Below are 123,087 nucleotides of genomic sequence, written 5' to 3'. Positions count from 1 at the left end.
TCTGGCATGTAAATCAAGTTATAATGCATTCTGGCATGTAAATCAAGTATGAATGCATTCTGGCATGTAAATCAAGTATTAATGCATTCTGGCATGTTAATCAAGTATTAATGCATTCTGGCATGTAAATCAAGTATGAATGCATTCTGGCATGTAAATCAAGTTATACTGCATTCTGGCACGTAAATCAAGTTATAATGCATTCTGGCATGTATATCAAATATTAATGCATTCTGGCATGTAAATCAAGTATTAATGCATTCTGGCATGTAAATCATGTATTAATGAATTCTGGCATGTTAATCAAGTATTAATGCATTCTGGCATGTAAATCAAGTATTAATGCATTCTTGCACGTAAGAACGTTTGATAAAATGAGCTTACCACAGCAACTATTCCAATTGTCAATTATAATAATGTCTGTTTTAAATAATATAAAAGCATGTCAAAACTCATTGCTAAGGAAACAATTACTCACTCACTCACTCACTCAATCAATCAATCAATCAATCGATCGATCGATCGATCAATGAATAAATCAATCTTTCAATTAGTTGTGTGTTCATTCATTCATTCATTCATTCAAATTCAAGCACTATGAGTTATTATTAGTACCTCCATATCTCTAGGTCGGACTTTGCTAGCTACATCTCCTAGTTTTGAAATTTAATAGTGGCCAGGCCTTTGGATTGTTGCGTATTCGTTCTTTCTGTGTTTGCGTGTTGTGTGTTGTATTTCTTGCAAACGTCCATTTACCCTTTTAAACGTGTACTTGTCAGGACTTGCTTTCATTGGGTCAGATCTATTATGTGTTGCTTGTTTCAAAAATTATATACGAAAATTAAAATTGTTTTTGAGAAAAGAACTATTAGTTATTTATTTATCTTTCTTACTGTTATTTATTTTATACTATCCAGTGGCGTCGCTAGGGGGGTGCGGGGGGTGCGGACCGCACCGGGTGACACCATCTCAGAGGGGTGACACCAAAATGAAAAATTGCACACACTGTTCGGTCTAGTCGGATTTCATAAGCGGATAACCGATCATAGTTAAATACATGACTAGCAGGCACAGCAGTGGCGTCGCTAGGGGGATGCGGGTGGTGCGGCCTGCACCGGGTGACACCATCAGAGGGGGTGACACCAAAATGACATTACTAAGGATTCTGTATGGTGTGTTACGGAAGGAGGACCATGGGGGTGACACCATGAGCTACCGCACTGGGTGACACCAACCTGAGTGACAACTCTGATACTATCTGCGTGATATGCATCTTTATCGGCTAGTAATTAGTAGTACGTGTAATTATTTTCACATTTTTTGTTGTGTTATGTAACATTTGTTTTGTTACGTCTTTTTTCCTAAGTCACCTGTGAGAGCCATTCTACATCACGTTGCGTTTTAACAGCATAGCATCTCATCATCCGCGCCTCGTACTAAGGGACATAACCCCCTGTCATTTGTCTGTTAGATCTAGATGTATTACCTACCCATTTTGGGTTAACTTGTGTAAGTGATTGCAAATCTTTGTTGTTGTTGTTGTTGTAGGGTTTAACGCCATTTATCAGCACACGATAGGCTATACATGGCGGCCAGTATTAATGGTGGAGGAAGAACCCGGGAAAACCCCGGAAAGAAACACCGACCCACGAGAAGCTACTGGCAAGCTTCCTCACATACCCACATTGGCTGAATCTGAGACTCGAACCTACGCAGACAGAGGTGAGATGGCAGTGATCCGTAACGGAGAGCGCTTTAGACCACTCGGCCACTCGGGGCCCCGATTGCAAATCTTTCTTAATCCGAGTATTTATTGTTGGTAACATTATCTGTCTTCTTTTCTTGGTGGACCTGTTCTCCTCTATTCCCGTATGGAATGCTGCTAGCATTTGTATGTGGGGTTGGGGATGGGCGTTGATACGCAAAGCTCGCACCATCTTCCCTAATGGGAATAATATATCCAACCCCTTCCCTCTCAATGGCTGCATTTCATTTCTTTCCAGCTCTAGGCAGCCAGTGCGTCTCTGTATAATGTGGAAAAACCAAGACACATACGTCTCTACATGCTAATATTAGCATTTAGGTATATATCAATATAATATATTATCTATTTTTAAATATAGGTAACATTATTGTTGTAACTCCTACATATCTCTGGAGATGTCACTGGTTTTTACCCATTTGCAGAAGTTTATCTCAAACCAAAGCGTTTTAGAACTTTGTCTGTACAATTATTCTCAATTCTATTAAAACCTTTCTCAGATAATACTATTGGTTCTTTGTCACTCTTCCAGTTTACAAATTCCTCTATATAGATATATGAAATGTATGCAAAGCAAATATAAAAATCCAAACTAATTAGTAGATAATGTAATAAAAATGTCTGTTTAAAACGTGTCTGTGTTCATCATATACTTTTCCCACTTTACCTGATGAATTTTTTATAGCTTTATATTCTTGTTTTGTGAATAGAAGCGTTTTAGAAGTCTCCTCTTTAAAACAAATTTTTTTTTGCTGAGAATGAATTAAGCCCAGATGAAATTCAAAGTCGTATCCCACATGTGCGGCCTCGCGTTATTTTTCATAATAATAAAGTGAAACAAATAATAATCCGCCAATTCATTGACTTCGTCTCAGCAGCTGCGTTGGAGCGCGGATAAATTTTCATTTCTGTAAGCAGTTACCTATTTCGAAAAAACAGCTATAAAAGCCAAACCTACTTGACTGGCCGCATCTACAGTATGAAGATTTAGTTGCCTTAAAAACAAATTTGTCATCTGTAATTCAATAATGGTATATACAGATATAATATCATTATTTTGTGCATTCTGTTTTATAAAAAGAAAAGACAAAATGTGCAGTACGAAATAATCATAAGCAAATAGTGCACCGTGATTTCTTTTTGATACCTACAGACGAGGATTAGAAGAAGAAGAAGATAAATAAGACGAAGAAGAAGAGGAGGAGGAGAAAATGAAGCAATTCAATGTACTGCATGATAGAGGATCAAATGATCAAGTTATTTCATCTTTAAACTAATCAGAGTGTACATAATGGTATTCATCTTACGTAAGAATAACTCAAACACTAAATAAAATGCTATAATATTTGTACAATCTTGCATATAAATATATTTTCCCAACATTTTAAAGACCCTTACAATTTGTGTAAAAGAAAGTGACACTAAAATTATGGTAGTTAAATTCCAGTCCATCTATACTTAGAATCACGATTTTTAAAGATAATTTCGGTTAATATAATGGCATCTTCTTTTGTAATGGCGATGTTTATTTTACATTTAATGGGCGATATAAATTTAGGGATGGACCGCTCCGGTGGCCTAGTGGTTAGAGCGTCAGCTTTGGATGTGGGAGGTCGCGGGTACGAACCCGGCTGCGAGTAGTACCAAAGACTTATAAAAATGATACTAACAGCTACCTCGCTTGGCGCTCAGCATTAGGAAGTTAGTGTTAGGACTGGTCAGCCTGATGATGTTCCAGTGCTCCACGTCACTGTAAACTGCCACAATGCAGATATCGTAGCGATATGACTGAAAATGTTTGGAAGCTACATTAAAACTCCAAAATCACACACACACATGCACACACACATTTAATGACGTTCTTTGTCTTTTCAAATTTTGCATGAAATATACCGGAAGCAGTACATTCCACATGGTGTCAGGATAATGTGACTGGGTAGGACATCATGATACATGTCTGCAGCATGATGTTTCAGTGCTACACATCTCTATAAAATGCCACACTGCAGACATAGTAGCGATATGACTGAACATTTTTGGAAGCAACATTAAAAATCCAATTCACACACACACACACACACACACACACGCACACTCTTATTTATGTTTTTGTCTCATCAACTTTTGCATGAAATATACCGGAAGCAGTACATTTAACACGGTAGTCTTCAGAAATTGTCTATTGGACTAAGGCTCTTTCGGAGAATAATTATTTTGGTGTAAGAACATTGACCGAATCTATGACGTCATGACGCTAATGACATCTGTCTTGATGATAACAGGTATCGTCGGCGCGAATAATGTAGAGCAAAGTTGAAATTTAGTTTAGACTCTTATCCCATTCACCCCTTACTTAAGGGACATAACCTCTGTTCTCTCTGTTCTCACTGAGATTGTTCTCTCTGAGATTGTTCTCTCTGTTCTCACTGAGATTGCTTATCTATTTTTATTTTAGAGTGCAAGGGACATATTTTATTGTGAAAGTTGATTTCGCAACAACCTACCTCTACACAATTCGTAGAAAAACCACTAGTAGGGTCTAAAGGGTTCATATTTTTGGATATCTAAAATAATACAATAATTAAAACACTTAAGAATAGCATTGACTTGACCTGACACGTCAATGGAGGCTCATAGCAAAAGAAGTTTATACACCCTATCAAATATTCGTTTATGCATTTTTCATTTCCTAAGGTAATTTTTGCACATAATGACGCTCACTGTGTTAAGGCAAGACTTGTTCCTATGCGATAAATTTTGAAGAAAAAAAACTCCATTGTGTACTTAAAAGTTTGATGCAATTAAAAATAGTTGTCATCCAGCCTGTTTTCAAATATTTCACTTGACTTGAAATCCAACGTATGGGAGGTTAGGAGTAGTTTCTAGCCAACTATTGGTATTTCACACTCTCCGTATTATGAAGTAACTATGAGAGATGTGCATGATTTACACCAATTAAAAGAACAACACAAGCCCGAAACATCTAATTCATAAATATATCCAGAGTTGTAATTATTAAACAATAAAAGCTGAACGAAATCACATCATAGCCTTAAGTTAAGAAATTTTACAGGGTCCAATTCACTAAACGTTCCCCTGCTACTTTAACCACTGTGAGCCTTGTTGGTCTTTATCATGTTGTTAATTTTCATTATTAGTTATTTGTAGTCCCATCTTGTTACTTGGAATGGTTAGACTACTTTTTGGAAAGGGCTTGAGAGCCTTTTTATTGCGGAGGTGGGGTATGCGCATTTTTCTAGCATGCGAGGGTATGGTTTGATCAGGAAAATCTCCTGTAATGAGAGTGTGATATATCTATTTGTTCAACTTGTCATATTGCCTGTACTACATAGAGCGCATTGCAGGAAAAAATGACACAGTTGTCGATTGTATCTAACGTTGCCCACGTTTATGATAACAGACGAGTCCGTATAAGTTTACTGGAATATACACCATACAAGTTAGGCTAGCTCAAGTATATTACAGATATGGTGTCATTTCTGGCATGTAGTCTGTCTATTATGAATCCTAATTTCTAATGGACTGATCTAAATTTACATACCCGTATATACTGTTGTCTGCTTATACAGGAACGGCCTTAGCAAACGTGGGTCCCGATCTGGTTTTTGAGGAGCCCCCTGTGAGCACGGCATTTGGAAATAAACTTTTTAATAAGTTTTATATGATATTAAACGTAAAAGTGTCTTCCATTGCTTTAAAACTGCTTTCTCTCAATATATATATATATATATATATATATATATATATATATATATATATATATATATATATATATATATATATATATATATATATATATATATATATATTTGTTTCAAAAATTACTAACGCGCGGTACCCCTGTGAGAGCGAATCCCCGATTGGGCTGAATCGATCCAATCGGCCTAAGCCCGGCTGTGTACTTATAACTATGTCTTGTTTGTTCATGGCACTATTTTACCTGTTGGAATACATATCAATTTGATGTGTTGATTTGCACTATTTTACCTGTTTAGACCTATGATATTCTGGTGTGCAGCTCTGGTACAGCTGATATGGGAAGGAATATGGTACAGGTATGAACGTACTGTTTATTTTTTTCCCTTTGTGTCCACGCGTAGTTATCTAAACTTTGCATTAGCTAGTAATGATATAACTCTGAGATCATATATTCAAGTTTCGCTCCTGTACAATCAAGCCCAAACCTGCCATAGATTAAGACTGTCGATTACATAGAACAATGGGAATATCTTCAGCCTTTTCCGTTCAGTAGTTACAAACTTTATTTGGAACAAACTTTGCTCACATAGTAAAATATGCTAGCAGAAGGAGACAGTTTTACAATCGGAATATACGTAGACTTTCTGTTGTTACGTATGTTATGCACCACGGGGGATAGGGGTTGAAGGTGACGAATCACTAAACACATCAAACTGATATGTCTTCCTACAGCTACTTCTGAGATCATTCCTCGACTTGATGGAAATGGTCGATATTTGTTTCCATCGTACAGTAGGGTTTGTTACAAATTAGGACACGACGCAACGCGAAATAATCTAAAAAACAGCGGGAGTGGATAATGTCTTGACCTATTGCGGAAAAACTGAAGACAATGTTCTGTTAGCTAAATTATCTTCCAGTCTGATAGAATAATTGCAGTTAACCTCCGTTTTGTAACAAGCTGGACTATTTGAACACATATATACTGATTATAAATATTATTTATTCAGAGATTTTAGAGCGACAAAGAAATGTTTATGAAGTTGGATTCGGGAATGTCAACATTGAGATAGAATGCACAGAAATTGAACATCGGAAAGTAATTGATATTTGTGTAGCGGTATTAATAGTACGAATAGTAATGTCAACAGCTTAGCACCTGAGGGGTCCATGGTTGAATCCTGGCGTAGAACCAGGAATATCGTTTAGCGGGTGGAGCATAAACAAATGGATAAGACGTCTATCGGATGAATTAACAGGGGGGTGTAGGAAACCTCACGAATGTGTCGCGTTCACTTTTTAAGGGGGTGGGGGCCGCTGGACCAGGACCCTTCCCCTTCATACTGCCCCACCCCGATCTGCTCCAGGAATCCATTATCCTGACATGTTCAAGAATCAGGTGTCTCCCTTCTCGTTCCGTCTCCTGGAGTTATTTTTTGTAAAACAAAGATAACTTTTCTCCATATCTTCTTCATAGACCATTCAGGTATATTAAAATTGTTCGTCTAATTTAGAGTTTGACTGACATGGAAACATTTCGCATGAGTGTAATGGGAGAGACAGTTTTGAAGTTTTGTCTTTTGTTTCTAAATAATTCAAAATGTGAATAATGGAGTTCATATAACATAGGTCTGATAACACTGGCTCCTTTGTCTACATAGGCTATTGCCAGAAGTCGATGATATGACAGTTTCTTCAATTTGAAGAGGACTATCGTGTTGTCAGTCACCTTCAAAGCAGCAACAACCAGAAAGGCGCACATGAAGATCGGAACAATCCACTGACGGCAAAGGATAAAAGCCAAGTAAAAGAAATGCAACAGCCAGGTAAGTGTGCATTTAAATATTGATTTCTATTCGGTTTTTTGTGCAACCAAATTCACTCAATATTGTCCAATGCGTATTTATTATCTGGGTTTCTTTAAACGGCAAATGACAAGAGTGGCAACGATCTCTTTACAAAATGATTGTTATCATTGTAATGAAATAATACCAGAAAATAAATGTAACTGAGAAACTTAGACGCTCATTTAATATAAACGCTAATGAGTATATGTTTTACAGAGGCAGCAATTAAAATCTTTATTAATTCGGTAATGGCTTTGCCCAATACTTTTAGATGACTATCATTAAAATAATTTGACAGTTTGGTTCTATGGAAGCTGATTTAGCTCTAAGGATCAGACTTAAGAAATCACCAAACCAGGTGGGAGAAAACTTGAGTATCTTCACTTTTACCACGGAACAAGGCCTCTAAATGTATTAAATACAGCAAAATAGACACATATTTAAAAGAATAGAATATGTAATAAATATATCAACCACTCGGAGGAAACTCCTACATAGATTTGCCCGAATTGATTCAGATCGGTAAAGCTTGTATTTATTTTTGAAAATACGAATAATATAAGTTTCATTTTTATATGCCGTTGAATCAGTTCGAATCTAATGCTTATAACGGCCACCGTTGAATTCTTGTTATCACTTGACCTCTTCAAGGTCATCTTCGCTAAAATACTTAAAACACGTGGTGGGTTGTAAATGAAACTTATGCCAATATGATAATCTAGTAACGGCTACTTCTGCAGGACGGATGACTAAACCGAAATTGTAAAAACCACTTCTTCCGGCTGTACAAAGTTGTTATTGTCTTAAAATGATGACGATGCGGCTATTAAATGCGTGTTTTGATTGTCATCCTAAAATTATTAATAGGTCTACTTCTACTGAATGGATTGTCATATCGACATGGGGTAACTGTCATATCGACATGGGGTAATTGTCATATCGACAGTTGGTAATTGTCATATCGACATGGGGTTTTCAGCAAAACACTTTAGCAATATACAGCTAATTTCTAATTAAAGGTGTGCTCGTCGACCCACACAGTCAGCCATGCCTTCCGAGTACATACATACTAGACTATTGAAAACGGGACTGGCATATAACTTTTGACCCTATCCTGCACAATCAGTCCATAAGTTGTACTTGAAATAACCCCGCAATCAATACACTTCTACATGAGTGGCTGGTCGACTCGTTATCGAACGAAGCCAAAGCTAAATGAAGACCAAACGTTAGTTAAGGGAGTTAATCTGTAATTTTGGAAAATGTAAATCTACATTATTTTTTCGTTTAATTTCGGAAATTCGGCTGGAGTATCTTTCACTGAATAAATTGATTGTTAATCAACATGCAATTGATCCACAGAAAGCGTGAAAACTTGACATGTCGAACATCTTCTCCATAGTGGGTCTTGGAACACAGCATAATCGTGTATTCAATTAATCTTTGCTCAATAATCGTGATTATGTATGCCTGCATTTCAATTTACGAGTTTCCCACCGGGAATCACACATAAGCTTAAAAGAATTGGTTAAAATTGTATGTATTTGAAGCACTGATTCAAGCAAATTAGTATTCTTTGAATGTTTAAAGACGAATTGATCGTAAAAAGTAAACACGTTTATTTCATGTATCAGTCAGTAAGGTATCTTTACACTTACTGCGACAATCATCTGTTATTGCAAGCTAGTTTAGTCACAAAAGCACTAAAGGTATTTCGTTGATATTGTTTTCTTTGATTTTTTTCTTGCCGAATTGCTAACCCGTGAAAAATGTTCCTTGCACCAATCAGAAAGTAGTACTAAAATCTAAACAGAAAATAAAAAGTGTATTGAATTCAGGGATTTTATGTTGGATGATAATGTAAGCTGGTGTAATTATGCCGCTTCCGGAAAGGTTAGAACATGCAAAGGGAGTTATATTGATGTTTTTGTATGTTATATCCCGGTTAATGTATAAGATAAGTAATCTATTATTGGTACATTTGAACGTATAACTAAGCAATGCATTCAGAAAACCTTTTCGTTTTGCAATAGTGAAAGCAGTATATAAGGAACACTTAATCAGAGAGTAATACCTTGAATAGCACAAAGCGTAATAATCCTAATGAATGCTTCTTTATCATAATTGAGCATTATGGATGTATTATTAATTAATTAATGTATTGTTACGACTCTATGGTCTTGAATTAAATTACTGAAAAGAGCGAAAACCATCAAGTTTTGCAAAATTCAACAAATAATTTATTTCATAGGATACAAAGTGAATTATAAAACAAAACTTAAAGTATTATGAATTAAATCCCGAATAGTCTAAATGTTCTATTCTAGTCCAAATGTATGAAATTCCAATTGAATTCAAGTGGTGTTCCTTATAAATTCCGATATTGAATGTGTTGATGTGCTTGAAAGTCTCGAATGTGAGAATGTCGCAATAGCCTGGACTGTAACAACGTGTTAACAGTATTTTGATGTATCACAATCATATAATGTAAAATGTCCTTTTTCTGAATTCACTATAATTCAAAATTAATGTTTTAGTCCAAGAATATTATTGTGCACTATGTAATTCCAGTGAATAATAATTGGAATAAATAATGCCACCTAAATTAAAAACTAAACGCAGTAATAAGAATGATCCCGCTTCAGATCTTACAGCAATAATGAGGTTTTTATTTCTTCAACATTATTTTGAAAATTAACACACAATACTAGAGCAGGAATAGGTCAGTTACCTTCCTAAAATACTCAGAGTTGTCAACAAGTTTATGACTTTTCAAGTGAAAAACTAATATACTACATTCAGATAGAAGGAAGCAAACTTACATTTATCTCCATTGAAAAATATCTGAATATTTAATCTATACTCAAAGAGAAATATTGCCTATGCATTATGTTGTTGACAAAATAAATGCCACTGTTCAGGCACACCATTAAATTGATTTCGGACAAAGGTCAAATAAGGATAGACACAACGTATACTCATTGCGAAACGCCAGCAAACTATACGAATCAAATATACATAACACCTCCCCTTAAAAAGAAAGAGAAAGTTATACAATTATACTTTCTTTGCAATATTACCCAAATATACATATGATTAAAATTAATTATGAAGTTTTATTAATGACACAAAATATTCATGAAGCAATATTATACTTCTATACACGTGAATGTGCATCTACAATTAGATTATCTTTTCTCTTGACTTGCCTGGTGTCAATATTTAATTCTTGTGACATCAAACTTCACCTTAATAATTTCTGGGTTTTCTTTTTCATCTTGCTAATGAAAGTAATGGCGCTGTAATCACTGAATACGTGTTGCAAAGCCAATATCAAGACAACCATTCCTTTTCGATTTTAAATAATTTTTATGGTGATTATTTATCTTTTTTAAAATCGTAATCTGGATGATCTACACCAATTTTTTGTCTAATTGAATCAATACTCCACCAACCTCAACAACACTTGCATCAACAGACATTTTAAATTATTGATTGAAATTTGGAGCTGAAAAAACTGATGATCTCTTAAGTATGGTCTTTAACTTATTAAAAACCATTTTTCAGACAAATCAAGCCTAGATGAAATCGCGTTCATTATAATGATAAAGTCCACATGGAGTTACGAATGCCGGAATTTATTTTGCACATTCCGTCAGTGGAATTTCCTAGAATTCTTTTAAATGTTCAACCTTGACATAATTTGTATTTCCAATTTGTCAATGCAGTCATCGATTCTTAGCAACGGACTTGAATCTGTCTTGGTCTCTCTGTTCACTGTTTATAGTCAGTGCAGATGCGGAAATTGTTATCTGGTTTAAGTACAAGAATAAAAGGTGAACTCCAGCCATTTTTATTTGGTTCTGTGAAATCCATCAAATACTGAATTTCGTTTTTCAAACATTCCCGTATGTGAGCGTTCAGTTTCACAGGTGTAGAATCTACAATTTCAAAGTCATGTTGTATTTTATTTGTTCGTGTAGGAAGATCTGGAAACAAGTACTTATATTCAAATAATAACTGTTTTAGTCCACTCTTTTCTTGTAGCTAAAGCTGTGAAAGTTTCTGGTCCATTTTATTAAACTTTCAGAATTCGGTACATTGGTTACACCTAAGTCACTACAGTGTGATTTTACTTCTTCACCTAAGACCTTACTGTATTGGGCAGGTACAACTCGATTGACTGCAGGACTAACATGGCCATACCTATCAACATATTCCTTTTTACATATTTACATGGCAAAGTTGCTTGCATTTTCTCTTCCCATGAGTTAAATCGCTTTCTTTCTTTCTAAGTGTGTAAGGACCACAATACATAGCCTAGAGAGGATTTTAAGGTTTGGGCAAGAGAGTTAGAACGTTATCACCTGGCTGAATAATCTTGTCTTTTGTAGTTCGGTCATACCTTAATGTCATTTTTGACTTGGTCGTAGATAAAGGACAGCCATTATCTTACTAAATGTTTCGTCAAATGCAGGAATTGATTGCAAATGAGCCTTATGTATCTTCTGACTGAGTATTCCTGCCATTTGACAAGTGTGACAAGATTAACGGTATTTTCAATTTAAAATTTTGCCCAATAAAAATAATTTTAGATCTTGTCATAAGTCTTACTGACCACTATATAGCCAGCCAAAGTAGTTTCATGGCTAGATTAAGATTTTCGTGTCTGTACAAATTCGAACAAAATGTGTTAGCTCACTGTCAGCTCCTTACTGGCGGGTACCTCAGGTGGTCTCCCTTTTCTCATAAGCACCCCATTATTCACAAAAGACCAAACAGTTGCTTGTGTGGCTTTCGTTTCGCTAATAGCCCTTGGAAATAAACAGAAGATCTCAGGATATTGTTCCTTTTTCGCAATGAGTGACATTTTATTGTCATCTTGATTAGGAAAAAAAGAGAATATGTAGTAAAAAAGAAGATTACTGTAATCAATACCTCGTGATTGATCAATACGTGGTGCAAACAAGGCTTGATTACAACCATATCTAAAGTTAGGTTGTTGCCTAGAAATAAATGAATACCGTCGAGGGGTAAAGATAACTGTTCCTACTGTCACGTGTAATGAGACTGAGTCTGATTACAAATGTATGAAATTGAAAGGAACATTAACAAGGCCACACTCTATCCCCTGAATAAGAACATTTTAATTAGAAGAATACTTCTCAGAAGTAGGCAAGAAACCTAATCATAAAAGACTCCGAGAAGCTCGTGTTTACCTGAAAATTTTATTAGTGTTAAAATTGACAGACTCACCAATACGTAATATATAACCTTTCTTCGTGAATAGTTCATAATTCTCCATTACAAAATCAGACTGCACGTAGGAGGAGATACGGATTTCTGATCAGTCTTATTAGGAACCTGATTTCTACAATTTGTGCCAGATTGAGATTTGGAAGTACTCATGTAAAACAGATTTTTTTAACAGAAAATAGCTGCTAAGAGGAAGACTCACTGATATAAGAAATTTTGTGATTCAGGGAATATTCGTCAGCTGTACGGGCAGCATTTTCTAAATGTTCGACCTTTTGCTCTCAAAGTAGGTCTTAATCTCACCATGGAAGCAATTCTTGAACTCTTCAGCTATTATGGGTTTTCTCAGTCTTGACCAACGTTCTTGGATGAGCACCACATATCTAATAAATCTTCCTTTTCTCTTGCAAAATCTATATGGGTATGTCCTTTTTTGCAGTTCCTAAAACGTTTCCCGATATCCTTCATGCACCATCTTATAACTCTTCATGATACGTTCCTTAACTATATCATAATCAGCATTTTGTTTTACTGACAGGGAAGTGTAGACTTCACGAGCTTTGCTAATAAATACATCTTGTAATAACAGAGCTAATGTACTCTTGGCCATTTTTCATTTCCTTCAATTCTTTCAAAACGAGGAAATTACTGATCTAATTCCTTTTGATTAAAAGGGCGTACTAACTTAACATGAAAACCTGAACTTGTATGTAAGAGGTGGAGGATGCTTTGCACTGCCAGGTCTAATTCTTTTCTTCTAAATTGCATTTTCATCTCTTCTTTTTTCCTTTGCATTTGCATCTGCCTCTCTCTTTCACCTTTTCTGCAACTGCATTTCTCATATATTTCTTTCAGCAGTTGCGTGTTTCTTTGTTCATTTCTGCAATTGCATTTTCATTTGCATTTAATTGATTTCCTGTTTTCTAACGCAGAAGATTTCTTCCCTATTTCTTTGTGATGTTTTAATTTCAAGTCAGCGACTTTGATTTCAAAGCCAGATTGAGACTTACTAATTAGACCCAAAGAACTTTTATCTCAAACATTTGTCTCCATCAAATATTGGACCAATCTAATATATATATATATATATATATATATATATATATATATATATATATATATATATATATATATATATATATAGTCCCGTTAAAGACATTCCTCAAAGATGTGAAATTAAAATACTTCGGACTTAGAACATTGTGAATCAAAGTGAATTCGAACAATGCTTTCCGAAATATTTTAGAGAAATTCATTTCACAGATAAGAGAGGATTTTTTTTACCACTCTATAGTTTTGACTAAGAGAAAAGAGTGCAAACGAACAAGTTATGTAAAGTTCATCAAATAATTTATTTCCTAAACATAGTAAGTAAAAATTTAAAATGAGCTTATAGTGTTTTATATTAAATCCCAAATAGTATGTAACTTTCATAAGTCAATTGTATGAATCACTAATTGAATTCCTTTGGTATTCCATAAACGTCCGATACTGAATGTGTTCATTTGTCCTCAGTCTCGAATGTTCTAACGTGGTCAGCATTGGCCTAGAATGTGGTAATGTTTTAGCAGTCATTTGATGTATCACAATAATATAATCCAAACTTTCCTTGACTGAATTCACTATAATTCCAAATTAATGTATTACTGTTTAGTCCAAGAATATTACTGAGCACTTTGCTATTTCGTTGACTAATAATTGGAATAAATAATTCCACCCTAATCAAATATTTAACACGATAATAAGACTGATTTTGCTTTAGATGTTAAGACAATAGTAAGCAATATTTTAAGTAAACAACATTATATTAAAAGTTAAATCACAATAATAGAGCAAGTATGTTGATATGTTGCCTTCTTAAAAACATTCAAAGTTGTCAACAGGCTAATGAATTTCCTAGCGAAAAACTAATATCCTACTTAAGTTTGAAGTATACATGTATACTTTGATGGATAATGATCTGAATATTTAATTTATACAAATATAGAAATATTACCTTTTTATGATGTTGTTTATAAAATAAATGTCATTGGTGAGGTAAACTATAACTTGATTCTGGACATATGTCAAGAACAAAATATGGATATACATGTCATATAATCATTGAACAAAGCCAACACATACAAATTTATATTTTGTATGTTTGATCCACGCTTATCTGTAATTTTGCTTGTCTTTTGAAAAGGTAGGAATCTTCGAATCTAGGCACTATTTCTTTCTTCCAAATGCACCTGCTACTGGCAATAATTAGTCGCATGGTTGCATACCTTTAAATGTATTTGGAACTTCAGTTGACAATCACAGCTTGATAACATAATAGCTCATATAATTAGCTTTTTTCGTCCTTGAATAAAACAAGTACACTTCTTTAAGGGTGGCTAGTAGGCTTGTTAAAAATTACGTCGAGCAAAATCTTAGTGAAGAGATGTAATCGATAATTGTAGACACTTTAGCTCCTAAGTAATTTTACTTTTACATTTCGGGAATTCGGTTGCAGTCGACAAATTTGGTTTTTACAGTTTAATGGGTCCTTGGTAATTGGTTACAGGGACATGTACCATTACTAGAGTAATGCTCAATTTCACTTGACTCAAGATATGAACTAAAACAGTTCTTAACCATTTGCAATATAAACGAGTTTGATTTGTCCTTTCAAGATTACCAATCCGCAATGATAAGGCATACACATTGGCTACCAGTCTGGTTAATTGTGAGTAATATACTAAATCATTTGGTCTAAATTCTAACATTCACTATCCTTAATGTATATATTCAAACAATATAAAGTAATGATCACAATTGAGATTAGTAGTGATTACAAATTGTGTAGGTCTCCTACTATCGTTGTAGTATTTCCGGATATGACCATTGGATGGCAAAAGCTCGTTTGTTGCAACTTATGCCTACGGAGGTGATACAGTTTCTTCAGGTTGATTTATTAAGAGTATAGAACTACCACTTTAAACATTTAAACAGCTATCTTACTTCCAAAGCAACAATCCATATGGAGCTTTTGGACAAAAATGTTAATATTGTTATCATTATTTAAATGTACACATATTCAAAGACGATAACCACAATGAGCACAAAATTGGTCTCACCAAATCTGATTTATTTGTAAACTTGGTTCATAACTAGCTAAAATATTTCAAAGAGACATCATTCTTAACGAGTACGGTGCTGTAACGTATTCTTTGTGTTTGGATCTCACATTTGTCGCATGGCATGGCATGACTGTCTATTTAGAATGTTTTATAATAAGATAACCCTAAACCTCACATCTTAAAGGTACATAAGGCTGGATCATATTTTTTATGTAAAGCGGATTTAGAGGCTGGTGGGATACAATAGCATTATTAGCAAATTATTCACCGAAAACATGTTCAATAGTCCCACTACCTTATGACATCAAATAAAGTTATGTTCTTATATCACTGGTCGGTACAGATACAATTCTAATAGATGAAATTAACATATATCTGGACTTATACTGAACCATCTTGGATGTTCGTGTTTTATTAGATTTATAATTACATATATAGAATGGGTTCTGATCAAAAAGATGAGGTTACTAGATTGGCCCAAAAGGTCTTGGATCAGTTGACAAGTAATATTGATAGTGATTTTGTTCTAATCGTCGATGAAGATCTTTTATAAAACAATAACATTACAGGTAAAATGAATCCCAAATACCAACTTATGCAGATGAAGTATTATTTAAACGTTTTTTTTTCTCTCTCTCTCAGTTTACAGATTAAAGTTCTATGAATCTAATTCTACTTTTAACTCTAGATACTGAATGAATACGGCAATCTAATCATGCCGTTCTCGATTATATTTGCTACCTAATGATCATACAACTTATTTGCGCAATTGATCTCACACTGCCAAGATGGCCGTCAGTGAAATGTTGAGGTTGATTTGTAGTGCTAAAGTTTATTCTGACACTGGTTTATTTTACCGAACTTCATTATCATGTGATTGTCCATCGCACCCATTCAGTTGCGTATTCCAAGTGGGTTTTTTTTTAAACATATTTTGTACCTTTCTAGGAAGGTAGGTAAGTTTTCCTTAATGTGTGGATGCAGTATTACTTTGCAATTAAACAACCCAAATACATTTTGGGCAATAACTTTTTTTATTTACCACCTTATAGAAAAGTGTCAGTGACAGTGATTGTTTAGGACGACTACAGTGAATTTCACTTAAACGTTCCATTTTAAAAGAGCGTAAACTTATATCGCTGATCAAATTGTGCCTTCGTCATATGGAATAAATTAATATAAATTGTCGTTTCCCTTTGATTACATTCCTCATGATTTCATGATTTGCACATGTAACGTTTATCATAACAATGAAAGCTCTATAATGATGTTGATAATAATAGTATTAATAATAATAATAATAATAATAATAATAATAATAATAATAATAATAAACAACTTTATTTAACGAGGATAACACATTTGGTCATGAATGCCCAATCTGCCATGTGTTCCTCAATTTTGTAACCGGAGATGTTATTAAAAATTGTCATTTACACACACTCAAGTATCCTAGTACATGTATTCACACATATATATAATGAATTAAGATGTGTAACTATGGTCGACATGTAAATATATGAACAGCATACAACGAATAAAACATGCACATATTATATCTGGACATAATGATAAAGTTCTCTATTGGGAGGTTTTAATATGTCATTCCAACCGATCAAGAAATCATTTCTTTAATGATGCTTTAAACGAAGCAGGGACATTTCAATTATTATTATTATTATTATTATTATTATTATTATTATTATTATTATTATCATTATTTGCCAAAGACTGAACATTACAGGACAAGTATAATCTATAATAGAAACAAACCATATAAAATACATAGGTTAAAGTATGTCCTAGTCACGAACTGTTTGCTGCCATTGTTGGCAATTTGGGCATATTCTCCTCTGCTTTTGTACTGTTGAATACACGTTATGATGGCTAGGGAAAACATAAAACATGATTACATTAAAACATTGCTGAACAAATTCCAAAATCAGAGATGTATAGTATGCATATTGTAATACTTTAAACAGATGAGGAAAGATCCGATACATCACGGCGTCCTCTCGTCATTGCCATTGATTTTGGAACAACCTACTCGGGATATGCCTACCAGTTCATCGAGGAGTACAAAACACACCCGACAAAGATTTCGACACCCCAGCCTTTCAATGGAGGTAAACATAATCTGGCGTCCATGAAGACTCCGACATGCATCCTGATTAATGACAAATTCGAAGTGGACAGTTTTGGTTATGAAGCGGAGGACCGTTATGAAGAAATATGCATGGAGGGAACACACGATAAATTCTACCTCTTCAAACAATTCAAAATGAAACTCCAGGATCTTGAGGTAATATTATATGCATATGCATAGTACTAATTTTTTTATATGTAATAAAACCTTTTTTCACATGGCATTTTATGTATTGGAATACAGTGTCGACAAGATACATTGAAAACATTCTAAAACGTGTCAAAATTCCATGTTTTGATGATAAAACATTACTATGATAAATTTGGAAACTTATGTTGAAAAATAGATATCTTCAACATATGAAATGTTTAGTGCACGTTGAAGAACTACGAACTTACGAGATATCATGATCTCTAATAAAATCAAATTAGCGTTATATTACTCCAAATTGCAGTCCCTGAAAAAAAATCATTACTGTTTCTCTGTGATTTTTCTGGAGACTTGCTAATCAGTCAATCCTGTTATACGGAAATCTGCATTAAAACATCAATTTAAAATAAAGATGTAATTAAGTTCAGCTTTTAGGTTCTTGTGTAGAATGTCAAACAAAAGGAAAACGTGCGTAGTCTGACAAGTTTCAGAAAGGTCATTTGTTCGTTAGTACCAAAATTCTAATAACTGTATTCGAATGCAACTATTTACAAACAAGCAGCATAACATGTTGATTGTTCTGACATGTTGTATCCATCTTAGTTCCTGGCATAGGCAAAATATTCTTACTACACTTGAACTTATAACTTATGTACTTAAAGAATAATACAAAGAACTTATTTAGTTTTAAAAGAACTTGCATACATTTATACTAAAGTCCGTGATGGACGCAGTTCATATAAGTTATAGCTAATTAATTCTTGCATGCAAATCAAATAAGTAAATGAATCATATACTTTGCAAATATTTAAAGAATGCAGTACAGAACATTTAACAATTTTTTTGAAAGGTGGAAAACATTAGATTTGGATTTTTTTTCTTATATAAAATTTGTCTCATGGTCCCTTAGTTTTGAATGTAATTGACGATCCAATTGGATGCAAATAAAACTTGATTGTATTCTTATTCCTTTAATGTGTTGACTTCATCCATGGGATACTACTACAGTGCGAGTAGGATGCACGCGGGCGGTTCGGTTCTTCCAATTGGATGGGACTATGATAATGTTTTCAGGTACTGGCATCCTAGGTGACAGATTCAAAATATCTTCTGACACTGGAAATCAACACACAAAGGAGTTTTATGACGCTATCTTTGTAATAGGATGATCCAGGATTGGAAGACACTGAAATCAATGTCATGAATGAGATGTTTATTTATTATGTGACTAAAAAAATAAATAAATCTGATTCCAAACTGGTACATGTAAAATCCAAAAATGGATTTAACAAAATGATGCACACTGAGTAAAAAAATTATATAACAAACCTGATATCGTTCCTAAGTGGAACGAATCATAACATGTAACATAAACGAGCAAACAAAAGGTTTGACGAGTAAATAACAAGAATTAGTGAATGGAAATTTAAAAGTGTGATTGACTTATGACTCTCTTACAGTGGATGATCATCGTTAAGAAATTAACTATAAAAAATGACTAATCTACCAGTTATATTTATCAAGTTATGGATTTACACAATGATGAAGATGTGATGAGTATTCATTAAAGGGGAATTAGTGTGTGTGTGTGTGTGTGTGTGTGTGTGATTAGGATTTTTAACGTAGCTTTAACAATTTTTCAGTCATAGCGCTACGATGTCTGCAGTGTGGCAGTTTATAGTGATGTCTAGTACTGGGGCATCATGCCGCAGACATGTAGCATGATGTCCCACCCAGTCACATTATCCTGACACCAGGCCGACCAGTCCTAACACTAACCTCTGAATGCTGAGCGCCTAGCAAGGCAGCTGTTAGTACCATTTTTGTAAGTCTTTGGTGTGACTCGGCCGGGGTTCGAACCCACGACCTCCCGTTTCCGAGGCGGACGCTCTAACAACTAGGCTACCGGAGCGGTAAAGGGGAAAGAAGTATTGAGTTTGTTCAAATACGTATAATATACCATCCACAAGTAGGATGTGCTCACAAATATATGATTTTCACCCAAACAGTGATACTGAATACATTTTGAATGTTTACTCAGTTAATGATACTGATCAATTTAAAAGACAGAATTCGTGCTGTCCAGTTGACGCCAGAACGTATCTTCAATCCTATCGTTCTGTCATATGAACAATTAGCCACTACGCATGGCCCGCCCCTCTCAATCTGCCAAGGGATCCCTCAAGAACTCTCTTGTTAGCTGCAGACCCTTTGGGAGGATATCAGTATCTTCCTCTGAGCCAGCATCACCACCGATAGCGGCACACAGGTTACACAAAACCCCATCGAGTCCTACGACTCTGCATCCAAGATATCAGCTCTACAGCGAAAACTATACAAACAAAATCGCACCCATAGTCACAACTCCCAATTCACACCACCAAATTCAGACATCCAATGTCAGGTTGCTGAAATATGATAACTAAAGCCGTATAGTACAGGAGACACGGTCGCGCATAAATACAATGTTATACGTAACGCATGCGAGCGTGTGAAGTTGCTTGTTGCATATTATATTGTTTCATCTTAACCGCTGTACGAGATTATTCTTATAATAATCAGGTTCGTATTTGAATCTGTATCCGACAGGAATAATCTTACAGAACTATAAGAACGCGAATATGTTATCATCCATTAATACATGCAACATTTAAATGAATTAAATTCTTTTGTTTAGTTATAAAATGGTTATTTGAAAAGAGACTATGATGTATCTCATAACGTGCATACATATTAGTAGAATAAATACTGAAACATCCAATATATCCAACAATTATATCAGATAATACGAAGAGCAAAAAGAGAATACAATTTTATATTTCACGTATCTCGACATGTGATGAATGCTCCCGTAAAGTGAACAGCTTTAGCTTTATGACAAAATGTGTTGTGACGTTACTGTCTGACTCGTCTGTAAGCACCCTGTCTATGCTGCAATCCACCGTAAGAGAGCTTAAGGTTATTGGTTTTCTCATTGCAAGCACTTTGGTCTACATAATGGGGTGAATCGAACTCGGTATTTTTAAATAATTTAAGAAATTAATAAAGCAGTCTCGTGAAAACCCGAGCGTGTTTTAACTCAATTTTATTTCATAAACATTAAATGTATATTCTTCAGTGACAGTCTTCGATTGCAATGTGCGTATGCCAGTTTAAGGCAACTATAATCTATGCAGTGTTCCATTTACATAAATGGCCCCTAGACCTCAAAACAGTAGCACCTTTTGTGCACACAGGTTATACATTTTTTGTAGATCCATTCAAAGAGAGATCAGAAGAAACGTTTAACTTTAAGGAGTATCTTGCCTTCAAAGCATCAATCTGACAGAAACTGTGGCTAAAATATTTGGCATTTTTTAATTAAAACATATTAAACATTATAAAATGTAACCAAATTGAATAAAATTGGTCATTACAAACTAAATAATGATTTAATTGTAGAAATGCATAAATTCATGGCTCACAAACATAAAGGAGAACTTCAGTATGGCATGTACTAATGTTACTACTCCATGTCATATACAATGTAATATAAAGAAACAAAGCCAATACATTTAGTAAAATCAACGAATAATGTATTTCTGTAAGTTACAAAGTGAAAATTTAAGAGACACCTGCATCATTGCTAAATAAATCTCAAAATAATCATAACAGTCATATCACAAATCCAAATTTGTATAATGTTCAGAATGAATTAATGGTCTTGAATATCTTTATGCACCGATAGTCTTGAATAATACGATGTACCAATATTCTTTAATGCCTTATGTACCAATAGTCTCGATGTGTCCAATATAATCTCAAAGTTATGTCTTAGTCTAAATGTCAATGAGCACTTTATGAATCTAACAATCTAACAAAATAACTGAAATAAAAAATTCCTCTCTGATTTTATCTGAGAAAAACTATAAATGATTACACAGACTGATCGTACACCTTGAATGAACAATTTGTTTCTTTAAAGTCCCTATATATGACTATATAATTCGACCTACTACGCAACAGCAATTTCTGGAAAACTAATGGCAAATTCCACTAACGTCTAAGGAATGTTAGGCTTGGAACTCAAATTCAAATAAAAATCTTGTTTACCACTTACAATCACGACACTAGTCATATAATGTTAAAAATCTATCCACCTCTTTCCATCACCGACAGAAGTCAAGCACATAATATAAATTAAATATACATAAGGATTGGAAACTTACCTTGGTCACCTATGTCATTATATACAACTCCATCCAGACCTTGTATCAAAAACCAGTTGTGCTCCGGAGCAGTTTCTGTAGAATACGCAATTATAGTTCTCATTTATGCTTCAGTGTTCTACCGATACTGAAAGGAAACGAATTTTTTAACCATATTGGAACCTTTGTACTCTATTCAAATGTTTTATATTGATCTATATTTATTGTAAGAAAATCTGCTCATGTTTTATAAGTGAACGTGAGATGGATAAATGTACCTGAAATTGTTATAATTCTAATAGAAAATAAGTCAAAGAAAAGTTATGTTTTGTCTCAGACATATTAGTTGTATTCAAGTACAACTCGCTGAAAACTCACCACGTAACAGGCCATAACTTACAACGTAGCTGGTAAGACCTCTTTGAACTGACCTCTCTGAAACCAGTACTGTATGACTTGTGGTTGTTCATGCCTGTACCCTGAATGTATTCGCATTTGGGTGAAAAGGTTATATTATGTTCTGTGGATATATGCAATTGTATCCTAGGCAACTTTCTTCCACAGCTGTAATCATTTATGCTGATTCCTTTGCTATCAAAAGAACACACGCCGGAATACTCAAAAATAGGATTAATTGTCAACTATTTCAACCACTGTATTTTCATAAATAAGATAGAAATACGTTACAAAAATTGTTATTAATACATTGTTGATAAAACAGCTGGTGAAACATGTTCCAACCCACCAAACAAATGCCCCAAACTCCAAACTAATAACAATACCAACCTTATAAGCAACGAATGTGCATCTGAGAAACACCGTGTAGCGGGAGATCATTTACTTGCTTTTGCATATCATAAATCACTGATTAGTATACCTTTAAATGCTTGTGCGACAGGACTTCTCTTATTTTCTCTCTCTCATGATGAGATGAAGATACGCAATGACTACGAAGGAGACATTGTATGACAACAACGATGGCAAGGAACAGAGAAAAATACTATACTGACAAACGTAGGTGAAATAATTGCTTCTTACCAACACAACCAATGAAGATTAATTGCGGGACAGTTTATGATATGATATTATGATATAATTATGGAAATCGGAATTTTTAAATAGGCGACAAATTTCCATGATGTACTGTGTTTAGTTTGGCTTCAGCAAACAGGGACAGACGAACCATCTGCTCAATAGATTAATAGTGGGTTAAGCTTTAATAACAACCTAACAACAATGTGGACTGTTTTGTAGAAGCGACGGATGCAGCTAACACAACTTTGTTTCACGATATTTGTATCGACAAAGAAATTGTTTCCGATTTTCAGGATATCAAAATACAAAGAGAACAAACTGACAGATTCCATTTGCCTATGGACAAAGCGTTAGTTAAGGTGATAACGAATTGCAAGAGCTAAATTAAAAAATTCATAATAACATGAATAAAGGTTTTATGCTCACGTAATTTGTTAAAACAAATTTCATTTTATGTGATACAAACTCAGTGAATGAGCAGCATAAAGATACAATATAACTGAAAAATTGAAAAGACAAAAGATCTAAATATTTTCACAAGTTTACAACAAATTTTATCCATCTGAGAAATATATATTATCCCAAAATGTCTACGTGAGGCCATGGATGCTGCTAATCACACTCAGACACAACAACACATATTCCCTCCCAACCGATATATATGTTTTGAAACTTTAATAACATGCAGGATCTAAAGTTAGTTTCAAATGCGTTTATAACAGTATAATAGACCCGTAACACATAACGCTGTAAGCTTGTTTAAGAATCGTAAACACGATTAAGGGTTAAACATTTAGATAAAGAATCTTGCTCTCTCCGTGAATGGTATTTATTATTAAAATCAAATACAGTAACCACAACATAAATTACGCCTTCTTAATGGACCAGGTTGTTTTCGTGCATGATTTTGGCACCGCTACGAAACTGTCTAATACACAGTCTGAAGTTCAATCCTAATCGGATGATATGGAATGATGTACTACATCACAATGGAACTAACAAGGAGAGATTAATTGAAATACACCATTAAGGACAGCAAGAGAAAAAAAAATACCGTTGTCGATACCGATGCAGATCTTTCTTCTGCCAAAAGATCGATATGTATCTTGTGTAAACACTGTCGACGAGATAGGTACATAATAACTTTGTCCGAAAGGGAGTATACGAATTTAATTGACATGCGGAACAGTTTATTTCCAGAGGTATTAATTAGATACTGCAGCACCGGCTAAAATGTTCAGTGAAATTCTGCAGATACGAGATATTCTAGAATTTGTCGAAGAAATAGCAGTCTCTTTAACCATTTTACATTATCCATATTCTCGCAATTTCTCAAATGTTATGGTTTAATGTATTTTCTCGAATATATTGGTTCTGTGCATTAAACCTGTTTCAAAGTTTCTATTCAATTATCAACACATACATTCTTCGCATCTTGCTTTATGCTGTAACCTATAAACAAGTAGCTGTCTAAAACAAACTTCTTCACCTTCATTTTGAAATCTATCGACTAAATATACTTTGCTAAAACTATATATCTTTCCTCATTATTTGGTATTATTGTGTCATATTATTGTCAATTCTTCATTACCGCTCCAGTGGCCTAGTGGTTAGAGCGCCCGCCTCGGATGCGGAAGGAGTGATTTCGATCCTCGGCCGAGTCAAACCACAGACTTAAAAAGATGGTACTAACAGCTTCCTCGCTTGGCGCTCAGCATTATGAGGTTAGTGTTAGAACTGGTCGGACTGGTGGCAGGATAATGTGATTGGGTGGGACATCATGCTACATGTCTGCGGCATGATGCCCCAGTGCTAGACATCACTAGAAACTGTCACACTGCAGACATCATAGGGATATGGCTGAACAATTATTAAAGCTACGTTAAAAATCCAAATCACACACAATTCTTGATCTGAGAAATTTGTCAACAGTGTCATAATAAAGCGATAATAATCCTATCCTGATAAAATATGCATACACGTTTGATATCTATAACATAAATGACACTCACCAAAATGACGTATGTGCCTAACATACAAAATGATAGTGATATGTTGACTGTCTTCTATTTTACTCTCACATAAATGAACAGTTTCGGCTATATATTGCAAATGCTTGTAGGACATCTTACGCAGCATTATTCAAGCAGACTTTAAATAACATTATGCAAGCCAGCTTTCGGCAATGATGTCATTGTCACTGAACTCGAAGATGCAATGGACGGTCTTAAATTCCTTAACAGCATCGAGGGATTTTATCTCATACAGACAGCAAGCTACAGCTGACACTCAACTGGCAGAAAAAAACAGCTCTTTTAAAGAAAGGAACAAACCAGTCAGCCTGTTCTGCCTGTGGATAAATATCTCCGTCCCTCATTTGGAAAAGCCAAGTTTTTGAATCCGTTGGCGTCGGCCAACTGCGTTTCACGGTTTCTATAAGGTAATTCTTGAAACGTACAGCCCTGAGGACTTTAACACAAGTTTTCACTACACGACCACATGCCAAAAAATTGCAAGAGAGGCGGCTTAAAGAAGATGGGTTTAATTATGGACTTATGGTTTAAAACGTGGCTTCCGTCGTCTCGATTGACATTCGTATCAACAATGTCGCCCGATTTAAGGCAGAATGGCGCAACACCCCATGTAAAATTCGCCCTTGATTTTTAGGTCCAAAATGAGCATTTATGGATTGTCCATAAAGTGGCTAGAAGCTGGAGCAGCTATACACACAAGGACCTGGCTTCGTGATCGTTCTACTTTGCAAATAGGTAAGACGTCAGTGGTATAGTGCGATACTCAAGAGGCAATGGAAATTTCAGTCAAAAAGGTCGTGGGAACATCGAGGGACAATATAACATGGGGAATTTTAACATGTATGGGATTATATAGGGACAAAAAGGTATTGTAACTGTCTAGGGACAATATAAATGGAAAAGGGGAGGTGACGTCACGGTACTGATGATTAGTAACAATGTAGCAAGGGACTAAAGCGCAGAGAAAAAACCAAGAACGTGTGGCGTGACAGAGCCACAGATAACATATACAACATACAAATTACAAACACAAACAACTAAAACAATTTAAGGCGAGAAAAGCAAATCTTTTCTAGGCACATGAGTGGCCCTGAAAATGCCTTTGGGTTTATGTTAACACTATTCCGTTAACATAAAAGGCATCGCATAGGTCTTCTCTTCTTTAAACTTCTTCTGACTTCTGGTCCGTATATAAGGGCTCTCTTCAAACAGCCGCCTTGTCTCTCCACATAATTCTTATTTTCCAACCACTCATATCCGTGATCCGGATAATTGTCCGTGATGATTTCACATACATGGGCAAGTCCGTACGGAACAGCATCGACGATACAAGAGTAGACGATTCAACATTAGTCCACATTTTGTGGAAAGAACAAGTGAACGGAATGAGATGAACGGGGTTGTATATAGTGATAGAGCAGATCGAAACGGATTGAGTTTTATCACCAAACCAAACACGTTACAAAATTCAGTCACACAAAGGAGCCTGTCTTCCAATCCGAAGAGAGTGGTCTGTGACGTCACATTCGCAATATATGTGCGCTAGCATCTGTGAGTAGTCAATCCATGCGACTAAGTTTTCAAACATGACGGAACCTAAGAAGACGATGAATTTGGGTGCGCCGGCCGTGGAGACGAGAAGCAATGGTATGGGAGCGGATACCATAGTCAAAACATGCCTACTTGCAGAAGAGGTCGATTTTAATTGGGATTTAGTCGATTTTCTTTCTTCTTGTCAAGAATTTGTTCCGGTAACAGTACCTTTGCCATGTTCTCCTTCTTTACCACAATTGGTGGATTTTAAACAGAGACAAAAATTGTAGACATTTTACAGCAGCAGAAAGAAGCAGACCAAGCTCTACTCCTTCAACAGCAACAATGAGAAGAAGAATATGCAAGAAGGAAACGACAGGAAGAGGTAGCAGAGAAGAAACACGGTCTAAGAGAGAAGGAGGACAGTGAAAGTCAAATGGTAACGGCACTCTTAGATATTTTAGCAGAGTTAAGGTGTCTAAAACAAATGTATCAGACTTCTTTATTACGACCCAAGAGAAAAAGACCTTCCCGAGCCAAACAACCTTGCCCTGTTACTATGCCTGCAATACCACTCCTAGTGATTTCAACTAGATCGTCATTGACAGGAGTCAGTCAAGAAGTAAGACTTGGCCGTGGAAAAGGCTTAAGGCAGTTAAAGACGATTACTTCCCATTCTTGATTTTTTTTAAACAAACAAATACCCAACAATCCTTTTCAGGGCTACCCACTTCTCTCAGAAAGGGATAGTATTTCAATTGCCAAAATCAATTAAAACTCAAAAGCCCTTTTTTCCTCCTTCTTTGCTCCATGATGTATGTGTGTGGGTGAGTGAGTGCGTGAGTGTAGGTCCATATTCTAATAAATCAAAACCAAGAGGCACTTACGTTTTCTGCCTGGTCTATTCGTGTTCGAATTTTGCAGTCCAATTCAATATCACAACGCAACACTTTTAAAAGTTCATAGAATTCGTCTGTGCGTTTGTTTCTATTTCTGTTTTTTGAATTTCTTCACATTCACAGGTTGTTCGGAACCCCTCTCTTCATCTTGATCCTGTTGCTTCGTAGAACATTCTTAAGACCAATGTCCTCTCTCTTGACAAAGATAACAGGTATCTTGACTTTTGTCTCTTTTAATGCCTGTCTTGCTTTTTTGTCGGTCTGGACATTCTGTAGCACAAGGCCCTTTCTTCTTATAGATATAGCAAGTATCTTGACTTTTATCTCGAAAGGAGGGTGAGTCGTCCGTCGGCTTGTTTGAAGTTCGATCTGTGTGGGCTCTCCCATCGTTCTGGTCGGACTGAGAGTGAAATGAATACTAGAAGGGAAGGCACTTACCATTGATATGTACACTGTTTTGACATGGATATAAAGTGACACATGGCTTTTAAAATGTAGTCATTTGACATTTTGCCGTCAAGATGAAACGATTGCTTCATTTCGAAGAGAAAGAAGAAGAAAGTAAGAGGCAGAAACGTGATTATCGCTTCGCACAGTAGATGAAATCTTGGGTCAAATTCATCCCAGTGATTTTTAAGATGACCTGAGTGAGCCAGAATCCAGGCCTGGAGAGCCTACACGCAACCAAAGTTCATCACCATTAGCAAACCCTGAGAAGTACTTCCAGATTCGAGAGACGGAAAAGCGCTCCTGTGAAAAATTTAGAACCACGGCTTACACATACGCAGTGCAGTTTAAAGAGTTCAAGTTCAACGTACAACTGGAGAAAGCAGAAGGCTTTATCACCGACGTGTAGGGTTCTTTGTTAACCACACTGAAACATCAATGTGGAGCCAAAGAAGACGACCGCTTTAGACGTTCCATTCATCTTAACATTTTGAAGTCCCCTGTTTGGATCGAGTTTAGCAGCCCGGCAGAATTAACACCTTTCAAAATCATCGACAAGATTCAAAACGTGCAATAATCCAACGACAAGTTTCACATCACCGATGGAAAAGCGACACTGTTCATGACCCACGTGTCTCTTCCACAAATGACCGGACGCATAAAGGTGTCATTGGTGGACGACCTTCGCAGCACCAAAATGAGTCTCGTCCTAATTACCAAGTCCCAAGACAAGATGTGTTTAGCCAGGCACGTCATGGTGGGACGAACGTATGCTGACAAGAACGACATGCTAAAATAGAAAAGAGCATGGGTTGAACATTCGAAAATCGAACCTGCCAAACAACAACGAGAAGCAGAACTCCAGTTAGAGCTAGCCGGGCTATCCAAACACACACCCTGTGGCATTCCTGAAATGCAAACATTGCAAGATATCCTAGCTCCACGCTACACCTTGAAAATACACCCTCAAGAAGTGTGCTGACCTGCATTGTTTCGAGGCAATGATTTCAAAGACGAAAAATACATTCACGTCTATTATCACGATGAACATTTCGATGGCATCACCAGTATCACTGGATTCCCGGGATACGGTTATTACTGTGAAAAAGGTGACTATAGCTATAACAATCGAGAGAAAAACAAGAATTGTTGATCGAAATGTGAGGGATTTTTGGCCTCTCAATCATGTCTCTACGAAGGACATGAACGTTTGCATTGCCCTGCTTGTCAGCTAACTTTTGTCAGCCCTGCTTGTTACCAACAACATTTGAAGACGCAAGGTTCACATCAGAAAAGTGCCTCATAACTATTGAGATTGTGACTACTTGTGTGCAAGGCATAAGTACTAATAATGCCAAGGCACAGGTATGTTCAGGAAATATATTTTGTCACATTTGGCACCAGATTGTGGACTTGGAGCACGAATGCTACATTCACAAATACCATTCCAAACAGGAGGAGAAGGAAGGTGACCAGAAGAAAGGCAATTTCATCTTTTTCGATTTCGAATGCCTTCAGGAGACTGACATTCACATTCCAAATTTCTGAGTTGTTCATCAAGCGTGTGAGAAGTGCACCCAAGAAACTATCTTTAGTCATTACCCTCATTGCAGCAAGATTCCTGCAAGAATCTCTCGAGGACCGAACACACTAGCCGATTTCGCCCAATGGATCTTAATCCCCATCGATGAGACGTGGAGCCAAGAGGACATCGAACGTTACGAAGATTGTTATCGCCATGCCATGGTGATGGCTCACAATTTCTCGGAATACGATGGACAGTCTCTTTTGAGATACTATACGGAACAAAATACAGAACGTCCGAAAGTAATTTTTAAAGGCGCAAAAAAATCATTTCCATGCAAGTGGGACAAGATTCAACGAGACACTTATCCATGCCTTTAAGTAGAATGCCTAAAACGTTCGGAATGACAGAAATGGCCAAAGGTTCTCTTACGCACCTTTAAATACCAAGGCCAATAAACACGCTGTTTTACCCATTTCCCTGAGTCTCACGATTACGACCCCGACAACATGCATACCAAACAGCGAAAAGCTTTCTAAGCTTGGTACCAGGCTCACTCTTCGGACCCCATAGACTTTCAGGAAGAATTCTAAAGTATTGTTGTTCCGACGTAGACATTTTACGGTGTTTCTGTGGAAACGTTTGAGAACTGTTCATAGAATACGGAGGGTCAATCCTTTGCAGGAAGCCTACACCATTGCCAAAGCGTGTTCCTTAGTCTACCGCCAACGATTCATACCTGAAAACACCATGGCTGTCATTGGCCCACAAACGAACAACTATGACAAAGGTCAATACTCGGTGAAAGCCCTACGCTGGCTACATTTCGTATGACACAAGGAAGACAAATGGATCAAACATGTCCGCAACTGGAAAGGAGAAAAGACTATCGGAAAATATTCAGTGGAGTGCTGAGACTTAGAAAACCCCAAGATCGTGTACGAGTTTAACGGTTGCTTATTTCACGGATGTCCCCTCTGCTACCCTGAATGTGACATTAAAAATCAGTTTTTACAACGGACCATGGAAGACTTGTACCAGGCAATGTGTCAGCGGCGCTTGAAGTTAGAACAGCAAGGATACCAAGTGTTGAGAACGTGGAAACATGAGTACGATCACCGTTTGAAAACGGATCCTGAGTTTAAACGCATCGTGGAAAGTTACAAGTTGGTGGACCCACTGAACACGCGAGAGAATTTGTACGGAGGACGACAAATGCCACCTGTTTGCTGTACCAAGCATACAATGAGAAAGAAGAATAAATCAAATACTCTAACATGTGTTCGCTGTGTCCCTACGCGTGCAAATATTGTCGCTCTGTTTCAGGGCACCCGCAAGGAATACTTTAACCTGGACAACATTCGAGAATACGAAGGATTAGTCAAGTACAAAGTGAAGCCTCCCACGGATATATATCATCCAGTTTTACATCACCATTGCGAAGAAAAACGGATGTTTCCCTTATGCCGTACTTATGCCGAAACGTACAACCATGACCGACCTTGTCCGCACACCCAGGAAGAACGCCCCTTGACGGGAACGTGGATCAGCGTGGATTAGGTCAAAGCTCTGGACTTGGGTAACCAACTGTCAGAAGTGTCCTAAATTTACCACTTTCCCAAGACGGAACAGTACCACAAGGGCCACGAGACTCAGAAAGGCATTTTCGCAGACTACGTGGATGCCTTGTTGAAACTGAAACAAGAAGGCAGAGGCTATCCTTCTTTTTGCCATACCCCCGAAGACCAACATAAATTCAAAGAGAAATACTGGGACCAGGAAGGCATCACTTTTTGTTACGTGGAGAAAAACGAAGAAAGGAGATCGTTTGCCAAAGTGATGTTAAATTGCTTGTGGCGCAAAATGGCACAACGCCCGTGTTTACGTAAGACAGAGTATTTGACAGAACCTTCCTGTTACTTTTAGATGATTCACGACAAAACCAAATACACGAAACACGCTGAAGTCGTTCGTGAGGACTTGATCAATTACGAAGAAGAACTGGTCTTTGTTCAAGTGACGAATTTGGAAATGTCAAATTTGCAGGTTACGTGACAGCCTGTGCTCGCTTTAAATTGTACGAAGAGTTAGAACTGTTAGTTGATCGTGTCCTGTACTTTGACTCGGACAGCTGTATCTACATATATCGCCTGGGTCGACGTCATCAAATGATGCCGTTTAGGAGCCTGGACGTACCTGCACCCCGACGACAAGGTTCTAACTGTTGTTAGTGGTGGTCCTAAAAATTACAGCTACGAATACTAGGAGAAACAAGAAGGGCACACGGAGTGTAGAGTGAAATGATTGACTTTCAATTATCGCAACGGTCGAGTGGTGAACTGTGACGTATTGAAAGAAGCCTTGCAGTCTGGGCAGGATGGAAACTTTGAAGTAGCCACCAACGAACCGCACAAGATTTTACGTTTACCCACTCACCTAATTTTCAGTCGACACTTGGAAAAGCTGTATCATATCGTTTACCAGAGGCGGGTGCGGCTTCCCAGCCATTTCGCGTTACCGTTTGATCACGTCAATATTGGTCAGCATATGGAAAGGTACAATGTCCAGGATCGATAAATCATTGTAACTACCAAGATCAATCCTTTTAAACAGACATCATTAAAATTTTGGGATTTTCAAGTGGAGCGCGATGCTGTGCCTTGCGATGAGAGCGACGTCGTACGCGGTGGTCTCAAAGATGCAGTAAAGCATCATGGGAACTTTGCTATAACTACTACTACTACCACTACACCTACCATGGAAAGGGATGCTGTCCGTGACAAACCTGACGTATGTGAAAGCTTTGCCACTCATTATCCTGGGCTCTTTACTGGATTTCATGGCCAATGTTACTCTCTATGCGAAACCATGCAGCTACCACCCTGCGGATGTCATCCAAAACTGAGTAAACTCCTGCGGATTTCACCCTGTCCTCTTCGAAATGAACATATGAAAAACGAATATTCGTTCCATGTGCGTTTGCCCGAATACTACTGCAACTTTGAAAGTCGATTCCAAACCTTCCATTGGAGACGGCCTTAATATATATGAGGACCTACTCATGAATAATTAGCCAGAGCCGAATTTGTTTACTTGGGCGAAGTGGATAAAGTCAAGTGCTTCAGTTGTGGTGTGCCACTACACCAGTGAGAGCAGAAAGATTCGGCTTATCTGAAACATGCCGAATTGTCACTACCTACGTTTAGTGGGACCTAGCCATTAAAGTGGCATACCATGTCGTTTAAGCAAGCAGCTTGGCTAGAAGTCAAACGTTGAACAACACCTAGACAAGTATTTAAACCCCATTTAAAACATAATATTCAAGGATTACCAAACAAATCGCAAGATACAATATGCAAGGAAGTTTGGCGGGACTTTCCAGAGCAAAATCTCAATTTGGTGTCTGTACAACTTTTGTGTCGAGAAAGTCACAAGAGGAAAGTGAAAAAAGTCAACTAACGTGTCAGATTTATCTGGATCAATTGTGCTTTCATTAGATTATTCCGCTTTAGACTGTTTACATCAGAAGATTGTATTAACATTCTTGACTGTTACCCTGAATGGCAGTGGTCAAATATTACTCACTATTTCCATTACTTTCGGTCTAGGAGAAGATTTTAAATAAAATAATACTGACTGACATGATGATGTGTACTTTACAAGAGAACATTTTTGGTTTTCCTGTGGAGTTGAGAGAACGCATTTACCGAGAGCTGGTCAAAATACAAGTGAAACGCAAAGAACAATTTCATCCGTTACGTCACCGATGTTTAAACCACTAGTACTTAAATGCCATAAGAGGACTGATTCATTTGAAAACGTTCCAATGGTCATACGTTGTTAAACTGGACGATGAACAGAAGAATTTGGTGTCTACTCATCCTGCTTGTTACATGTTGGCCATACGACAACGTGTACAGAGGAAGAGTTAGTGGATTACCAATATTTTTTGCGTTATCAAATTTTGTCTTTGGAGGCAAATTCTGTGCGATGTGTGGTGTGTGAACCAGTGACTAAGTACGACCATTTTTGTGCGAAAAGTACACTTATTACCTCCGACAAAAGAGGGTATAAATACAGGCTACCATGCCGCAACCCTTATCACTCGTGATACAACAAATTCCGTGCAAGGAAATAAAAGAAACTATTCAGAGAGTAGAGGATTACCAACACTTATTACGAGAACTGTGTCCATTGAATTGGGGTGGACGTGTGGTGTGTGTCTTAGTGACATTGTGAACTCTGTGAACAGTACTTGTAACCAAAAACAGCATGAAAGTGGCCCCTTTAAATGTCCACAAGGGAGTCATTTTGTTCAAAGCTTGCGTTTTCATCTGGATATTTCTCGACCAATACCGGAAAAAGATTCGTCAACTTTTAGGTACTGAAGAGGTTATGACTATGTCTGTGTAGCTTGTGACTTACACCCTCACTGGACAGATGTACGGTACTAGAAAAAATGGAGTTTCGATGCATAGAGGCCAATCATGCCGAAGAGATGGGATCCTCAATTCAAACCTCCAGTGAAAAACATATCTTTTGAACCTGTGTTAGTGACAGTGCTAGAAGAAGAACCAGTCACGGAGGAAAACCACTCCCTTCAGGACAGGACTGTCACAGACATTCCCCAAAGACAATTTTGGGAGGACACCTATTCGACATTACCCAATGTAGAGACTTTAAGAACATTACACACTGTCCCTAGGACACCTTGGTTACCAAAAACATGTTGTACAGTGACTTGTTTATATTTCACTTTGATCGTTTTGATGTGTTTATTATTCCTGTACTTAACCGTTTGGCTTTTATCCATTTTCGTCTTTACCTTGTTCCGTTTTAACTTGCAAAAAACGTGTCCTGAGAAAAACTTTAAATTCTCTTGTCTCGTCTGTCTTCGTGTCAAAAGTGATATTCCCTGCACTGAATCTACCTCTACTGGCTCTGCTCCCTCTTCTCCCACTTTCAAAGCCATCGACGAACACTTATATTGTGCCAGTTGGGAGGCTTTGGATCTTCGCCAACCATTTAACATGTTAATTGCCGAACGACGTGGTTCAGGCAAAACCGCATTTGTCAAACGTTTGATCGAACATAAAAATCATTTAATCGATCGTCCACCTCATCGGATCGTGTGGTGTTACAAAGAGTGGCAACCGGTGTACAGTCTCCTGCGAGAAAGTCAAGGCGATTCCATCGTGTTTGTGGAAGGCATTCCTACCGAAAACGACGGAATCGTGTCCGACCCCAGTCTAACCCATCTGGTCATTTTCAACGACATGCTAAGAGAAGACGAAGAAGAAATTAAACTGTGCTTTATGCGCAAAGGGCATCACCATAATGCTAGTGTCATTTACATTACCCAAAATGTGTTTCAAGAATGTAAAGCCCATCACGCCATCAGTCTCAATGCTCATTACGTGGTGTTGCTTAAAAGCCCTAGAGATAAATCGCAAGTGCAAGTCTCAGCCATGCTGTCAGGAACGCCTTGGCTGACTCATGCGTAGGACGATGCAACACAAATCACACATCTATATTTACTCGTGGATTTAAAACCCACCACCCCCGATTATTTGCGATTTCGTAACCATCTGTTTCACCACTGGTACCAGAACGGAGGACCTGTCATGTACATGTCCTGGTCGACGATTAAAAAAACAATATAAAAAAGCATCTGACACTTTGGGTCTGTCTCACACAGCGTCAACATGACGTCACTTCAGTCTCATCTTCCCGTCAAATTGATTCGAAACAAATCTACAAATACGTGTTCGTGTCTTAGAAGCCAGTCTCAAAGAAATCTCCCTTGGTCTACACTGACAGCATGTCAATTACTGCTGGGCATCGTTCACATTCCTCATAAAACCAAACGCTTTCTTGAGAGAATCAAAGTAGCCTTAACTCTGTTTGCCGATCCCCGCATCGACATTCAAACCAAAAAAAAAACATTTTTAAACCTGGAGGTAGCGGTTCTCTAGGAGGTGTCATCAATTGCTCCCTCTTAAAATGGGATCCTACTGCCACCTAAGTTCTCCAAAAGACTAAAAGTCACTCCCAAAAAAGCCAAACGAACCCAATGACGAAAAGCAGCAACGGTGTCAAGACCAGGTCATAGCCCCAGAAGAAGAAAAGCCCACAGAAAAAGAAAAAGATATGTCCCCCGAAAACGAAACAAACCCACAGAAAACAGTTTCTACATGCAAAAACGACACTTCAGCCAGGACGCTACCTTCTTACATTCTCAAACCACGACCTGAGGCGAATGTGACCGTGTCTCCAGTAGCCTCAGTTTCTTCCACTTCTCCGTTGATGGTGATGCCTGCCAAACCCAATTTGACACCCGTTCTTCCTCACTTGATGAAACAATTTAAGCCCGCGTCTCCAAAAACTTTTCCTTCAGCGGTGGCACCCTCCACCTTTCTAGCTACAGTGGCAGCTGCTCACAAAGTACCTGCCCCAAAATCAAAGTCCAAGAGAGATCGAGAAAGTTACAGAGTTTACTGGATTTGTCCAAGCAAGAACTGTTCTGATTTAGTCCGTTGCGAACCCCTCCACGACGCGTGATGCCTGTCATCAAGTTGATACGACGTAAAAACAATCAGTGGCGACGCGTTCCAGTATAAAATAGACCTGAGGCAAAGAATGGGAATCGGTGATTTTGTACTCCTGAACATTCAAAGATGTCACTCCCAGACGACTTCCATCTTCTAATCCCAAAGGAAAGAAAAGGAAAGGACTGTCTCCTCGTTTAGTCAAACTTAGGACATGTTGTCTGGTCTGTTCAAAGCTTCTCCCCAATTGCGAAAAGAACTCATTCAAACCACCTTCAAAAACGTTATCAATGTTATTTGAACGTCGTATAAGGCACGATACCTTTGTCTAAACACCATAAATAAATGATTAGCCAAAACAACGTCATGTTCTTCGCCAAATGGTTCAAAAGGAAACATCCAATCGTCAAAAGAGGAAGACGTTGGTACAACGCAGAGGAATTTCACCCCTGTTGTTAGGACCCTTGCTGAAAGGAATATTTTGAACAATGTTGGAGGAATCATGGGAACAATATAAAAAAGGATCAAGAAGATAAAAGGGACCTCTGGTACCAAAGATCTCAGATGTGACCAATGAAATCGAATGGAAGGACGAAAACTGGCTTCTGTGCCTTACAAACAATGGATCGAATACACTATTTGGCAAGTACAACGGACCCCGCATTTGTCTCCTAATACGAATTTGACTGAAATGTCCCAGTTACGACACGAATTTATGTCGATGATAGATTGCATCGATTTGTCCGAAACAGAAAAATCTCAAAAGTACGGTGAACTATTGCAAAGACTGCATCTATTTCACCAGAAAGCTTTAGACTACAAAATTCTGCTTACTCTGAAAGATTTTAAGGCTTTGATGAAAAGTCCATCACCCTCACCACCACCACCAATACCCCCAGCAGTCAAGACATACGCAGCCCCAAGAATGCCTGAGGAAGAAGAGGTACGAGAAGTCTTTCAAACGCGGTCAGCAGCTCCCGTTCCTAGTAAGATATCAGCGTCCTCGTTTACATATTCCCCCACTCCCCAACGAGAAGAACTGAAAGCTCAGGTTAAAAAGATGATGTCCACTAATACTTCGACAGTCGTGAAAAAGAAAGAATAGAAACCAGCATGTGAAAAAGGAAAAGAATACCAAAGCCATTCCATTACCACATCCACCGCCTCCACTACCTTCAACATCTACTCCCATGGCACATCAGACACTTAAAGCCGTTTTCAAACCACCATCTCGCCCCGTCCAAAGTAGCATCAGTGAAGAGTGGGTGATTTTTCAACGAAAATTAAGAAGGTGTTAGCCAGCATTTACTACGATCCATCCCATCCTGCGGCATACGGAATAGTTCAGAAATGTCTCTGCTTACCTCAGGTACAACAATGCTTACAAGAACAAGCTACCTACACTTTACTCTAAGTCGCTCCTGAGTGGAGGATGTCGATCATCAATGACAAGCCGATTTAGCCGATGTCTCTCATTTGCCCACCTACAATCGTGGCTACAAATATTTGTTTAGTGACATCGACGTCTTTGCTAAATTCGCCTGTTTCGTGACATTGACTTCAAAATCGAGCAGTGGGTTAGTGTGAGCCCTCCAGCTAGTGTTAAAGTAAAGCGTTCGTCACCCTCTTCGAAAGCAATCTGATAATGGCACAGAATTTCTGAAAGCTTTCCAAAACGAATTAAAGAAACCTGACATGCATTTTTCCCGAAACCAAAGCCAACATCGTGAAATGTTTCAGCGCACAAGATCGCATGTAGAAAAATGTTATACATCACCACACTATCACGTTCATGGACGTCTTACATCATCTGGTTCAAGCGTACAACCAATCTTACCAGCGAAGCATTGGACTTGCTTCCCCAGAACTGAATTCCGACAACGATGTAACCGTTTTTATACGCCTGTTTGGTACTTTCTTAACGACATTATCGAACGAAGAACCCGTAAATGGGAAAACGACGTGTCAAAGTAGTCAAACCACGTTGGAAACGATATCCACACAGTTTTTATTCCTGGATCGCAACTTTGCAAGTCATAGACTATAAAAAGAAGTGACCATCATGCCCTTCCTCACAGCCTCAGCTACCGCTACCAACGTGACCACTCCTTCACCGAGTTCCTCTCTGCAAGATCTACAAAAACAAGCCTTGTGGGTGTGATGTGGAGAACATGTGCCTAAAAGGCAAATCGTCTTTTCCGCCAAATCTTTGTAGTGTTTTGTGTCATCGGTGTGGTCATTGCCAAATTGACTTTGCAACAAGGAGACAAATAATTGTGGACCAGAACGGGAATAACGGGAGTCTTGTGCCCAACGTCAATCACCACCCCAACAACAACGACATTTTGGGCGGAGACCACTCCTCTGACTTCGGCAGAACTCTGGAATTATGAACAACAACAATCAATTTTACTTAACGTTACCGGGGCCCCGAGTGGCCGAGTGGTCTAAAGCGCTCTCCGTTACGGATCACTGCCATCTCACCTCTGTCTGCGTGGGTTCGAGTCTCGGATTCAACCAATGTGGGTATGTGAGATAGCTTGCCAGTAGCTTCTGGTGGGTCGGTGGTTCTTTCCGGGGTTTTCCCGAGTTCTTCCTCCACCATTAATACTGGCCGCCATGTATAGCCTATCGTGTGCTGAAAAATGGCGTTAAACCCTACAACAACAACAGCAACAACTTAACGTTACCCAGTGTTTCCCTCAAGCCATCCAATTTGATCACGAGCCTATTGGGAAGTGGCTTTGGTGGATATCATTCACCCTACACAAATCCTAAATGTCCTTCCAAATTAAAACACTTTTCATGTTGAAATTCATGACGATCAAATGCAAAAGTACTTTTATACCCATGTAAAATATGAGCATAAAACACATAACTCACAAAGTCAAAAGTCGACCTATAACTTGATAATTTCCTCAGGTCATTATTTTAGCGGTCAACATTTGGTGAGCATAGTTGCTTCCAGGTATAATACCGTGTTTCTTAAAGCTTTGGAGAGTGTCAGAAAAGTGACACCATTGAGTACCATAAAATAGCTCGTTGCCTACTGATGAAATTTCCAGAGGGTAAAGTGATGCCTCTTTTATTTTGTCCTGGATTGTTTGACATTTTGGGTGGAGACATGGAGATGAGGATAGCAATGATCAAGACAAACGAATTGCCAGTGATTTCCGACAAGGATTTCCTGCCAAGTTGTTTCGTTCCCCGGTAGAAATGAGGCGAGGACTGACTTTGATCCTTGTGTACTCCGATGTGGTGGAGTACAGCGTGGTGAGACACACCTCCCTGCCGCTACTGCGTGTTATTCCTTTCAAAGTGGATTCTTCCACGAACGCTGACGAGGAAGGTAGAAACACCTATCACGTTTACCGCGAAGTTTTACATCCTCACTATTTGATCGTCAGTAAATCGTATTTCGAAACTGTCAACATTGCTATATAAGTAGATCTGGGACGAAATATTCCATTCACCAAAGGGAAAGTCACGGTGAAACTCCATTTTCGAAAACGATTCTCGAACGACACGTAAGTCATGTATCCAGTGTACCGAGGCAGTGCTCGGTAGCAAGGACATGGTTTAGAAGATATATTGAAATCAGCCTTTTGTTCGGTGGCTCCGGTGTTAAAACCAATGGTGACAGGAGGATTGCATGCTTTCAAAGATGTGGCATTGACTCAAGGCAAAGAATTTCTAAAAAATTTCAGTATCGACAAACAAAATCCTAAAGAATGTTCTTGCTGCAAACGAGCAAAGACGTTTTGGGCCGACGAGAAACGCCTATAAATGCCCTGGACAGTACCGAATAAGGCATTCCTGCTTCCCTGATGCCACAGCAATGACAAGGAATAAAGAGACTACGAAGAAAACACCTCTTTGGAAGCCTTCATGCTCATAAAGCTAGAAAGTCAAAGAAAGAAAGAACCGTCCGAGACTTAGACGTTTTGGATTATTAAATCCTAAAGACAAACAATGATGCACCGAGAGTCTTGCGCCTGTTCCAAGTCGGAACTGGATCTGTTTGCCATGCCACCCACCATGATGACGATGCAAGAATTTCGATGGGTAGAATTTCATCCCGTCTCATCTTTGTCGGATTCCGCTCTCAGCAAGTTAAAAATCAAAGGACAACCCGAAGATTACATTAGACTGAATAGCAGTTACTTCTACATGAAAGTGAAAGTGATCGAACCGCCCAACAGGTCCCTAGACGCCGAAGATAAAGTAGCTCCCGTCAACAATTGTATGCATTCATTGTTTAGCGGACAGAATTTGTACTTGAATAACGAACTAGTCAGCAGCAGCATGGATACTAGCCTTACCGAGCGTACCTGGAAAATCTCTTAACGTACGAAACAGAAGCCAAGAACACTCATGTGCATGCGTGCTTGGTATGGAATCCTGACACACCAGGTAATTTCATTGCCCTAGATAACAACAATGTGGTTTTAAAAGAACGTCAAGAGAAAATCAAAACAAGCCGTAGTTTAAAATTGATGGATCGTTTGCATCTGGACATCTGGTTGCAAGAAAAGTATTTGCTGAAGGGTTTGGAAATTCACATGAGAATGAATCTTAGCAGTTCCGCTCTCCATGTGATGGCTGAAGCTGATACAACTTACAAAAACAAATTCGAAGAAGCCAGACTATACGTGCAACACGTGGAAGTGTTACCTAAAGTGGGAAACGACATCAGTAACACTTTGAGCAGAACGACAACCAAGTATCCAATACGTCGCGTGGAGATGAAAACTTTAACCACTTCCCGGGGTCAGCGATCTATGATCGAAGATCATCTGTTCTAGAGACAGTTAATCAACAGTTTGATCCTTGGAATCGTGAGCAATACAGTCTTCAGTGGAGCCTATAATAATAATAATAATAATAATAATAATAATAATAATAATAATAATAATGAGGACTTTGTATAGCGCCTAATCTTTAGAAGCTCTAAGCACTTAACAACATTAGACAACACCTATAAGAATAAAAACATATAATAATAATATTATTACAAAAACAAACACCATTAAATTAGAAAAAACATTAAAAAATAAAAACATGCTGAGAATATTTCAGGTAGGAAACATTATTAGGTCTTTAAGTTTGTTCTTGCAGTCGAAATAAGTGAGGTTTGAGAGACCTCTTGCATGTGATCACTGTGTCTTTGTATCTAAGTTCAGTGGGCAATTCATTCTACGTTGCTGGACCCTGGTATGCAAAAGAACGCTGCCCATATGACTTTGCTTTCATAGTGGGAATAATGAGTATACGATTGTCAGAAGAGGAGCGTATGTATCTTGCTGGTGTGTACACATGTGTCTGATTCTGGATCTAATGGATAGCCAGTTTAGGGTACAGAACAGCGGGGAGGTGTGCTCTGATCGTGGTACTCTAAGTATGATCAGAGCAGCTGTGTTTTGAACTTTTTGAAGTTTCTGGAGTAGATATTGAGATGAACCAGACATAGTTAAGTTAGAATAGTCCAGTCTTGAAAATACTAATAAACGCACAAGTGTTTTAGTGGCATGAACTGAAATATTTTTGCGAATTGAGCTGATGCGTCTCAGTTTAAGATATGCAGCCTTGCATATGTTCATGACATGTTGGTGCAATGTGGGAGTACTGTCCAGGGTAACACCTAGGTTTCGTACTGATTGTGTGAATTTAATGTTGGCGTTGCTGATATTTATAATATATCATGGTCTATTGTGTCAAATGCTGCAGACAAATCAAGCAGGATGAGGACTGTAATCTTTCCGCTATCCAACGCAGAGAGAATGTCATTAACTACTTTTAGAAGAGTAGTTTCAGTACTGTAGCAAGGGCGATATGCAGATTTTACATTGCTGAAAAGACTGTTTGAATTTAGATGAGATACAAGCTGGGATAGAACAAACTATTCTAAGATTTTTTATATGAATGGAAGATTAGAAACTGGGCGGTAGTTCTTTAAATCGTTATGGTCTAGTGTTAGTTTCTTCAGCAGAGGCTTTACAATGGCAGTTTTGAAAAATGTTGGTAATTCCCCGTATAAGAGAGAGGTATTCTTAACATAAGTTAGTGAAGGCAATACTGGATCTAAGCACTCATGCAGCAGTGATGTTGGAATTGGATCAAGTTCACATGACTTTGGTGCACTCTTCATCACGATTGTACGTACGAAATCCATAGAGGCAGGTTCAAATGCTACTAATGGTCGCCGCTAAAATTCTGTATCCCAACTGTATGGTGACAACGAGTCAATTGAAACTGTGGTGTCAAGCTTATCTCTAAAGGTTTGTACTTTGTCATGGAAGGAGTTTGCAAAGATGTCGGGAAGGTCGACTGGAGAGAAGGTAGTTGGAAGTGGTGTGGATTTGTTCCTTGACATTAGCTTATTAGTAATCTCGAAGGGCTCTTTGCAGCTCCTTTCGAGTTTCATCATAACAACGTGTCCAAAATCGAAGTCAGTCGCGTTGGCAAGACTTGTGTATCATACCCTTTGATCCTGACTTTGACAAGTAGAATTACTTGAGATCGTACTTCTCCATGTACAAAGTCACCGGATAATTAGTCATCAACACCAGTCACGGCATTTCGAAAGAGGATTATGCATAAAGCTACGGTTTGTGTGCTTTTGATTTCACTCCGGACCCAGGGAGCGACAAGGGACATTTCCGCCCTATAAATTCCGGACAGATTCCTGTAGACATTCAGTTCGCAAAAAGAGAACCTGATGAAACAGTGAACGTCATCCTGCATACCGAATTAGTTAATACCTTTGAAATCAACAGTTTGAGAGATGTCATTCTAGACAATTAGTAGCGATGGAAGACTGTAAATCCTCTTTGAATGGCGGAGAATCTATGGAAATGGAATGGGAGGACACGGTGGAAGCAGAAAACCAAGACAAAGACGAAGTCCAGATGGCCAAAACAAGAACAAATTCGAAACAATAAATGTCTGATACTGAGTCAAGAAGGAAAATTGGACGAGTATCTGGACGACGCTTGGGGTTTCATCTTGGACGAAGACGTGTTGCATGAGTGGTATAAAGACTTGCGTGAGCATTCCTCTCCTTCATTGATGACTCTAGATATACATCACATCGAAGCTCTCTTGTCTCAGAGTGCAAAGACGAAGCGAATAAACGGATACTTGTCAGACATTTTGAAGCATAAAATCAGGATTGAATTGACAACTTATCATTACCTGTGAAGAAAAACGTCCATGCTTGACAAATATAAAGGGAAACGCTCGTCAGTATGGCTTGTCTTCATTGACGTGTCAACAATGAAGATGTGTAAGAGAGCAGCAAAGTTACTGGAGCCCCAAATGCACCTGGAGTATGGCAGACATTTCTTGGATGATGTGGTCATGAAGGCGATACAGGTAGAAGACAGGATAAAAGAGGAGGAAAAGGAACAGAAGTAGAAAGAAGAAGAAAATAAAAGAACAATTTTGCCTCACCTTATCATGAGACAGACCTGTGAGGTCAAACCTACAGGGACGACACTGCCACTACCACGTCAACCACAGCCACGGCCTCAACAACGTCAGTAACAACCAATACCACCACCGAGAGTCGATGTCGCCCAGACTGAGAACTGGGAGGAGCTGCAGAGACAGCGATAAGAATGGGAACCTCAGCTTCAGCGACAACATCCCAGGCACACCGCAGAGTCGTGAGGGAACGAGTCTTCAGGGTCCCTCAAACAGAAGATTGGAATGATGACGCCAATCAAGCACCCTCCACACTATCAAGAACAACTGTCAGTTGGGACAATGACTGGAGTAAACGATGTGTGTGTGGGGCCCGACCTGGGAAAAGTAACCACTAACAGGTGCATCTGAACTTTAAAAAACAGCCCTTTTCAGGGCTAACCATATCTCAGAAAAGAGAGACTGATCAATTGCCAATTTGTATGAATGAGGAGTAGTGGTGTGATTATAAACACTAACTCCTTTACCGATGTGAGTGTGTGTGTGTGTGTGTATGTGTGTGTGTGTGTGTGTGTGTGTGTGTGTGTGTGTGTGTGCGTGTTGGAATGACATAGCGTTAGTTTGTGTGGATAGTATATTTTGGGGTTTGTAAGTGTTCGTGTACGTTTTTGACTATAGTAGAATGTGTGTTTTCCCCTTCCCTTCTGTGTTTATGGTATATTTGGGTTTGTTTTTTCTCCTTCCCGTCTGTTGAAAGTATATTTTGTTTTTGTGGATAGAATAGTTGTGGTTTGTTTTTCTCCTTCAGTGTGGATATTATATTTTGGTGTGTTTTTGCTCCTCACATTTGTGTTGATAGTATATTTTTGATTTGTGGATAGAATAGTAAGCATTTGTTTTTTCTCCTTCCCGTGTGTAGATAGTAGATATTTTGGTGTTCGATATTATATTTTCGGTTTGTTTTAGCTCCTCACTTTTGTGTTGATAGTATATTTTTGGTTTATGGATATGATAGTAAGGGTCTGTTTTTTCTCCTTCTCGTGTGTGGATAATAGTTACTGGGGGACTTTGATAATATATAATAGTTGTTACCTTTCCTTTTGTATGGATAGTAGATAATATGTGAAGTCAATGTAAGAAATGTTTCCCTTCACGTCCGTACTTGACAGTTATAAAGCAAAGCGCTCATCCAGCGCGCCAATAAACATTGAATAAACTAAGATGACAATAGGGTTGTACAACAAATTGAAGGACAGTTGGTACTGGATGGTGGATGACTCCTATATGGTGGAAAGGCTAGAACACGAATATAGGTATCCAGTTACCAAAGACTTTTTGACAAGTCATGTGACCAGTCTGAAAGTAGCCAGGGACCTGGTACAAGGTATGATAGAGGAGGAAGTAGAAAAGTTAAGAGGTTTCATTCAACCTCCGTATGTGAGAGTTGGAACCTTGCAGGAGGCTCCTGATAATGTGATGAAAGTCAGGTGCTTTTAGAAGACATATTGCACTGGACAGAGTGGTCGTTGTGAAGTGGGGGTTGGACCAACTAAAGAAAGGAGAATAAATAATGAGAAAAGTGACGGAAGAAGAAGTGAAGAAGATAAAAGACAGGTGGACAAAAGAAAGAAAGGACAAGGAAAACAGAATGAAAAACGAGGAGTTTGAAAGAATGAATGAAAAGTGGACGAAGGTGCAGGAGAAATTTAGAATAATGGGACAGCCTGACTGGATTCCAGAGACGGAAAAGAAGAAGAAAGTAATTATTGAGAAAGTGAGGAAATGGTGGAAGAACTAGAGAAAATAGAAGGACCCAAATGCCCTTTTCAGGGCCAATCATACTTTTTCTTGGCGAGCACCACATCGACTACGTCTTTCACGACATCTTGGTAGCTCTCCCAGCTGGGTCTCATGTCTGGCCTTTGATATATCACCTACTACCTTAGTTTGCACAATGCAAACTTTGGTGACTCCTCCTAATGATGACCACGGGGCGGTTTGTCGAGCACGTTAGGAATCGAGCTATGCATACAGATACGAACTCATACAACAAAATCGTTTACCATTCTCTGACTAGCAGTGCTACACAAATGGAGATTCTGAATTTACTGGCGCAATGTAACTTGAACCGGATTATGGGTATATATTTATCGGCGGGTATCATCGTGATCATATTTCACAAATACTTATTATCGATGTTGAAGAAGCCAGACTGTCATCTTCACGGCTAAACTGATTAGAAAAGAAAACATTGATATGAACTACCTTAGCGAATTCAGGAAGAAAACGTTCTAGAAACTGATTGATCGCTGATGGTAAACTTGAATAGAATGCTATACTTTCGAAAAAGATTTCAGAAATAAAACAGTTGGTACTGCTAATGGGAGCTACATACTACAGCAAATAAGCAAGTTCAAGTACCATCTTGTATACAACTGACAGGATAGGGCCGCTTCATATGGAAAATAACAACAATGTGACAATATTGTCTATGGTGCTGACACCACCCTTATTACAGCTGGTTTATATATTGGAGCCTGTGCTGGAGGTCTACACACTACATGTATCATCCAATAGAATGGATGGGATTGCAGAAAAGTTTATTTGCGGCGCCTCGAGGTAAAATCTAAAAAGCATGTCAAGAACCGCATGCTGCCACAGACCATACTAAATAATATCAGACCTTACCTCAACCACCTTAGAAGATGGACACTGTTTCTTCGAAGAATTCCTGCTAGTCTTTGGGAAAATACTATCAGATTAAAAGTTAAATTCGCTAAAGAGCCCCCAAACTACACTCTGCTTTGACATGCGTTCAAGGGGCAAACTCACTAGTCGAGACCACTTGCGATGATTCATGCGCTTCTATCATTATAAACCTGGCAGGAAGCGAGAAGAAGAATTCCATTGCTATTATGCAGAGTATGTCCCTCCCTATATGATGACCATCAAATCCCGAGTGATTCAACGTACGATTGTCAGCATAAATTAACTGTTTCTTTGTTAGGCTCTGATGCAAAATTAATAACGTGTGTTGTGTCTGTAAACCACTGTCTGATCCATTAATAATAAAACAAGCGGAGTCAATTTAAGATGAGATAATATGAAATCAGGAGTCTAAATGTATGACCAGTAGATACAGGGCATAAAACAATGTCGGCAACAAATAGATGCAACTAAAATAAGCAGGATCTTGCAAAAGGTTCAAAGCAAAAGAGCGCAAAGAATTGATTTAGAGAAATTATTGAAACTTTTACCATTACAGGAACTGTTATAACACATTTCAAAGAAAAAGGTATAAAAATTGCTACTTCTAATATAGTTATAGGCGTGAGAGCATCAATAATTACTCTTTTAATAAAAAAAAAACTTTGCAAAAGTTTTAAAATCGGATGTATAAGGCACACGTTATGTCGAGGTGGTGATAAAAAGGGTAGCAAAATATTATCTCGTTCTAACTATCTAAAAGCAGCACATCACTGACTGATATCATTAGCAGTGTAATTGCTTATATATTGCCTATCATGTGATTTTGCTTATTCTAGTCGTTATCTAGTTGTTGTTCGTGGATATAATACAAGAAAGAGAATCAAAGATACAAATATAATATATATCATTGTAAAGAAGTAAATTACACCCGTCCCTACATATATCACCATGATTATAAATCGCACGTTTATTTGTTGAGACAGGTCTGTACCAGCAAGTGATATTGCCGTTAAAAGACTGTCATTAGTTTTATCCTCTTTGCCTACATAGTTCTTACCCACGTTCTCTACTTAATTTTCATTGTCTATTATTTGACTAATTGTTACATACAACTGATCGGCTTCTGTCATCATATTCTGAACAGGTCAGTGTTTATAACAATGGTTATTCTCAGATTCGTGGTATGTGATGACGTTTCAAGGGGGTGGGGTCATCTAAGAATGCTGGCATTTCACAAAACGATACCATCGACACCAACAACATAGCCTAGTCTAACTTTTGATTCTGAAATGTTTTTATGCTATTCTCATCTCATTATTTTCAAGACTCATTAGGACCCTTGTTCACCCCAAATTAATGTTTTAAGCATTGGTTCAGTGTCTTAAACAGAAAATGAATACTGTTCAACATGTGTACCATGCATGCATTTAAGACATAAAATACATGCGGCAAGCAGCGTGACTCTTTTTTAATCGATATATTCTTTCTTCTGTTAAACCTTACTATCTTGCACAATAGAACATGTTCATCCGTTTTTATTTTTTATTTAATATTTTTGTTCCAACCAATAGAGTTCTCAGGTTTTTGACTGTTCCAGCTTTGTAACTATAATGAGGCATGTAAGTTTCAAAATATCTGCTAGTGTAGGCTCTTGAAAACCTTGATGCAGAGTTTTCTGTTATTCTGATCTAATGTCAGTCGAACATTTTTCTACATGTTTCATACATTATGCGACCGAATCATCGTGTAAACAATAAACACACATGCATTTACATGCATGTTCTGAAGAGTCCAACTGTCTCTTATAAGATTTAATACTTATTATGGGACTTTGTGCTGAAGTTGAAGCTGTGTCTATGATGGTGATGAGTGACGAACTGGTTTAAATGCATTATAATATACAAGGAATGGTTATATAGTTGCAATGAGTGATTATTCAATCAGATATTCATATTTAATTAATTTTATCCTTGACTTTATACTGATTTAGTTGGTGTAGTTCCATTATGTTTCCCTTAATCATTACAATTCTTTGAAATCTAATTGTTTAGTACGTTATGATAATGTTTACATCTTGGTCAATGAAACATCTACGTAGTCCAAATTAAGCTGATTCTCGTAAGTTAAGATCTAGAAGTTTTATTTTTCTCAACCACTACCTAGCAATCACCTGCTCCAATCCCGAAAAATCTCAGTAATGGTTCGCTCCTACCATCCTTTGAATATTTATCTTACAGCTAACCCCCTTCACAATTATTTTGCGTTTTCTTTAACCTTTGTGAATTCCAGGTCACTGTATCGACCCGAATCAAGTTACACACTTAGCGTTTCTGGTACCCAATACATTTTGTTTCTAAATATTAATTCACATGAAAAGAAAATATTTGGCTAGAGTAAGTGTATTTGGCGGTTATTATCACGTAGTTTGTTTGGGGAAATGTGGTCCACAGATGAAAATGTTCCGGAAATAGCGACGGCTTTAAAGGCTTCAAAAGTCAAGCCTAAGGCTGACACACCTGTAGCTTTCGTGAAGTAGATGGCAGAATTTTGCCGCTTATTGAGGCACATCTCCATTAAGAGTAGAGTCAATTACATTCCACTCAACGGTCTCAATAGACAATAGTCCTATATGTGTCACTGCACCACACGAGTTCAGTACGCATGTGTTTCCAGCAGATAAAACAGGTGAATCATTTTATGCCTTGCGGAGATAAGCTGCGTGTTTTCAAGAAGGCTATCATTCCTATGATTATATGCCATCCGATGATCTTTGAGAGGATACATCAGACGAATCGCCTTGAGATTAGGTCCAACAGCGCCCATTCAAGCCTTACTGTTAAAGGCGGCTTGTATGACAAGGCAGATTTAGAGCAGACTTTATTAGCCAACTTCTACAGTGCGCGCCATTAGTAGACTGAAACATGCTATAGTTGGGTTGGAAATTTAAAAAACAGAGACACATATTTAAGGTAATCATGTGGACAGGATGTATGCACACACTAAAGGATGGGTGGAGTCATAAGTCTGGTTGGCTCAATATCTTTGACGAACTGAGAGTACTTCTTTGCTGTCTTGAATATGAACATAGGCAGCATGAAAACAAGCTTACACGTACCACTTGTACATATGAAATCCACTTCCCCTCCAACTTACGGCAAGGATAACTGAATTGAGAGACTTTGTTCAGTAGCTGCCACATGAAATGAAGGTACCTAAGGAGCAGTTTGCATCGCAATCACCAAGCAGCCAGCAGAATTACAAGCAGCGTAATAAGCTCCATCTACACATGATGACAATACCGACTAACCCAGTATGATGGTGCTAATGTTAACTCAAACACATATCTTATAGAGGTCGTGTGTTATTAAAGCATTCGAAGCCGGAATTAAACTTTAAGAAGTATAGGATTGAGGAACTGACATGGTAGTACGTACTTGATAAGCTAACGACGCATTGTAGTTCATAAACTTGGCCAAATACATATATGTCCCCGAAGAATTGAGACACTTCCTTGGATTTGCTAGCTGAAACTGCACGTGTCTGAAGAACTTCTCAAAGATAGCCACGCCAAAGTTTGGAACTGATACCATTCAATCCATATGAAGCGGATAAATCCTGAAAGAAGACTGAGTCTAGGTCAGGCAAGTGGGAAATAGAACAAAAGAAAGCATTTCAGAAATGCAGGGATACTATCTCTGCACCTGGTCTTTAAGGTACAGTTTATTATGGGCAGCCTTTAGAGCTGCTCGCCGGTACTTGACAATATGATGTCAGTGGCTTTTTACATCAGAATCCAGATGGTATCAAGAGACCGTTCCGCTTGTACCGGTATAAGGTTAACCAAGAATGCGCGAAACACGCAGCACATGGAATGGAAGTCCTGTCTTAAAAGTAGATAATCAAGGGTATATTAAACGATTTACTTCATGGACAGCACTTTACTTTGTACACTTAAAACAATATAAACAAAATTTGATCAACAGGCCATCGAGGAAGGCATCATAAGCTACTTACAATTTTGACTTCAGTTACTGACGATGAGCCAATAATGTGCATGCTGTATCTCGTTTGTCCTGTACAGTGAGGATCCAAAAACAGTCACGAAAAGACGATTCATGTTCTCTACAGTTTAGATGTTACCCAGTCATTTGTGGAACGTTTGTGGATGTCGGTGAAGCTTTCTTAAATGGTTTATATTGTCCAGTATTGCTAATCTCAGCATCATCATTCAAAAATGGGCACAAACATTGAAAGCAAGGGAATGATGTAAATGTACGGGCACAAAAAAGTTTTGTATAACACCATATTGACTCATGGGAAACGGTATTTGCAATAATAGAAAACTATTAGTCATGCTGGGAAACTCACTTCTTTGTGCATGCCATTGCAAGTGCTACGATTCTATAGGTTACAAGCATATATTTCTCATGTGTGGGAACGAGCTACGTCTATTTTTTTTATCCCGGCTCTGGCATCCTATTAGGGTGCATCATATATCTTTAGAATCAAATGGAAGAAGCATGTAAACAGTTCGAGAAAAGCAGCAGGAGCACATTATCTGAAGGCAAAATCTGTCATGAAAGTAGCATTGATCGTGAACACAAAATTTCAGATCACGGGGAGAATGATATATATGTTCTGCATACCCAACCCAATCATTTATGTTTCAGTGTATGATATACGCCCCAACAACCAAACCCACACTTCATACGAATATATTGCTTTCTAATGGCACACGTATTTTCAAAGGGAGAAAATTAAGCCAAGAAAGAGAATCCATGTCTGAAACGTCCCAACAGAGAGGAAAATAAATTCAGCTCATGATAAGTAGAACACTATATGATTTTATCCGCCATGGGATAATGAAATGATTGTTTTATATGCGATTCCAGTGCGTCAGATAAAGGATATAGAAAATGCATTTGAGGATCTGTGATACAGATGAATTAGCCGATTTAAGTTTAGTTGGAAACGCATCCAATGAGTGTCGTAAGGTGGCTGTTCATGATGGTGATAACTTCTGCGTGATAGAAGTACTGCTTTTAGATCGTAATTAGTGATACTGAGCACAGTAAATATAATGCTGAACTGTATGCTGGTATTTATCCAGAGAATTTTCTCAATAGCAATGATAATATATTCCTGCAGTACTAGATGGCACCAGATTAAACGGTACCAACGATAATAGTCATATCAGATTTTACAGAGACCTGTAAATATCTTAGCTGCATCGGTGTTCTAACCAACAGAGTAACGACTTCTCATGAATGACCTCTGGAGAGTATTTAATGTCTCAAGCAGTTAACGAACCAGACTGGGTATCAATCGAATCCTCTAGTGATTGTATTCGTAAGTTGTTTGTTGCCAGTATGCTTGAAACAAGTCTGTCATGATAGACGCAGCTAAATGACGTGATTTAAATATCTGGTTGAAGTGAATGATCAAATATTAATCATTTTATATCAGAATTAATTTTTAATTTAAGTAAAGTAGAGAGTTACAATTAGTGTTATTTTTCTTTTGTTTTACCACTTTAATCATTAAAACTTCCTTGAGCCAGAACTGCCTGTTCGAATGCCTGTTCAAACTGTTTTGTTCAATCCTCTAAGTCTGTTATGTGTTTTGTTTCAATGAGAGTAAAGGCAGTAATCTACTTATCCAGCTAACAGATTGAAAACATAATATATTTTACATATTCATTCGTCATATTTTAATGAACATCGGAGTTAGTCTGATTTTATATTTTCTTTTGCAGTTATTTGAATATTGGCTCAACTATTTAATTTAAACTATCATGGATTTTTGTTTAAACGTATTGCAGTGAGACGTAAGTTTGATGATATTTGAATGTCTATAAAATATGCTACTTGAGATGTAAGGTCTGTCTCAAATGATAAAGACCAATGTCTGCACGAACTTAATATACACAATAAACCCATTTAAAGTATGGCTTGACTTGACTGTTCAAAGCGCCCAAATCTAGCCCTGTAGCAGATTTGATTGGCTGAGTGTGTTACCATTCTGGAGTCAATATTTTAATCCAAATCGTCAAGATCTTTGATGATATTGAACAAGATTCACGCATACTTATGAGATAATTTTTATCTTAATATCCAAGATTGATATCACATGGAGGCCAATATTTCTAATTCAAATTTGATCAAATTTATATATCTTGGACTAATAAAGATCTCACCGAGTTCGAAAATGTTAGCTTGATATCATTCTGGAGACCATATGCATGGTTCTAATTGGATCAAACGTGGTATAACGCGCAATATCCACGGATATTGATGAGGTGATCATAAATCTGATTTGGATGACCTTGTTGCTGCTTGAGAGACTCTATTCACGATATTATGTTTTAAAACTAAACCTAATAAAAGCATATAGTTTTAAATCATAACGGTCTCGGATGAATACAGTAACGAACTTGACCAGCGCAAATTAACTTGTGTCTGACGGGCTCAGTTCTGTTTCTCTACACTTTAGTTACTCTGTTCTATAAGGTGTTTAGAAAACTTGATAAATAGGCTTATGTCATTAACATATCAAATGAGTCTTTTTTATGAGCGCGATTTATGCATATTTCTTATGGGTATTATATTGGAATAGACAATCTTCTTTTCACTCGAGAGACAATATTGATTATCCGATTTTAATCACAATATATAAGAACTAAATATGACCAAGATGTTGTTTTGTCCCTTGATCTGTCAATGAAGGAATAATTAAACAAGAAGGTAGGAGATGTTTATTAATAGGAAATTATATGCGTCCATGCCTACAAAAAGCTGTTTTTATCAAAAATATTCTTTGCTTCTTTTAAAGGGGCTTAAACCTTCTTTTCCCCTCTTGGATGAAACGGGAACAAAATCGATGCCGGCCAATGTAGTATTTTCCCTAGCAATCAAGTCATTGAAGAATCATGCACTGGATACTGTTAGAAAAGAAAGAACATCAATTAAGGAAGAAGATATTATGTGGGTGTTGACAGTTCCGGCAATATGGGATGAGAAAGCCGTTGAATTTATGAAGAGTGCCTCAGTCATGGTATAAGTCCTTGAAATATTTTCATAGGAATACAAATGTCATAGTAGGAGGCTTTAATGATCTAATAACCAAAGTGACTGTTACTAAATTGTCAATCTACATATATTTTAAAACTACAGCAAATAAAATCCTATTTACATTATAGTTTGTATATTATACACATGAAACAAGCTCCCATTATTTCGTCTCACATAGTCAATCATTGATTCTATTAAAATGACATTTAATTCACCCTGCAGTATCACTGATTCCCTCTCTTAAAATGAAGACAGTCAATTGTGTGAAAATAAATGATAAAGGGATTAGCATCTGATTTATGTAATCTTCGAAAATCGAATATTTTGTTATCATTTATAATATTGAAACAATTATTCAAAAATACTTTAATTATTTGACAGGCTGGTATCGAAAAGAAGAATCTAATGATAGCCTTTGAGCCCGAGGCAGCTGCGTTTGCCTGCAAGTACATTCCACTAACAACTATGTCTGGAGAAACGAATTGCAAATCGTTTTCTGATATAGACCCTGGATCGTATTACATGGTCGTAGACCTTGGAGGTATTTTCAACATTCCAAGTTTATTTGACTCCAGTAGAAAATTATAAATTATAATTATGATGAGATACTATCATTGAATAAGGCATGAGTATCTCAGACGCTTCTATCTATCTTCCTATCTTCCGATCTTTCGATCTATCTATCTATCTATCTATCTATCTATGATATAGCGAATATTAATTTACATACTTAGTCATGTGATTATATGATGTAAAAGTTTACCAATGCACATTATCCGCAAGAACTGCACCTAATAACGTTAACTCATCATATTTTACATAATTCCATACTATTTTAATAAGTAAACTTGATTAGTATTTGGTATGCTGGTAAAAATGTTTCTTTATTTGTGTATTTTATTTTACCATAAATATTTTTAAATTGTTTTATTTTGTTTTGCAAAAAGACAACTTGCAATGAGGCAAGTAGACAAGCGAAATATAACGCGATAATGACTAAACTTAGTTATCCATATAATTTTCCATGTCTGTTTTGATGAATAAATGAGTCTGATTCTTGTCATAATTTACTTTCTTCCATGCAATCTAGTCATTGCATCTAAAAAAGATGACTTGAATCTCATAATTGGTTTTCATTGACCAAACAAAACAATTGTTAGATCTCGTAATGCTTCGAAAGCATTGCCGTCTTAAATATTTACATCGTAATTGTTCATTCCTGAACAACATTGCTCGATGTTTACTTCTTTCTATAGATTCAATACCAAATACATATGCCAAATAAGTACATTAATGAATACATTAATAATAATAATAATAATAATAATAATAATAATCTTTATATTATTACCATGGATTGAAACGGAACGTGTCACTAGAGGACTATTTTTTTTAAAGATTTGTTTACATAGAGCGTTTTCCAGGTTCACTTAAACAGCTTAAGGTTTGTATGTGTCTTTTCCCGCAAGCATTTCAATCATGGCTGTTGAAAGAAGTGATTTAGTTCTCCACCCCGTAAAAAAACGAATAATTTATGCAGTACATTTTACTGAACATATAAACATTCCACGTATAGCTTTATATACTTATAAAAACTAGTATATACTTTGGAAATGTTGGAAAACAACAGGGATCTCTCTGAATCAAGCCGTCCTAAAAGACATATGACAGGAACTCGAATCGAGATGATGACAGATAGCTAGGGAGACAAATCAAACACGTCTAAAAATGCAAGACTTGAAAACTTCTCTTTGATTGTGTCGATATTGTTTTGAAGAATCTCCATATTTATCAGCTGATAGATCTTATTACAGAAACTTAATTTAGCGTCATTATGATGTTCATCAAAGTCGATTATTTAGATAAAGTTAAATTAGGCCACTGAATAAACACCAGAACACTTGACGTACATTAATCTTATTTGCAACCGTTCACATTTTGCACGTTTTTTTCTTTCACAAAGGGGGTACAGCAGACGTAGTCATACACAAGAAACTGGGTGGAAATAAAGTGAAGGAGGTTTTACGTCCTAGTGGAGGACCCTGGGGAGGCACAGCAGTTGATAGTAAATTCATACAGTTTCTAATACAAATCGTCGGAGCACGTGTCTTTAAGAAATTCCAAGAAGAGAGTCACATTGACTATATAGACTTTCTTCGAGAATTCGAGGCAAAAAAACGAAATTTTCACCAGGATGCAAAGACGAAAGTCTATCTTAGGGTAGTATTTCTTACGAAGGGTAGAAATGAGCTCTAGCAAGGGGTTGATTACAACATACTACGAATTATATTCATCTAGCCTCTTTCAACAAAATTGAAATCTCAATTATTAAGTTGTATTGTTCAGGAAGAGTTGGTTAAATTTGTTCTATTTTGTCTTGTTTCATTTAGCTTGGTTTGGTATTTTCCGGCAATGCATCATATCAAGATTATATTCTGCGAGGTAATTTGAGGAAAATTACCATGCCAACCAGGGACATTCAACGGAGGCTGGTCTAGCTGATGCGATGGTAGCAGTGGTACCATCAGTATTATTATATATGTAGTGGTCAGCTATTAAATTTTACGGATGTAGGCCAAAACATATTTAGAGGTGCATTTGAGGCCACCATCCCCTTGCACCTATGTGCGGGTGCCCATGAATAGTAGGTTCCATACCAGCAACCTCCTGGTTGCAAGTCAGGCGAACTCGAAACACTTAGTCACCGTGCCTCCTCTCATTTGGTCCACCGCAAATCCTAAACCGTACATAAATAATTAAGTTTTAGTCCATATCTGTCTTAGATCATCAAGAATGAGTTTTTGAACATCGATTTATAGATAAAATGTTCATTATGGAAGTAATTACTTTCACGTTTTCTGTTTTCTATAATTTGTCTTATTAATCTCTATAGGGGGTGTATATCTTTGACCAAGGGCCCTTTTGGTCCCGAAAGCGTTAGGTCTCTCTTAACACCACTTTTTCACTGTGCGTTTTACGTTTTGTTTTGAATATGGTTACTTGTGTCTCAGTCATGGTATCATTCGGAAAGTGTATAAAGTCTGTTTATGGCTTTATATTTTCACTGCGGTTTACTAATTCTATGTATATGCCCCTAAGAGTTCAATTCAAAACTCTTGTTGAAGAAAGAAGGGATTAATTGGTTTTACATGTGCAATATTTAGACACATTGTAAGTTTATGTACGACTAAAGCGTACATTGTGAAATCTTCTATGTTCATGTTACATTCTTTTCTGTATTAGTTGTTTTATTAATGTCTATCGTGAGTATTTGCCTGTGACAAAGGACAAAATCGTCCCGACCACACTGGCGGTTTGTGTCATGTATGTGTAGCTGTCGTTATAATCCAGAAAAGAGAATTTCCTTATTTGAAAAAAGCCTGACCATGAATTGAAAATTTTCCAATCATTTACAAATTATATCAGCATGATCCTTATAATTACGTATTGACATTTACATTAGAAATAAAGCGTGAATTAGTTTTAAATTTAAGTAATTTATCGATAATTGTTAGTATGCAATACTGCTAAAGTGTTAAATGGAGGTTTCCAAAAGAGATTTCCGAAACACAAATCATTGTTTATAAATTAAATGGAGTTTTTATCTATATAAAAATTGAAATTGAAGACCTGCAAGTGAATGTGTTGATAATGTTTGAATATGACATTTTAAATATTGAAACAGAACTTTGCATTTAAATCACATAATTCGATGATTTTAGAAATGACAAAACTTCCTCTTTTGTCAAATAACTATTGATATATTATACAACCTGTTTTAGATATCTACCGACTTGTCACGCATATGTAAAGAAGAAACTGGAAAGGACTTTAAAGAAGCTATCCAAGAGACAAAATATGCATCAAAGGTGAAATTCGTCTCAGATAAAGCAATCTTTGATCCAGAAATTTTTGACGAATTCTTCAGTGGTGCTACCAATCAAATAATCGACCATATCAAGGACTTAACTGCAACGTCTGAAGGATCCAGAGTTTCAATTATTCTACTGGTCGGTGGATTTACCCAGTCACCATACATACAAAATGCTATCAAGAAAAAGTTCCAACAGGAAGAAAAGCACGTCCTCATTCCGAATGAACCTGACATTTCTGTTTTGAAAGGAGCGATTATTTTTGCAAGGCAGTCCAACTTGATGGCTCCAAGAATAAGAGATGGTATATATATATATATATATATATATATATATATATATATATATATATATATATATATATATATATATATATATATATATATATATATATATATATATATTCCACAGTATAAAAAATGAAGAGTAATTTGCATGATATTAACATTAGATAGATAGATAGATAGATAGATAGATAGATAGATAGATAGATAGATAGATAGATAGATAGATAGATAGATAGAAAGTGACAGAGATAAAGAATTACAATTATACACCTAACATAACAGAAAGTGAAGTTCCTGGATTCCTCAGGAGATTACTTGATAATACTAGGCAGAATTAATAAGTAACACAAATAATAATATCTCATACATGTTAGAGAATTTTTAATTCGTATTCTACCGTACTCTACCGAGATTCCAACCCATGTCCGCGAGTAAACGGCACCCATCGCCTTGACTGCAAGCACCTATTCTTATTTCACCACGACTAAGCACATATCACCAAAGCAGTGATGATACAATCTTGTAAATCTCCTTATTTTGAAAGGAAGTACTCCATTCAATGAGGTTGCTTGGTATCGGACAAAGGGTGAAGGTATAGACACTGCTCTCTGTATGAATTTGCAGAACAACCATGTTAAAGACATATTACTTTAATAACTATCAAACTATACTCTAAAAATGTCTTCTTACAATAGATGCGAATAAATGGAAGAAAAGCTGTGAGTTTAAATTCATTAAGAACGCTACTTTTCAGGTTTAAAACAATTAGACAAAGTACATCTGGGAAAATATTAGCATGAAAGTAGTTCAGTTAAATGGTGTGAGCAACATAAAGAAGCAACATTTGAGTTCAGTGGCACAGAAGTGTACCGCTAGCATGGTCAATGACATTACAGTTGAAACGACCAAAACCAGTGATACCTTGTACAGTTTTGAACAGATTCATCAGCAAAACCACGTTTTCTAAATATGAAAGCCAAGCATAAGTTACAATCAACAAATTGGCGGGCTTTTAGGTAATCAACAATGTCACACACATTTTAGACGACCAGGAAGTAGAGCTTTAGCTGAAACCGATATTAAAAGTGAGAAAAGCATGGCTAATGAAACATAGTATTCTATGGGGAAACATGCAATTCTAATTTTCAGTAGATATATATGCAAACGGGTGATTAATATGCACACTAAGCCGACACTAAACATGTGTTTATGCAGGGCCAGTCTTTTTTAATATATGTGATCTACCACATAATACATTAAATCTTGCTTCAGATTGTCACTTCAAGGATATACGCTTAGCACGTTAAACAAAAATTAGTATGCTTAGACATCTATTTAGCAATGATAATGCAGAACCAACTGTTAGACCTCTGTACAGATAGAAGAACAAACATTCCTAGGCTCGTTCATCCTTCTAAAACATGACCAAATAAACATAAACTCTCTCAAAGAAATGTACAGGTTGAGTAGATTATGGATGATTTGATGGTAAAGGCATTTAATGGATACAAACTGCTGAAATAAAATGGATAATCTAACGTATGTATCCAAGTTCATTCTAGAGCATTCCACTTAAAACAAGCATATCCACATATTCTTCTGCCATTTAACTTCTCTCTCTCTCTCTCTCTCAATTTCAGGCACATGAGGTTCTCAGAATAAAGTTAACAAATAGTAAAATCATCTGAAAATGGTTTACTTTTTAATGTGGGATAAAAACTGAAACGCACCATACCCTCATGATATACAATTATCTGGCGTAATGAATACGTCATCAGTTTCTTCTTATTTTCCAAACGATCAGTTTGCATCGAATTTTTAACTTTTATTGTGATTACAGGCATCCTTATGGCTACATTAGCTATTGGAATGGACATATCATCTCTATGTGTGCAGTTCAAACACAAGTATTTAGAAGACCCATCCGCATGCATGCTAGTAAAAGCACCTGAAGAAACATTGACGAAGATGGGTACGAAACCATGTCTCTTGCTTAGTACATCGAAAGAGGTTTTCGGCACCGGTTTGAAGGCACAACAGAAGTTTGAGGAACTATGCAGTGAAGGTCTTGACCAGACATGGCACTTTTTTCAAAATATATATCCAAAGCTATCCCGGCAAGTAAGTATTATTGTCAAACTACAAACAAAGATACGACTGCTAAAATGTTTGTAAAAGAATTAAAACGAAACATGCTTTGGACCAACTAAATTATGTGATAAAAATATGTGAAAATAATGGCTTTTCTGACAAGATTATATCAGATTTAAAATATGTCTTCCATTGCTGTGCAATGTAGGTCTAACCGACACAATACATTTTGCCGTCGATGTCTTTATTCTACATTGAAAACTCTTCACTATTTGATACAAAATGAAATTTATTAAACGTTGTGGTGATTGCTCTTAAAGCAACGTTGACAACGTTGACTAAGCCTGTATTGTGTGACTATCACAAGAAGAAAAATCTAGTATCTAGTTCATTTATTTTGAATTTAATACCTTTCATGATTTCTCCCTCCTATTCCCAATAATTTGTCACTGTAAAAGTGCATTAGACACGTTATTTGTATATGACGCCTATGAATTTGTATTGTGAAATTTCGGTGTTTGTCTTGCTAATTATACTAATCGTAGTATTTATGATGTAAGCATTTAATTAATATTTGTAGCGAAAATCATTATGGACAAAATTTTGTATATTTTTGAGTCTTTACTCACTGAGAATGTTTTCGCCCCGCTGAATAATGTAGTCAAGACGCATACTATATATATATAATAATGGGTAACTTGGTTCGTGTTACAACTCCATGGTTTGAAACTAAGCAACAGAACAAAGTCAAAACCAACAAATCTTGTATAATTCAAGAAATAATTTATTTACTTAGAATACAAAAGTAAAAATTTAAAAGGAATTAAATCTCAAATAGTCCTAAAAGTGCTATCAGAAATCCAAATATTTAGAGTTCCAAGTGAATTCCAGTTGTGTTCCAAATAAATTCTAATATTGTATGTATTGATGTGCCTGTAGTCTAGAATGTACTAACGTGGCAATGACCTGGAACGTGGTTATATATTAAAAACCTTATTGAAACACAATAATATAATCCACAATGTCCTTGAATAAATTCACACTGATTACAAAATAATGATTTAGTCCAAGATATATGAATGAGCACTTTATAATTCCAGTGAATAATTTAAATAAATAAATCCACCCGAATTAAAAACTGAACACAACAATAAGACTGCTTCCACTTAGATCATTAAGGTGGGATAATGTTGAAGTAAACAACATTAAGTTTTTAAAAACATAATACACAATAATAGAGCCAGGATATAGGTCAGTTTTCTTTCTAAACCATTCAAAGTTTTCAATACATTTAGGAATTTTAAAGTGAAAAGCTAATGTCCGACCGATATATACAAAGAAACTTGTTTTCTTTCATCATAATGATCTGAATATTTAATATATAATCATAGATAAATATTAGATATATATTATGTTGTTTATGAAATAAATGCCACTAGTCAGGTAGAACATGAGACCCCTATAGCCAGGACTAGAGCAAGAAACTGCATCCCCTCTAAGTTAAATATAAAATTCAAACAAATACAAAAAAGAAATAAATCACTCCCTTCATCGGCAGACTATCAAGTACCCTTAGCTACTCGTAACTGTAACAATCCGATTTAGGCAACCTCACCAATTAGATAGACCAGCAACAAATCATATCCCTTGCCAAACGCAACAGAAGCTATGCGGCTAAAATACACAATGAGTAGGAAAAAAAACTACAAATAAGACGCAAACGGCATTCCAATGTTAAAAAAGAGTCTTCGGATTATAGGGACACGCTGGAAATAAAGACTGGGACAGCCAAGTATTTTAGCGGTATGAGAGCGAAATGGGGAAATTATCATTAAACCACCATTTTTCTTGGATTCCTTGGACAAGGGGAAATCTTATGCTAAATATGTCTAAAGATTTAACACGATGAATGGCTATTTTTGTGGATTTATAAAGGACAAGGGGAAATCCAATACTATAAATATCCATATGTTTTCTCCGTTTATAAATCATAGATAAAGCTCACGTGATGGCTGAGTGTTAAATATTTTGGCTAAGCTAAAGTTAAGATTCTTGCTTCAACTTGCCATATTTGTTACAGGAAGTAATGTATAGTTCAAATATATTGAATGTCAAATCAAGCATATGCTCATTCCATAGCTTTGGTGACAACCTTAGCACGCCCTGACGGACATTTCATCTATCGCGTGAAATTGTGCTTTTTTCATGACGGCAATTCTCAATTTTTAGGGGCAGTAAATTCTGTTACGAAAGTATTAGCTGTCAAATGAGACAAAATGTTGTTCTTCAGTCAGTTTAGTATGTAAAAATGTTTATAGGTTTACTATTATTGAGTACTAGTTACTTGACATTTAAGCCGTTGGGAGCACACTGTTGATATAAATATTTGATCTGAAATTGACGTATTTGGGTCTCGATATTTTCTAATAAGAAGCAATCTTAAAGCTACACTTACTATTCAACGCTTCATTAGGAGTGACCGTCACCCACTTGTCTACCGACCACACACGGTAATATATAAAAGATGGGGACATAAATAGGAGAGAGAGAGAGAGAGAGGGAGAGAGGTCCGCAAGATTTTCCAAACCCAGATCCTTCATAAAAATGTACGTTTGTGTTTGAATATCTGGTACATACTTATAAAATAAATAATGACAAAAAGATACATTTTTGTGCACATTTTAGTGATTAGGAATCACAGTGAAATTTCAACAGTATATCACAAATGTCCATTGTTCTTCCTTTCTCTGGTCTTTCCCTTTGAACATTTGGAGCTTAGGCAAAGTTAGTGAAGAAAGTGCACACAATATTATTCAAACAGACACTGTTTGAACCATGTTTTTGTAATTGTTCTTATCAATTACATTGAAGGAGCTATACTACTTATTTTCTTCTATTTTACAGTCCTAAATTTAAGATTCTCATTAAATATTACAAAATATGATACTCGCACCAAGTTGCATTAAACATACTGAGTGTCACGTAAGGCAAATTTGTGTTTATCAATTTCGGTGACAATTGTCCAGTCCACCACTGAGTAAAATTTGGTTTACACAGTGGGCGGAGTGAAAATGTTGATGCTAAAATCAAAGTGTTAGTTTACGACATTGTCGAGTGAAGGTTGAATATGACGTAAACCAGATTTGAATCTTATTTTATTTTCATTTTGTTTTGCTACGATTCTGCCAGCCTATACTACTTTGACCTTGGTTTTGCCCAATGTTATATGTTCTTATCGTGGAAATAAGATGAGGCGAACACATATTGTGTTTTAATTGTTTTTTAGACCAGAGTTAGTTTGGCTACATTTTGCAAGCTATCCAATTTGATCTGTATAAAATTAAGTTCCTTTTAAAGTATCAACATTTTAAATTTATATTCTCGAGTTTAAAAATGCAACACCAGGCTCTACATTAATATGAACAATGAGATGTACCCAATTATACAACAACAGTGCTGCATGTTTTATCGTAGACATTTTGAATAAGGCAAACGTTGAGTACGTAAAATTATCATGACATAAATAAACGCAGCTAGTGAGGGGGATCTGTAAGTATATAAATGCACACACACACACATAAATAAATAAATAAATAAATATATATATATATATATATATATATATATATATATATATATATATAGAGAGAGAGAGAGAGAGAGAGAGAGAGAGAGAGAGAGAGAAGTTAGTCATATACTCAAATCAACAATGCCCATGAAAGAGCATACCTTTCCAAGGGCAAACCAAGGGGTAACCGGCGACGACTGTCAGTGTCACTGTTTACTACGAGGAAAGTGTTAACAAATGTTTACCTAACGATTTTGAAGAAGACATGATCAACCCTTATCCAATACCTTCTATCCCACTTGAACCGAAAGAGTCAAGATCGACTATGAATAAAACTCGTTCGGTACCTCGTGACGATTATTTACACATTCGAGCTACTCAGAATGTGACTTCCAGAAACTTTAGAACGACTGCTTACACGTACAAAGCGAAATTTTATAATTTCAACGTTGACTTTCGAGCTGAGAAAGTAGCGTCCTTTATTATAAAATTTTCGGCTTATTGTCAGATGAATTTAAACGACAGTGCCTAGCTAAATACCACACAGCTTGGGACTGTCCATGTCATATTATGTGAAATTTCATTTGTGCATCGAGTTTAGTACAACAGTAAAATCAATTCTTCCAAAGTGTTGGACAAAATTAATCACTTTCATCAATTGAACAAGGAGTTTGACATTATCGATAAACTCACTACTAGTCACAAGAATGCAAAGATTCATTGATAGATCAACAACTAAGTACCAAAGTATTGTAACAGCCCATGCCATCATAACGGCTCGCAAATGCACAGTGACGAACGATACAGCTGATTTGAAACGGTCAGGGAGAAATATTATACCATCGGACAGACACAAACGATAAAGAGAAGCAGAAATTCGTTTGGAACAACCAGACGCTTCCAAATAGACTGTGTAGAGTTCGTGAAATACAAACAGTGCTGACTTCATATTATGCGTAGAATAATGTTTCCTCGAGCCGTTTCGTGGTGGTCTCCTGTTTCGAAGACCCGTTTTTTTTTTCGGAAGTAAAATACATTCACGTTTTTATCATCACCAAGAACATTTTGACACGTTTACGACCGGAATATAACTTCTGGAATACGAATACTATTTCGAGAAATTTGGCCATCGATTGAACCATCGGAAACAACAAATACATAGACCATGCATTGGATGATATACCTGCAAGTAAATATTTGTCAGTTCAACTTGATTCAAGCTAAATCGCAATAATACAAATTTAACAACAGAAAGTGCTTGCGACTTGTCAACAGCGTTATCTACTTAGGGGAAAACATGTTTGGAAAATTAACTAAATGTTTCACGTTTTGACATTTAATAAGGAATATCCTTGTGTCCACGGCCTCGATATAGTACATAAATCGTACATTCAGACATATGACAACAATCCATAGGAATCATCGAATGAAGACCACAACAAGAAATAGGTACAATTGTCTATAGACTTTCGATATTATCTAGAGACTGGAATTAACATTCCTAAATTTTTGTGGCTCATCGCTTTTGCGACAAGTGCTTTCAAGAACCTTTACCTCATCACCAACAAAATTGGATAGTGGTTCCAGGAAAACGTAAACTCTTGTGTCGCCCTTGGAACCGACATCCATATGTTACAGGCATAACTCACACCTTTCCTGGATTTAAGAACTTTCAATTCTCACCATGAGTTTTTTGGCTATGTCTTTGGCTAGAATGACTAAAAGGTATGGAATAAAAAATAAAAATAAAAGTTTTTTTTATACCTTTGAATACATCAGTTAATTAACAAGTCATGTCTCCGCATTTGCCAGACGTTCACAACTGCAACCTTGACGGTAAGCAAACAGAATAATGAGATGCAAACCTACTGTTCAGACACTTTTGAGTTTCAGAAAGAAATTGTTGAGATACTGGTGATCGATATGCCTATTTTACGACTTTGTTGTGGACAGCTTGCAGAGTTATTTATTGATCATAGAGGTATGGATCCCTTGCCGTTGCCAAATAGTGCGTAGAAAGACGTTCATGCCTGACAGCAAGCTACTCATCATACTACTTCAATTATTCAAGCAGTCAGTCATCGATATTTAGCCAAAGCTTGGCGCCGACTGCATTACGTATATAAAACTTAAGACAAGATAATACAACATGCTAGAAATGGCACTGAAGAAAGGAAGATTTCACCTTTTTCTGTGGACGAGTGTGATTAAGAACATCCACATAGAGTGTACGTACTTTCAAGGTTGTTTATTTCATAGGTGTTCTACTTGTTTTCTGGAACGAGACATGAGAAACCCTTTGTCAGAATCCATTTCATTTGTATAAAGAAATCATCGCGACAAACATGAGATCCAATTCTGATTAAGTCCTATACATCCTGTCATATTTTATAACAAGCTGGGAGAAGACGAAGAAGAAATTCAACGTTAATTTGCACAAAAATGACATCATCGTAGTGCTAATATTGTTTCCGCTTTTCAAAATTTATTTCAACAACGTATAGCGCCTTAATCTCAATGCACATTATTTCGTGGTGTTTAAATGTTCAAGTAATAAGTATTCAGTTCAAGTTTTTGCAAAATATTTAAGACCATTTGGCTGAATTATACTTATGATGATACCACACAATTTTCAGATGGTTATTTACTCATCGAATAAAAAGCTACCACTTCAAATCATCAGAGATTTTCTACTGACGTTTTTCACCATTGGTGTCAAGAAGGAGGATTTGCAGTTTAGACGTCACATTTATTTTATAAGAAAACCTATAAAAAGTCAACATTCACTTCATTTCTTTTTAAGGGTATTCAACATGACTTCCTTTCAAACTCATCCACCTGTTAATTGATTCATGCATTGTATGCCATAGGTGGCGCAAACAAATGTACAAGTGCTTTCACCTTTGTTAGAAGCTAGTCTCCAAGAAGTTTTAAAATGGTTTACTTTTATACCACGTCAATTACTAAAAGGTTTCATTAGCATGCCATATCAAAACAAAAATAAAATTATTTTTGAAAATCTTACGTAGTTTTGTCACAATTATCTGATTTAAAATCGATAATCATACCGGACAACAATTCCCTTTGAAACTATGTGGAAGTGAATCATCAACGAGCTTTATTATTGGTTCGGTTTTAAAACTAGATCCTAATGCTGAAGCTAAAAAGCAAAATATAAAAGATAGATCAAACAGAATAGAGTGCCAACTCACTAAGAGAAGAAGGAAAAATTCCAAAAGAATATAATTCTTTAGAGAAACATAGATACTGCTCCTAGAAAGTATGTATAATCAAGGAAACTTCGTGTTGTAACCATTTACTCAACTACTCCATTAATGATGATGCCATCTAAATTTGATTTAAATAAGTACATCATTTAATGACAAACTGGAAACTCATCTCTAAAGATATTGCAGCCGCAAACGTTACCTCACCCGAAATAAAAGTTTAAGACAGGATATGCATCTTATAAAGTATATTGAATTTGTCCAAACATGACCAAGCACGATTTAGTCCGTTGACAACATCACTAGTACATAAACTCAAGTTGACAGTACGCTCCGACAGTCAATGCAGACGACTTTCTGTATAAAGAAGACGTGTTAAACAAGGTTCATTTCAGGTTTCTCCTAAACAAATTTGTAACAATGTTATCACTATAATCCGCAATAGAACTTTGGAAAGAAACAAAAATGTATACCTTCTAGTTTAGTCAAACATGACATCGTTTCTCAATACTTACCAAACATAATGCTCCGATGCGAATACAAAGCATTCAATGATCACTGAAAGAATCATGGATGCCATGTGTGAATGCTTTTCAAATGCTTTGAAAGGATCGGTGTCATTGACTCGGAGACTGAAACAGCGTTTGGACCACACTGTTTTGTTCTTCCATAAGTGGGGCGAAAGCAAGTCATAATCTATAAAATACAAAATGCTCATTCAACGAAAAGTATTTCTACCCATCCTAATATAACTATTTTTTAAAATTAGCTGTTTCTGTGGTTTGACCGATTGCTACACCTCTACTAGGAAGCATGTTGAGATGAAGGAGAGTATAACAAACACACATTTTTGGGGAAGGACGTCACACTTGTACCCTTGGATATTATGGAAGGACTAAAATTAACTTTATTTCCTCATAAATGTTGGATGGAACTCCATCGTTGGTATGAACAGCGATACTATTGTTGATGAATCAAACAGGTAAGTGAAAAACGGACAGTTATTGCAATGACTTCAACTATTTTACGAGAAAGCTTTAGCAGCACCCTAAATGATGACATACACAGCCACGGAGATGGTTGATAAAATAGAAGACTTCGAAGGGGAGTTTGAACTCCATTTGCTTGAATAACCAAGTTTACATCCACATCGAGAACTGATGGGATCGGAAAAATAATGTCCATACCCCTGCCAGTGGAAGAGAAAATAAATAAATCAGACAAGCGCTGGACCGCACGAAGAAAAGAGCATAATCAGCTTGTTAACTTATTGAGCGGCAGCCACTTTTGATAAGCATATGCTACACGCTGGTTACGGAGAAATTCAAACTTGCATCGTGCAACCAAAATTAAACTAAAGATATTACGTGTGCCAAGTGCATAATAATGATTATACAAGTCCATTAGGCGAATATTTTCATGGAGTCAAAATAAAGTGACGGGAATCGATCATCCTTGGCAGGGAGATTTAGCGGATATCTATGAATTAACGTCGTACAATCTAGGACACAAACATTTATTTTGCGAAATGAAAGTCAGTGTCTGGGTACATTTCAAAGAGCTTTAGGAGAATTTAGTTGGTAGTATTTTGCATATCAACATATTATTAAGTATGTTGGCGTGTTACCACTTTTAGTTCGAACTTACCATCAACCATAATCGGATATTCAACCAAAGAAGCGATAATTGAAAATCGAAGTGATTTTGTTTGATTCATTGTTTAAGAAAGCTCAGGATAAAGAAAGATGTGTTAAAATCGGGAGATTGGTTTGGCATTAGAAAAATAAATTTACTTTTTACAAAGGTTATTTACCCAACTGAATGTCAGAATCGTTTCGTGTCACTAAAACTAGTATATGTACTTGAACCCTTTGTCTATCATTTGGAAGACATGAACGGAGAGATGCTAGAAGGAACTTTGATCTGCCTACATTACAACGACTGACTAACAAAGAAGAATACCTGCACGATAGAGAATGTATTCTTAATCGAAAGCACTTAAAATGGGACAACATCGAATCGAAGAAGTCATAGTCTTTTAGAAAGAATATCCACCCAGTTTATATTCTAGGATTGCAGATTCATAACTCATCAACAATAGGAAAAAAGTAGACGTCACGGTTATGCCGTTAAACATTTTGTACATTCCCTTCTCAAAGGTCATTTCTCTAAAAGTAACAGCAACTGCAAATACCATGGGTGATGTGTGCAGAATACTGTCAAAAGCTTTGTTTAGTATTGTGGTGAAAACTTTGAGTTAAACAATTGTGTTCTGCTGTACTCAGCCGTTTTATTGGTTATTGTATTCCTTTCCTTCGTTTATATAGAACAACGTCAATATCAACAATTCTAGCTACGAAAACACCGGCCAAAAGGTTGTAATCACATTAACCATCCTCAAGAACCCTCCTTTAAAATTTATGCTTTGAATTTCATTGCATCCTTGGAGAACAAAACCATCAAACAATGAATAAGACATTTGATTGAACGTTACCATTCGAAAGGTCTATGGATGTGTCTCCCAACAACAAATTATGTTGTTTCACTGCCAAATTACATCAAGTCATGCCATGGGATCACGAAGTTCACGAGGCATCAGCTCTGGGAGAAATAATGTTTCCCACTCAAATCTGGAATGTCTTTGAGAATCAAACCAATTTCGTCGTAGAAATCCTCAACGAATAAATAAAAGAACACTCGGACAAAAATATGGCTTTTATTAATCAAAAAAGTAAGCACCGTCGAATCTCCGAGTGTACAATCAGAGCAGCAGTCAAAACTCCCAATTCCATGTGAAAAAGAAGAAGAATAAATGGTATGGAAAACAAAGTCATGGACTGATGTCTTCCGTCCATAAAATTAGTCACAGGCCACAAGTAAAACATTTCTGATATCACAATGGCCTAAACAAGAACAAAATGGGTGAAAGAATCATAAATCGGATCCAAGACCATTGTTGTGTTTGACAAAGTTTGTTTTAATGATGAATCAAGAATAAACGTTTCTGGAAGACTCACAGAACCTCCCGTCAGGAAAAGGACATAAGCGACCATTCCTCGCTTCCAATTACTTACTTATGCAGACGAAATGAATTGAAACTATTTCGCAACAGAGTATTTAGGTTGTCGATTTAACGAGTTACTTGACATCTTTTGAAGGCGAAAGTCACGTTTGAACTCATTACTTATTACTGCATGTGCAAATAAATACCTGGGAACTTTATTAACATCGGAACGTCTTACATAATTCTTGGAATCCAATAATATGAGCTGAAGATGAACCTCCCCATAGAAATCTTAAAGATCTTCGAGTTGATGTCATCAACACAGACCACAGTCCTCCTGCAGAAACCTCATGCAGAATCCCATTGGATAGCCGTTTACTTTCCCAACTATTACTGTGAACAATTTGATTCCTCTGGAAATCCATCTCTGATCCGCGAGATTCAATAATGTAAGATTGAACGAATCAGATTCGAGAGAGTATGGGCAATATTGTACATTTGTCTTAATCAAAAGTAGCCTTGGAGTTTATTCCATAAAGATGTTTTGGCTGGTTTTGCAAATGAGTTCTCTAGACACGATGATAGTACACACAGGTGGTTTTGTAAACATTATGGTTATTACGTTCTTAAATACAGAAACATCGTGTGCATGGGTGGCATACTGATATTTTAGTAGATCATTTAAAATTGAATCTTCCTCCCCAAGGGTGTCAGACATGTAAATACGGTCATGTTGGGAATTTACATGTAGAGAAAGGGCTAGCCTTAATCATACTTCTTCATTTATTGATGTCTAAGTGAAGGCAATTTATTAACAAAAACGTCGATTTAAATATTGTTACTGGTTGTATGCAACAGCAAGAATAATTCCTTGACTCTTTTACGATCTATTCTTTTCTCTCTATACCTCTTCTCGGTCTCTCTATTTCTCTGTGTGTCTGTCTGTCTGTCTGTCTCAATATGTAGGTGTAGCCCAAATTATATCCAAAATGTGCGATATATATCTTCTATGTGCTTTTCGTTTGGTTTAAGTTTTAACAGAATAACTCTGCATTTTTACAGACTGATAGTGACCTATTTTAAGTTTGATATTTACTATTTTTGTCTACAATACAATCTATGAAATATTTTTGGATTGTAATTGGTGTGTCAGTGTCCTAAACTCGGAAAATAAATTTGGTCTGAAAAGCTATGGTGCAATATTCACTCCGCGAGCGATAAACAATGGGAATCCAAGGTTAAATCAATATATGCCGGCAGGTTGTGTGATAATCTTAACTAAATTACGAACCAAATCTGGTGCAAGCCAAATTCTGTCTTCAATCGACAATATCGCAAAATAATGATATTCTTAATGGCAATATCTTCACTCATTGCATTGGGTAAGCCAAAATAAAGTCAGTGCAACTCCTGCCAAATTTGCAACATCGGCCACCAAAACTGATGAATGAAAATTTGTATGATTTGATACACAATATGTTTGAAATTCAACTTACTGCAAGTAACAGAGGCAAGAACTTTCTATGAGAACCTTACAGTAGTATATCCCAAATTGTAAACTTCCCTCTCCACTACTTGGGCTTCACACCGAATTTGTAGAGGATAATCATGTGGATATTTATAACATATGACTTTCACGTCTGACGTTATAAGTACAAAAAATTGGGCTCAATAATAATTCCGCTTCTTGCTATAAGCCATAAAAAACAATCGCAAACTAATGTTGATATCCCGTCTGTCCCTATATTCCGCAGACCTTTTTTGCACAGGATTGAAATAAGCACCAACAGTGGCATATTATACTCCTAATACGCAATGAACAGAAAACGATCTACAAAGCATTAAGGCTTAGGAAGTACAAAGTGTTCCGATATAAACTCCCCTCTACTGCATCATGTACACGTACCCTATACGAATATACACAATGCTACAAGAAAGCATTCCCAGAAAGCAGGTTAAAAAGAACAAAAGAGAGACAAAGATAGGTATGTGAACCAAGAACAAAATTAATTATTGCACATTATAACTATATGCAGCATGCCATCCCAGCAAACACCGAAATCTGGTCCATCAATTTGTATAGATAGTTAGTTTCTCTAGCTCTTCGCTTTCGTGCAATAAGATCATGATGCCGTGATCGCAGTGAACATTTAGGCTTCTTTAACAGATTGCTGATCTTAGCGTTTCTGCGAAAATTCAGTCTATTGTTTGGTCAGTTTCGTACGACTGTTCCGGAACCTTTCAACAATTTCCTGTTATAACTACTCCCAGTTCCTTCATTCTGGAAATAAACTTGTAGGTGCCGGTATGTTGGATTCCTTACCAAGTTTATCGAGGTTTTGTGCAATACTTATATTACTTCTGCCGATTTCTATTTCCACTTTTCTGTGCAAACGGTTCACACTTTTTCAACTGTTTGTTTTACAATTTTCGTTCATTTTTTCTCCCTGACGAAAGATTTGTGTAGATTCTTGGTTGGTGTATTGCTCTAGTTTATGTCCTTTCTCCCTAATCTTACTGTTTACTAATTTGAGTCCTTGGATGCACTCATACTTTATTCTCTTTTATTTAGAATTTCATTTTCTTTCTGCACAGTAGCTACTTCCTCTCTTACATTGGCATTTTTTTTCCATAAACGTTTGAGATTTTTATTTTAAAAATTAGTCTGTATTTCTTTCGTCACTTTCTCCATTTGCGTCTGCAATATACTATTGTCCAAAAGCTGAATAAATTTAACCCAATATATTTTCTTCATGCCATTTTCTCTTATTTCTGAGAGAGTCGAGCTTGTCTGCAATGATTCAAATTTGCATTATGCCTGAATGAATTGATTGATCGACATTTTCAAAATTTCTTACAAATTGTCTAAATGACATCTATGAATAGAGGCATAAACGTTTTCAATATCAGACGTCTTTATTGGTGTGCCACCCTCTGATAAACCCTTTCTATTCTCATCAGAATTTGTAGATGAGTTTGATGTTGACGAAAGTACGTTGAAAGAGTTTTGGTGACCAGTAATGACTATTACAATGGCTACATAAATAGTTTTGCGCTATTATTTGCAGACTTTTTTCACTGGTTATGTCTATGTATCAATTGTGTTGTTGTTATAACTGCTGTGGAACAAGTCATGTGCATGACCTATAATTCAGGGCATCTGCGGTATGAACGAATGACCAATTTGTTGTAATCTATCTATTGATAGAAGTTTGCAGTCAGTGTGTACAATATCGGAAATATTTGCTTGCTTTTCATTTAGAATGAGCACTGGTAATTTAAGATGAAAGCAGAGTTACTAACTGCATTTCGTTGTACACCTGTGCACCAGTGTAGGGCATCTTACAAACGTAATGCATGGAAGTACGTTTCTCATAGAAAGCCTGCTTAAGAGTTCAAAGGAGCTGCAAAAACATAACAGTAGTAGTTGTAAAGTGTTCACATTACCTTTATTAGTATCATGCAGCTGGCAATATTGGTCCCAAAGTGTAAAATAGCAATCAAGTCAGTCCAAATTATATCAGACCTCCTTCTGACTCTTTTGGAAATTTAATATTACAGATATCACTATGAACTGTACGGAAATGGCTGAGCCTACTTTAGCCCTTTATGAGAATTTTATCATTATGGATGTGATTAACTTTCTACGAAAATTGAAAATTATCGTTATAGCAGGGAACTCTGTGAAAATTTTAAGATAACAGAGAGACGAACAAATAAATACAAAATCATACGTAACGTTCACCTGTAGAACTGGAAAAATATTGGAAATTCCTAGGTATCATTCTGTGCTTAAAGTGTATCTTTACAGGACTTAAATATATATATGAAACCATAGAGATATACAGTTTTTTCATTTACATATGTATACTTTATTAGCAATTTACTAAATATCATGGATTTATAAATTAATACAGATCATAAATAATATTAAACTTTTAACTTTGTTCGATATGTCCGCTTGTATAAATATTTACAAAGAATTTAACAGTGTACAAAGTTTTATTATTCTTAAACTTAATCAAATTAAATTAAAAACATTACAAAATAATAAATAAGAAATATAATTCGAATAGAGCTTGATTATAAGATATTAAAACAAAATAACAAATAACTATCGAATCAAGTGAACATTTTAAGTTGTATAATGCTTTTGTGTTTATCTTATTGTCAGTTTTATACAGATAATTAAACAAAAACTTACTGGATTCACTGTCTGGATACTATCGACCCTGAACGTCTAAATTCTAATATTGCATATACAATTCATCAATACATTTATAATATTTCGTATTTATGTATTTCCAAAGTGCTTAAAATATAATATCAGTTTCTTCGCCTTTTATGCTGCAACTGAAATTATATTTAGACCTTCAGGGTCGATCGTATCCAGACAGTGAATCCAGTAATTTTTTTACAGACGTTTTATTTCCGAATTTAAGCCATCAATTGGTATAAATGAAAAAAACTTGTATGAAATGTGAGAAAGGACAAAACGAAACAAAACAATGATTTCATGAGCAACGAAATAGTTGGTATGATTCAACCTTTACAAACAACCTTCCATCAAACAATGGTACACTTCTGGACTTTTGAGTCCTACAAACATCAATGGACCTACAGTGAGTTATGTTTTCTGCTTATGCTCCTCTGCGATTGTAACTTGGTAATAACAATTCTTCATATCCTTAACAGATATAGTTAGCTGCTCTAGGAAATCCATTAGCTCTTCGGTTTTTGGGAGAGCATACAAGCCTCGTACAGTGCGTCGATTAAGCTGGCGGCACTCCACTTTCGACCTTAAAATATTCCTTTTCTTTTAGATTGATGCAACACTGCATATGTAGATACAAAATGAGTTCCTAATACTTCATGTTTAGAGTTGTTTCAGATGATTTTTCATTTCTTCATACATTGATCGCGGAATGCTTCTGTGTCGCTGTTTAAAAGATGCTGAATTTCCGCACTATTCTCTGCTTAGCCGTATCTACGTGACCAACATCTTTTCATTCAAATAGAAAATATGAAACTAATCAATAATAAAGTATTTCAGACACTATAGCGGTACCCTTCTAAAGCTATATCATTTCTTTTAGCTAAATACTGCTTTGTTCTATGTTCATTTATATTTCGATAAGTCTTCCTCAACATCCACACTCTTTAACGTGCAAAACAATAGACTTAAATGGTACTGAATGAATATTCACGTCGGTTAATTGAACGGTGGCAGTTCTATCCTGATTGGATTTAACAATGATAAGGATACCTTTCGGTCTCTCTGTTAATGATGATTTTGCAGTCTCAAGCAGCTGTGCTGGTCATCTTCTAGTGTTCACAGTTTGCTTCAAAGAAGCTTGAAAAGTCACAACTCTGTTCTATGAATGTGTTCGGGCTTATATTCCTTGGATCTTAGTACACCCAACTATATTTCTTTACCAGTTTCCTTCTCTCGCTGCGTCATATTTCTCATTGCTAGACGTATGGAATCTAGTAAGCTAATTTTTATAACTGTTGAATACCCTATCGCCCTTTGCGTCTTCAGTTATGTGCGATAAAACATTGGTACATAACAGAACAGAACCTTTAGAACTGTATTTGGTTTTATTTGGTACTATTAAAATAAATATAACTAATAATCTAAGTTTAACCTCCACATATTACAGATACGGAAATATATGTTCTCCAGCGGCATCAATTTATATTGGTGGTTGAAGGGAGTGTATTTAAAAGTATTGATCTTTGATCACATAGTCTTAAAACCTTTGCTTATTGTAAATACTGACGATCCGGTATATAGAAGACGTTTGCATTGTCACCATTAATGTACACGACCATTTCATTTTATTGGTGTCTCCAGCTAATAAAGGTTTACAGTCGGGGCTCTAATTTAATAATCCTTTCTTCCACACCATGGAAAAGGCAAACTGAAGTTTAAATGCATATGATCTATATGTACTCTATGCCCATGCTGCAAGACTGACCACATATCCAACATATGTGTTCGGAATTTTCCACCTGTGTTGCTCTCTTAAGGTATAGTAGACCCTGTCTCTCCAGTCTTCCAGGCTCATCTTGAGCTGTCACTTCATTGTCATCTCCTTCTCCTTACATTTGTGCCACCTTCCCTCTGCTTTAGATAATGGGAACACTACAGTCCTCTTCCTCCTTATCCTATCTGAGGCATCTGACCCAATAAACCATGATCTATTACTTCACCGCCTCCAGTATGTATTTGGTATTCATGATACTACTTTACTATGGTTCTTGTCCTACTTAGTCTAAACTACCCAAATTATGTCCGTAAATGGAAAACAAATCCCAGCCCAGTGAATCTATGTTTTGGTATTTTACAAGGTTCTGTTCTGTTCCACGTTCCATTCATTCTATACACCCAGCTGCTCTCAAATTTCGTACAGCGACATGTGGTGTCTTACCAGCTGTGTGCTTATGATACTCAAATATACAAATCTAGCTGTTCAATTGAAGCTGAGGCATCTATCCAGGGAGTAGTGAGACGTATTTCTGATGTGCAGTTATGGATTCAGTACGAATTCTAGGTGTCACTCTTGAAAATACTTTCTCATTACAGCAGTTATAAGGAACACATGCAATGCTGAATATCTGGATCTGAAACGCATCAGTGCCATTCGTAAGGTTCTTTCGGCTGCTGCCGCTTACACACTTGTTTGTTCCTTAGTACTTTCAAGACTGGACTTTTGTAATTCACTTCTTTCTGGTTCGTCTCAGTATCTCAGAAATTTCAAAAAGTTCAAAACACGGCTACTCGGATCATGCATAGAGTACGAAGAAATGATCACACATCCCCCTGCTCTGTAACCTTCACTGGCTATCCGTTCGAGTTAGAATCAAACATAAAATCTGTTAATTGTGCTACATTTTGTGGACTCGTTCCAGTTCAGTAGATCTGACCGCACATATGTGTAGACCCGATCTAAAAACTTATTCTCCACTTCCGAAACTCTTATTCTCATTGTTGTCGCTGTTAATGTCATACGGAAAACGTTTTTGCGCTTACCATGGTCCAGCTACGTGGAACGATTGACCACTGATCTTAGACACAAGGATATTGTGATCTCATCCAAGAGCGCTCTAAAACCACTTTAAGTTGTACCTTTCGGCCAATATGTTTGGTGCAGAAAGAGCCCGCGAAAACTTAGCGACGAACCACCAACCAACGAGAATAAATAGGCAAGCTTTCCCACATACACACGTTGGCCGAGCCGAGACTTGAACCCATGTGGGCAGAGTTGAGATGTTGGTGGTCTGCAAAGACGAGCACCACAGAACACACGGCCATCCAATGCAGTGCTTTCTTTAGTTTGTATTGATTGTATTTTTTGTGTCGGTTTTCCAATTACCTTGCACTAAGACTCAGCAAGAATTCTTTGACAAGTTCTAAACTTATTTAGCGCTGTTTGTTGACTGTAGGTATGTATGCATGTTTGTATATATATGTATTTGTGTGTGTGTGTGTGTATGTATGCATGTATGTATGTATGTATGTATGTATGTATGTATGTATGTATGTATGTATGTATGTATGTATGTATGTATGTATGTATGTATGTATGCATGTATGTATGTGATACGAGTCTATGCTCTTAAAACAAGTGCCAGAAAAGAGTGAAAGACAACAAGCTTTGTTATAGTTAACAAATAATTTATTTCCCTGGAATACGAAGTAAACAAATGAGAAAAAAGAACTTAAGGTACTGCGAATTAAATCCGAAAATAATCCAAGAATTAAGACACAAGTCCCAGTAATAAAAAGTCTTGAATAAACCTCCATTCAAGTCCCAAAAAGATCCAAAACCGAAGGCGATGACGTGTCTGTTATGGCCTGCGAAGTGTTGATGTGTCAACAATCTCTGGTTTAATCACCTAAATATTATTCAAGCTTTGAATTTAGTATAAATTGCAATGAATCTCGTTATCCAAGAATTCTGTCAGAGCACTTTTGAATTTCCAGAGGAAAAAAAATCACTTGAATTCAGTAATATGAAGAAAACAAAATTCATCCCAAACTGGTCACACCATAAAACAACTTAAAGTGCTAGATGTTAAAGCACGACAGGTAAAATCCTCACAGTCACAAGATATATAGTTCTCTGCTTGACCTCGGGTCACAATTAGCATTGTCTAAAAACAACCATTACCTAATTGAAAATAACCATATAGAATGATCTAATGGGCCTTGTTTATTTAGAACACAATAACCTACCAAATTCACTTAGGAATGTCCAAAACCGTGACCATGATCAACATATTTACGCCTTCTTGTTTACTCGCATAATAATCCTGATCATAATCTCATACAAAGAGAGAATAACGAAGCTATCATAAGCTGTTTACGTAAATGAAATTAAAAACAAAAATGAAAAAGACAATAGGTCATGCTGAAATTAACTCAGTTGTGGCCAAGGTCAAGTCCAACATAATTTGTTACATTACAATAGCATGTAATAAAAAAAAGTAAACTAACAAACGAACAATTTAATTAAATATGCATAACATGTCCCCTCAAAAAGAAAATAATTATTTACACAATAAAGGTTTCTTTTTAGTATAAGTCAAATATATATGCGGTAAGAAAAATAAATTGAAATCTTATGAATGACACAAGGTATACATGGAACAATATATTTCCATACAAATCAAAGTACATCTGCTATTAAATTGTCTTTTCCCTTGATGTGCCTTGTGTCAATATTATATTCCCGCGACAACAAACTACACCTGAATAATCTCTCATTTTTGTTTTAGATCTTGCCAAATTAATGTAAGGGGATTGTGATCATCAAATACAACAATCGGAGAAGGAGCTAAACTAATGTAAACTTAAAAGTGTTGTGATGGCAATATCAAAACCAAACATCCCTTTTCGATTGTGAAACAATGTCTCCGGTACATATTCATTTTCTTAGGAAAATAACACACTTGATGATCAACACCATTTTTATCTTGAATCAATACTGCTCCAAGCCCAACACCACTGGCCTCAATAGACAGTTTAAATGATTGTCAGAATTTTGGAGCTGTATGAACTAGTGCACTTTTAAATATGGTCTTTAACTTAATAAAAGCCTCCTGACATGTTTCAGACCAATGCAGCTTGGTTTCTTGCTCAACAAATTTGTCAGGGTTCAGCAATTATGGAAAAATTGGAAAAACTTTTCGATAGTATCCAGCCTTACCCAAAGATCGCATCAGTTGATTTTAACTGATAGGCACAAGGAATTCAGAGATAGCATTGACCTTAGCATCTATGGGTTTAACTTCTCCATGTCCTACAATATGCCCTAGAAATTTTAGACAAGCTCGGCAAAACAAATGTTTGGATAAATTAATTGTCAGACTTGCATTAACGAGTATGTCAACGAAATCCGAATTGTCGCTAAGTTATTTTTTTCAGGAGTCGTTGTAGATGATGAAATCATCGATGTAAGCATCAGAATTATATAGACCAGACGTAATCTTGTTCAATAAACGTTGAAAAGTACTTGGAGAACCTTTCATCCCAAACGGCATCACTTTATATTGATACAATCCATCTGGAGTAACGAATGCCAAAATTTCCTTTGCCCTTTCCGTCAGTGGAATTTGCCAAAATCCTTTCAGAAGGTCAATGTTGGTGACATACTTTTCATTTCCAATTTTATCAATGCAGTCAGTCATCCATTCTTGGTAATGGATATGAATCTGTTTTAGTCCGACTGTTTACTTTTCTATAATCAGTGCACATGCGGAAAGTATTATAAGGTTTCGGAACAAATATAGATGGTGAAATTCAGTTGCTTTAACTCAGCTCTATCAAATCATTCCCCACCATATAGTGAATTTCGTTTCTCAAGGATTACTGTTTGAGAGGGTTCATCCTGTACGGGTGTTTCATAGGTATGGAATTTACGATTTCACCGTTATGATAGATTGTATTTGTTCTTGTAGGAACATCTGGAAATAAGTGTCCGTATTCAAGTAATAACTGTTTGTACTCATTCTTTTATTGCTGTTGAAAATCTAAAGGTTTCTGGTCCAGATTATTCACAATGTTTGAATTGCGAAGATTTGGTACTCGAAAATCAATAGAGTCCTATCGCATTTATTCGCTTAAATCCTCACTGAGTGGGACATTTTCAAATAAATCAATTACATGATTAACTTGGCTATCTCTCTCAATGTTCACCTTAAACATATTTATGTGGCCAACTTGTTTATGTTTTCGCCTCCCGGGGGTATTTATGATATAATTTAAATCGTTTACTTTTTCTTTTCAACTCGGCAGGGACCATAATATTTGGCCTGAAGATGACTTTTTGGTATTGGCAAGAGAGCCAGAACTCTATCACCACTCTGAAACTTCCTTTCCTTTGAATTCTTATCATACTTTAATTTCATTCTTGACTAAGCAGAGTGCATATTAGTTCCTGCAACCTCACAAGCCGTTGACAACCTGTATTTAAATTGGAAACATAATTGAGAAAATTGATTTGGCTATCTTCATTAAAAAGAAGTTTCTCCTTTAACAAATTCAATGGTCTACGCACATTATGTCCAAAATCTAGTTCAAAGGAATCAAATCCTAAAGATTTTTTAAATGATTCCCTGACAATATTAAATTATTACATGAATGCCTTCATCCCAATTTTTACCGGTACCAAAACAATATGGTCGAATCATATTTTTCAAAGTTTAATGAAATCTTTCTAAAGACCCTTGGCTCTCAAGGCGATAGGCGGAAGATTTGAATTATTGGATGTCTAATTGGTACATAACTTGCTGCAATATTGCAAAAATAAAATATGACCCTTAATCAAATTTGACAGATTTGGGAAGGCCGAATTGAGTAAAAAAAAACTTTATGAAAGCTTTTACAATTGTTTTAGTTTTAATATTCCTCAAAGGAATTGCCTCTCGGAATCTTGTTGACGCACATATTATGGTAAACATGTACTGGCTACCTGATTTGGTCTTAGTTAAGGGAAGAACATAGTCTATTATAATCTGCTAAATGATTCGTCAAATGCAGCAATAGTTTGCAGATCAGCCTTAGGTATCTTCTGATTGGGTTTTCCTACCGTTTGACAAGTATGACAAGATCTGCAGTATTTACAAACATCACTTTTAATTTGTAGCCAATAGAAGAGATTAAAGATCTTGTGATCAGCCTTATTAATCCCTAAATGACCAGTCAAAAGAGTTTCATGAACCTGACTAAGAAATTCGTATCGGTACAATTTTATAACTACAAATTCTTACTTCACTTACCACTCGTCATCACCAGGTACGTCGGGAGGTCTCCATTTTCTCAAAAGAATCAAATTTATACTGAAATATCAAACAGATACTTCTGTGGATTAAGTTTCAGTCTGTTTGAAACAAACGTTAGATCTCAGGATCTTTTTCCTGTTCGACGACAAGTTATTGTCGTTTGTCACCCTGATTAGAATAAAGAGAATGAGTAGTTGAAAGAGGATCACTGTGATTAATACGTTTTGATTGATTCAAACAAGGAGTGAAGGTGACATCGTCAAAAGTCTGACCAATACAATTTTCAGCTAAAGGAATACTTTCCTGATCAGCATAATTCTCAAGGTCATTCTTTGCCATATATCTGGTAACTGCACAAGCTGAGTCTAAATCAGGGATTTCCTTTTCAATATGATCGATTTTCTGATCCAAACAAGGCTTGTTAGTTACAAGTGGATTGAACACAACCTTATCTCAAGCTAGGTCATTGCCTATGTAATAAATAATTGCCCTCATTCGGTAAAGAAACATTGTTCCGACTGTCACGGGTACTGATACTAAGTCTTATGACAAATTTACACATTGGAGAGGAACAATAACAAAGCCACAATCTATTTCTCTGAATATGAACACTCTCATTAAAAGAAGACTTCTCAGAAAAAGGCAAAGTACCTGATAATAAAAGACTACACGAAGTTCCTGTGTCCCTTAAACTTTTAATAGGAATAGGACTGGCCAAATCACTCATGAGTGATTTAGAACCCTTCGACATGAATGGTTTATAATTATCTATGATAAAATCAAATTGGGGTTTGTTAGACCCAACTAATATATTGCTTTCAATACATGACCATGTCCTTGAACTCTTAGAATAAGAGCTTTTGGAATAGTTCTGTCTTGATTCTGATGCTTTCTTTCAATTTGTAGTAATCAGAAATTATATATCCTTTCTTTTCGCAATAGGTACACTCAGGAGGATTTTCGATCAGTCTTATCATAAATTTGATTTCTAAAAGTTGTGCCAGATTGCAATTTAGAAGGGCTCGTATTAGGCTGAAATACATTTTTTGCCAGAAAACTGCTGAGCGGAAGACTTACTTACAAAAAAGCCTCTACGAGCTAACGAATACTTGTCAGCAGTAAGAGCAGCATTTTATAAAGTTTCGATCATATGCTCATCAAGATAGGTCTTAAAGTCACAATGGACGCAATTCTTGAACTGTTCAAGTAAAACGAGTTATCTTAGATTTTCCTAATCTTGATCCACGTTCTTCACTAATCACTACCTATCAAATAACTTCTCTTTTTCCTTTGCAAAATCGACATGGGCTTGTCCAGCCTTCTTATAGTTCCTGAATATTTTTGGATATTCTTCAAGGACTAACTCACAACCCTTTAAGATGCATTCCATAACCAGATCATTGTCCGCACTTTGCTGCACTGACAGAGAACCATTGAAGTCTCGGGCTTTGCCAAAATGTGCACTATGTAATAACAGAGTCCAATGCTCTCTTGGCCAATTCGAATTTTCAGCAATGTTTTTCCCAGTGAGAAAATATTTATTTACTTCTTTTTCTCTAAAAGGGGGCATTAATCTAATATTCTTAGTAACATCAAAACTTGAATTTGTGTGTAAAGTGGGGATGTACATTTCACGTGCCAGCTCTAATTCTTTTAATCTAAATTGAAATTCTCTTTCTTCCTTTTCCTTTTGCATTTGCATTTACATTTGTCTCTCTCTCTCCTATTTCTCCAACAGTATTTGATTTTCTTCTTTATGTAACTGCATTTGTTTCTCGCTCTCATTATTCTCCAATAACATTTTCCTCTCTTTTTCCTCCTTATCTAATTGCATTTGCATTTGTTTCTCCTCTTTCTCCAATTGCATTATCCTCTCTCTTCCCTCTTTATTAAATAGTATTCGCTTCTCCTATTTCGCCAACTGAATTCTCATCTCTCTTTCCTCTTTCTGAAGCTCAAGCTTCTTTAACTCTAATTCCAAAGTGTATTTTTATTTTAATTCCTTTACTTTAATGTTAGAGCCTGATACAGACTTACTAATCAAATCTATCCAAAACATTCTTTGCCACCCAATATTGGACCAAATATATTTTATTTCTTGCTTCGATAACGAAACGTTAGCCTCAGAAAGATCATATTTAATTGCAAGTTGAATCATTTCATCTTTTTGCAAGGAATCTAACTGCTCCTGGGTCGGATTTGAAATGAAAATCCCCACTTTTGATGACATTGTACAAAAGCAGTTGATTTCACTAAAGCTTTCGAAAATTTGAATTAGTAATTGGGATTAACAAATTCCGAAATTAGGGGAATTTAAATTTCAAAAACAACTGAGCCCAACTTAACGTTACAAGTCTATGCTCTTAAAATAAATGACAGAAAAGAGTGAAGACAATACGCTAGGTTTAATTTAACAAATAATGTATTTCACTAGAATAAGAAGTAACAAATGAGAAAAAAATAACTTACGGTATTGCGAATTAGATCCAAAAATAATCCAAGAATTAAAAACACAATTCCAAGTAATGAAAGCTCTGGATAAAAGTCTGTTCAAGCCCGAAAAGATCTAAAATTGAAGGCGATGACGTGTTTGTTATGGCAGATGAAGTGATGATGTTTCAACAGTCTCTTGTTGAATCACATAAATATTATTCCATTTTTGAATTCGGTATAAATTCCAATGAATGTCTTTATCCAAGAATTTTGTCAGAGCACTTTTCTATTTCCAGAGAAGATAATCATTTGAATTCAGTAATATGAACAAAATAAAATTCAGCCCAAACTGCTCACGACATAATACAACTTAAAAAGCTAGATTTAAAGCACGACTGGTAAAATCCTCACAGTCACAAGATAATATAGTTCTTTGCTTAATCTCAGGTCACAATTAACATTTTCTAAAAACAATTATTACCTAATAGAAAATAACCTTCTAGAATGATCTAATGAGCCTTGTTTATTTACAACACAGTAGCCTACAATATTTCATTAGGAATCTCCAAAACCTTGACCCTGATCAACATATTTTCTCCTTCTTGTTTACCTGAATAATAATCCTGATAACAAGCTCATATACATAGAGAATAATGTAGCTATTATTGGTTGTTTACAGAAATGAAATAAAAAATAAAAACATCAACCAAGTCAAGCCGAAATAAACTCACTTTTGGACAAGGTCAAGTCCAGCATACTATGTCACATTACTATAGAATGTAAAGAAATCAAAAAGTTAAACTAGCAAACAAACAATTAAATTAAAAATACATAACAGTATGTGTGTATATATGTATGTATGTATGTTTGTATGTATGTATGTATGTATGTATGTATGTATGTATGTATGTATGTATATATGTATGTATGTATGTATGTATGTATGTATGTATGTATGTATGCATGCATGCATGTATGTATGCAGGGAAATGTTGAAGTATTGCACACTTTTTATATCTATCAATTAATGGAATTCTGTTGTAAAAACGTTTAAAACGATTTGTTTTCGAAAACGCCAGACCTGTTGTAATCATTATTCAAGTTATACATGCAAAAGAATTCCTTTTAGGAATAAGACAAATTGAGTCAGTTTGCCACGTGATCTCCACATCTTTGTTTTTTATACTTATATACTGTATATGTCAAATAAATCATGTTTGCAAGAATGCCGGAATCTTCTCAAAGCTTAAATCCTTACAAGTACTTTTAACAATAGGTATCAATGGCTTAGATATGACAACATGTATAATTAGCATTGCTGAGTTCGTCGTTAATTACTTGCCATCAACCGGCAATTCGTACACGTAAATGCTGTTTGTCATGTAAGGTTAAATTCACGTGCTATTAAAACGACTTTTGTTATGGTGTTCACGTTACTAAAAAGGATTTTCGTATCTCGTGCAGGTGCATCTTATTTCATCAAACTTTCACCAACCTAATTATGCCATGTGTATTTTAGGTGATGTTATAAGTATGGCAATTATAAACTTTGTTACAAAAGATGTCACAACAGAAAAGAAAAGCATTTGTATTTATCTGCTCCGTTCACGCTTCGAGAATTAGTAGACCTTTATCGTTATTTCTTGTTGAAATATTTTACCCCCGTAACAGTTATTGATTAATATGTATCCATTTTTCACGAAAAGGTAACGATTCAGGACCACAGGGGTATACCTATGAAGGCAGTGGACGTCTTATCCATCTATATAAAGCACGAGTGGCAGTATCTATGGAAGTCAATAACGGGAACTACGAGTGCTGACTTTATAAGGACAGATGAGGTCTCCACTGTTATTGCAGTACCGATTGCATATTTAGAGGACGCCGAGGATATTATCACATGTGCAGCAACAATGGTAAAAATTTATAGGCGAGAAGAAACGTATTTCATATTTTTGCATCACCAGCATCAAATCTCGCTTTAAAGTAGTTGTTAGAGTCAATTTTAGATTTATATATAAGACATATTGAATAAATAATTAAAAAAACGCTTAACAATGTATTTATAGAAGCTTTATATATATTATACATTTATTAGAACACCAAGTGTTTTAAAACCACATTCAACCTTTGCCGCGAAATTACATTGAACGTATTTCTTGGCTTTAATTCCTGCGTCGTACGGTAATTCTTTTCTATAACCATCCGCCATCTTCAATCTTGGACAGAAATAGAATCTTGCACACTAATTGCCCTTGCTAGAAAGCCAGTTATTCCCTCTAGACATTAATATCATTTTCAATGTATTTATTCAATTTTGACTATGGCTACGAAACTGAAATAATATATGATACCTGGAAGCATATGAATTGTGTCTTATCGACTTCCAAACTTGAAATGATGTGGTTAGAATAACAACGTCAACTAACGGTGTCACGTCTATTTTTCATCATAAAATTCAGCGTTCTCACATATGTCTACATATTAAAATTATTCATGTATTTCATTTGTGATTTGGATATTCTACTTAATAATAAAGAATATTTCATGAAACGAAAATGTTCGGAATATCACGAGTAAGTTTAGAAAACAAAGAGGGCACTTGGTGAGTCTTGAATCTTCCATGTTCCCCCCAGCACATATATATTTTGACCATGTGTCTTTCATATGAATCATGGGAGTATGTCTTGCCCTAATACTGTTAATATTGACCGTATTACTGGACTAAGTATTTGTGTAAATATATATGTATATATTTGGGTTTCAAGGCACCAGAAAAATAGAGAGTATTGGTTGGCAACTAAAGGTTAAGTTAAAAAAAATTACAAATGAATTCCACATAAACATTAAGAAGATAAATAGTAAATAAGTAAGATTAAGTAAATTTCGAGAAAGGAAGGAATTATCCAATTGGTGTGTATAAATGCATAAACAAGTATTTGTTTAAATGTACATTACTGCTTGAAGATAACATTAACATTACAGTGTCAGTGTCAGCTAGGGCGTGATAGAATTTATGGACTACAAAGTTGGATTTAAAACAACATATCTTGACGCAGTGTGTGAAGTAATTGTATTAGAATCAATTATGGGAATTGTTATGTATATTTAATTTATATTTGTCAGTGTTTCTCCACAGCTGGTGACGAGTGGTCAGTGAACTATCAAATTGTAGTTCCAAAATCATGCAGACAAGAAATTCTTATTCTGGCCCATAATACTCCTTTGCCTGGTCATTTAGGGATTAATAAGACTTATCACAAGATCTTGAATCACTTCTATTATCATACTTGTCAAAATGGTAGGAAAACCCAATAAGAAGATACATAAGGCTCATCTGCAACCTATTCCTGCATTTGACGAACCATTTAGAAGAATAAAGGTAGATTGTGTCGTTCCCTTACCTAAGACCTAGTCAGGTGACCAATACGTGTGGACCATAATGTGTGCGTCAACTGATACCCAGAGGCTATTCCTTCGAGGAATAGTAAAAGTAAATCAGTAGAAAAAGCTTTGATAAAGTTGTTTTAGTCAAATTGGCCTTCCCAAATTTGTGAAATCTGATCAAGAGTCATATTTTGTCTGGAATGTTTCAGTACGTTATGTACAAGGTAGACCTACATGAAATTATGTCTTCTGTCTGTCAAACTTAGAGCCAAGGGTCAATAGAAAGATTTTATCAAACTTTGAAAAATAGTATTCGATCATATTGTTTTCATACGTGTAAAGATTGGGATAAATGCGTTCATTTGATAGTGTTTACTGTCAGGGAATCAATTCAAAACTCTGTGTTTGGACCAAAGAAATTGTTAAAAAAGAAACTTCTTTCTAATGAAGATACCGAAATCAATCTTCTCGATTATGTTTCCAATTTTAAGTATAAGTTGTCAAAGTCTTGTGAGGTTGCAATAACTAATCTGCACTATATTCAGTGACAAGTGAATTTAAGGTATGATAAAAATACAAAGAAAGGAAGTTTGCGCATACCATAAAATCCTCTTGAGGCCAAGTATTATGGTCCCTATACAGTTGAAAAAGAAAGTAAATGTTTTAAATTATATCATGAATACTCCTGGAAGGTGAAAACTAAAACAAATTTTCCATATAAGTATGTTAAAGCAGCATGTTTAGAGAGACAGCCAGGTTAATCATGGAACTTATTTAGTTGAACCTGTCCCACTCAGTGAGGATTTAAGTGATGGAATGCAATCGGACTCTGATTTCAGAGCATCAAATAATAGGAATTCGGAAATAATAAACAATTGAAACGACAACTTTCCCATTTGCAGCAACGAGAAAACAATGAAGTGAAACAGTTATTACATGAATATGAGCACTTATTTCTAGATCTTCCTAGAAGAGTGAATAAAATCTACCATGAGGATAAAATTGTAAATTCTACACCTGTGAAACAACACCCGTACAGAATTAACCCTCTCAAACAGGATAGGTTGAAGAAAGAAATTCAGTATTTGCGGGTAAATGATTCGTTAGAGTGGAGTGAAAGTGACTGGAGTTCACCATGTATATTTGTTACGGAAACAGATAATACTTTCCGCATTTGCAGTAATTATAGAAAGGTGAACAGTGTGACTAAAACAGAATCATTTCCATGACCAAGAATTGATGACTGCATTGATTAAATTGGAATGCAAAGTATGTGCCCGAATGTGACGTTCTGAAAGGATTTTGGCAAATTTGACTGACGGAAAGGGAAAGGAAATTTCGGTATTCGTTACTTCAGATTTACTTTATCAACATAAACTGATGCCGTTTGGGATGAAAGGTTCGCCAAGTAATTTTCAACATTTATTGAACAAGGTTACACCTCGTCTAGATAATTGTGATGCTTACATTGGTCATGTCGTCATCTACAACGATACCTGTAAATGTCATTGAGGAACAATTCGAAAATTTTTGACAGCCTCACTGATGCAAATTTGACAATTCATTTATGCAAAAGTGAGTTTTTCTGTGTTTGTATAACATTTATATGACATATCGTAGGACATGGTCAGGTTAAAAACATAGATGCTAAGGTCAAGGCTATCTCTAAATTCCCTGTGTCTATCAGTGAAAAGCACCTGATGCGAATTTTGTGTATGGCTGGATAACATTGGAAATTTGGTTCCAATATTTTTAGAATTGCTAAGCCTCTGACAAATTTTTCGAGCAAGGTAACCAAGTTTCATTGGTCTTAAAAATGTCAGGAGGCTTTTGATAAGTTAAAGGTCATACTTAAGAGTGCACCAGTTAGTGCGGCTCCAAATTTCAGCCAATCATTTATACTGTTTATTGAGGCAAATGACATTGAGGTTGGAGCAGTATTGATTCAGTATTGATTCGAGAGGATTGAAATGGTGTTCATCATCCAGCGTGCTTTTTTTCTAAGATATGAAACAAGCACCAGAGAAATTATTCCACAGCCTAGAATGAATGTTTGGCTTTGATATTTTAAAGTTTACGTTAGTTCAGCGCCTTCTCCGATTATTGTGTTTATTGATCACAACCCCCTTACTTACATCCGGCTTGATGCAAAACAAAACTTACCGATTATTCAGGTGGAGTTTGTTATGGCAGGAAGAAAATAAAGACATAAGGCAAATAAAAGGGACAGACAATATAATAGCAGATGCACTTTCACGTGTATAAAATATATTGCTTCATGTATACTTTGTGTCCTGTATAAGATTTCGTCTTCTGTTTTATTTTTACTGCACGTATAGTTAAAATAAAGCTTTATTGTATAAATTGTTCTTTTATCCTTTCTGAGTGGAAGGGTTATGTATATTTGATTTAATTGTTTATTTTCTAGCTTTAAAAAAAAATTCATTACATGGTATCATAATGTTACATTGTATTATTGACTTTACCCTGTCGAAAGTTGAGTTCAGTTTTCCTTGATCTGATTGACGTTTTTATTTTTTTTTAATTTTATTGATGTACAATCCAAGACAATATCCTTAGTTGAAATTTCACTATAAATCCAAGTGGCTATTACCAAGAATGTTGTTTTTGAGATATTTGTATTTACAGAGAAGAATAGCATGGATTAAATAATTTCTATTAATAATGAAATACTGGAAACCATAAAGAACATGGTAAACACAATGTCCTTGTCTCAGGCAAAGATAAAATAATATTAGCTATGTAATGTTTACAGCATTAATAAAATCAATGTTTATGGTCAGGTAGAAAACGAACTTGAACACAATTATACACAGCACTTAGTTAAATAATAATAAAAAACTAACATTGCAAATTAAGTATATATAACACGTCCCTCATATTTAAAAAGAAAGATTTATGCCATAAGTTATTTTTTATCAATAATCAACTGTTCAAGTGATAAAAATTTACATAGATGCAATTGTACGAATGACACGATGTATACATGAAGAAATGTAAAATTGTTATAACCTGTCAGTGCATCTGAATTACATTGTCCTTTCTTGAAGCCTGAAGTCAATATTGTATTCATGCCAAATCAAACTCCACCTTCATAATCTCTGATGGTTTTTTTTCCAGTATTCAGATACCCGAAAATTGCTTCAGTTGCTTTTTACAAATAGGCACAGAGAATTCAGATATAGCCTTGACCTTAGCGTCTATCAATTGAATTTGTCCCACGATATACTCTAGAAATGTAATGCGAGACTCACTTTTATAGAAATTAACTGTGAAATTTGCATCAGTGAGTCTGTCAAAGAATTTCCAAATTATCTCTGGTTGACGTGTCGTAGATGATACAAGCATCACAATTATCTAGACCAGATGTAATCATGTTCAACAGACGTAGAAAAGTATAAGAAAAGTACAACGCAAACCTTTCATCCCAAGTCTTATCACGTTACATTGATGAAGCCTATCTAGAGTTACGAATGCCGAAATTTCCTTTTAACTAGAAAGTGTCATAATCCTTTCAAAAGATCAACTTCTGTGATAGATGTTACATTTTCAATTTCATCAATGCAGTCATCAATTTGTGGCAGTGGAAATGAATCGGTCTTGGTCACATATTCACTTTTCTAACGTCTGTGCACATGCGGAAAGTACCATCAGATTTAGTACTAGTATACATGGTGAATTCATCTTTTCCAATCTTTTCCAGTTTCCAAAGAACATGACCGGATCATATTTGTCTAAGTTTTGATGAAATCTCTCTAAAGCTCCTTGGCATTCATGTGGATAGGTAGAAGTTTTGAATATTGCTTGATGGCTCAATCGTGCATAACTTGCTGAAAATTCCAGACTTAAAGCTTGACCGCTTGTCAGATTGGACAGATGTGGCCAGGCCGAATTGACTAAAAACAACTTCATCAACGCTTTTACTATTGTTTTAGTTTTAATATTCCCCAAAGGAATTGCCCCTGGAAAACGTGTGGAATACGCACGGAGTATGTTCAACAAATGTTAATCGCCTGATTAAGTCTTCGGTAAGGAACCGACGCAATCTACCTCAATTCTGCTAAATGGTTTATCAAGTGTTGGAATGGGTTACAGAAGAATTTTAGGTATCTTCTGAAAAGGCTTTTTGCTACCATTTTCATAATGTGTCAAGAACTGCAGTATTTACAAACATCTCCTTTAATTTTTGGCATCTAAAAGGGATTCAAGATCTTAGGATAATTCTTTTTGGTCCCTAAATGATCTGTGAATGGATTTTTCAATGGCTAAACTAAGAATATTGTGTCCATATGACATACGTAAAACAATTATATATTTCACGCCCTCCTCTTTTGTTAACAAAATAACAAACATGTACTTATGTTGCTTCCGTTATTCAAATAGTCTCTGACACAAAGAGATCTTAGGGTCTTGTTCCTACTAGACGACAACTGATCGTCGCTTGTCACCCTGATTATAATAAAGAGAATGAGTAGATTACAGAGGATCACTTTGATAAATATGAGTTGATTGATTTATATGAGGAGCTACGCTGACCTCATCAACAACTTGACCATTCATCAGTCGGCAAAAAAAAAAGTAATTTTCTGAGCAACATCATTCTCACGAGCTTTCTACACCACATCTGTATTCAATGCACAAGATGGAAATAAATCAGGTATTTCGTATTCAAAAGGATTTACATTCTGATCCAAACATGGCTTGTCAGTTATAATGGATTAACCACAAGCTTATCTCCCGCTAGGTCAATACATAGTAATAAATGATTAGCCTCAATGGATAAAGAACCACAGTTCCGACTGTCAGGGGACCTAAGACTTAGTCAGAAGACAAATTTGCGCAATGGAGAGGAACATTAGCAAAACCTCATTCCACTCCCTGAATAATGATATTCTCATTAGAATAAGTTATATCAGAAAAAGCCAATGTATTTTATAAAAACAAATTCTGAGAAGCACGTGTGTCCCTTAAAATTTTAATATTGATAGGATTTGCGTTATAAAGAACACTTCGACACGAATGGTTCTTAATTCATAATAAAAACCAAGACTTTGCCTCAAAATGATGATATTTTCTGGCAAGCTGGAGCAGTTCATCATTTTTATGGAGCGTAGCAATTCCTTGGTAGGATCTGAAATAAAAGTTCTCCACTTTAGATGATATCGTAAAAGCTTGCAGGCTTCGATAACATTTCCAAAATGTGAAACAGTACCTGTAAATTAGAAAGACCAAAGCATAAGAATGTTTTAAAATTAGTTTAGAGAAATTCGTATCACAAGAACGAAAGTTTAATTTTCTTTTACGAACATATGGTCTTAAAATATGCAATTGAAGAGTGTTTAAACCAACAAGTTTTGTAAAATTCAACAAATAATTTATTTCCCTATACAAGGAAACAAATTTGAGAAAACAAAAACTCTGTGTTACGAAATAGATACCAAACAATCCTTGAATTTGCAACACAAGTCCTAATTATTAAAGATCTGTTCGAACATTAGTGGTATTCTAAAATAAATCTAATGATTGAAGTGTTGCTGTGCCTACTGTGGCCTGTTTCGTAGTGACGTTCGAACAGTCTCTTGTTGAATTACAATTATACATTCCGAGAGTATATCGTTAGTTGAAATTTTACTATAGATCCAAGTCTCTATTTCCAAGAATGTTTGTTTTGAGAACTTTGGATTTCCAGAGAATACCTTGAATTACATAACTAGAATGAACGATTTCTTGCAGAATATTTTTTAAAAAATGTTTGAAAGCTAATCATGAATTCTGGTAGGCGATTATCTTTCCTTGCATATCTTGATACAATATTTGTAAATTGTTTCTAGTGTTTCTGTACATTTTTCATTATGAGGATACTTTGCTACTTGTTATATAAATGATCACTGTCTTACTTTGTGTAATCGGAACAGTAGATGGCATTATGAGTTTTAAACAAGGAGATCAACAATTGTGTCAAATCAGCTATATATGTTGTCATTGCTTTCAACCCCAGTCACCACAGAAACTCTTCAAAGCACATCACCAGTTCTCTTATGTGGCTTTTGGTGAACTATCCCTTGCCAGTTGGTGATTCATGACAACTTAGAAATATCGAACTATGAGTAACCAATGTTATTTCATATGTTATGTATACTTAAATTATATAGCGTGCTTGAATTTGTCCATGATTGAAGATATAAATTTGTGTGCAACTGACTTGTGTCATGTTTGTAAGTAATAAATAAATTGTTTACTGAATTTTACTTCAAAGCCTGACCTTATTTACAAACTTATAATATTCTGGAAACGAACTAGTGAAACACATTTTGGCAATTTATTGTCTCTGAGGTAAAATGATATTAGTATGTACAAATATTCATTCCTGTTTTTAATATTACCCATTGGCAATCTAAGATCAAAGGTTTTAGTTGTTTTCAGGTATAATTTGAGAAGATTCATTTATATACATTGTTTATTGGAATTACAAAGTTCTCTCTTTGACATTTTGGATTATGCCATTAATTTGGGGTTATTGTGAGTACAATAAAGGACATTCTAGATTATATTATTAGATACATCAAGACAGCTGGCAAATCACTTTATTCGAAACTATTGTTACATCAGCACATTCAAGATTATTGGTATTCGTTCTTAACATTTTCAACATTTGGGGTTGTGTTAGAAAATTTTTTATTTTTGGGGATTTAAGTTCTCAATACTGTACGTTCCGCTTAAATTTTCATTTTGTAATTTTGAAAATAATTTTTATTTGTTGTTTTTACTAAACTTGCTGGTCTTGCTTCTTTCACCCCTATTAGTTGCGATGGTCATTCGAAGACTGCAACATTTATAAGATGCAACTTTAACCCTAAGACAATAATTTCTCTAAATCGTACCTTTTGGCAAACAAAGTTTAAAGAAGACTTAATAACAGCAGGAAAATGGTTTCCTTCAAACCGGAAACGCTTCTTAGGGCGCCAATAAATTTACTCAAGACTTCTCACCATTGCATTGCTTAATTCTCTACGCTACAACAAGGTCAGAAAGAAACGTCGAAAACCTTTCAGATCTCATAAGCATGTTCCATTAAAAGCATAAGAAAAGAAAAACAATTGTGAAAATTGGAAGGTTTTGATTACTAAATGCAAAAAAAAACATGATGTACTACGATTCTTGTAGATGTTCCAAGAAAGAATTCGATATGTTCGCCTTGCCACCAACAATGAATGTGATGCAAGCTACCAATGGATAGAATTACATCCTATGTTGTGACTGACCACCTCAGCACCATTATAATTTGAAATCAACGAACAAACCGACGATTTATATCGATCTGAGTAACAGTTCCATTTATTAGAAAATGAAACGTTTCACAACGGACAACAACAAGCATGCTCTGCAATTTCGTGTATTCTTTGTTCAGCAAAGTGGATTGTACATGAATAATATCGAAGTCACCATCAATAGTGATGCTTACCCTTACTGATCGTATCTTTTCGTGCCAAAATTAAGTCAAGAACACTCGTCTGTTTGTTTCAGTGGTATGGAAACACAACGTTTTGAATGCCTTCAGCTACACAGAGATGACAAAAGCTCACGATCGTCACAATATTGGAATTAATGACCGCAGAAATAATTTTCAAACATAGACTTAGATTACAAATGATAGATGGTCTGAATTTCGGCATGTGGTTGTAAGACATGTATTTGTACCATGAAATGGATGTACGCCTTAGACTGAAGTATAACTGTGTACTAGTCGATGGATAGTGCTCATGAGAATAAAATGAACACTGAAGAAGTCAAACTGTACATGTGCAGTGTGGAGGTCCAACATGAAAAGTTAAACTGCATCGCCCAGACTATAAGCAGAGCGATAGAAAGTATCCATAACGGCAAATATAAGTCGAAATCCTTACCATTTCCTATGGAGTCTGTTCCAAGATCGAAGATCATACTTTCCGAAGACAGCTATCACAACCTTTACACATCGCTATATTCAGCTGCGTGGACTATAACGAAACTATCGAACAAGGCTCCTTCGGTTCCAAACTCTCAAGGTGTCTACGATAGACTTCACTCAATGGCTAGTCTTTGTGTACCTGACCCTTTAATCTACCTTTTTCCAGAATAATTACTCGAGATCTTACACTGTTTGAAGCCACGGAACCTTTAGGTACCAATAGCAGCCAAGATATTTCGTACGACGATTTCGTAGTAGGATATACTTGGTAGTGATTTGATTTCACTCCAGACCAAGGCACCGACCTGGGACATATCCCCACTATAGAACTGGGGCAGCTTCTTTGTGGAACTATTGTATGTAAAATCTCTGGAACATACTTCGAACGTCGTCTTGTATGCACAATTTGACAATACTCTGAAAATCAACAGTTTGAGAGAAGTGAAACAATTCTAGGACGTTAATGACTTCTAACAAATGCACTGGAGTTTGCAAATTAAATAAATTTTGTAATTATTTCAAATATTATCGATATATTTACAAAATCTGAAAAATCGGATATGTAATTTTCCTTGACTCTTTGTCTATCTGCATCCAACTGGTGTTGCTACAATTAAAAGACATTTCGATGTGCTGTTGCTGTTGTATTTTCCGGCAATTTTTTATTGCTTATTTGACATAAGGTGATAAATAAATTAAATTCGTTGTTCTTGCAAATTTAAGTGTGCGATTCCGCAATAATGATACAAATTCTGTTGTAACTTGACTGTCAGTAGGCAATAGTTGTCTGTACTGTTTGGAATGTTATGCATCACAACAAACAGAAAGAGAAATAGTAAACAACTCGAGAAAGCACGCAACTGTGGGTGATACTTCTCAATGTGATATGGTGTACTAATGATTTTTGTATGGAAAAAACATGGCGTTGCCTGTCAATTGTTTTATTATTTTTGAATTTTAATTTCAGGTTATCCGTTTACAAGAGAATATTACAGAAATACGTGTCTATTGTAATTAGGTTTATATTTTTACTCAGACGTATTACTTCCCGCAGTAGGCCCCAACAGCCATTAAAATGTATACTTCAAAAGAAAATTGCACAATAAAATTACTATTTTATTCAGGCTGGCATCAACGAAGAGATGGTGTGCTTGGTTTCAGAACCAGAGGCAATTTACAAGTATGTCAGTATCAGTCGGCAATACTCGTATACAGATCGGTTCTCAGTACTTCCTGGTTCCAAGATATGTATCGCCAATCTCAGAGGTATTGCTTTTTCATATCTCTCTCTCTCTCTCTCTCTCTCTCTCTCTCTCTCTCTCTCCAAGTCTCATTTTAATCCTTGTTTAGTTTGAATATATCTAATTCTATAATGACTTTGTGGCACACGGGTTTGAAAACATTTCTTTTTCAATGTTTTTTCTCTTTCAATGTACTGCATATTGACTTTTGAATATACTTAGTAAAAGTGATTGCATTATGTTCTAAGCCTTAAAACAAACAAAAGCTGTTCAAACATGTTATAATAAATTCCCCTCAAACTCAAAAGTACAAAAGACATCATGGCATGCAGCAACTAGGTCAGAAGTGTTACAATATAAAATCACGCAGTAAATCTTGATATCGACAAGAAATTAACTTGTGCATGTCAAACCTCTGTCCAGGTATGCTCGAGTTTCTGGCATTGCAAATTTGGGTCTGTGAGAAAGCTGAATGTCTTCAGGTTCGTCGATGGTTCTTCTTATTGTCCATCATGTATAGTCTATATTGAACTGAGAAATGGAGTCAGACCCAAAACAACAACAATTATAACGGTTCTTGGTCTATTCTTAGAATAACTACATGGACAGTGTTGTAGGTCGGTACCGAATAAACATTTTAGAGCTGCTGCAGAAGTCAAGCACGGCAGATAATGCTTCTTAAAAGCTGATGGTAGTTAAGCGAGTTCTGACAGATCTTGCCAACATGTTTATACAACAAAAGATATAGTGCAGATATCATGAGCATGAAGTGGAGCTAATGCCCATATTGACTTCGCAACTCATTACTAAGATGGAGAAATGGAGCCATAAGGTATACGTATCATATTAGATATTACCCAGGGTTGGAGAAACCTCACCGAAAAGCTAATAGTTCGGACATAATTTGCCCTAATTCAAGGGGTCAAATAATCAACAAGAAAAACTTGTTCAAAGACAGATATAGGCCGCATAAGGGAAAAATATAGTTTTCATTCCTGACGACCAATGGACGCTGCACAAAATGCGAAAATTTAAAAAGTGTTCACTTGTTGAATTAATCATTACGGCAAATGAAACATTGTTCCATATCGAATGCTAAACACTTAAAAGGTATTATGAGCATATTTTGTGAAAAACGAGTGAGTGTCATATTTTAAATCGTTTATTCTTCTTTTGCACGCAGAAACAGAATTGCCATTTAGTAATTTATAATACTTTGTACGGAACAGAGAAAAGTAAAAGGGGATATGTGTTAATAGCTCAAAGAGGGAAACCTAAAAATAACAGTTATTAAATTGTCGTAGGAGACCTTTGCAACTTTTTTCGGAGTTGAAGCATAATTTCATTGCATGGTTAAAGGTGTTTAAATCTAATATTACCCTTATTCTCGAAACAATGTGATCTATTCATTTAAATCTTAGGTAGGTATAATTATAGTCATTGTTCTGGATTTGAAATAAACTGTTTTGATATCACATTATAATGCTTTGATATTCATAATGGCATCCAAAATGATGCACAGATAGTTTGGTTCATTACAAGAACGCAACGTTATCTATATTCATGCACTGTTAATGTTATTTGGGAAAAGGAGTGAAATTATTTGATATATTAAGAAGTTATAAGTCCACGTTTTTATTTAAATGTGATCGTTTAATATTAATCAAAGATTAAAAAGAATACGAAGGTCGACTCGACTTCTAAGAGTTTTCTGTCTTGCATATTTGTACATATTGTAATAATCGATTAATCGCTTTAACATAGCTATACACATTTGATTTTCTCATTAATTTTTAAAAGTCATATTTTCTTGCAATTATTATAACCTTACAAAGAATATATAAGAATTTGAAATGAACAGGAAAGTATCCGATTGCGCATGCATTTCTTGTTGTTGTTATTGTTTATTTTGACGGTAATATACCTCCGATCATCAACATAGCTCTCACCTGGACTATCATCTTGCTTCAAACATTCATGACCTATCGAATTTTGAAGATTCCTTTTTCCTTCGATCTAATTTAAACAGCTTTTTGTCAAATGTTTTGACATATTTTAAGTAACAATGAGAAACATCTTGTGCTTTAGTTGTAGCAAGATAAAGCGATAGTAATGATACATTGAATGAAATGTGCGAGACAATCAGAGGGCTTATTGTAATAGATTTTCTACGAAATTTGCACGCCAGCACATTACCACCCTTTTCTAAATAACGTTAGTACATTAGGTTGTGTTTTAAAAAATGGCAATCTTCATTGATTTTTACCGAATTACCGATTTTGAATATGACTTTAGAACCAAACATTTCATGTATCTAAGTTGAGTTTTTGTTTTTATAGTCTATTGATCAAATTTGATTCATGTTCTTTGTGTATGATTATTAACCAAAGGGAATGCAGTTATTGGTCAGATTGGTTAGATTGTTATTTTGAGGTTTTGCTCAAGCTGAAATAGAGAACAATAAACCTTCAGAAATCCAAAGAAATAAACAATAGAAAAAAGCGACAACAACCAGCAAGAAAGAAAACAAGCATATGTATGAGTAACAACTACAAAAGGTTGAATCCATTCATATCCAGGCATTATTAATGTGATTCAACGTTACCATCACAGTACATCTGACACAGATCCTGAATCAAAAGTAATATTCGTCTTGCAGAATTACCAAGAAACGTCACATAACATATATAAGGAACGATTTTACTAATTTATACTCACTACTTTATGCTCAGGACAGAAAAGTTAATGGAACGGTTTTGAGCAGGATGGACAATACTTAGAGTGGACGTGAATGATGACAATACAAACATTGTAACATTAATGTCATTTCTGGCCAAATTAAAAACGGCTAGAAAATACCATGTAGCTGTAGCATATATAAAATTATATACATTTCACAAGTGTGATATAAATTATGTCACTGACGATGCTACTAGAGGCACAACTGATGTAATCTACATTACAGCAACTATAGAATGCATTGTTTCTGTGGTTTGAATCTTTAATAACTAAAACTGGTTTCCTGTAAAACAAAATATAAAATATAAAAATTAACCGAATTTAGCGCATACACTTGAAGAGAATAAATTTCATCAATGAAAGGGAAACATGCCTCTAATAGGGCAAAGATGACTATTTCTTCAATTTGCCATCCTCCCACTACCAGCTCAAATGAGAAAATTGACAGTGAAATGAAATGCAAGACGACCTATCACTAACAGCTGATGATGAAGTGCATGGAACAAAGCATTTGAACATGCAAGATAAGGATAGGTTCGCCCTAGAAATAAAACTAGAACGCTTGACGGGACATAGACATATATAACACATACAACATACATCACACAAACACGAACAAAAAACCGACAAAAAAAGATGTTTTAGGCAAGAGAGCAAATATTTTCGAGGCATAGGAGTGGCCCTGAAAAGGGCCTTTGGGATCTTCTTCTATTTTCTCGAGTTCTTCCACCATTTCCTCACTTTCTCAATGATTCCTTTCCTCGTCTTCTTCTTTTCCTTCCCTGGCATCCAGTATGGATGTCCCATGGATCTAAATTTCTCCTGCACCTTCATTCAGTTTTTATTCAGTCTTTCAAACTCCTCTTTTTTCTTTCTGTTGTCTTTTTTCTATCTCCCCTTTACCCAGTTATCTTTAGTCTTTTTCACCTCTTCTTCCAGTACTTTTCTCATCATTTCTTCTCCTTTTTTAGTTGATCTAGCCACCACTTTGCAAAAGACCATTAAGTCAGCTTCAATATGTCTCCCAAAAAGAACCTGACTTTCATCACGTTATCAAGGGCCTCCTTTAAGGTTCCCACTCTCACATATTTTGGTTTAATAAAACCTCTTAACTTTTCTACTTCCTATTTTATCATGCCTTGTACCAGATCCATGGCTACATTCAGGCTGGTCATTTGACTTGTTACAAAGTCTTTGGTAACTGGATACCTCCATTCATGTTCTAGCCTTTCAGCCACATAGGCGACATCCACCATCCAGTAGCAACTGTCTTTTAAGTTGTTAAACAAATAAAATGCCCTCTCCGTTTATTCAATGTTGAAGTACGCGAATGACGAACGCTTTGACTTTATATTTGTCAAGCACGGACGTGAAGGAAAACATCCATTGCACTCACTTCACATATTTTCTACTATCCACAAACGTGGAGGACTAAAAAAGAACCTTAATATACTATCCACAAAACCAAAATATACTATCCACACACGTGGAGGAGAAAAAAACAAACCCTTAATATACTATACACAAAACCAAAATATACAATCCACACACGTGGAGGAGAAAAAAACAAACCCTTAATATACTTTACACAAAACCAAGATATACTATCCACACACGGGAAGGAGAAAAAAGCAAACCCTTAAAATTAATTTCCACAAAACGAAAATATACTATCCACACAAGGGAAGGTAAAAAATCCACAATATATATTTCCACAGAAACGTACGCGAACGCTTACAAACCCAAAATTTGCTATTCACAAACACCAAAATATACTATCCACACACTGGAAGGAGAAACAAAAACACAATATCTACTATCCACACAAACGTACGCGAACGCTTACAAACCCAAAATATACTATCGAAAACCCCAATATCTACTATCCACACGGGAAGGAGAAAAAACGTCAATATCTACTATCCACACAAACATAAACAAACACTTACAAACCCAAAATCTACTATCCAAACAAACGTACGCGAACTCATACAAACACACACACTCTCATCAGTAAAGGAGTGAGTGTTTATAATCACACTACCCCACATTCACACAAATAGGCAACTTGAATAATTTCTTTTCTAGAATATTGTGTTAGCCCTGAAAAGGGCTTTTAGTAACTTCAGATGCACCCGGTTAATGATGCCCTCTCCCAGATCGGGTACCTCAGACACTGCGTCGGCTCCAATCTTGCTCCAAATTCACAGTTGTGGTTGGGAGCGTAAAGGGGGGTTGACTGGCTTAATTCTCCCAGTCTTCACTTTGAGGGATAGTGAAAACATCCCTCCTTCTCCTGTTCTGCACACGTGGATGCTGCTTCCTTAATTCCTGCTGACACTGAGGCTCCTGCTCTTGCCTCTCCAATTTTTGGTCCCAGTTCTATATTTGTGGGACCACGAGTTGGTTGTGGTGCTGATTGTGGCTTTGGTCTTGGAAGTGACTATGGAGGTGTCCTTGTCATGGGCTTAACTTCACAGCTCTGTTTAACATCAAGTGAGGCAGTATAATTTCTTTCATTTCATTCTCCTCTTCTTTCTTTTTTTTTCCTCCTCTTCCTCAAGCTTGGCACTCTCTTGGATTGCCTCTATGACCAGCGCATCCAAAAGGCACCTGGTCTACTCCAGGTGCATCTGAAACTCCAATAATTTTCTGATTCTACTCATCTTGAATCTTAACGAGCGAACGCTGCGTAGCCAGACTGACGAACGCTTTCGCTTTATATTTGTCAAGCGCAGACATGAATGAAAACATCCACTGTTACTAAAACTTGCAAGACCCATATCAGCACCCGAAACAAACAAGTAACGCACGGAACTGAAAGAAACACACACACTTTTTAGTTAATTACGCTAACTACAAATAAAACAACACAGACTATTTGTTTTTTACAAGTCATTGAAACGAAGTGCTTATAAACACACTTGTAACAAAGTCAAACAAAAGATACTTCTATTTTTTAACGTACTAACATACCATTGGCAAATGAATTTGTATCTCTTTTCTAGAGTATTGGGGTAGCCCTGAAAAGGGCTGTTTTTTGTGGAAGGGGAGTTATGGCAGTCTCTTATTGTCTAAGATTGTGTCCCCGTCTGGCGACTGGCTTTCACACAGGATGGGGCCTTCTTCTTCGGAAAGAGCAGGAGAACTCTTTCGTGTCTACACGCCTGTCGACAAAACCTCTGTCTGGTTCCTGCTGATGATGATGATGTTGCTGCTGCTGCGCTCTCTCCCTCTCTCTCTCTCTCTCTCTCTCTCTCTCTCTCTCTCTTTCTCTCTCTCTCTCTGCTTCTGAAATCTGTACTTCTTCTTTCTCTTTCTTGATTTCCTCACTTTCAACATTCTGACATTCTTTGTCTCTTCAGGCTTCGGTATCAGGCTTTTCCTGACACGACGTAAATTAACGTAAGCTTCGTTCAACTTGGCTAGTCTTGAACACATCTTCATAGGCGGATGAGTCAACAATTTATGGTCAGATTGGTTGGTTGGTTTTTTAAATTAACGTCGATTGCGTCCGCTAGGGCATGTTCGACGATTGTTGCCAGCAAAGCTGTCTTATTAATTAATCCTGGGGGAAGGAATTAGTGCCTCATCCCCCAGACATTTATGCGTTCAAAAAATACTTATTAATTTGGCCATTAAGTCGTGGGACTAATTAGTCCCTAACGACCTGAATGTAGGGCCGTCATGAGTGGGGATGAACCCAACACGCACTCATGATTAAAAAGTTGGTATTCAGTTGTGATTGAACGCACCAGGTGTCAACCCAAGCAGTATGTAACGTCCGCTACGATTGGTCGGCAGCGATGACGTCACATTAGGACACCTGGTTTTTTGACCGGTGGAAATGGTTCCACATCTCCGTCAATATACGATGTCCGAGAGAGGCAAGGAACTCGGCAAGCCGGCCATGGATGTTGTGTACTCCCATAAACGCCAGCCCGTACTTATTTCAAATCTAGTCCAGTCATTCTAATGGACAGTAAAAAAATACCAATAATGTGTTAGCCACCTATGCAATTAGATCAATCCAACTAGTCTAAAAACGTTCCTACTTCTTAACAATCTATCTAATTCTAGTACATAGTGTGCATAATAAATGCCCTAATTGTCCTATTTAATTAATACGTCTAAGCGACATATAAAAGTTTGGTCACTATATTAGGTCATAAAAGTTATAAGTTTTGATGTGGCAGTCCAATGGATCAAGTTAGTATAAATATAGTTGTATCAAAATGGGATACCAAGCCAAAGTGGTTCCCTTAAAATAAGAGGCAGTTTGTGAGCCCTGAGAACGGCTATTTATGTCAGCAGCCTGAAGGTGTCCCTGCGGTTCTCGTAATCACAAGTTTCAGCCGCAGTACGTTTTTCCTTGTATGTTTCTGGGGGAAATGTCTCGTATCCACAGGTGATTGACAACACATTGGCAAATTACACAAGGGTTGTATGTGGGCAATCCCCATAGGCTTTCGGGTAGTGCGATAGTATGCGTTGAGAAAATAGCCATTGTTGAGTATTGGGTTTCTTCTTTGGTTTAAGTAATCTCCAGGCCATATACTTAATAGCGCTGATTAGGTTTTTAGCCTTTTTTGCATCAGTTAACGTATCTTGGCAACCCATCATTGTAGCGCACTCTCAACAGTTATTTCTTCTCTATCCTCGTCCTTCCCTCCTTCCGCTGCTACCATAGGCTCTTCTGAGTGCTTATCTTCTTTCATCTGTGGCAGTTTCTCATTCATTGTGGTAGCTTCCTTAGTGTTGATGACCATATGCGTTTTTGCATCCTTCAGTTTTTTCTTCCCCTGATGACTACTTGGTCTGGGTGGATGTTGTTGTTGTTGTTCTGCTCAACATTTGGTGAGTCTGCATCTGGCCTGGGTTTTTCGGTATTCTGCTGTATTTATTAGCGGGCGTATCAGAGTGGTTTGCCGTCCTCACTTGTGCAGCTTTCTTCCTCTCCCTACGTCTCCTGCTACTATTAATCCGGAATAAACCATAGTCTCCCAGTTTCTCGATATTCAAATCCTCTCCCTCAGTGTTGTTATCCCAGGTTAAACGTAGAGTGCTTCTTTTTGCTCCAGCTCGCAAACCCCAGTTGGTAGCTTGTTTCTTCCCAATGGTCTTAATGGCCCTTAGGGCTGGTGCCGAAATAACTGTGATAGCGGGCAGCCATCTTGGCGCCGCGCCTTGTGTTGCAGTGTTGAGTTCCATCACGAAGTGCACTATTCGCTTGATTTTACGTGACTGAATGGAGAATGTGGTCAGACTGGAGAATGCCACTCTTTATATGGTTCAAGCGCGGACGCAATAGCAAACATCCCTACAATGTTTAGAGTCGGAACCCCATGATAGTTTGATTTGAGGGAGATGTCAAGGAGCATGTATCATCATAAAAATTTAAAACAAACGACATTCACAATTTTTTGAAAACAGAATTTTTATTCAAACAACTAACAACCATCAATTAACAATCAACAATAAAACAAACATTCTTTTCAAATAGCAAACTATTCTTGACAACGTTATAAAGTGAAGCTAGACTTCCACTTTTGGAAATCATCGGGCCATTGATGTACACTACGTCTCCAAGCTAAAGACAAAATATATCATCGTTTCTAGAAAGTGACGATCAAAAAATGTTACTAAATGTTCTAAAGAATATCCAAGACTGCGTTGATGAAGAAAATACACACAATATTGTCCACACACCATGGAATTTGTGCCTTGTAATTTCACATTATTAAATCGTGTCGTCTGGACATTTCTTCTCATAAAGTCGATGACGTAGTCTTCCAAAGGTGGCAATCTATTTGAATCAAAATACTCCACAAAATCTTCTTTAGGAAAGTAGACGGCTACCCAGTGAGTTCCTGGGAGATGACTGTCGTCCGTGTTGATGATAAAAGCTTGAGGGTTTTGAGATTTGCGATGAGGAAGTTCATCTTTACCACACACAACAGGATTCTAAGAAGCATTGTACGAAATGTTTATCAAAAGGTAATAAAGTTCCCAGGTATCCATTTTTGCGTTGTTTTGTTGTTTTATTTTTGTTTTTGTTTTTTTTTTTCTCGTTGTTTTTCTTTACAAGTAATGATAAGTCATCAATTCAATCCTGACTTTTTGTTTGAAAATGTCTGACAAATAACCATTTCTTCGCTTCGTCTCCGCTCTCTGAGTCAAGAGAGCTGCGATGTGATGGATCTCTGGAGGAGAGGAATGATCACGCAAGAGTTTATACCACTGGTGAAACACAGCTTCTTCCGAAATGAGACTCCAAGCTTCGTCCAGATACACGCCCAATTTTTCTTCTTGACTCAGCATCAGACATGTATCGTGTTGAATTTGACTGAGATGATCCTTTCGACATCCATAGCAATCTTTCTCGATCAATTCCGTAATTTTTTTTCTGCCAGGTGTTTGGTAAAACAGGAGACTAAATGTTGTTCTTGTTCTAGCCAACTGGATTTTATGACTATGTCCTTTTTGGCTCTGTCTTAAGGTTCTACTTCCAAGGTACTCTTCCATTACATTTCCATAGATTCTCCAACATTCAAAGGCGGATTACAGGCTTCCATTGCTTCTAATAGTCTAGAATGACGTCTCTCAAACTGTTTATTTCTATGGTATTATTGAATTCGGCATATAGGATGACGTTCACCGTCTCAGGTAGAGCTTTAGCAAACTGAAGTTCCACACGAATCTAACCGGATTTTATAGTGTGGAAATGTCCCTCGTCGCTGCCTTGGTCTGGAGTGAAATCAAAAGCCCACAAAGCGTAGCCCCCTGCATAACTTAGTACGTAATGCCATGACTGGCGTTGGTTACTATCTGTCCGGTGGATTGGTACAGGGATAAGTACGACCTTAAGTAATTCATCTTGACGTGGGTCATGAACAGTGTCGCTTTTCCATCGGTGATGTGAAAGTTGTCGTTGGATTGTTGCACGTGTTAAATCTTGTCGATGACTTTGGAAGGTGTTAATTCTGCCGGACTGCTAAACGCAATCCAAACGGGGGACTTTAAACTGACGTAATGAATGGAAAATCTCAAGCGATAGTTTTCTTTGGCTTGACATTGTCGTTTCAGTGTGGTTAACAAAGAATCCCACACCTCGGTGATGAACTCTTCTGCTTTCTCCAGCGGTACGTTGGACTTAAAATCTTTAACCTTAACCGTGTATGTGTAACCCGTGGTTCTAAATTTTCTAGATTACCGCTTTTCCGTCTCTCAAATGTGGTAGTAATTTTTAGGGGTTAAGGGTGGTGAACTTTGGTTCGGTGTAGACCGTCTGGGTCAGGATTCTGGCTCACTCATGTCATCTTCAAAATCACTGGCATGAATTTGAGCCAAGTCTTCAGCTACTGTGCGTGGCGATAAATCACGTTTCTGCCTCTTTCTTTCTTTTCCTTTCTCCACGAAATGTCGCAATCGTTTCATCTTGACTGCATAAAGTCAGATGACTATATTTTAAACCCCATGTGTCCCTATATCCATGTCAGGCTTGGGCCTTTCCTATATAAGGGTCAGTGTCTTCCCTCCCAGTATTCATTTCACTCTCAAGTCGACCAGACCGATGGAAGAGCCCACACAGATCAAACTTCTGATCAGAGCTTTGCGAGGTGTCATTAGAAAAGTGTTCTTCAGACAAGCCAACGGACTACTCTCTCTCCTTTCGAGATAAAAGTCAAGATACTTGCTGTATTGTAAGAAGAAAGGACATTGGGCTGCAGAGTGTCCAGACCGTCAAACAAAGCAAGACAGGTGCCAGAAGAGACCAAAGTCGATACCTGTTATCATTATAAAGAGAAAGGACATCGGTCAAGAGAAATAGAGTGGTTTCGAACAGGAAGAAGAAGAGGTACCCTCCTCAAAGGAAGAATCCAGACATGTCCAGAAAGAAAGAAGGAGAAGAAAAGAAGACAAGGAGAAAGTGAGGAAGAAAAGGAGGAAAAAACTGGAATGTGAACAAACTAAAAAACAGAGAGAGAGAGAGAAAAGACACAGAAGAAGTCTGTGAACTTTTTAAAGTGTTGTGTTATGAATTGGATTGTAAATTTGTACCAGAATAGACCAGACAGAAAATGTAAGTGTCTCTTGGTTTTGAATTTTTATAATAAGGACCCACACTCACGCATTCACACACGTACATGATGGGCACAAAAGGTGATTTTGAGTTTTAATTGATGTTGGCAAAATGAATATTATCTCTTTTCGAGAGAAGTAGGTGGCCCTGAAAAGAACCGTTGGGTGTTTGTTTAAAAACAAACTCAGGAACGTGACGTAATCCGCTTTAATTGCCTTAAGCCTTTGCCACGGCCAAGGCCTACTTCTGGACTGGTTCCTGTCAATGATTTGGTAGAAATCACTAGGGATGGTATCGCAGGTGAAGTAACAGGGCTGGGTTGCTCGGCTCGGGAAGGTCTTTTTCTCTTGGGTCGTATTAAAGAAGTCTGATACATTTGTTTCAGACTCCTTAACTCTGCAAATATATCTAAGAGTACCGTCACCGTTTGGCTTTCACTATCTTCCTTCTCTCCTAGACCTTTTTTCTTCTCTGCTGATGCTTCTTCTTCCTGTCGTTTCCTTCTTGCTTCTTCTTCTTCTTCTTCTTCTCGCTGTTGCTGTTGAAGGAAAAAGCTTGTTCTGCTTCTTTCTGCTGTTGTAAAAATTACTCGAATTCTTCTTTCTGTCTCTGTATAATATTCTCAGCGTGTGGTAAAGAAGGAGAAGGTGGCAAAGGTACTGGTACCAGAACAAATTCTTGCGAAGAAGAAAGAAAGTCAACTAAATCCCAATTAAAATCCACCTCTTCTGGAAGTAGGAATGTGTTGACTTTGGTAGCCGCTGCTATACCATCGCTTCTTGTCTCCACGACCGGTGCACCCCAAGTCATCGTCTTCTTAGTTTCCGTCATGTTTGAAAACTCTGTCGCATGGATTTACTGCGCACAGCGCTAGCGGATCTATATAGAGAATGTGACGTCACAGACCGCTCTCTTTGGATTGGAAGATAGACTCAGCACTGTGACTGAATTTTGTAACGCGTGTTAGGATTGGTGAAAGAACTCAATCCGTTTCGATCCGCTCTTCCACTATAAATAACCGTTGTTCACAGCATTCCCTTCACCTGTTCTCTTCACAAGCTGTGGATCAACGTAGAATCATCTACTCTCGTGACGTCAATGCTGTTCCGTACGGACTTACCATGTATGTCAAATCATCATGGACAATTATCCGGATCACCGATACGAGCGGTTGGAAACGGAGAATCTATGTGGAGAGACAAGGTTGTTTAAAGAGAGTCCTCATCTACGGTCCAGAAGTCAGAAGAAGTTTGAGCAAAAGAAGAAGACCTATGCGATGCCCTCAGTGTTAACTGAATGATGTTAACATAAAACCAAAAGCCCTTTTCAGGGCCACTCATATGCCTCGAAAAGATTCGCTTTCTTGCCTAAAAAATTTTGTGGTCGGTTGTATAGTTGTTTGTGTTATATATGTATATGTCCCACCAAGCGTTCTAGGTTTATTCCCGCTCTTTGGTCCGATTGAGGCCCCTTGCTACATTGTTGCTAATAGTCAGTACCGTGACGTCACCTCACCTTTTCCATTCCTATTATCTCTAGACAATCCCAATACTATTTTGTCCCTTTATAGTCTCACCTATATTAAAATTCCCATGTTAAATTCCCATTGTCCTCAGGGTACAATCCCCCTAGTTTAACATTCAAGTTCCATTGTCCCTAGGGTATCCCACTATACTACTAATCTGCGACGAGAGTATTGAAGACATTAGCAAGAAAGCACTACGATCTCACTATCGATATAGATGCTGTTCACGTCCCAGTACATGGAAGTCGTTCAAGAACTTTAAAGCCTCTCTGCACACCGCTCATCGGGAATCGCAAAAGATAAAATGATAACCCGTTTCATTGGGCTTTGCCTGAATTTTCACTTATGGTATGAACATTTACTAATGGGATTACAAAGATACAGCTTACCATGAATATGCCAGATGGTATTCGGTCTGTCACTACGTTCCTCTGGACGGTCCAGAATATTATCTTAGAAGCATACAGACTCATACATTACATACAGAGTTATGGGAACGCATTTACAGATTCGAGTGAAACGCTAAGAATAATGTTATCCTCTAAGACACAGAAATTTTAACTAGTTGTATCTGAACTCCTCAAAAGGTTATTACTTTAAAAGACGTCCAAATGGTCTTGTCATTGATTAATTACCTCCACATTACATGACTTTAGATGCCACAACATACAACTTTTAAGTGATAGGCGGAATACCATGGTAGGAAGTCCATAAAGAGGTTGCATTAATATGCAATCAACGTACTTTTAAGATAAGTATCGCTTGAGGACGAAACGTGTGAGGTAGATACCACATTTCTTTTACGTAGTTTGACACGAAATTCGATTTGGAATATTTTTCATTATTCTATCAAAACAGATATTCTTATGAACGCCTAGTTTTGAAGGGTATTTCCAGAGGCTATATTTCGAATTGCGAGAACGCATTTGCAAGTATTTTCTTTAAAAATAAAGTCTACGACAGACATCAAAATCAGTGTGAGTGCAAAACTCTTTATGTCATCAATTTTGCATTAATTTCTATGTTGAGGAATTTATTGAAGCTACTCAAGACTCAAAAGATTACCAAGTGTTTTTAAAGGTGTGTGTTGGTATCTTGGATTTCTTACTTGGTTTTAACAATTTAACAGTCATTAGCTTCGATTTCTGCAGTATGAGAGTTTGTAGTGATGTCTAGCACTGGGGCATCATGCCGCAAACATTAGGCATCATGTCCCACCCAGTCACAACACTAACCTCTTAATATAAGCGCAAAGCGAGGAACTGCTAGTACCATTATTAAAAGTATATGGTATGACTCGACCGGGATCCAACCTGCAACCTCTAAGCGGTGTGATTTTAAAGGAACTGATTCCACACAAGATACGACCCTTCGAACTTGGGACGATTTGTTCTGTGTGTTAGTCACTAAATTTGTTTTATTTCGCTTACCTAAAGATTTTCTTTGACAAATTTATCATGATGTCATGCAAACACATGATCGACAAAACTTTGTTGAAACCCACTTTCTCTATTGCCATTAGCGACGAGTGTGATTTCTCTACCTCTGTGCGAAAAAGAGATTTGTCGCAAGTCATGTACATTTCATACTTATTGGTGTGTGTGTGTGTGTGTGTGTGTGTGTGTGTGTGTGTGTGTGTGATGTGCACAAATAGATTTACGGCTGGTAAAATGTCTGTAATATGAACAATGCTGAATTCCAGAGGTGGCTAATTATTCCAAAGACGTGTGTGGCAATCTCCCCCATAAAAAGAAACAAATGTGAACTTATCTGGTAATGTTTACGGTGTGTTGCACTCCTATATTCTCAAACGTGATTGACGAAAGGGCATTTATTCAGCGTTGGGGAGCACTGTGTCTTCGCCATCGTTTAAGCATGTTACTTTATGGTGCAAATCGGTTCAGGCACAATGGAATTAATCGATTGTTCCATCGAACAAAAATAACTTTGTTTCAACCACCCTCTACAGCACATCACATTTATTACAATCGTCAAAGAGAAAGAGAGAGAGAGAAGGAGAAAGAGAGATATTATATATTTTTCCATAGTCTTAAGAAACAGAGAGAGAGATGACACACATTTCCCTCGTCTTTAGAAGCATTGTTACCACATATAGACATTTTTTATCCTTGTACGCGTGCCTATGAGATCTGCCCACTCAATGATGTTTTTCAAACAGTAGATGTGCATGCCTCTTAAAGAACCGAATAATGCCGGGAAATTAAAAAAGACAAATATGGCAACATCTTGCACAATGACATTCTGTTTCTCAGAGAGAGACAGGGAGAGATGTAGAGAGAGAAAGTAAAAGGGCTCAACACAAAACAAGTAACTTTTATTCTAATTTAAGAAATGAAATCACGTATGAAAAACATACGATTAGGACTGTCATACTGACATGTTTTGTGTTTGTCTTTCTCTGAGTCTATTATTCGTCTTTTTATGTTCCACGTCTCAAACCTACGAACTCTTCTACCCTTCTATCCTGTTAGCATGCGAAGGTTTCGTAAGTGTGATATTATGCGTGAAAGTATTCTTACCCATTGCTCTCCTATACACTCAATGGGTGACTATATATATATATATATATATATATATATATATATATATATATATATATATATATATATATATATATATAGAGAGAGAGAGAGAGAGAGAGAGAGAGAGAGAGAGAGAGACAGAGAGACAGAGAAAATAGGTATAGTATGTACGCTGTATCAATGATATACCACGAGATGTATAAATTTTTCATTAAAAGGAAACGAGGCTTGTACAACGAATGGCATATCATTGATGCAGCGTACATACTATACATATATTTTATTTATATTACATACAAATACACATATTTTCACTTCGAAAGGAGTTATTATATGCTCCAGGCAACTGTGTATTGACCGAGTGAATGAACTCCTCACATACCTGCGAGTGTGTCCGCTACAAAATGTAGTTCTGCGATTGTTTTCTTGTTCACAATCACATATGCAAATTGATAAGTTGATTTTTTCTTTTTCAGTTTCTATTTGTATTCACTTTCATTAAATCAATATAAGACACATTCATGATTTAAACATGAAATATGGTTTTAATGAAGAAAATAGTGCACTCCAAACACGGTTAGCCTCTTGTACACTGAAACTGTACTGTCAGGCATTTACGTACTGGCGTATGGAAAATAGCGTAAAATAGAAATTAAGTGAAATGACTCATATAAGGGTGGGACTTAACTGAAGACGCAAATATCAATTGTAGAGTATCTAAAGCATTTTGAGGTAAAAGTGTACTAAAATGGTCGAAATAATACACCTGTGCAATATTAAACAACTGACGCATATCGGTAGAGGTCGAGGATGCGGGCTTTTACTTACGGTAATTTCAATTAGCTAAGTGTTGCAATAAAGGACCGGTGAAGAATTAAATTGTTATATACGAATTTATCGGACTCACCAACAGGCTTTCTATACAGGCATGCATATTCATAAATGCATTAGGTTGCATTCAGACATTTTAAGCAGTGTTATATTGCATGATTGGTGCAAGAGACAAAATTCACGCATCAACGGAATTTTATCAATAGCATTAATCGCGAGTCATTAGCACATAGAATAGTATTAAGTCGATAATATATAATATATTCACGCTATACCTCATATGTAGTAACCTTTACAACTTGATTTTAATAAAGTATTGTTGTCTTGTTGAGGAGCACGTGGCAGATGGTATTTCACGACTAATTGTGTTATCCTCGGTAGACGAAGATTATTGTTAGTTGTAATAACTGAATATTTAAACCTTCAACATGATAACTGGACCATACAATTATGTCATTTACTTTCCATCTTGCGAGTAACAAGTAATCTCATTACATTAAAATCTTACAAATGCTCAACCTGCTCAACAATGACAAGAGTAGTCCAGCTTTAAATAAATTTACGTGGTTTACTTCTGCCTTCCCGCCACTTGTTTTACTTGTCTCTAACGTTTTGTTGTCTTTTTTTTTTTTTCATTCATAATCAGAAATATAAATAAACGAAATATGGTTCAAACACTTTAGGAAATCTATTGCTGCTATGTAACTAAAACGACAAAATCAGGGACGGAATATGCCATTTTAATATGGTCAAGCTAGGCTCGATTTAGTTAGCTTTTAAAGGCATTTCTCAGTTGAACATTTAGTGATATTTGCATTTAAGTGCATGCAATAGTAAAACCTTATGCGAATACAATTCTCCTCATGAACAAAGAGAACAAATCAAATTAATAATTTGGCAATAAGTCTATTAAAAACAGCGAGTGCTTACATTCACTGTATTTTAAGACGCATATAATGATTAAAAATGTGTTGCTTTGAAGGTTTTTGAGACAGCAGGAGCATTTGTCTTTCTTTGTGTTTCTGATATTCATTCATGTAGGATAATTATTGTACTGCTTACAAATTTAACATTGTATGTATGTATGTATGTATGTATGTATGTATGTATGTTTGTATGTATGTATGTATGCAACATATATTTCTGTCTACCAAAATTGATAATTTTTATTTTCTTTTAAATTGCAAACGTAATAGGTTTGCAAGAAGACATTCACAAACTTTATGACTCTCTATATCAAAGTAATCACACTTAGACACAGAACTCCCAGTGATCGTATATATGCTGGGCTAAATCCTTTATTTTTGTTGTATTATCAATCAATCTAATGTGACTCAGTCCTTCCAGTAAACTCAATCTCGATCTTTTGTACTATTATTTTTTTAAATACTTCGAAAAATGTAATTGAGGAAATATTTTTACTAGTTTTACGTTCTTGACCATATCAATTTTCAACATTGTCAGATACAAGAAACTATTTCCTATGTAAATTGGAAAATAAGTTTGTGCCGTACTCGCCAACCTTCGTGAAGATGACTACTTGAAAAAAAAGCTATGGTAAACATCTTCATTTTAATGGTTCGAACAATTCAATATTAAAACTAAACAAAATATAGTTATTGACACTTAAGGCATGTATAAAAAATAAATATATAATAACATTTTGCTTCTTCAGATTCAGTAAGAAATCGAATCCTATATAATGTTTTCTTGGTAAATTATATCAATGAGAAAGGGACAAAAAGGAAAGCCTTATTTGTTAATGCATCTACTCCTCGAATAGCATAGGAAATTTTATTAAACATTGTTCCAGGTACGTGTGGCTATAAGAATTCACAAGCTGCTTCTTAACACGTGATACTTATTTTTTGTTATTATTTTTAACCTGATTTTTTCTTCCGATCTGTTGGCAAAAGCATACCAGTCTGTTATCCCCCAAATAAGACATACACAAAATAATTAACCTTATTGTGTATCTACGGTAGTCTTTAAACGATGATATGTTCCGTTAAATCTTTCGGCAGAGTGGGATAATAGGTGATAACAAGCTTCTCTTTCTGACATGTGACCTTTAAAAAACTACTTTATGTTCTTTTTCCAGGCATTTTACCCTAAATTCAGTCAGATAAATGTCATTATTGTCCATTTATTTCATCCATTCATTAAACCTACAAATCTCGATTTAAACACACATGTTATATAGCAGAAGTAGCGATGACGAGCTTCCAGACACCTGATTTTCAGCATACCCCAGTTTTCGATAAATTGTCTTTACACTTTGTAGAAAGATGAGCAAGAAAACATACCAAATTGTCAATCATCCTACAAACATCTAATATAATCATTCGCGACAGTGATTTTAGCTTGAAGTACCACATCTAGCTAAGTTCAAAGAAATATTAGTTGTAAGCATCCTATCACGTGATAATGTATATGGGAAACATACGCTGAATATTGACCACATCTTATATTAGAGCATGAAAAGTCAGTTTTATCTATCTACCCAGTGTTATCGACAGTTTTATCTATCTACCCAGTGTTATAGACAGTCAGTTTTATCTATTTACCCAGTGTTATCGACAGTCAGTTTTATCTATCTACCCAGTGTTATCGACAGTCAGTTTTATCTATCTACCCAGTGTTATCGACAGTCAGTTTTATCTATCTACCCAGTGTTATCGACAGTCAGTTTTATCTATCTACCCAGTGTTATCGACAGTCAGTTTTATCTATCTACCCAGTGTTATCGACAGTCAGTTTTATCTATTTACTCAGTGTTATCGACAGTCAGCACATATGACAATGGGTTGATCAAAGCAATAGTATAAGCTTTCCAATTTTCATAAAGAAGAAAAAGAAGAAGAAGAATTATATTCTTTTATTAATTCTTAACATTTTTTCTTCTTGTATAACCAATGCAAATAAATATATGTGATTTCGCTGTGCTTTTAAGGTTCTTCTGGAGACTTGACTTTCCACAAAATCCAAGGACTAGGTCTGAGTATGCCATACAAAACAGTGAGTGGCCCGTGGGGAAGCAAATGTATTGTTGACGGATTTTTAGACATTTTGGCTGAAATCGTCGGTACAAGCGTTCTTGATAGGTTTAAGAAGCAGACACCGGCTGAATACGAAGAGTTCGTAGAAAGCATGGCGCACACCATAACATTATACAGCAGTAGAGATGATTCAAAGCAACAGCTGAGACTGAAAGTAAGCATCTATCGAAACACTAAACATATATACAGGAGAAACTCAGACATCTGATGTCAGATGTTTCGTTCATAAGTGAAGATGACTGTTCAAAGTATTACCGGAGTAGAAAAAGTATGAGACTAAATATACATATTTCGATTGGATGGTACCCATATTACTGTAGTATCATTTATTTTCGCTTGGCTCAATTTTTGTGGTTTTGTATTTTTAAAAAGGGGGGGGGGTCATTTTCGTGGGTACTTAAATTCGTGCTTTTGCCTGTCGAAATTTGCATATCAGTAGATATTTAATTTCATGGTTTAACTTCTACAAATACCTAAAATAAAGAATAAAAAAGAATTAAAATAATGCCGACGCAAACGGCGGTCACTTTAATGTTTAAAACAATACTACCACTTGTATGAGTACAAATTATAGACCTGGCAAGTTCAATACTTACACTGTGTTTTCGACCAAGTGAATAACATTAGTCGAAGCCGACGCAGTCAACACAACTAAAATAATACTTCAATCTCTATGAGCACAAATAAAACACCTGTCAAGATTAATCACTTTCGCCATGTTTTCGTTTGAGGGCTCAACGTCAAACGAAGCCGACTCAGCCAACAACACTAGGTCAATCGGTTATTAAAGTATAAAGAAAAGATCTCTTACTTAAACCACTGTCCATCAAGTCGCACCATCAGTACTTTCTGATGATCATGGCGTTAACACAGTGGCTTAAGTCCCACCCACCCCCGATGAATGGATAATTGCAGCTCACGCGATGATGAGTAATTATCAGTGGTTTTGAGAAAGCTGGACTTGTTTAATTCAGCAATTTGGGGATTATTTCCCTGAGAAGCATTTGTGAGTACCATGAGACTCGATTGACACGACGCTGATGCAGTGGTTTTGTCAAAAAATATGTGAAGTGTGTGCTTTAATACTCTGCTGTAATTAGTGGATATACATAGTGTTTCATTAATAATAGTGTTTCAAGAAATAGTTATAGTATTTTACAGGTGTGTTGTTCTTTTGGATTAAAAATGCATGGATAAAATGAAATGTGCTTTCAGAAGGATTTCAATGTTTCAGCAACAGTTGTACAGGAATGAAAGACCGATTTAAATAAGTATTAAATTTAATTTTCATATACTGTTCATTTGTATTAATTTTTCTTTCATTTTCAGTATTAAAATGTTTAAATGCATTTTCTCTATTTTCTCTCTATCCTTACTTACATCACATATTGATTTAAGGCAGTGAGTATATAATTTACGCTATCGGATACCTTATCGATTATGTGCATGGAAACAATAAAAAATGATTTATAACTCTTGTTTCAAAAGATTAAAAGGAAAAAGAAAACAAACACATGTAAAAGCTAATATTTATTTACCATATTACAGTATTGACCTTGAATTATTAAATACTAGTAGCTGTGTTAATCTTTAGGAATGAAACACTAAGAAAACGGGGGAGACATCATCCTACGTTGCTCATTTTTCGTTGGGGATTTAAATTCGTGGTTCGGGGCAACAACGAAAACCACGAAAATTGATGATACAACAGTATTCAGGCAGTTAGTGAGCAACGCTACACTGTATTCATTGGTAGAAATTAATTTAAGTATATCACCGAAAAAGCATTTCCTCGGCTAGTTGTATGTTTTCGCGCATATAGCTGGATATAATAATAATAATAATAATAATAATAGAAATTCAGTAATTTAAGAGAAGGGTTCGAGTTCGTAATCGAAATCCAGTAATCTGGGAGAGGAATATGAGTTCATCGTTGAAATTCAGTAGTGTATGAGAGTGAATCAAGTTAATCAATCCTCAGAATTGTATCATTCCAACCGTAATTTTACTGAAATTACAGACTATAGTTGTTCTGTACTTTTAAGTTTTAGCTACAGCTTCATGATCCAAAGTTGAAATTTAGTCCTGGAAGTCTTATTATGGTTAGTCATTGGGCAAGACGTGTCTTTGTTGGTATGATATAACACACACTTGAAATATTGTCTGTTAAGGATAAATGGAAATGAGAGAAGTAATATTTTTTTATATTTAAATCTAGCTATGTGTTATATACTTTTAACCAAAAATTCAATATTAAAATATTTTTTGAAAGTTAAATTTGAAAGATACAAATTGCAGGTATTGGTGTGTGACAATAAATGGTGTATAGATGTATACAAATATTGATCCGTCTATTCTAAACCTAAGACCATTGTGTACTAAGTATTACTGACTCATTTTATGATGTTTTGTGTGCCCTTATGGTACACGTAGATTATGATAAGGTTATTTAAGTTACATCTTTATTAATATGTTCGAAAATAAAATATTTAACTTTATTTTATAGTCTTAGTTGTAGTTATTCTAGTAGCTTTTAATTTTGTTTGAGAAGGCACGTTTAAGCTAAGCCATAGATTGGAATACTATCAGGATCTGTTTACTGTATATCTTGGTCATGTTTAACTCTTTTGTATGCCACGTCTTAAAACATGCAACGTATTTGGTTCTTAAGGGAGTCGATACAGTGTTTTATATTTTGATCTTTCGTAATTTTTCAGATGAGTCACTACCTTACTGATATTTGCCAGATGGAGCATTCTTCAACTCTCCAAGATATCCTACAAAAGTCGCCGTACTCATCGCAAATCACATTAAAGGCCGACAAGATACAGATCGCAGGCAATATACTGGACCGCTACTTCCAGGGATCAACAAGAACCATTACGGAGCACGTGAAGGAGAACCTTTTAGAAGGATGTGGAGGATTGAAAACGTTTATGATTCTCACTGGAGAATTTGCTGACTTTGAGGAGATAAAGAATACACTTCTACCAAATCTGAGCAGTTTAGGCGTAGAAACTACAGTAATTCCAAGCCACGAGGCCCCTATTCTAAGAGGCGCAAACATATTTGGATGGGTTCGATGAAAGCTAAAAATGATAGATAAATACTTTAGTACTTCAGTTTAAAATGGTGGGGGTATATGCTAATGAATCTTTATTAACCTTCGTTTTGCTTTAATGAGGTTTTGCTTTAATGAGGTTTTGCAGATTTTTCTTCGGAGAACGTTGGGAAAATGCTGCAACGTGCGCGAAAATGCAAAAGAAAATGTAATATGCGAAATTACAATCATAAGCGCACTTAGCGAAACTGAAATAAAATGATCATTAGGGCGACTGTAAAATTAATGAACTTCTAAACAAAGTAAAGATAGTTATTACGCAACAGCAAATAAAAAGCTTCAGTGTAACATCAACGAGACAGAATTTCTTTATTAGCTAATGCTCTGAATTTTTGTTCATACTGTTTGGAGTTGTAAACTTGCACTTTTGGGGTAAATAAGATTATGTACCTTTATAAGTTATTTTATTTCTTACAGGTGTAGAAATGGATTCTTTATAGATGTTGTTGTGTAATCTAAGTAAAGGTACATATTCATTTAAACTAATATGCTAGTTGAGTTCCAGCGTATAGGTGTGGTGGTACAATATCAATCTTTACATACAAAAACAAAAATCAGCTGATTGGTTGAATGTACATGAAATTAACGCAAATCCGATAGGGAATATCTACTAACTGCTTTTATGGATCGTTGTGTGGGATGGAAGACATACAGGTAGGTAAGGATAATCATGTGAGGTGGAAAAAGACGGATTAAAACAACTAGACAAGTTGTGTTCCTGATCACTTAGGGTTAAAAGGACTACAATAGTGACATATATGGAAATCATACTGACAACAAGAAAGCCAGTTTTGTCGATACAGACAACCATTTGTAACTAATATATTTTAAATCGAAGCGTCAATTAATAATATTTGTATTGAATAATTTTTGTAGGGTCAATAATTGTGAAATAAATCTAATCTCAGAATGTGAGGAATCCATTAAGGTATATCTGAGACAGATTCCCTTTAGTGATATATAATGCTGTGGACCTGCTGCCTAAATGACGATCCTTCCAGATCAATATCTTCCCGCTTTGTACTGTCTGTGCTGTACTAACTCCTAAAATGTGCACTGGCAAGGTCTGACTGATAATGCTGCAAAAAAATCCTTGTTTTAGGTTTAAAATGTTGAGTCTTTACAATTAAAGTTCCTAGGATGTGCACGCATAAACTCAACATCCAAATGTTACGATTTCAAAAATCGTTGTTAAAGGCTTGATACGACGATTTGAGTGCTAGAAGGATGATTTGTGAGTTTACAGCACTTGATAATAAGGAAAAGATAGTAAAATAAATACATGTAATTAATGTCATAATCAAGTAGGTGCATATTGTCATAATCAAGTAGGTGCATTGTGTCATAATCAAGTATGTGCATAATGTCATAATCAAGTCGGTGTACAGCGTTATAATCAAGTAGGTGTATAGTGTCATAATCAAGTATGTGTATAGTGTTATAATCAAGTATGTGTATAGTGTTATAATCAAGTATGTGTACAGTGTTATAATCAAGTAGGTGTATAGTGTTATAATCAAGTATGTGTATAGTGTTATAATCAAGTATGTGCATAATGTCATAATCAAGTAGGTGTACAGCGTTATAATCAAGTAGGTGTATAGTGTTATAATCAAGTATGTGTACAGTGTTATAATCAAGTAGGTGTATAATGTTAAAATCAAGTAGGTGTATAGTGTTATAATCAAGTATGTGTACAGTATTATAATCAAGTATGTGTATAGTGTTATAATCAAGTATGTGTATAGTGTTATAATCAAGTAACTGCATAATGTCATAATGAAGTCGGTGTACAGCGTTATAATCAAGTAGGTGTATAGTGTCATAATTAAGAATGTGTATAGTGTTATAATCAAGTATGTGCATTGTGTCATAATCAAGTAAGTGCATAATGTCATAATCAAGTCGGTGTACAGCGTTATAATCAAGTAGGTGTATAGTGTTATAATCAAGCATGTGTATAGTGTTATAATCAAGTATGTGTACAGTGTTCTAATCAAGTAGGTGTATAATGTTATAATCAAGTAGGTGTATAGTGTTATAATGAAGTATGTGCATAGTGTTATAATCAAGTATGTGTATAGTGTTATAATCAAGTAGGTGTATAGTGTTATAATCAAGTAGGTGTATAGTGTTATAATCAAATATGTGCATTGTTTTATAATCAAGTAAGTGCATAATGTCATAATCAAGTCGGTGTACAGCGTTATAATCAAGTAGGTGTATAGTGTTCTAATCAAGTATGTGTATAGTGTTATATTCAAGTAGGTGTATAATGTTATAATCAAGTATCTGTATAGTGTTATAATCAAGTATGTGTATAGTGTTATATTCAAGTATGTGTATAGTGTTATAATCAAGTAGGTGTATAGTGTTATAATCAAGTAGGTGTATAGTGTTATAATCAAGTATGTGTATAGTGTTATAATCAAGTATGTGTACAGTATTATAATCAAGTATGTGTATAGTGTTATAATCAAGTATGTGTATAGTGTTATAATCAAGCATGTGTATAGTGTTATAATCAAGTATGTGTACAGTGTTATAATCAAGTCGGTGTATAGTGTTATAATCAAGTAGGTGTATAGTGTTATAGTCAAATATGTGCATTGTTTTATAATCAAGTAAGTGCATAATGTCATAATCAAGTCGGTGTACAGCGTTATAATCAAGTAGGTGTATAGTGTTATAATCAAGTATGTGTATAGTGTTATAATCAAGTATGTGTACAGCGTTATAATCAAGTAGGTGTATAGTGTTATAATCAAGTATGTGTATAGTGTTATAATCAAGAGTAGTGAATGGGGCCACCCTAGCCTCAATGGGAATTAGCATTACAGAGGCCCCTGGGCCACTCTAGCCTCAATGGAAAATTAACATGGAGAAAAATCGTGGGCCACTCTAGCCTCAAGGGGAATTTAACATGGGAAATAGTCTTGGGCTACTCTAGCCTCAAGGGGAATTGAACATGGAGAAAAAACCCTGGGCCACTCTAGCCTCAAGGGGAATTGAACATGGGATTTTTTTTTTTTTAATTTTTTTTTAAATTTAAATTTAAATTTAAATTTTAAAAAGGGGTAGGCAATTCAATAAAGTCATTCTCTTTTCGAGAAATATGGCTGGCCCTGAAAAGGGCCTTTGGTTTTTCTTCTTCTTCTGCTTCTAATTTCTTCTTTTTCTCAACCAACTTCTTATTTTCTCTCCTACACTCTTTCTCTTCTTTTCTTTCTTTTTTTTTCTCCTCCTCTTCTTTCTTCTTCTCTTCCTCCTCTTCTTTCTTCCTCTTCTCATTTTCTTCTTCTTTTTCAATTTTTTCGTTCCATTTGCGTATTCTTATCCTTTCCTCTTCATCCTCCTTCTCCTCCTTTATCTCTTTCATTACACCACTTATCTTATCCTTTACCTTTCTTAAGTTATTAATTTCCATCTTTACACGATGGGAACTATAGGAATAGTGGTCTTCAACGAGTCTTATTAACATCTGCTCCATCATTCCTAAATTGTCCAAAACGTCTTGCAATGTTTGCATTTTGTCAATTTGGTTAGAAGCCATCTTCTTTGTAGAATGGTTTGAACGACGAATACTGTGGGTTCTTAGCGCGTACGTGATGGAAAACATCCCCCTAAAACATAAAATTGATATTACCTAGATCATGACCTAACATCGTGCGGACGTGAAAGAAAACATCCCCTACTTTTCTCATTTCATATAATATACTATCCACATAAGTGAAGCAACAATAAACAAACCCCAAATCTACTATTTACACACGCAAATCATTAAAACAAAATCCATAATCTACTATCCACACAATCGTACGTGAGCAGTTACAAAACCCAAACTATACTCTCTACATACGCTAAGAAACAATAAACAAAATCCATAATCTACTATCCACACAATCGTACGTGAGCGGTTACAAAACCCAAACTATGCTCTCCACATACGCTAAGAAACAATAAACAAAATCCATAATCTACTATCCACACAATCGTACGTGAGCGGTTACAAAACCCAAACTATACTCTCCACATACGCTAAGAAACAATAAACAAAATCCATAATCTACTATCCACACAATCGTACGTGAGCGGTTACAAAACCCAAACTATACTCTTCACATACGCTAAGAAACAATAAAGAAACCCATAATCTACCATTCACACAAACTTACGTGAGCAGTTACAAACATAAACACACAAACACATACCCTCGCACTATGAAAAAAGAGTTAGTGTTTATAATCACACTACTCTACCTACACACACACACACACACACATACACACACACACACACACTCACACACACACATTGGCAAATCGATAGTTATTTCTTTTCTAGAGTATTGGGTAGCCCTGAAAAGGGCTGTTTTTTTTTTAACTCCAGATGCAACTATCTAATGATTGCACCTTCCTGGCCTGGCGCCACACACGCATCTTCTTCCCCAGTCTCCTTTCACCTTTCTTCTGGGGAGCGAAGAGGGAGGATGATTCGCTTCAGCACCCCAATCCTCTGTCTCGGGAATATTGAACGACATCCTCTCTTCTCTTTTCTTTTCCTCCTCTTCCCTCTGTCTTCTCTCCTCCTCTTCCTTCTTTATTCTTTCTTCTTCTATTATAGCCTCCGCAGCCAGTTCATTTACCAGGCGCCTGACATATTCCAGATGTATCTGGAGTTCAAGAAGTTTGCTTATTCTGCTACTATTCATTCTTGTGTTGATCAATCAACAAGGGTAGCTAGACTGCCGAACGAGTTTCAATTTATAGTGAAAGCGCGTACGTGAAGGAAAACATCCCCCTAAAAACATAAAATTGATCTTACCTACATCATGACCAAAAAAAAAACAACAACGCGCGGACCTAAAAGAAACACTCACTCACTTTCTTATTCTACCATTCACTCTTTCAAAATTTTTTATAAATCACTTCAATTGACTATCCACATACTCAAAGCAATCCAATCTAACCCCGAAATCTACACCTCAAACACCAAATAAAGACATCATTTTAATCTACTATCCACACCAACGTACTTGATCACTTACAAACACACAAACTCACAAACACATATCCTCACATTTTTTTAAAAAGAGTTAGTGTTTATTTTCACACTACTCTACCTACACACATTGGCAAATGGATAGTTATTTCTTTTCTAGAGTATTGGGTAGCCCTGAAAAGGGCTGTTTTTTTTTTGTTTGCTATGGCAATCTTTTAGTTTCTAAGAATGCGATGTCCTCTGAGGATAGACTTTCTGGCGATAGGTCTGCTTCTTCGGAAAGAAATGAAGAACTCTTTGGTGTCGATACGACAATCTACAAAGCCTCTGTGAGCTTCAGGTTCTTGTTGCTGCTGTTGTTGTTGTTGCTGCTGTTGCTGCTGTCTCTGAAGTCTGTACTTCTAGGTCCATTCTTCTTTTA

General features: G+C 36.2%; 1 protein-coding gene across 2 annotated transcripts; it reads left to right on the top strand.

Annotated features, from left to right (window-relative positions):
• Positions 1–5,716: 5,716 nt before the first annotated feature.
• LOC149787339 (heat shock 70 kDa protein 12A-like) lies at positions 5,717–120,720 on the top strand. Of its 2 annotated transcripts, none has more exons than XM_089977888.1 (12): positions 5,717–5,838; positions 7,144–7,308; positions 17,672–17,991; positions 53,158–53,379; positions 53,778–53,937; positions 55,360–55,616; positions 57,179–57,572; positions 59,396–59,676; positions 84,874–85,083; positions 95,648–95,789; positions 114,439–114,698; positions 117,262–120,720. In XM_089977888.1, the coding sequence occupies exons 2-12, from the start codon at positions 7,296–7,298 to the stop codon at positions 117,628–117,630; spliced, it is 2,628 nt and encodes an 875-aa protein (XP_089834014.1). In that variant the 5' UTR covers positions 5,717–5,838; positions 7,144–7,295; the 3' UTR covers positions 117,631–120,720. The 2 variants fall into 2 exon arrangements, with proteins under 2 accessions (XP_089834014.1, XP_089834015.1); XM_089977889.1 differs by lacking the exon at positions 5,717–5,838 and adding an exon at positions 6,056–6,170.
• The last annotated feature ends 2,367 nt before the right edge of the window (positions 120,721–123,087 follow it).

The sequence above is a fragment of the Sinohyriopsis cumingii genome, chromosome 12 (genome assembly GCF_028554795.1).
Source record: "Sinohyriopsis cumingii isolate HCF-2022 chromosome 12, ASM2855479v2, whole genome shotgun sequence".
Taxonomy (NCBI): Eukaryota; Metazoa; Mollusca; class Bivalvia; order Unionida; family Unionidae; genus Sinohyriopsis; species Sinohyriopsis cumingii.
This window is presented reverse-complemented; position numbering and strand designations above follow the sequence as displayed.

Excerpts from the sequence above, each read along its gene's own strand:
- LOC149787339 (XM_089977888.1), top strand. Across the intron at positions 17,992-53,157 it reads TGAAACTCCAGGATCTTGAG|GGGCTTAAACCTTCTTTTCC; the intron begins GTAATATTATAT and ends CTTCTTTTAAAG. Across the intron at positions 59,677-84,873 it reads ATCCAAAGCTATCCCGGCAA|GTAACGATTCAGGACCACAG; the intron begins GTAAGTATTATT and ends TTTCACGAAAAG.